The 144,179-nt window shown below is 42.6% G+C and overlaps 1 protein-coding gene across 1 annotated transcript; it reads left to right on the top strand.

Moving 5' to 3' along the window:
• Positions 1-30,906: 30,906 nt before the first annotated feature.
• LOC126252800 (leucine-rich repeat-containing protein 15-like) lies at positions 30,907-118,519 on the top strand. The gene is made up of 5 exons (XM_049953735.1): positions 30,907-31,011; positions 51,151-51,462; positions 64,092-64,229; positions 106,499-106,776; positions 117,964-118,519. The coding sequence occupies exons 1-5, from the start codon at positions 31,006-31,008 to the stop codon at positions 118,283-118,285; spliced, it is 1,056 nt and encodes a 351-aa protein (XP_049809692.1). The 5' UTR covers positions 30,907-31,005; the 3' UTR covers positions 118,286-118,519.
• Positions 118,520-144,179: the final 25,660 nt, after the last annotated feature.

The raw sequence follows: 144,179 nt of genomic DNA on the forward strand, positions 1-144,179 counted from the left end.
GCCTGCTTTATTTGATTCTTAAACCTGCTTCAATTTTTTCTCAGTTAGCTGGCTCATCCTCTTCTGTGACCTGTCCAAGGAGTTTGTGAGCTTTTCTTTTTACTGTGATCCTGTAATCAAGCAAACTTTTGTGAATTTCCGACCTCTATTGCTTGTTTTCTTTGAAATTGTGGGTTGTGGGTCAAAGGAACTGAGAAGAGTCGATGTTCCTGATGGTGCATTTGGTGAGGAAGGAATGAGCAGAGGAATTTCTGAAAACTTTCCTGGCTGAGGAGAGGAAAACCGTGAATTTACCGGTAGGTCTACAGTTGGAGGTTCTGTGTTATCCATTCGCGACGATCCTGGCTGAGGGCTAAACGATGTAAGAGATCCTTGTGCAGGTGCGGTCATGTGAGCAGAATCTGGTAGCGCTTCATTAGAGGCAATCGGTGACAGAGAGTTACAAGATTTTTGAGTTTCCTGTTGAGCACCTAGATAATCGGCGTCAGTGAAGGGACGCTTGTTCAAAGGATAAATCCCTGTCACTTTAAAACCACTTAGTGCAATCTCACCATTTTGAACTTGCAAATAATCTTTCCCGAACAGATGCTATTGTAGTTTTCTGAACTTATAACATACACTGTCTTGCCAGCTCACTGAAATAGGTCCCATGAACATTTCATCGAGGGGCTGAAGCTAGTGGGGTGACAATGAAAAGATGCAAATGTGGTCCATCAGTATCCAACCACAAGAGTGGTCTCGGCCGATACTTTGAAAGGTGGCTACACTGAGCCACAGCGCCAGAGATCGTGCTAGAGAGTATTGTTCCGCCGCCTCCACTGGCAGTGATTATTGAGATGTCGTAGTGGGCAGTGCTTGTCGAGGACTCGTAGTAGTCAGTTCGTGTTGAGATGTGCTAGTGGGCAAGGCTTGTCGAGATGTTGTAGTAAGGAGTGCTTGTTCCATGTTTTATGCAGTTGTTTGATGGGATAGACAGCAGATGGTTCGAATAGAAATACTGTAATGATCAGAGTGCTTTTCGTCAATATATATGAAGGTAAAATATTCTGTGTTTTTTTTTTCATTATTTCAGTGTCTTAAATAATGCGTCATTACAGGTTCAGTCAACAAAGCATCTGGCTTGTGTTCTTGTATTAGAGTGTAATTCTGGTTTTCTTGAGTAATTATGGTATTTCTATTTTCTTTAATTAATTCAGTATAAATGTTATTTAAAATTTCTTGTGTTATTGAAGAAGAACCGTGCCAGATGCGTACGTTGAGCCACACTTCCACACACAGAACAGTTATACTTGTGCTTTGGTTTCGTAGGTTTTATAGTTGCTGGGGACTTAATTAATTAATTGTGTTAATGAAAATTACCATTTCATTCTTTGTTGTTGTTCTATGCAGTCAGATTGCGTAACAAAAACTAGTCAGGGCCTACCGTTTACGAGACTTCGTAATCGGACAGACAGCTACTAAACATAAAATTAAAAAATATTTGCATTCATACATTTAATTAAGCCCCCATGCAACTTCCTGGTGGAGCACATTTCATCAATTAGTCTGACATTCTAGATCTGGGAAAAATAATATAAGGAGGAACAATATGTCTTGACGCACTCATGCAAGCTATGAATGTTATAGTCGAACCTCTGTCAGTAGAAGTAAGTGCTGCAATTTGATGCTTTCCCTTTCTGCCAACTACCTGTGGTATTTTATTCTGCACAATACTCAAACCTGTCTCATCAACGTTATGTATGCGATCCAGTGGGTAGTGGCGTTTATTGTAGACCTCTTCTAGTAGCTCGTAAAAAGGCTCTTGAGGAAGAAGTGCCTCAGGGCTTACGAATCGACAGGCGAGATGAATGGCGATTCAGAAAAAGATCTGCCCAACTCCTTCCAGCGGCGTTAGTGGTGAAAGGTGCGTTAATGCCATTCCTCTCTGCTAAAACAAACGTTATTCGTTTCAGATGGGATAAAGTATCACCAAAATATCCATTGCTCATTGTCAACAAGTACGAAACAAGCTCTTCTTCCAGTTGTGGTACTGTCAGCAGCAATTGGAGCCAGATCTGTCTTCTTACTTAAAGTCTGCAGGGTAGGGCGAGGTACATCATATAATTTTGCAGCCTTCTTTAGAGTTCCCATTTTCTTCCCCCCGTGCTTGTGGAATATCGTCTCCGTTATATGACTGGATTTGTGATTTCCTGTCAGAGAGCTAGTAACCGGAAAGTAATCGAGTAAAACAGAAGTGATTTCTGGCTTACCCCAAGGTAGTGTTATAGGCCCTTTGTTGTTGCTTATCTACATAAACGATTTGGGAGACAATCTGAGCAGCCGTCTTCGGTTGTTTGCAGATGACGCTGTCGTTTATCGACCAATAAAGTCTTCAGAAGATCAAACCAAACTGCAAAACGATTATGAAAAGATATCTGAATGGTGCGAAAATTGGCAGTTGACCCTAAATAACGAAAAGTGTGAGGTCTTCCACATGAGTGCTAAAAGGAACTCGTTCAACTTCGGTTGCACGATAAATCAATCTAATCTAACAGCCGCAAATTCAACTAAATGCCTAGGTATTACAATTACCATCAACTTAAATTGGAAGGAACGCATAGAAAATGTTGTGGGGGAGGCTAACCAAATACTGCATTTTATTGGCAGGACACTTAGAAAATGTAACAGGTCTACTAATGAGACTGCCTACACTACGCTTGTCCGTCCTCTTTTAGAATACTGCTGCGCGGTGTAGGATCCTTACCAGATGGAACTGACGGAGTACATCGAAAAAGTTCAAAGAAAGGCAGCATGTTTTATGTTATCGCGAAATATGGGCGAGGGTGACACAGAAATGATATAGGATCTGGGCTGGAAATCATAAAAAGAAAGGCGTTTTTCATTGAGACGGAATCTCCGCACGAAATTCCAATCACCAACTTTCTCCTCCGAATGCGAAAATATAGGGAGGAACGATCACCATGATAAAATAAGGGAAATCAGAGCTCGTATTGAAAGATATAGGTGTTCATTCCTTTCGTGCGCTATACGAGATTGGAATAATAGAGAATTGTGAAGGTGGTTCGATGAACCTTCTACCTGGCACTTGAATGTGACTTGCAGAGTATCCATATGAAAGTAGAATTCTTATATCCTCGTAAGAAAAGTGCTTTCTGTTGTAAGACGTATGCTTTGCCGGCGATGGGCGAGGCATGACAGAATCTCTGACCAGAGAGTAGTTTGTCGTTAGTTGTTGCTTGTCGCTAATCTGCGCTTGTCTGCGCGGGTCGACAGTAGTAGTAGTCTGGTGTAGTCTGCGTGAGTCGGCGGGAGTCGGCATGTGTCGGCTGTGTGCTCTGCTCGCGACTCTGGTCAGGACTCTGGTCAGGACTCTGGAGGATGAGTATTGTTGTAGAAGGTAAAGAAGCAGCCTTGCGCATATTTAATAATGTATGTTAATTGTAATTTAATTTGTTCAAAAAAAATGCCCCAATAATAATTTTTATAATATAAAGTAACTCTTTTAAAGAAAAGCATTCATTTCAATTTAAAGAATTTTTCCAATGCATTATCATTGCTTCCAACAATCAAAAAAAATATACGCCAGCACTGCACGAAGCTGTGTCGAAAAATGACTAATTAAGAGCAGATATAATTGCAGTTTTATTGAGGTAAGAATTTTTGCTTTTTTTTTTATTCAGAATACAGGGCCGAAGGTCAGCATTGCTGTCCTCATAAAATTCATCAGGTTACAAAACGTTTTTATTATTTTCGTGTTTAGGAATTTTTCTGTTTCGAACTTGACACTAAATGAGCATAGAATTTTTGTGGGAATATTAAGTGTGAATGCATTTCTGCGCACAGACTATAAATCTGAGCCAATTTTGTTCAGAGGTTACAATATTTAAAATTCATTTAATTATTATTCTTTGGGTAGGCTACACTTGGCTCACATTTTTAATTATTATTTTTTGTGGCGAGGTTACACTTGGCTCCATTTCCATTTTCATTTAACATTTTTTGTGGGGAGGTTACACTTGGTGACCCTGCCAGGATCGTATTTCTTTGTGAATCTTCTGATAAGTAGTCATATATCTGCTCTTATTTACTTAAATGTAGTTTGCATCTGGCGCAACACATTTTACTAATTTGTCACTCTTTCTTTCACAGATCATTGGCAATTTGTTGCTCTTTGTTGTATTTGTGTTTGTTGCATTTTGCATTGTCTTTGTTTTATTTGTGAATAATTTTGATTTGTGATAAATGCAGCGAAAAACTATTAACAGTACATCACGATGTGTAGTGAGTGAAATAGCCGACTCAAATAATTTGACCGATAGTACTTGCGACACTCAGTGTAATGATGACATTCCTCCATTTACAGACAATCAGTGCGTACTGACCACTAGTAATGATTTTAATGATAATGATGAGCAAACAAACTCAGTTGTGTCGTCTGTTAATTTAACGATATTGGATGATGCGGCACGTTCTGTTACAATGAACGCTGCCCAGTTTAACACACCCGGTTTGCATGAACAGACAAATTTTTCTAACGAAAATGAACAGTGTAATCAGAGTAGGACAGATTTATTTGATTCCGAGGTAGTGACTAACAGTCCACATCCGATTAGCAGACATTTTCAAGAATCACAAAATGACCGAATGGTTACACAAAATGTGACAATTGCAGGTACGCCATCAAACAGCACAGAGAATAGAGTAGGTAATATTGGGTTGGATCAAATTATGGCACTATTGGTACAATATAGGGCAAATTTCAAACAACTTAATGAAAATAATGAAAATCTCAAACAACTTAATGAAAAACTAGACAACAATTACAAACAGTCGAAAAAAGAACAAGACTACAATCAGAAACAACTTAGTGAAAATCTCAAACAACTTAATGAAAATTCCAAACAACTTAATGAAAATTTCAAACAACTTAATGAAAAACATGACAACCTTAATGAAAAATTAGACAACAATTCCAGACAGCTTAGTGAACAGATTACAGCCATTGCTGCGCAGTGTCATGATACTAAAGAACAATTACGTGTGGAAATTAACGCTTGTGCTAGGAAAAGTAGTGAAGAAATTAGATCTGTTGCACAAGAATTAAGTAATATACAAGCAGCCACAACAGAGTCACTTAGACACGAAACTAGTGCAGTCGGTAAACAATGCTCTGAAAACACAACACAGTTACGCGAGGAGTTTAAATTAATGTCAGCGGAACCTTCACGCACACTGGATGCAAAAGTAAATGCGAAATTCGACCAACAGAACAGTCAAATTGACGAACGCTTTAATCACCACCTACAAGACAGTGAAACGCGTTACCGTAAATTCATACAGGAACAAAATAAAGTAAAACGACAAGTTATGGAAACAATTACGGCACAAAGACAGGAAGATAAACGTAAATTGTTTACGAAGGCAAAAACATACATAGACAACAATATTGCTACAGTATCAGACGAAATTAACACTATCAAACTGTTGAACACCGAATTGCGTGATGAAATTTCGGATCTTAAATCAAAAACAGACACACACACAGTAGACTTTCAGACAGTGACCGACAGACTCGAACAATTAGAACTAACACAGGATTCCGATGTCATCAAAGCTGACGTTAAAAAATTGAACAAAACCACACGTAAAATACAAAGACAAATTAATGCTTCTGACACTAAAAACGTGAACAGGTAAAAATACTGACTGAAAAATACGATGAATTGGCCAGTCGTATTGATGTTGTTGAAAGTAATAATGACAGCAAATCAGACGATACTTCACCGATTTCGTTTAATCAAACACCTGAATTCCAAAATTTACAGCAGACAATCAGTGAGATAGATTCGTCTAATAATACATTACGTAGAAAATTGTCAACTTTACAGCAAGAGGTAACAGAGATAAAAAATCTTTCAGCGTTTAACACATCACAGCAGACGCCACTTTACGAACATTTGTCAGACTCACACAGCCACTATAATTTAGGTAATTTACAGAGAGTACGTGAGTTAGATTCCGAACAGTCACAGACATACAGAGACGATAATTTTGAATACAAACATTTTCTATCAGTGAGAAGATTTAAAGTATTTAAAAATGACAGAACACAGATTCACCCCCTGGATTGGATACAACAATTTAGCTTTGCTTTTCCACCAACTTGGCCCCTAACACATAAACTTGAACTTATTTGCAGTTTTTTGGAAGGCGAACCGGCAACTCGTATGAGACCGATCGCGAGACAATGCTACTCGGTAGAAGAATTTCAGAATGCTTTTCTGTCAGCGTATTGGTCGAAGACGACACAGCGCGGAATCAAGGATCAATTAATTAGTTTACCGAATTATGAGAACTCAAATTTTTCCACTGTCACGCAATTTTTTGAACACCTGGTCCAACAAAACCAGTACTTAAGTGAACCATACAGTGAATCTGCGCTTATTCAATTATGCATTTCTAAATTACCACGATCATTAAGAGTGTCACTTTTAACAGGTCAGCAGAAAGAAAATATTTCAGCATTCAGAGATCTGTTACAGCTTTTGGAAGTGCAACAATCGGATTATTCTTTTACAAACAAAAATTTTTCATATAATAACAAAGGTCAACAAACATATAGCAATTACGATCAGCCACGCAATTTCAATAGCAAAGCTAATAGACGCTTCAGGAAAGACAACCACCAGAATTTTAATAACAGACAAAATTTTAATTATCAGTATCGTCAAAATTATCAGCAACAGGAACGACATTTTGGTAACAATAGACATTTTTCACCGCAACAGCATGAAAGCCAGCCGGTTAGCATACCTAACCAACAATGTAATGCACAAGGTCAACCAGTCTTTAATGTTTCACCGCGTACGCGTATAGCGTCAGCTCCAACAAATAGTAATGCACAGCAACAAGGAAATCAGTACGTACAGAAAACACACTATTTCAATTCATATCGCAATGCGCCGTATAGAAATGACTATCATGATAGACGTAGAAATAATGAGCACAATTTTCAGCGTACATTTCATAACAGTCTATCCTATCAGCAGCAAGAACATCAGCAACAACATATTATCATGAATGAACCAGACAGTAGGTATCATCCAGAAAGTAATACGTCAGGAAGAAATAACAGAACCGTACAAATAGTGGAGCTGCAACAGCATCCTCCCGAAAATAATAGCACGTCAGATAGAATTTGACTAGATACAGTACAGGTTACATCTTCCAGCAACGTAAGCAATACTTCAGACACACAGAATATTGTTCACGAAGATGTTATTACTTTTGACATCCGAGACACTCTTTTGCATTTCACACCCTGTCATCGAAATTAAAATTGGATCATCGAAATTTTCAGCAGTAATCGATTCTGGATCACCTATGTCAGTTGTAAATGAAGAAACTTTCAACGAGTGTAACAAAGAGAATACCTATCCTACGTTACCATTAGGCAAAACAAAAGTAAAAGGAGCAGTATCTAGTAAAGGAGTAGATGTAAAATTACAGACACATTTATCATTTTGTATTGCAGGTCATACATTTCACTCAAATTTTTTGATTGTTCCCTTATTGACAACAGACTTTATTTCAGGTACGAATTTTCTGGTACAACACGACGCAATTATTGATTTTCAAAATTCCTATTTAATGTTAAAGGATGAAAATGTACAACTGGCTTTAGAATTTCAGCACTCTATATCTGCGGAAGAACAAGCAATTAATCGTACAGAGGTCATTTCCGCATCACGGAACATAGACTGTAATTCCACATTGTTCACAGATATGTACGTATACAACTATAATACTCCAGACGAAGCCGACTATGACGTTATACAGATGATTTCTGATAAAGTTAAACAGAGCAGTGCAAATACAGACGACGAACGCACGCAACTACACAAAATTCTTTTACAGCAAGCTCCAGTTTTTGATAACGTTCCTGGTACTATGTCCGGTTTTATGTATGAATTTCAAGTTAAACAGCACGACACATTTAAAGCCTAACATTATCCCATTCCATATATTCACAGAGAACAAGTTAAGAAAGAATTGCAAGCTATGCTTGACCAAGGAATTATTGAACCGGCAGTTAGTCCGTACATAAACCCGCTCCATATTGTTAAGAAAAAGGATGGTTCACTTCGCCTCGTACTTGATTCGCATCAAATCAATGACATTATTATTAATGAAACAGATCGCCCACACACACTAGAAGAACTTCTACAAAAATTTCGTGGTACTGCTATTTATTCCACATTAGTTTTGAAATCGGGATTTTGGCAAATTCAGCTCCATCCGAACTGCAGAAAGTACACAGCATTTCTCTGTTTTGGTGACTGTAATCAATTTTGTAAATTACCGTTCGGTTTAACTATTTCTTCAGCAGCTTTTATTCGCGGTTTGAATACAATACTTCCGACAGAACTTAAAGACAGAATCACAACGTACGTAGACGACATTATTATTGCAGAAGCTAACTGGCCTGAACACAATTTGATTCTTGAACAACTGTTACAATCTTTTCGTGCACAAGGACTCACAGTTAATCTCAGTAAATCGCACTTTGGTAAAACTTCTATAAAATTTCTTGGACATGTAATTTCAGCAGAGGGCATTACGCCTGACCCGGAAAAACTTCAAGCTTTACGTGACATTACTGTTCCTACGACGAAGAAACAACTACGCAGTTTTTTGGATATGATTAACTTTTTTCGTAAATTTATTCATTACTCTGCTTTAGACGCCCCTAGATTATGTCAATTGACAGGTAAAAACACTATTTGGTCTTGGGATAGGCAAGCACATTCTGAATTTGTGAACCTGAAAGATTGCCACCGACAGTTCTAACACCGCTTTAGGCGTACATATTTTTCAGGAAATTGAAGAAGATGGTTGTACAGTAATTAAAAACATCGCTTTTGCAAGTCGCATTCTGTCACCTGCTGAACGAAATTATTCTGTTACAGAACTTGAAACATTATGTGTTGTATGGGCTTTTACCAGATTTAGGCATTTTCTTTATGGAAGACACACTACCGTTTACACAGATCATAGAGCGATACAGTTTTTACTTTCGGCTAAATTTACACACGACAGATTAAGTAGATGGAAACCTTATTTGCAGGAATTTAATTTTACAATTGTTCACATTCCCGGTACACAAAATGTTGTAGCAGACGCACTATCCCGTTCTCTTAACAACAATCAGCAAGACATCGCAACCAACTTCTGCAAAGCAAATTTCAGCGTCATGTACATTCTGTAAGTAGGCTGTTTAGGTTTCTTTATTGGTAACGCCACCTCTGTATGAAAATCACTGGCTGTGCTATGGGCAGTCTGTGGCTGCTTTGCATTGTTGTCTGCCATTGTAGTGTTGGGCAGCGGCAGCTGGATGTTAACAGCGCGTAGCGTTGCGCAGTTGGAGGTGAGCCGCCAGCAGTGGTGGATGTGGGGAGAGAGATGGCGGAGTTTTGTAATTTGTCATGAACTGCTATATATATTATGACTATTAACGTAAATACATTGTTTGCTAACTATCCCTATCAGTAGTTAGTGCCTTCAGTACTTTGAATCTTTTATTTAGCTGGCAGTAGTGGCGCTAGCTGTATTGCAGTAGCTTGAGTAGCGAAGATTTTTGTGAGGTAAGTGATTTGTGAAAGGTATAGTTTAATGTTAGTCAGGTCCATTCTTTTGTAGGGATTTCTGAAAGTCAGATTGCGTTGCGCTAAAAATATTGTGTGTCAGTAAAAGCACAGTCATGTATAATTGTTCTAAGGGGACGTTACATATGTCGACCCTTAGCTGAGGATACCTCACTGGAATCTTCTGATTTTTTTTCTTGTAGTTTGTGTAGTTAGTGTAGCTTTTGTTTATTGCTAGCGCGTAATTGTAGAGAAAATCTCCTTTGTAGTTGCAGTCTTTCATTGTTCTACAGTAAAACAGTTGTGGCATGCATGTAGATTTGCACCAAGTATTTCGCAGCTGCAATTAACTAGATATTATTTTCAGTGTTATGTTAATGTGTTCTCTTATTTTTGCTCTTCAAATTGTGTTTTTCTGTGTTGTCGTGTGAAATACTGTGACAATAATGGCGTGTGAAAAACGTAACACTAGGCTCCAAAGTAAATTGAGAAATGACAGCAAAGACGAAAGCAGTGTGTTAGCGCCACCGTGTAATGAATTAACTAATATTCAAAGTAGTAATTTGGTAACTGTGCATAGGGAAATGGAGCGGGTGGCAAACAATGGCGTGGACAGTGAAACAATTAGTGAAGAGGGAAGCATTATCGATCGATCGGTCGGCAACAGCTCGCCTCAGGAATCGGGAATGACAGGACACAATTTTGCAAATATTGTAGACTCAGGTTTTGGGTACTCACCGTTTTCTCAAATGAGTCAAGACACATTTTCTGCTTGTCAAAATGTGAATGTTGCCAGTGAAAATGCACTGCAAAAAAGCATAGAGAAACAGATTCCAGACACTAATACATTATTATTGCAATTAATGCAACATATGGGACAAAATCTTCAAAAGTTAGACACAATGGAACAAAATCTTCAAAAGTTAGACACAATGGAACAAAATCAGAGACAAACACAGCAAAAGCTTCAAAAGTTAGACACAATGGAACAAAATCTTCAAAAGTTAGACACCACACTTGAACAAACATGTGAAGATTTAACTACTGAGTTACATAAAATCGAATCGAAATGTCAAAAAGTCTGTAATGACGTAAAAACACAAATTTGTGAGCAGTTCCAACCTATTTTTTCGCGTCATGAAAATGCATTACAGAATCATGAAGCAGCCATAAAAGAACTGCAAACTATTGTTCATGAAAACTTAAAGGACACAGTAGATACGATTTCAACACAAATGGACACTCTGAAACTTGGTTCAGAAAAACACACTGAGGAAATGTGTTCACTATCAGAGAAAGTAGCCGAACTTTCGGATCAGGTCACTAACTTATCTTCAAAGGTAGATGATGATCTGAATGACACAAGACCTGTAGCCTTCACTGACGCAGAAGAGTATGAACAAATTAGAAAATTCAAACAAAATCAAAATCAAATCAATACACAGTACAAAAGAGAAATCCGGGAAGTACAAGATCAGTTGACGCAGGTAATACAAGAATTACATATTTCAGAGGACACTCGCGCTTCAGTACGGGAAGAGGGACACAGAAATACGGAACAACCACAAAATAATAACACAGGACATTTCGGAAATTATGAGAGAAATTGGCAAGGCGCATTGGATTTTGAGATGGAACCGCCGTCACGACGTAACAATGACCGATATGCTACTCGCCGTCACGATGATTTTGGCTATAAGCTGTTCATTACTACACGTAAATTCAAAACGTTTAAGAATTCTGCCAACGACATTCATCCACAAGTGTGGCTCCATCAATTCTCTCATTGTTTTCCTCCCAACTGGTCATTGGAGCACAGGTTAGAATTTATGTGTGGCTACTTGGAGAATGAACCAGCTGTAAGAATGCGATCGGTCATTCACGATTGTCACAGTGAAGGAGATTTTTATCATGCCTTCCTCTCAATATATTGGTCTCAAGCTACACAAGACCGAGTAAAACATAGCATCATAATGATGAAACATTTCGAACAATCTGAATTTTCCAGTCTTATGAAATATTTTGAAGACATGTTGCATAAGAATCAGTATCTTTCAAACACATACAGCCCCTCAGAACTCATCCGCATTTGCTTACTCAAATTGCCTGAACATTTACGACATATTATTTTGGCAGGACGTTGCAAAGACGACATTGAAGCTTTTCAGGGACTCCTACAAGAATTAGAAATTGACATAGACAGTCGCCGGATGCGAAAACAGGAAAACAATCACTACAGGTCACATACGTCACAATTCCGTGACGACAGAAACAATAACTGGACACGACAAGGCTATTCTTACAACGCAAATCGTGACCAAAACAGACACCACCCGTATGACAACCGTTGGCAGAGTAAAAATAATTACAGAGAAAGATTGCATTTCCATAGTAATGACTATCACAGAGACAGCCAGAGACACAGACGATATGGAAACCAAAACAATTATTATCAAGGGAGGCAGAATAACTTCAGACGCAACAGTTCGGCGCACAGTTACGATTCAGGGAGAAATTCTCCACCACGTGACGGACAAGGAAGAAACTACGGAATCTACCGACATGACGACAGACGATATATTCGTAACGACAGACCTGAATTGCATCAGAACTGGCGGGATTCTAACAGAGCTGGGCCCTCTCGGCAAGGCGAATTTGTAGAAGTTCGGTCTCCTAATCCCAATAACGACGCGCGCCAACAAAGAAACAGACAATGACCCGCACCACAGGCAGCCACCTGCGCCGGCTGGCTCCGAGAAAAATAACATAGTCGAAAACCTTGAGAAAAATTCCAGTATTCTTTACCGACGTATACCACTTGACAATTGCGTTAAAGTTGAAACTCTGCGTACTAGGAAGAGCAAAGGTTTACACCACATTTAACAGGTAAAACCGTTTATTGAGAGATAATGTGCTTTTTTAACTTGAGATTTTAATGCAACATTTTGGTTTACTTGAAAATACATTCTGGGTTTAAAGTACTTTCTGTGAGATACCAGACGACACAGTGGTTAGTTTATGTGACAACTACACGGTCTTATCACGACGCGACTAATGAGTGACAATTTACAATGTTGCTTTTGCGGTGTTTCTGTTTTATATCTGCACAGTTTTTCTGAATTCTTCTGGAAAGTAAAACATATTTTAGTAGTAACTTTTGTAGTATAGCTACAATGAGACAGGGTTTTCCGTAGCACAATAATACATTACAGTACAGTACTTTCTTCATCACAACAATAAGCGTAATAACTACGATATCTATACACAAAGCATTTCACTTTTGTTTATCATGAGGTAAGTACATTGACTTCTGCAGAACTTAGCTTTCGGAGGAAAATAACTACGACACTTCCACAGAGATTATCTTACAGCAAGACGAACATTTAGCGCTACAGTACACGTATCTGAGTGATTAATTTTGTACTTAAAACATTTATTTTTAAAGATTTTTGAATTACAAAGAAAGTTTTCCGTGATACATTTCATTCCATTGCTGTAATCTGTAACACTTGAGGATATAATTACATTTATCCTCAGGGGGGTACACGCCTACTTTGTGTACCATGTGTTTGGCAAGCACAAGGAGCCCTAGCTACTATGGTATTTGCTTATTCAACTTTACACATCGGTACCATATTTCTCTAACACATAAATTACACAGCTATCTGATTATTTAACAGAGAAACAAACATTTATTTTACTACATCAGTGACACATGTTTACGCAATTACACAGTTGGGTAACTTCACACTTATGAAATTGTATTTTGTCTGTACTTTGTGAACTATTCATATTTTTTCGGAACCATTGTGATACTATAAGAGCTTTGAACGATGTATTTGGTAAGGGAGCATGATTTAAAATACGTTTGAGGTAGATAACACTATTAAAATGAGCAGAGAATATTTTTTTAGGATTTGAAATTATTGCAGAAAGCTATGACGAGTTTGAGAGTTGACTGAGGTGTTATGATGTTATTTTTACGACGACGATGTGTATTATGCTGCTGAGGTATGTTTATGATCAATAAGCTGATGCTATATGAGTTATTTGAGTATGCTACGTATCTGTTATCATAAAATATTGAAGAAGTGTCGACAAATAAGGTAAGGAATAATGAGGAGTGGTTAGGGACTCACTCTGGTTTGTGAAACAGGTTGTTGGAAACCAAGAATCGTACTTTAAGATTTATGAAATGTATGTAAATGCGTGAATGTATTACAATGCCGACGAAAACATTTTGGACACTGTTATATTTACAGGATTTTGTTTCTACACATTTGTAACGCAAATTCTTGGCCTGTGAAATTTTTTATATGAGACTGTCAGTGTAGCGGAAACTGCTGTCGTAAATATTTCCGTAAGAAAGTTAAGTGACCACCTGCACGTAATGTGTCGTTGGCACCCAGATGGGCGACAGTCGCCTGGAAAGAAGTCATTAGTGTGTGCACAGAGGCGCAGGTGAAGAAAAAAAAAAGAGGCCATTAACCTCGCTTCTGACATTCCTTTGTAGAAAGCATCGCAAATACGACACGCTAATTACTTGGAAACATATCGTACTTTCTGATATTTACTGAAATGCCTAATGAAATGACAAGAAATACACTCCTGGAAATGGAAAAAAGAACACATTGACACCGGTGTGTCAGACCCACCATACTTGCTCCGGACACTGCGAGAGGGCTGTACAAGCAATGATCACACGCACGGCACAGCGGACACACCAGGAACCGCGGTGTTGGCCGTCGAATGGCGCTAGCTGCGCAGCATTTGTGCACCGCCACCGTCAGTGTCAGCCAGTTTGCCGTGGCATACGGAGCTCCATCGCAGTCTTTAACACTGGTAGCATGCCGCGACAGCGTGGACGTGAACCGTATGTGCAGTTGACGGACTTTGAGCGAGGGCGTATAGTGGGCATGCGGGAGGCCGGGTGGACGTACCGCCGAATTGCTCAACACGTGGGGCGTGAGGTCTCCACAGTACATCGATGTTGCCGCCAGTGGTCGGCGGAAGGTGCACGTGCCCGTCGACCTGGGACCGGACCGCAGCGACGCACGGATGCACGCCAAGACCGTAGGATCCTACACAGTGCCGTAGGGGACCGCACCGCCACTTCCCAGCAAATTAGGGACACTGTTGCTCCTGGGGTATCGGCGAGGACCATTCGCAACCGTCTCCATGAAGCTGGGCTACGGTCCCGCACACCGTTACGCCGTCTTCCGCTCACGCCCCAACATCGTGCAGCCCGCCTCCAGTGGTGTCGCGACAGGCGTGAATGGAGGGACGAATGGAGACGTGTCGTCTTCAGCGATGAGAGTCGCTTCTGCCTTGGTGCCAATGATGGTCATATGCGTGTTTGGCGCCGTGCAGGTGAGCGCCACAATCAGGACTGCATACGACCGAGGCACACAGGGCCAACACCCGGCAGCATGGTGTGGGGAGCGATCTCCTACACTGGCCGTACACCACTGGTGATCGTCGAGGGGACACTGAATAGTGCACGGTACATCCAAACCGTCATCGAACCCATCGTTCTACCATTCCTAGACCGGCAAGGGAACTTGCTGTTCCAACAGGACAATGCACGTTCGCATGTATCCCGTGCCACCCAACGTGCTCTAGAAGGTGTAAGTCAACTACCCTGGCCAGCAAGATCTCCGGATCTGTCCCCCATTGAGCATGTTTGGGACTGGATGAAGCGTCGTCTCACGCGGTCTGCACGTCCAGCACGAACGCTGGTCCAACTGAGGCGCCAGGTGGAAATGGCATGGCAAGCCGTTCCACAGGACTACATCCAGCATATCTACGATCGTCTCCATGGGAGAATAGCAGCCTGCATTGCTGCGAAAGGTGGATATACACTGTACTAGTGCCGACATTGTGCATGGTCTGTTGCCTGTGTCTATGTGCCTGTGGTTCTGTCAGTGTGATCATGAGATGTATCTGACCCCAGGAATGTGTCAATAAAGTTTCCCCTTCCTGGGACAATGAATTCACGGTGTTCTTATTTCAATTTCCAGGAGTGTAGTTTGTCTGCAAACCTGATAATGACAAGTGTCTTTCTATGAGAGTTGAGAGCTACTGACTTACGAAATGCCACATAGCTATTGAATGATGTTTTTATGCTTTGGTTTGCGTAATTGCTTATTTCTTTTGATATCTGTTTTCCAGCTGTGTTGCAGCATTGGTTTTATAAAATAAACTTAAATGCATTTGCTAATGTGAAAACTTTCTGTCAACAGATCTATTAAATAATTATTTTATGATCCACATTCTTCGAAAAAAAGAGCTCTTGGAATGGAAAGAACAATAAGAAGGGATTAATAACAGTAACTGCATATATAATTTTCTTTTCGAGTACTTGGTAATTTTTGTAGAATTAGTTTTTGTGGTGCACCACTTTAATTACTTAGACATTAAGATGTTAATAGACATTTCCCTTGTCTGCATTGTTGTCTTTAGTAAATATTTTTTCTGCTTGAGCTATGTCATGTTTAGGTATTTCATTTTCTGCTGCTGTTTGCCAGGCATAATGTTACTGAATTTGACTTTGTATTACGCTGTTAAGCCAGTTTTACTACTGATTTATTTTTCTTGTTTGCTGCTCATTGCCTTATATTAGTTGTAATTTATGCTGCTTGCTTTGCCCTTTGTATTTTTTTTGTCATTGCTGTTTGTGTTAATTGTTTTGTGCTGCTGCATTGCCTCGTCCCTTAGTTTAGCATCTGAGCTCAGTAGATTTAAGTTAGCTTAAGAGGGGGTAGACTATATAAGAAACTAACTATGATGAATTGGAAGAAATGCATTGAGAAGATATAAGAAAATGGTTTGGCCAAAAAAAGGGTAGTGTAAGTGGAGAAAAACTATTTTGAAAGAGGATGTGAACAGAATACAGAAAGCCGGCTTAGATAGTACTTTTGGGAATAATGATGAACAAAGGGAGATCTCCATGCAAAATACTGCAGTAAAACAAACCCTGTCCTTTCCTTTTGTGTCATCCCTCTATATGTTTGTGTACCCTTGTATATTTGTGTTTTTCCTGTCTTTATGTGTTTAGCTGATGAGAGCTATGTTGTAGAATTTTTCTAATACTATGTTATTTACTTTGTAAAGATGTTGAGACATTATTTATTCTGTTTTGTTGCTCATATGTGAAGGTCATGTTTCAAAAGTTATTCTGATCTTTTATGTATGTACTTATGTCATAATTCCTGTAACACCGATGTATCTGTTTATTTCTATTCTTTTGTAAAGCCTGTACTACTACAGAGTTATCTGTATTGTTATGTTCTTTCATGATGTATTTTGTACCTTTGTAATTGTATTCTTATGTTATAAAATTGTAATTGACACCAGTTCATCAAATTAAGTAACTTGTAAGTTACATTTCACTGCACACGTTTCTGTTGGTCATAGTATATGGACAATATGTGACAAGTAGGGACTGTTAGTGTTTGCACGTGTGTTAATAATTCAGCAAGGGACTGGATAACAGAATTGCTGGTTCTAAGGACAATTAAAAAACTTTGTGAGAGCACAAGTGGTGGTTTATGGACTTACTATATTGTCTGCAAGACTCTTCGATGGTGATTGTGCACCTGCACATTTGCAACAGATGGCTGCTGGCCATCTCTACAAGGACTACAGTGGGTCTGCACCTTTGATGACCCACCAATACCATTATCTCTACAAGGACTACAGTGGGTCTACACCTCTGGTGATCCACCAATACCATTATTTCTACAAGGACTGCAGTGGGTCTGCACCTCTGGTGGCCCACCAATACCACAATCTCTACCAGGACTACAGTGGGTCTCCTCTGTGATGACCTACCTACCAATATTCTTCAAAACTTCGACTGACTCTGCGGTGGGTTTATTGTGGCCCATTACCTGTCAACATGTCAAGAGTCAGCACTGTCTTTCCGTTGGAAGGACAACACTACTTCTTCAAGACTGCATGGAAATCCACTACTTCCGTGTGCAATTTCTTTTACTAATGAGACTTTGTGAAAAAAACTGTAATTACTATTATGATGAATGATCAGAACTATCTTTATGGACTGTGAGAAAATTTTAGCTTTTGACCAACATTGTATCAATAAGTGTGTGCATTTGATTTCTTTGTTATTGTAATTACGATTATGAAAAATTTTAACAAATATGTATTGCCCAGTGCCCAAAACAATTTGCAAAATTTTTTGTGGGGAGCATGGGGGCTATGTAAGTAGGCTGTTTAGGTTTTTTTATTGGTAACGCCACCTCTGTATGAAAATCACTGGCTGTGCTGTGGGCAGTCTGTGGCTGCTTTGCATTGTTGTCTGCCATTGTAGTGTTGGGCAGCGGCAGCTGGATGTTAACAGCGCGTAGCGTTGCGCAGTTGGAGGTGAGCCGCCAGCAGTGGTGGATGTGGGGAGAGAGATGGTGGAGTTTTGTAATTTGTCATGAACTGCTATATATATTATGACTATTAACGTAAATACATTGTTTGTTCTTTATTAATATCTTTCATTTGCTAACTATCCCTATCAGTAGTTAGTGCCTTCAGTACTTTGAATCTTTTATTTAGCTGGCAGTAGTGGCGCTCGCTGTATTGCAGTAGCTTGAGTAGCGAAGATTTTTGTGAGGTAAGTGATTTGTGAAAGGTATAGTTTAATGTTAGTCAGGGCCATTCTTTTGTAGGGATTTCTGAAAGTCAGATTGCGTTGCGCTAAAAATATTGTGTGTCAGTAAAAGCACAGTCATGTATAATTGTTCAAAGGGGACGTTACAATTCAACAAGTTGCATTTGAAAATTTCATTTCGTCGTCATTACAAGACATAGCACAATAGCAGAGTAAAGACAACGCATGGAAAGAAATCAAACACCATTGGCAAGATAGGTATAATGTTAGCATTAGAAACCATTACATTGTACGCAATGATATTCTGTTTCGCCGCTCTCATCCTGACAGCAACAATTGGTTATTATGCATTCCTGACGAACTTGTTAACAAATTAATCTGGTATACTCATTTAAGTTACGCACATTACGTAGTGCCGGCCGGTGTGGCCGTGCGGTTAAAGGCGCTTCAGTCTGGAACCGCGTGACCGCTACGGTCGCATGTTCGAGTCCTGCCTCGGGCATGGATGTGTGTGATGTCCTTAGGTTAGTTAGGTTTAATTAGTTCTAAGTTCTAGGCGACTGATGACCTCAGAAGTTAAGTCGCATAGTGCTCAGAGCCATTTGAACCATTTGAACATTACGTAGTCAGAAAATGATTTCTTATACTGAGACAAAACTGTTATTTTACCAACATGGAGAAACGTATACGACGAGTTTTAGCGTCATGTAAAATCTGCCAGGAAGCTAAATCAGACACGACTTCACATGTTCCTCCATCACATCCCATTGTACCTGTTAAATTGAAACATATGGCCGCTGTAGACATTTTTGGTCCGATTCCCAGAACTAATAGAGGTTTTTGCTACATCTTTGTCGCTGTTGAACTCACTTCAAAATTTGTTACCTTCACTCCGTTACGCAAAGCTACTGCTAAAACTGTTTCGAAAGCATTCGTAAAACATTTTCTATTTCACGTAGGGCATGTGTTGAAAGTAATTTCCGACAATGGATCACAGTTTCGATCTGCTATATGGACACGTATGTTACGAGCTAGAAACATTTCTCCGATCTATATATCCAGGTACCATGCTTCTTCGAACCCTTCTGAACGATTAATGAAAGAAATTGGTAAACTGTGTAGAATATACTGCCATAAACAACATATTGATTGGGACACATACATACTCTCATTCCAGGATGTAATTAATTCCATACCAAATGAATCTACTATGCTATCTCCGTCTGTTATACTGAAAAATGTTGAACCACCTAACAAAATTAAAGAATTAGTAACCTTTCCTACATCTCGTCGACTACGACTCCATGAAATAATTGACATTGCACTGAACAACATCAAACGTGCTGCAGAGCGCCGGAGAAGACAGCAAAAACAGGTTTGTACACGCCGTGACTTTCACATTGGACAGAAGATATTTAGTACGTACACACTATTTATCCAACAGAGGAAAGAGTAGGAGCAGTAAATTTGAGCTTCTATACGCAGGTCCATATCGGATTCGCAGCATTCCTCACCCCAATGTAGTACACGTCGAAACTTTGAGAACCAGAAAAACCAAAGGGAACCACCACATGTCGAACATCAAACCTCTTATTGAATGAACATCCTGTATGATTTATCACGCTGTAATGCCATTTCCTAATTTTTTATGACCACTTACGCAATTATATCCACATGAACACTTACTGATGGTTATCGTATTTTTTCTTGGCAAGTGCCCGGCAAGGTAAGGTTAGCAGGTCGCTTTTCTTATCGTTACACATCAGACCGTGCATATTTTCCATTTTTTATGTATGTATGATTGTTTCCCTGTTTCGTTTGCATGCACTATGAAATAGTTAAGATATAACAAACACCAGTTGACTTTAACCTTTTTGCCATATGATATCTCAGCATCGTGACTACTTTTTTTTCTGCTACATTGTGATACACTGTGTACATTTTTGCCTCTGAACACTGTCTATGTTTTTGACATATTACGTTTTCTGTCATGCTATGCTGTATGCTCAATTATGTTACTATAAACCAGATTTTATTTAATGGGTATATGAATTAAATGCAAGACATTAATCTTTGTGCATCATTTTCAGAAAGAAATAACGTGTAAACGAAATAAATTAAACAGAAATGGGAATTTCACCTTCCTGAATGAACGAAAGAAGATGCAACACCTCGTGACGAAGAGTAAATGGATCAGAATTAACAAGCATTAACAAGAATATACTATACACATCGTATGATAGCAGTCTTAACTAATTTTTTCTTTCAGAATACGAGGCGATTGATGCAGGCTGTCAGACAGAACTACACATCTTAGTTTTAGTGATGAAATATGCTAGAAATAAGGAATAGTTGTATAATGAATAATGAAGTGACTTATTTTGCAGATGATAATGAATGGTGATGAATAATGATGAAGAATATGCTACTATGGATAATGAAGTTTTTCTTTACAGGTGATGATAATAATGGAGCTATGATGATATGGATAATGAAGTTTTTCTTTGCAGATGAAAATAATGATGAAGTTTATATATTTACTGTTAGTTAAGAGATGCTATGTAGTTATTTAAGTATTTGTTGCAGTTCGTTTTGACAGTATGTCTTATATCGCATGGTATGATGACTGAAGCTTTTGGAAAGAACAGCTAGAGAACATATATATTTTTATATACATTTCACTACCTGTTAATTCGAAGTTCACTATGTAACACCATAGCTCTAATGCTGTACTGATTTATTTTGCTTTTGTTTCATTTAATGTTATAACATTGAGCTTCTGTAAATGTGTTTGATTGAATAGATAACACAAAATTGTATACTCTTTCTTTGTTAAAACTTTGATGTCATGATTTGATTGTATGCTGTGTAGCATATCTGTCATTTATATTCTTTGTCCCATTTGGAGGGAACAAAACTTACTATACATAAATGTAATTCTGTGTGAATAATTTTTTTTGTAGAAATACTAATATGTGCAAATGTTCTGTCCTTTTTAAAATGTATGTTTGCTGTTATGTAAATTGCTGATCCTCACTTAGGGTTCTTAGTTAGTTTGTGTGTAAAAGGTGTAGTGGTTCCCCTCGGGAACGGAACTGTGTAGCGCGCGCAAATTGTGGTTGGCCTAGGTGGAAATGGTGGAACTGATAGTCAGTCGGAGTCGAGTCAGCACGAGTCGGGGACGAGCTACGAGTCCGTGCACTGCCATGTAAAAGATGCATATTGTGTTGATTCCGAGAGAGGCTTTTCCTGCTTCTTTCCAACGCCTCGGATGGATGGATAAATAGCTGGAAATATTCTGGAATTTGTATCTATCATCGCCACCAAGAAATGACAGAGTCCAACAATTCTGCCAGCAATTCCACCTACCAACATGCAGTTGCCACCACATTGCGCAATCATTGCAACGTAATACTATATTGATGTACAGTGAAGGATCAGCTTAATGGATGTGCTAATGTGCTGAAATATAAGGTAATTTATATCTGAGTTTATGTACCAACCTTGACTTTTCTCTTCATCATAACACCTCTCAGGGTCCTCTCCGTTTGAACTAAAGTGATTACCGAGTGTCCTTACTGAAAGTACATTAAAACCCAGTTTTCTAATTAATGCCCCCTTTGAACATAGTAAAGAGAAAGTTAAAGTTAATGTGGCAAGAGAGTGAGTTAAAGTTAATGATGCTTGCTGAAATAATTTTCCTAGTAAAACTGCTTATTAATGTGTTGTTGCCAACTTCAAATTAAAATTTCTCAAGACTGAGGCTTATAGAGTTTTGCTTACTGCCTGTTGTTAATCGCAGAAAGTGGGTCAGTATCTTACATAAATGTTTATTTAATGTCTCACGGTAGTAAAAGTGGAAAACTGCATAGTAGGAAATTATATGTTCATGATTACTAAGTGTTTGTCTCTCCTGTGTATTATAAGTGCATATTAACAGTATAACAGGATCCACAGTTTGTCTAGTGTGCTAATGCGAGATAACAAATAACGGAAAGATCTTTATTTATGAAAATCATAATCTATTTATTAGAAAAACAGTGATAGGTAACCTGTCAGTGAATTTCAACTAACTCTCATTTTAAATAGTAAAGCATTTAACTGAGAGAGACTTAACCTAAATCTATGTCCAATTTATGATCCTAGAGGGAATGTTAATGGTAGTGTTATAAAGACCACTCAGTTTGTGTAAACCCTGAAAGCGATAGTGTTTTTCTGTACCTGTTATAATTTTGCAAATAGTTTGTGCTGCTCCAACTGTTAGTTTCAATCTTACCGTAAACATATGAGTGTGTCAGAGTTCATTGCACTCCCGTGTGGCCAAGTATAGGTTGTGTTTATCCATTAAAGTTACTAATAACTATTTTCTTGAACGAGAATGTTAATCATTCTCTTGCCTAGTTAGGCTGGCGACCGTTTTCGTTATCCGTTAAACAGTGCAGATAGGCAATATTTTGTTTGTCACCGTTTAATTATTTACGTAATTCTGACTTTCATTTCCGATAAGCCACCTCCGTTAGGAATAACACGGTCAACATAACAAAATTCCTCTCAGAGGGTAACACTGCTCTGTTGCTTTATACCATAATTGCTAAAACAAAATAGTTTTATTTCAAAACCTGTTTCCAGGTTTAAGGTTATGGTGTAGCAGTAGCAGACAGGGAGTGTTATAACTACTTTTCAGCATAATATGCGTTTCTTCTTTCAGTTTAATAATCCATTTTTGTATATTTTGCAGGAGAAATTATTCATTAAATTAATGTGCTATAGGCAGTTGCTCATTAAACCTATGTCATTTTTGAATGTGATCACACATATACTCTACTTGTTTCATAACCTTGCTACAGCTGACTCATGACGAATGACGTTACACATCTTCATTTGCAGCAATAACTCAAAAGCAAATATTGTTATTCCCCAGTAATTAATTATCGATCCCAACGCAATGCATTGCTAGCATAAAAAAATGCTTTGTAACGGGCCAATGAATGCCACTGATTACTGTAATAAGATGACCTATGATGCCAATGATTACTATAATTAGATGAATTATGTATAAATGCTATGCCAATAATTAACTCTCATTTTGAATGATGACTTATGAATAATGCATAAAAAAATGCTTTGTAACTGGCCAATGAATGCCACTGATTACTGTAATAAGATGACCTATGATGCCAATGATTACTATAATTAGATGAATTATGTATAAATGCTATGCCAATAATTAACTCTTGTTTTGGATGATCACTTCTGAATAATGTATAAAAAAAATGCTTTGTAGCTGGCCAATGAATGCCACTGATTACTGTAATAAGATGACCTATGATGCCAATGATTAGTTTAATTAGATTAATTATGTATAAATGCTATGCTAATAATTAACTCATTTTGAATGATGACTTCTGAATAATGCATAAAACAATGCTTTGTATCTGGCCAATGAGTGCCAATAATTACTATATTCAGATAATTTATGAACATTATTCTGTAATACTACATACATAGTACAGAAATGTTCAGTAACTGGGCGATGAGTGCCACCAATTACTCAAATCAGTTGTTAGACTAATATAATTCTCAATGAAGACTACTGTGTGACTTAATGTCTTTCACCTTCTGACCTAATTACCAGAAATTACTGCAATATCCGTTTGTCCTATCTATCCTCATGATCATGGAGCACTATATTTGGTTTTTGCACTAATTCTACGTTGGTGTACTTTACAAGAACATGGTGTTGACACGACATGCTGTCCACCACCTTGAGCGATGGAGATGTTATTATGGTCCCACTGTTTGGTGTATCTAGTGTACCACCAAAATGATAGCAAGGAATATTATTACGACATTTCAGTGTCTTGGCTACACTGATTAATACTTCAAGGAAAAGAACTTCAGATTGTCTCACTTGGTGTTGTGCTTCTATAGAAAGATATGGACTTTCAGTGCAGCTGCGTGCAACCTAAAGTGCTACAACCATGACGCAATCCTTCCCATTCATTTCCTAATTCTTGTAAAATGATAAAGACATATATGCTAAAGAGTTTTACAGTGCGTGTGCACTTTATGCCATTTGTACTCGTTACGTATACATTTTGTGATATGTTCTGTACTACAGTGCGTGTGCACTTTATTTCATTCCATGATATGTTATGTAAGAATGCTAAAGACTTCTACAGTGTGTGTGCACTTTATTTTACTCCATGATATGTAGAAATGCTAAAGACTTATACAGTGCGTGTGCACTTCATTTCACTCCATGATATGTTATGTAAAAATGCTAAAGACTTATTCAGTGCGTGTGCACTTTATTTCACTCCATGATATGTTATGTAAAAATGCTAGAGAGTTTTACAGTGCGTGTGCACGTTATGCCATTTGTACTCATTACGTATACATTTCGTGATTCCCAGATATGTTCTGTACTACAGTGCGTGTGCACTTTCGTCATTTTGTTAACATGATTTGTATTCATTGCATATACATTTTTGTGATTTGCTGATATATTCTGAACTACAGTGCGTGTGCACTTTTGTCCTTTGTCAATACGATTTGTACTCATTATGTTTATTTGTTGTAAAAATGCTAAAGAGTTTTACAGTGCGTGTGCACTTTACGTCATTTTGTTAACATGACTTGTATTCATTGCATCTACATTTTTGTGATTTGCTGATATGTTCTGAACTACAGTGCGTGTACACTTCTATCATTTGTCAATATGATTTGTACTCATTATATTTATTTGTTGTAAAAATGCTAAAGAGTTTTACAGTGCGTGTTCACTTTTGCCATTTGTTAATATGTTTTGTACTCATTGTGTATACATTTTGTCATTGCCTGATATGTTCTGTACTCAGTGCATGTGCACTATATTTTATTTCATGTTCTGCACCTATATATATGTATATATTCTGTGATTGTAAAGTTAGTTAATTAAGGAAAATTTGTTGCTCATGGCAAGTCCAATTGACTCACCATCGCTGCCAAATTTTTGCCCCCTCAGTGGAGGGTTATGTAAGACGTATGCTTTGCCGACGATGGGCGAGGCATGACAGAATCTCTGACCAGAGAGTAGTTTGTCGTTAGTTGGTGCTTGTCGCTAGTCTGTGCTTGTCTGCGCGAGTCGACAGTAGTAGTCTGCTGTAGTCTGCGTGAGTCGGCATGTGTCGGCTGTGTGCTCTGCTCGCGACTCTGGTCAGGACTCTGGAGGATGAGTATTGTTGTAGAAGGTAAAGAAGCAGCCTTGCGCATCTTTAATAATATATGTTAATTGTAATTTAATTTGTTCAAAAAAATGCCCCAATAATAATTTTTATAATATAAAGTAACTCTTTTAAAGAAAAGCATTCATTTCAATTTAAAGAATTTTTCCAATGCATTATCATTGCTTCCAAGAATCAAAAAAAAAAAATATATACGCCAGCATTGCACGAAGCTGTGTCGAAAAATGACTAATTAAGAGCAGATATAATTGCAGTTTTATTGAGGTAAGAATTTTTGCTTTTTTTTATTCAGAATACAGGGCCGAAGGTCAGCGATGCTGTCCTCATAAAATTCATCAGATTACAAAACTTTTTTATTATTTTCGTGTTTAGGAATTTTTCTGTTTCGAACTTGACATTAAATGAGAATAGAATTTTTATGGGAATATTAAGTGTGAATTCATTTCTGCGCACAGACTATAAATCGGAGCCAATTTTGTTCAGAGGTTACAATATTTAAAATTCATTTAATTATTATTCTTTGGGTAGGCTACACTTGGCTCACATTTTTAATTATTATTTTTTGTGGCGAGGTTACACTTGGCTTCATTTCAATTTAAATATTTTTGCTGGGAGGTTACACTGTCTTTTTTCTTTCAGATTCTAGCACACCCAACTATGTATCAACATAAGACCAAACGATGATACGGCCCCTTGGTTCTGATGGTGGCAGCCCTGTATTTTCGAAGGAAAGGACACGACTTTGTCATCTTGTCATCAGCGAATCTGATGATTAGCTCAGTATGCTTTGCCATAGAACCAGCTTACGGAAAAGGGGACTATCAGGAACATAGAGCTGAAGAGGGAACCACGGCAGAAATCGGATTCTCGTAAACTGCTTCGAAATGTGATAATGGATTATGAAATGAAGTGAGGTAAAAACAAAATGTACCCCAAGAGAGACTCGAAACCTTAATGTCGTGCAGGAAGAAGTGTTCAGAGAAACGAACAGATGAAAGACGTAAAGTATTGTGTAAGTAATAGTTAGGAATGTGAGATTCCAACCGGCGATTATTGTACATGTCATTATTCAGGACAGGAGAACAAAGTTGCGAGATAACAAATGGTTCAAATGTCTCTGAGCACTATGGGACTTAACTCCTGAGGTCATCAGTCCCCTAGAACTGAGAACTACTTAAACCTACCTAACCACACATCCATGCCCGAGGCAGGATTCGAACCCGCGACCGTAGCTGTCGAGCGGTTCCATACTGTAGCGCCTAGAACCGCTCTGCCACCCAGGCCGGCTGCATGATAACAGTCTCGTAATATGTACTGTTTAATAATGATAGGATATTGATGTATGAATCATGTTTATTGGGCATAATTCGTGAAACAGATATTTAAAAAAAGAGCGTTTAAGTCAGCAATAATTCAGACAGACATTCGAAGTCCTGATAGGCTCAAGATTTAAAAAAAGAGGAGCTGCTGGGGCCGGTGTCACAGACTTTCTGTGGAAAGTTCCAACCTAACAGAGCTACTATTCAAGAAGAGACTGTAGAAAAACGTTTTTGGCCTTTACACATACATCCATACATGAAAAGTACTCTAACTAAGGGTTAATGACAATGGGTCCTACAGGGTTCATTGTGAGTAGTTCCGGAAGATGAAACACAGTATAAGAAACCGAAAGTAGAGCCGGACGAAGTGGCCGAGCGGTTCTAGGCGCTACAGTCTGGAGCCGCGCGACTGCTACGGTCGCAGGTTCGAATCCTGCCTCGGGAATGGATGTGTGTGATGTCCTTAGGTTAGTTAGGTTCAAGTAGTTGTAAGTTCTAGGGGACTGATGACCTCGGAAGTTAAGTCCCATAGTGTTCTGAGCCATTTGAACCATTTTGAACCGAAAGTAGACACACGTGCAGCCTGTGACGAAATAAAAAGTGAAAAACCTGACTTAATGAAAACTCTGTAAGAATATCACAAGGCAGCTGATGTAGTTTACAAATCTAAGGCTGCTGATAAAGAAATTGCAATGAATAGTAACTAAACACATATCAATACATCTAATTTGCGGTAATGTCCCCCACCACCTTTAGTCAAAAATTCAATATCATTTTACAAACGGATGTTGTGGGAATACAATCTAACAGTATACAATTGTGGAAGGACTGACAGACTGTTATTTATGGCGTGAGGCTGAAGCAGGCAGTAGGAACTAATGTAGTTGGATCTTGCTCATAGAAATTCATTGAAGATATCCATATAGATGTGAAAACGTTGATAAAGTATTTTGACAGCTGTCCAGGTCAACCTTGCAAATAATAGATCATAAATTTCTTATTCGTGGACACAACCACATGGAGTCTGGTTCATCGCACAGGTTGATAGAGCGAAAGAGTAATACTCGCAACTGACATAGAACACCCACACAACTGGAGAAAATTTCTTCGACAAAACGGAAAAAAAGAGTTTCACTCCAGTCGAAATGCAGAGAAACGATTTTCCTTACTAGGCTGCACTCTTGAAAACACACTTACAAAATCGCACTAAGGACAACGATGGTAATTCATTCCAATGGAGACAGATCAGGTGGCTTCAACTAAAAAAAAAAAAAAAAAAAAGGAAAGACCAACCAGTGATCACTGGAAAAAAAAGAGCCGTTTAAGACTGTGAGTTTCAGAAGGCAGGAAAACAGCAAACATTAAACCCTCTTCTGAAGTATTTCGAACTATGTGACATTTACCCTAAGAAAACGAAAGATTTGATGGACCTATTAGCTTTTAATTCCCCAGTGTTCCGTAATTTTCAAAATTTACCAATATAGAGCACTGATGTGAATATTTACCCTGGTACAGACAACGAAGATGAGGAGCCATGAAGTTTTTGCACATAACTGTAACTTTTGTTCAATGTGCTTTTCCCAGTATTTGCATAGAATAAATGATTACGTTCCTGAATAGCGACACTTTAGCTATTAATTTATTTATCATTCATAAGAGCCTGCAGAACTCCATTTTCCTAAGTTAACAACGGAGCTCAGTTCAAAATGAAACATTTCATGACTGTACAACAGGTCATGTCCACAACTGTTATGCACACTAACTTTGATGTTGAATATCAGTGACTAAAATTCGCTTTAAATGTATGTACTAATTAGATAGTTATTTTGGAAATACAGCAAGAACCGATACAATTTTTTGTCACCAATACAGGATTTTGCATTACTTGTCACACTTTGAATTGGGATTTGCCGGAAGTATAATTTTTTGACTCGATACACTATCCACTGCAAGCACGTTTGTATCAAGTACAAAGTCGGGAATCTAATGTAATCATTTCTAGCGATTACCACGCTGCAAGAAACTGAATCGCTAACTGTCATCGTTTACGAGAGAACTAAGATCGATTTGTTAGCAATCAGTTCGTTACTTGTTGCCGTTCGTACATTGCTCTTGGATACTAAATCTCACTCTGTCAATGGCAGTACCTAAAGTGTCACGTAACTGGGACTAAACTCAAGGATCCTTAAGCACATCATACATCAAATGTAGTACTGTAGTTAAGAAGATGGCACTTTTTAGTGTCTGATAGTGAGGCTGACCTACATAGCAATTGTTCTGGGAATCTGGCGACGATTTCTCAGGCTACGAAAAGATGTGTGCCAAGGATTCCACGCCATGCCGCGTGCAACTCACTGCAGACTGTGGTGCGTTGTCTGCTTTGTCGATCTTCTCGACTGCGGTGTGCCATCTGCTGGTGGTCAGCATTGTCTTCCTCCCACCTCCAGACAAGATATATGACTTCCGTACGTTCTTTGTTGGTTTTATCTGACGCTGAAAACACTTACGTAGACATCACTGCAGATCTGATACGTGTAAACACGTAATGACGAGTCGTCTATACCCCTCGATCTAGACGCGTAAAAATTAAACTCGCCCGTACCAGGTACAGCCGAGATAATAGCTGAAAATTACCCCCTGGTTCCAGATGTGTAAAAATGTAACTCAGACTCACCAGACACGGCTAAAATAATAGCTTAACACTCCTACAACCGTGATCTCTCACGTTTTCTCGGCATTATTAATGGTGCCATTTCGAATGTTCCTGCACGTTATTCCGTTAACCGACCCAATCGTATTCTGAGGTTCTGTGAGGTGAGTTATTATGCACCTGAAGAAGCGACTTTGTCTGTCGGCCAAATATTGTGCACAAAAGTTCGATCAACAATCTCATTCGCTAGAGCAATCTGAAATACGTTTGCAGCGACATGGAGCTCAAGCACTAACACAGTCAACATTTCACGAAAGGAGACGCAGCATTCCCCGGTTATTTGGCTTTTACCTACGGTTAACCTTTCTCTAGTGCTCTATTGGACGGTCATCTCCTACATATATGAGACCATCATTCTTCGATTTCACATTTGTTATGTTGCTTCCATTCGTTGTATGCTCACCATTGTTATTCGCGTATATATCTACACTGTCGATTGAAGAGAGAAAACTCTCGTATGAGATCACTGCACATGTAGACCAACTACAAAATAATAACATTTTATGGAGATTGTGAATTTTGTTAACTAAATCGCATGTATGTACGGTCGGCCTTTGATGTACCACCAGCACCATATCAATAGCTGAGCTCCGCGTTACAGTCGGAGGAATACTCAGCTCGCTTATTGTCTTTCGGAATGAATGGCCTCGTCTTGGGTAACCTCCTACATCAATGTCGTTCTTATTACGTGCTCTCCATTTTATCTCCCTGCCTCCAGAATTATAGATACTGTAGTATTTACAGCCTGGATATTATTTTCTTTTCTTCTTTCGTCAGAAAATAAGAATAATTCTGCTGTTGTCGATTGTCGTTTCTGTTGGTGTGAGCACACATTTGTTCGTTTCCATCTGGTTCTCAGCACACAGGTAAAACTCTCTTGTTTTTCGAATTCCTTCCACCATTTATTTTATGGAGCGTATTAAATACGTCCAATATTCAGTCGCAGCGCACACCAGTGTCGAGAACTTTTCTGTCTGTATATTGCAAAAATTGGTAGCTTTTACGACCTAAAGATATAATTCTGTGTTCTAGATATGTAAATATGTGTCTGTGTAATAAGTCATGGATATTCGTCTTTTTATTTGAATAGATAGCAATGGTACAATTTTCCTTTGAGCACTTCTACAACCTTAATTAATCTAGAATTAGGAAGTCGTGGCGACATCAAAGTAGATAAGTTTCCCATCAAAGAGATTATCTTGGGTGATATCACAGGCAAGGAAGATAACACGACCTAACATTACGTATTGCCTCTCAGTGTCAGTGCTAATTACACACGATCTGTACTGAGATTCAAACGAGATAGCAACAGTATCTGCCAGGGGTTATCATTTGTGCTCTGAGTGAGCTGGAGACCGAGATAAAACATTCGCTAGTGAGAACTCGCAGAAGAATCAGAGTACTTGGGAACAATACGACTGTGGTACGGGTATCGATTCACAATACGCTTTCTTCGAATCTGCGCCGCACGACCTCCTCTCACATGCAGGTTAGTGAGCAAATCAAAATATCAACGTTCCAGCGCAAAATCTGTTGCTGCGCAGTGTAAAATTACTGTTATAAATCTAGTTCTGGCTCTGATAACTTGTATTTCGTTTGCTCCATGCTTATTAAACGATTTAATTACTTTCCTAAACTACATATGCAATCCACGATTAAATAAGCGAGAGCGTCTGGAGATTCTTAGGTTTATGTTTCAAGTAAATTGTAAATTTTTCTGTCAACATGCGTGGGTAACGGGAAACTCACGAAGAACTGGAACTGTGCTCAAGGAAGATTATATTTGATCCATGTTTTAATTGCTGGAAAAGTTGGTATGAACGCCGCGAACTCATCTCTTTAGAAGAGACAGTTAGTATAGGTATCATTTTGTGTTAAGTGAAAGATTTAGTTAAGAGCACAATTAACATTTTTTGTCGGGCTACTAGAAACCCACATTCCGTTTAATTTCAAATACTTTACGATACGTCAAAAGTATTGATATAATGTTAGAATAAATATTGGATTAGTTACAACGTTCAAAGAAGAAAGTAAGACAAAAGTCTGTGGTTTCGATGCACGGACATCTGGGTTACGGGCCCAGGACGCTTCCACTGCGCTACTCTGCTAAGTGTAGGCACGGTGCCCCTTCGGTGCCAGACACGAGATACTTGGATGTGTTGTTTGCGTCGCTTTCACACTCCTAAATTTAATTGCGTAACATGTCCTACAGCTTTCAGCTCGACTTGGCTCGACTTTGACTTACAGTCGACGATGAGCGTTGGTAACGAATTTCCGTATATTGAAGAAAGTGTTCTTACAGCCAAATTAAATGCCGAGAAAAATGCGTCGCCTTTGTTTCTCATTGTAATGTAGCCGTACAGCCTTAACAACAGAAGAGCAATACATGATGAGAGGAGTTAAAAAACGTAAGTAGACCCGATAATAAGTTGTGGTATAAAAATGTAGCAATAATTGACACAGAACTGTTTTTACGTGACGCAATAAACGAAAATATGACTCTAATTTCAGAGAAATTATACATCATTGACAAGGGAACCTCCCTATCGCACCCCCCTCAGATTTAGTTATAAGTTGGCATAGTGGATAGGCCTTGAAAAACTGAACAAAGATCAATCTAGAAAACAGGAAGAAGTTATGTGGAACTATGAAAAAATAAGCAATATATACAAAATGAGTAGTCCATGTGCAACATAGGCAACATCGAGAGCGTAAGCGCAGTATCGCCGTGGTCCCGTGGTTAGCGTGGCTGGTTCAAGTCTTCCCCCGAGTGAAAAATTTACTTTCTTTATTTTCGCGAAGTTATGATCTGTCCGTTCGTTCATTGACGTCACTCTTCACTGTAATAAGTTTAGTGTCTGTGTTTTGCGACCGCACCGCAAAACCGTGCGATTAGTAGACGAAAGGACGTGCCTCTCCAATGGGAACCGAAAACATTTGATCGCAAGGTCATAGGTCAACCGATTCCTCCACAGGAAAACACGTTTGATATATTCTATACGACACTGGTGACGGCATGAGCGTCACATGACAGGAATTTGTTGTCGATCCACCTGTCTTGTACACTTGGCGAATGGGTAAAAAGATTCTTCTACCTTGCCTGATTTTGGTTTTCTTGTGGATGTGATAATCACTCGCAGAAAACTGATGAAAACTTAATAGTTTGTCACATAAACTGAAAATAAAAAATTAAACATTCCACTAGAGGGAAGACTTGAACCAAGGACCTCTCGTTCCGCAGCTGCTCACACTAACGACGGGACCACGACGCTCCGGTGCTTGTGTTGTCCTTGATGTCGCCTATCTTCCGCATGGACTACTCATTTTATATATTTTGCTCATTTTTTCATAGTTCCACACAACTTCTTCCTGTTTTCTCGATTGATGTGTGTTCAGTTTTTCAAGACCTATCCACTGTGCCAACTTATAACTAAATCTGAGGAGGGTGCGATGGGAAGGTTCCCTTGTGAGATAAAGAGTTAGGCAAAAGGCCTTTCACAAGACCTCAATCGGGAGGCGCATAAACACTGTCTGTTTGTGTCAGAAAAGATGTGTATGGAAAAATCTATTTACAATATATGTAGAGCGTTTTTACCTTTGCATTGAAAGTTTAAAATGAAAACTTGGTTTCAAAAGTGATTTTGCCGGCCTATTACATCTAACAGAGATCTGAGACCTAAAGGAGCTAAATTTATAGAATAAATTGAAGAAAACAACCTCTGATGCGTGGCACCTTTAGGATCTACATGTGCATTGGTCCGACACGTTGGTGCAGTTCAATTAGTATACGTGACTTATCAGATTACTAAGAATAAAATGTCACGTTGATATTACTCTTAGTTAAATACTACGTTATTTTAGTTTACTAACGGAATACAAACCTCCTTTCCTGCTGTAAACTGCACAAGATTGTTGAATGTTGTCTCGCTACTGTCACTCATTGAGATAAAAAAAATGCTATAAAACGTTCCGAAATGTAAAAATTACACTTAACGTTCAAGCAAATTATACACAACTGCCATTAAAATTGCTACACCACGACGATGACGTGCTACAGACGCGAAATTTAACCGACAGGAAGAAGATGCTGTGATATGCAAATGATTAGCTTTTCAGAGCATTCACACAAGGTTGGCGCCGGTGGCGACACCTACAACGTGCTGACATGAGGAAAGTTTCCAACCGGTTTCTAATACACAAACAGCAGTTTTCTGGTGAAACGTTGTGATGCCTCGTGTAAGGAGGAGAAATGCGTTCCATCACGTTTCCGAGTTTGATAAAGGTCGGATTGTTGCCTATCACGATTGCGGTTTATCGTATCGCGACATTGCTGCTCGCGTTGGTCGAGATCCAATGACTGTTAGCAGAGTATGGAATCTGGATCCAAACGGTCTCATATCACTAGCAGTCGAGATGACAGGCATCTTATCCGCATGCCTGTAACGGATCGTGCAGCCACGTCTCGATCCCTGAGTCAACAGATGGGGACGTTTGCAAGACAACAACCAAATGCACGAACAGTTCGACGACGTTTGCAGCATCATGGATTATCAGCTCGGAGAGCACGGCTGCGGTTACCCTTGCGCTGCATCACAGAGAGGAGCACCTGCGATGGTGTACTCAACGACGAACCTGGGTGCACGAATGGCAAAACGTCATTTCTTCGGATGAATCCAGGTTCATGATGGTCGCATCCGTGTTTGGTGACATCGCGGTGAACGCACATTGGAAGGAAGCGTGTATTCGTCATCGCCATACTGGCGTATCACCCGGCGTGACGGTATGGGATGCCATTGGTTACACGTCTCGGTCACCTCTTTTTCGCATTGACGGATAATGCACGACCGGATGTTACAGGTCCTGTACGGGCCTTTCGGGATACAGGAAATGTTCGACTGCTGCCCTGGCCACCACATTCTCCAGATCACTCACCAATTGGAAACGTCTGGTCAATAGTGGCCGAGCAACTGGCTCTTCACAATACGTCAGTCACTACTCTTGATGAACTGTGGTATCGTGTTGAAAATGCATGGGCAGCTGTACCTGTACACGCCATCTAAGCTCTGTTTGACTCAATGCCCAGGCGTATCAAGGCCGTTATGACGGCCAGAGGTGGTAGATCTTGGTACTGATTTCTCAGGATCTCTACACCCAAATTGCGTGAAAATGTAATCACATGTCAGGTCTAATATAATATATTTGTCCAATGAATACCCGTTTATCATCTGCAACTCTTCTTGGTGTAGCAATTTTAATGGCCAGTAGTGTAAATTACTTGCAGCAGTGATATGAGTTTCCTTGAGGCAATATTCCTCTGAAGTATGACAAAAGAATATCTTACTTGGAACGTCTCGAATTCTACAGATCTGAACAATCGGGTCACAGATGTGCTTTCATTGTAATGTCTGACATGTGGATGTGCAATTATGCAAGAGGCGTTCAATAAGTAATGCAACACATTTTTTTCTCTCTAGCAATTTTTGATGAAAGAATGCGGAATTTGTTGTGAAACGTCGCGGAATATTTCCGCTTAAGCCCCTAAAGTTCAAGAAGCTCGACAGGTGGCGGCACTATACGGAGCTTTCAAAATGACGTCTGAGGTACGTTCCAAGCAGAGAGCTCTCATTGAGTTTCATTTGGCGGGAAATCTCAGATATTCATGGGCGCTTGGGGAATGTCTACTGAGACCTAGCAGTGAACAAATGGTTCAAATGGCTCTGAGCACTATGGGACTTAACTTCTGAGGTTATCAGTCCCCTAGAACTTAGAACTACTTAAACCTAACTAACCTAAGGACATCACACACATCCATGCCCGAGGCAGTATTCGAACCTGCGACCGTAGCGGTCGCGCGGTTCCAGACTGTAGCGCCTAGAACCGCTCGGCCACTCCGGCCGTCTAGCAGTAAACAAAGGCATGGCGAGTCGATGGGCGAAACGCCTGTCATCGTCGCAACAAGGTGGCGCAAACTTGTTCGGTCTCCCGCGCGTCTGCCGGCTGCACACAGCTGTGACGTGTAGACACTCTCACTTGAAGTGATCGGTGTATCAGAGTCAAACATCTAGCTACTCAACTCCACGCCTCTGTTGATAGTGTTGAGAGATGTTGTCGCCACAGAAATGCAGACGAATTTCTGCTTCCTCATGACAATGCGAGGCCTCACCCAAGTCTCCGCACCAGGGAGTACCTTACAAAACTACATTTGAATGTTCTTCCTAATCCACCCTCCAGGACGGGTTCCGCACCTTCCATCCTTTTGGCCCAATGAAGGATGCACTCATGCAACATGGGTGATGAGGAGTTCATTGAAGCAGCAAGACCTTGTCTCCGACGTCGACCAGTAGAGCGATATCATGTAGGCATACAGGCCCTCCTAGTAAGGTGGTGTAAGGCCGTCGCATTGAACGGAGATTATATTGAAAAATAAGATTTCCTACCCAGAAGACTGGGGAATAATATGGTGTATTGGAATCCTAAAAAAAAAACAGTCTACTATCAGAAAAACTAAAAGCCCATGGTAATTCCCTTGGCATTTCTGTTCAAATGCAACATTCTTATACTCAACGTAGTTCACAGATATTGTGAAAAAAAGGAATAATATCCATTGCCATACCAATTATAAGCTTGTGAGGGCAAAGAAACACATGTCAGAAGGTTAACAAAACATTATTCGAACTAACAGTACTTGGTCCAAATGGCTCTAAGCACTATGGGACTTAACATCTGAGGTCATCAGTCCCCTAGACTTACTACTACTTAAACCTAACTAACCTAAGATCATCACACACATACATGCCCGAGGCAGGATTCGAACCTGCAACAGTAGCAGCAGCGCGGTTCCGGACAGAATCGCCTAGAATCGCTCGGCCACAGCGACCGGCTACAGTGCTTGAAGTAAAACCGTCTCCACTGCATTCATAGAGACTCGCGTATCAACTGCTACAGATTCAAGGAAAGCACGATTTTGATGAAAACTGAATCAAGAAACTGTCAATCTCATTTTAGTACTGGAAGGAAACAAATATAAGTTAACTACATTAATCTTTAATCACAATGCCATGCTCCACTATTCGGAAACCAACTGTTTATTGTTGCTGCTGACTCACAATGATGCCTAACAGTGTTTGTTCTTCAATGAGCACAATAGTCGGCGTTCATACCAAATTCAGCACTCTTTGTGAACAACCGTAATTTGTCAGATGTATGGCCGGCCGGTGTGGCCGAGCGGTTCTAGGCGCTTCAGTCTGGAACCGCAGGTTCGAATCCTGCCTCGGGCAGGATGTGTGTGCTGTCCTCGGGTTAGTTAGGTTTAAGTAGTTCTAAGTTCTAGGGGACTGATGACCTCAGATGTTAAGTCCCATAGTGCTCAGAACCATTTGAACCACTTGTCAAATGTATCACATAGCAGCAAGCCTGGCAATGCTTCGCAACTGCTAAATATTTGTGAGAATTGATATAAGTCCTATTCTTCTTCTCCTCCCTCTCTATCGCTCTCCTCCTCCCCCTTCCCTTTGGCCATCTCCTAGTCTTCCCCCTGTCTCTGCCCATCACCTTTCCCCCACTCTGTGTCGATCTCTTATTGCATGCCCTCTCTATCCATCTCCTTCTGCCACATCTCTCTGTCCATATCGTCTTCCCCATTCTTTATATCCGTTTCCTTGCTCTTTTTCTGTTCGTTTCCTCCTCTCTCTCCTCTCTCTGTCCTTATTTACTGTTACTGCAAACTCGACCATGACTGAGAATAGAAGTCAAAATGAATGCGTAAATCGGTTGGAGTCGTTAGTACACGGTGGATGGTTTTCCTTTACGAAGAGGTTGAATTATAAAGTTAACCATAAACACAGCTTTCCCGTTTTCTGTTAAAAATAACTGGGAAAAAGAAAACAAAACAGCACATTTTCGCAGCATGGCTTTGCATGTTCTTCTCGCAGCCGATTTAAGAGGATGTGTTTATTGTGTAACAAGTCTATACATCCAGTGTTTTAGGCTGTACGTTGTCTGGCAGTCAGTCAGTTGGTCGAGAAGGGATTCATCCAACCGAATCTTTCCTTGAATTTATGTGAAGTGAAACAAAACGTTTTCAGTAAGAACGTAAATTTATTGAAACGAAATAAACCGGAATTCAATGTTTTGAGAAGAATTTATTGTTGTTTTCATGCTTTCATCGCAACTCTTGGCGACGAACGGTATTTGTGTCTGTTCTGATCACCATTTTGTGATCATCCGACGGCATCATTTCTCGTCGAGTCTTGAACAATTTGACCAGCCGATTGTGTTCACGTAAGAGTTATTGTAGTTGTTCAAGGTCTCGCTTAACCTCACGACTGATGGTACAACGCCGACTGATTTCATCAGCAAAATTTCCGAGGAAATAAATCTTAAGGCATTTGTGATCGGCTTTCACTGGTGGCAACAATGCTCCTGCTAAATGGCGAATTTATCCTTGTAATTTGTCATTGTATCTGCAAAAATGAAGGCAAATTGTTAATTTATGAGGTGAAACTCCAAGAATTGTTAATGTTTGTTTGCGTGATGTGCTTGCGTATTTCATGTGTGGTGCAGTCGAAAAAGAATTTTCCTCAAAAGTTGGGTTAGAACCTCGTTCTTCGATAATGTGCGCCCCAAATAATATCATTTGGAAGGAACTGTGGTACTTCTGTATACTTTCCAAGAAATACTTCGGTCGAGGTTCTTACCCATAAAACAATGACACCAATGGATCTGGTTGCGGTTTCAGTTGTGGTAATTCGACGTTTCCGGTCACACAACATAATCCTGGCCGTTCGTATCGAGACCTCAAACCATTGCAATGTTGACAAATATTGTTCATTCTTCCAAAGTCGACCAACACATTCGCGGCGTTATCGACTGTTGGATCGTGTCTGAACGCCAAACGTTCAGTTCGAATTGTCGCGTTTGGCCGTCTGTTTTGTCGACGTTTCGAATCATTTTGTGCGCAAGCTCTGAGTGAGTCGAACTCGGCTGTATCGAGCTTGAGTAATTGTTATTCGATTTGCCTCCAGACGCTTTTCGTTACTCTCACTGAGTCAACGATCATGTAGTTGGCTTGTGGTGCGAGTAAGCTGACTGATTTTCGACACCTTGCCAGGAGCTCGTTTTTTTCTTCGTTTATATACAATTTATACTGTGCTATTGATAACCTTATCTTCTCTTTGGATTTGATAACTTATTACACGTTGCGTAATTATCGGTGAAGTGCGTTGAACAGGAAAGGGAAGACAGATTAGGACTTCAACACCCCGTTGCTGAACAGATGGTACAAATGGAGTACAAGCTCGAAGGGGGGAGGGATACAGAAGTAAATTGACACAGCCATTTTTGAAGTTACCATCCAGTCTTTTGCTTTGAGATGTTTGAGGAAGCACACGGAAAAAACTGTGGACTGGCAGATGAGGATTTGGATCTCCGTTCTCCTGAATTCGAATCGAGTGAGCCACTTCAGTCAGAATATTGTACACATCGTATGTTATAACTGACTAACCATCACACTAAGCAACTTACTGTGAAGCAATTCTTTATTAATATACGTCGACTTCACAACGTAAGTGTTTTTAAGAAGAACGTACAGTTGTTAGCCGGACTACTTTTCGAGTCTTCCACTGTTTATTCTTCCATAATATCTCAATTTGAAACGCACTTTTACTCCCTAATTGAAGGCTGCATATGGCAAATAGTGGTGCTTCATCCAGAACTGCAATTCTAGAATCTTAAATAATCCACGAAATTATTGCTTTCACCTTTGTGCATACGAAATATTAAACAAAATATCTCAACGCCTGTAATGTGATGCCTTTCTGCTTAATGTTGTATGTCAAAGCAAATGCTCTACATCTTCAACATGTCCAAATGCTAATTAAAACGAAATTGCTATATATTTAATTCCAAATGTTTACATAATACTCGTGAAGAATGTATGCTATTGATGACGGTAAAATGTGAGAATTATTAGTACAATTAGAACTGAAGATATCAAATTTAAATTGAATTCAGTGAATTCACTGATACCGTGTCGAAAATTCATGTTATAATGCGTGTTAAGCTCCAGTTTGTTGCTTGGTCCATTTATTTAATAGCTTCTCGATCCTATTCGTCACCTATCCTCTCCCATGCACCTCTTAATTGCTTGGTGTGTAATCCTCAGTTTCTGAATGGCTTTTGGATTAATATTTCTTCTCTTACTGCCATACCTTAAAACTGATAATAAACGCTGATAGTATACTGTCCCTCTTTAGACGCACCGAAAGCTCATCTCTAACAACACTATATAACTTATAAAAACCCTTCCAGGACATTTTTACTTTAGAATTTACTTCTTGTACTGGTAACCCAGTCGTCATCTTCAACTTTTCTTAACACGGAAACACATGAGATAGTTCTATGAGACCTCATTGATTTTCTTTGGATGTATAGATGGGAGGCATTTTACCGCAAAAAATTCGGCGATCTGACTTGTTATTTAGAGAACTAAACAATATAGATCACATTTTAATGTTTCTTCAGCTTTGGTGCATTACAAGAGTTGTAATGATGCCAACAGTAGAAACATTGCTCTGTTTTAGTGATAAATCCAAATGAGGCAATAACAGTTATCATACCGTGATTTGTACTACTTTATCCTTTAAATACATTAGATGGGTTACTATATTCTTACTAGAGGCGATTTTGAAGCTAGCCTTCAGGTATGTTCCACTTTCTTCCATTAGCTTCTCATGTTTACCTCCGCTACAAACTAACAGTTATTCGAAATGGAATTCTCACAACTGCAGACTGGTTGATGAAGTCATATTTAATTAAGGATTGATTGTATCGCTTACTGATCTGCTTGCATAAATGTAAGAAGCAAAATCGAAAAATAATGTACATTGGTCATAAAAAAGTTTTTGTTAGTAGTCTTTTATTGGTGGTACATTTCATACAAATCAGCTACCCTACACAGAAATTATTCACCTAGAAATTGAATGACTTCATGACGGTGATCTTGAATTCATAGAAATTGCAGACGTCGACCAAACTGATTCTGACAGGTGCAACAAAGGACAGCAGACGCTGGCTTCAAGGTCAGGATTATAAAGAGTTTGGTCGAAAATTTTCCAACTGAAATGACAACCTTATCGTTAGTACAGACTGAGGTAAGTGGACGAGATTTGGAGGAGGACTATACTTTACAATGGTTTCCCGAGTTTTCAAATATGCATGTTTCATCTCAGCATAGTGTCCAACATGAGAAAATTCAACAGCCAGAGCATCAGTTTTCTATCTTCAGTCAGATCGCACTTTTTGAGCCACATGTTGCACAAAAACCAGAGCACCAGTTTTCGATGACTATTAGATCTTTGGTCCATTTGTTGCACTACTTTCGACTAAATCATGCAACAAATGGAACAAAGACCTGATCTAAACCCTGCCAATCATAGCCCTGAATACTGAGTCTTCCACTCACTCAATCTTCACCACACCTGTTCCTCTCGTTGCCGATTCTACAGAGAACTTCGTAATTTCTTATCATTCACTCTAATTTTCACTCTACAGCATCACATCCAAAATTATTCGATTTTTGTAGTTTTCCGGTTTTCCCACAGCCCATGATCTCCTTTCATAGAATTCTGTGCTCGAAAAGTAAATTGTCAGAAATTTCTTACTTAGATTAAGGTTCGACACCAGTAGGCTTATTTTGACCATGGAAGCCTCTCTGCATTTGCTAGTCTGTTTTTATAGCCCCATTCGTTTCTCCTAAAATGCCACCCTTTATGTGTGAATGGAGGGAAGCATTTTAATTGCCACTGACGCTGAGTGTGAATAAAATATACAGTTTATAGTTATATCTATAATTGTACAGTTGTAATGGTGATTTCTCAATAATACCAACGGAGCAACTTAATAGTTTGGGCCTTCACCATTCACAAGTATGAAGACGAATGAAAACTAGAAAATTTCTAGTACAGTTAATAAAAGTTCACGTAATAACTTAGCTGCTCCACACGATGAGATGCTGAACTTTGATATCCTCAGGGGTTGTTGCTTCGGAATGTCCAGAGTCCGTCGTTGCTAATGTACTAATTTGTAAATGAAACACAGTATCACTTTTCTAGTTTTGTTTTACAACTGAATAGTATATACATTGATGGTAGATACATGTTATCGTCTGACAGCCTCCGAAAGAGTCACACACAGCTTCCGAAAGGCAATAATGCAGAGGCACTAACTGCCTCTCTCAGTGATTGTCGCTTCTTACTTCGACTACTATATCGGCACTGACTCTGCCTCTGCTCCAGTGGCTCATGCGCCACTTCGGTTCATATAAAACAAGACAGTTACATACATTGTTAAGCATAGGATTTAAAAACGAACAGTTAAAAGTCATTAAATGATCTGAGTTAGTTACACGAAGAAATGGGCCACAATTTGCCCTGTTTGTTCTGAATGCAATTTGGAAGCTTTTGCTTAATTTCATATACAATTGCAGCAGGTTTTACGGTACAACGATATAAATTACATTTTAGTTAATTATGAACAAATTACTTTGAATAAGATATTGTAATTGGTGTCAAGGATAGCTCTCAAGTAGAGCTATCATTTTAAATATTGATAATCAATAAATATAGTACCTTTTCGGAAACAGAGGAGAAGTAAAATTTCAAGAATTTGTGATGCAACATGACTAGACAGTTCACATCAAGACATTACAACGTTGGGTTATTAAGCAACATTCTACTCCCATTAGTTTCTAATACGCATCGGGTAACATATTAATGTAAAATTTAATCTGAAATAGTAAACTCATTTGTACTAATTTTTGAAAGGGCAGTTTACTAATGGAACTAGGTATAAACATAACAGTATAAAGTCCAGAAAGTTAAAAATTAGAGCTAAAATGACCTCTTCAGAGAATGTTAACATGTGGTAGGAATTTCCGATCGGAATGTGAAGGTAGTCCCATTTCACTCCATAGTGTGTAAATTCAGTATCAAGGTGGCAGAATTACCTCCTTCAATCTATCTCGTGGTTTCCTTGTTTTGACGTTACATAATCGAACGATTATTGGATCAATACAGTGTCTTCTATGGCTTCGTAGACAATCAACAGTTGGGTCTGCACCCATGCAAGTTTGTTCTCCACTGTGCATGGGGGCTTAATTAAAATATGATGAAAATAATTTGAATTTTTTGATTTAGTAGCTGTCTGTTCGATTACGAAGTCTCGTAAACGGTTGGCCCTGACTAGTATTATTACGCAATCTGACTGCATAGAACAACAACAAAGAATGACATGGAAATTTTCATTAACACAATTAATTATGTCCCCAGCAACTATAAAACCTACGAAACCAAAGCACAAGTGTAACTGTTCTGTGTGTGGAAGTATGACTCAACGTACGCATCTGGCACGGTTCTTCTTCAACAACACAAGAAATTTTAAATATCATTTATACTGAATTAATTAAAGGAAACAGAAATACCATAATTACTCAAGAAAACCAGAATTACACTCTAATCCCAGAACACAAGCCAGATGCTTTGTTGACTGAAGCTGTAATGAAGCATTATTTACGACATTAAATAATGAAAAATAAATCAAGTTTCGTTACCTTCATATATTGACCAAAATCACTCTAATCATTACAATATATCTCCACACCGACTCGCTATTATCACATCTCAACAAGAACTTTTCAGTATCACATCTCAGCAAGCACTCCCTACTAGCACATCTCAAGAAACACTCTCTGCTACGAGTTCTTAACAAGCACTGACTACTACGAGTTCTCAACAACCACTGACTACTACGAGTTCTCAATAATCACTGCCAGTGGAGGCGGCGGAACAATACTCTCTAGCGCGATCTCTGGCGCTGTGGCTCAGTGTAGCCACCTTTCATATGCCCTTCCTCCACGGGCTAGAATTTGATGGTACTTTTGCCAGCATTGGTGGTGAAAATACCACCAAATTCGTGAAAAAATACAGTCAAAAATAAAAGATAATATTAATGCGTAAATATCATATAACTAGATAAAATTTTGGCTTTGCACTGACCTTTCAATAACCTAATATATAAAATACAGTAAGCAATACAAATTCTTTCATACATGTGACTTTACATAACAGTTTACACAAGTATTATGTGGTTAAACAGTTCAATCAATAGCGTCAGCAATGACGAATATGTGCAGGTAAGAGTCTCATAACTTTTCACAAACAGTAATACACAAAAAATCAGTTTATACAAATATTCACATAAACGCTTTCCATAGCTCAAGAAACAAGTAGTTGACAGTTCCAGCAGTAGCACCCAGCAATGGTCAACAGGTGCAAATACCAACAAGTGACATTATTTCAATAGAAGCAGTCTATCAGTGGCACCCAGCAATGTTGAATAGGTGCAGACACCAACAAGTAACATCATTTCAGTATAAGCAGTTCCATTAGTGGCACCAGCAATGTTGAGCAGGTGCACACAGCAACAGGTGACATCTTTTCAGTAGAAGCAGTCCATCAGTGGCACCCAGCAATGTTGAGCAGGTGCCGACACCAACAAGTGACATCATTTCGGTAGAAGCAGTCCATCAGTGGCACCCAGCAATGTTGAGCAGGTGCAGACATCAACAAGTAACACCATTTCAGTATAAGCAGTTCCATTAGTGGCACCAGCAATGTTGAGCAGGTGCAGACACCAACAAGTGACATCATTTCAGTAGAAGCAGTCCATCAGTGGCACCCAGCAATGTTGAGCAGGTGCAGACAGCAACAGGTGACATCTTTTCAGTAGAAACAGTCCATCAGTGGCACCCAGCAATGTTGAACAGGTGCTGACCGCAGTCCATAATATTCACTTTCACTAATCACACTGTTCATCAGCAGAAATTAAACATGACTAAATGTCACACATCATGTTGAAAAGTGCAGCACCATCACTAATCAGACAGTTCAGGCATGAACAATAGTTTGAATACACATACAATGCTTTTACACTAAACATACAAATCATAATAAACACACAAATGATATCAGATAATTGTCATATTAAATATTACAAATACACAAATATCAGTAAACCTATAATTTTTATGGGTGTCAGTGCAAGCCATAACAACAAGTAAAATAATATTTAGGAGATAGGTTGGTACCAATTTGGGATAGGGAAAGGAAAACACACAAAAAACACTCACTCATCTTTCATCCACATTAGTGCTACTGTGTAATTGAATAGTGTTAACTGTGTAAATGCAATTCTGTCAAAATTTTATGTTCATCATGTGTATCAAGTAGTAGTGGCAGCAATGTATAACAGTCAATAATAGTTAGTCAGCGTCATAGTCATCATGTCAAGACCAATGTTTGCCAAGCCAGATCAAATTGTACGGTTGCTGAACAACTGTCAGTGAGCCAAGATATGCAATTACTTCCTCTCTCCCAAAAAAAAGTATATACTGCTTAGTGATTTAACAAAGTGTGTGTGTAGACAATCTTCCTGCTACTTTAGTGTTCTAGTCTGCCATCTTTATCCTCCTTGTTCCATATAGACCAACGAAAAAAAAAATATGCTCCTCACTTACTTCACCTCTTATCCACCAAAACTCCAATAATCATCAGCATCACATAATCTCAATACTTCAATAATACCTCTTCAATACGTCGATCCTCAATATCATTTACCTTACCTCTTGTCCACGAAAACTCCAATAATTATCAACTTCACATAATCTCAATACCTCAATCATACCTCTTCAGTACGTCGATATATATAAACCTCAGCACCAATATCATTTCACTTCCATAACAACTCTTTCCTCTAGTCAGTCTCCTCGAACAAGTACAGACAAAATCCTAGTGCAAACTTCAATTCCGCATCCCATACAATCCGAAGACACAGTGTCCACACACAACCTCTGTGTAATCCATCTGACCCAAATTTTCTACTCATTATAAATTATAAGATACATTTTGGTTCCTTGTCCATCCTTAAATAAAAGAAATGCATACATGACCTCTAACAGCCTTTAGTTCGAAGAACTTTCAGTAATTAAGTACGATTACGGAGTGTTAATGATCATAATATTTCACAGTGTGTACACCACTTCAAGAATCATGGCAGAAACAAACATGTGGAGTATTTTTTGTGTCGAGTGTCACTTCCTATTTCAATTGCTCACGAAGAATGCAGTGTAATAACTGTCAATGGTCTAACCTAGTGTTGGTATGTCATGTCGTTAGCTTCCTTCCTATTAGCATAAATTTATACAGCTTCCATAAAACCTCCAGCTCATGTGACTTCTATGCAGTTTCTTGTACCAATGTCGTTCGTAGAATTATAGCAGTTCATTTTCTTATCTTAAAAATATAAGGCACTAAGCGTAAGCAAAACATGCAATAGCGAGTAAATATACCAGTACAGAACAGAATGTCAACAAGTGGATGCAGCACAATCCCTGTAACGAGTCTCCGTCAAGCGAACAATCTATAATTAACACCATACCGTGGCCTAAACTCCATGTACGTACACCGTATATCAGTATTCTATATACCAAATTAAAGAATAGTTATGACAACAAACAGAAATGTGTAAATATGCAATCCATACGCAAAGCAGCAAATATGTATCTTACATAATAAACAGGTCATTATCATCATATCAGCATAAGCAAATAAATGTTCATATGTAACCTTAATAAGTAAATATGAAGGCGCAAGCAGATAAATCACAAAGTATATCTTACATACATAACCACAGTCAGCACAATTAATCAGTTGACAATTACAACTTAAATAAATAAGCACAGCAGGCACATAATTAAAAAATATGACATCAGTGAAAAAGCATTGCAGCCAAGCGATGCATAATATATACAAATAACAACCCTGTTCATTAATCAATAATTGTCAAAATCAGTAAATGTACACAAGCACATCGCTTCACAAGTAAATTCATAGAACATGAAATTAGCACAAAGTATGAATCACGTAATCGCAAGCACAAATTACGTCTAAAGTACGTACCTAAGTGGAAATATGTTACCTGAAAATAAACTCAATTAATAGTTACTCTTTTTTAGTTTATTACTTTTTTCTTCGAAATTACATTCTTCCTGAAACTTTCTCCATAGCAAGTCGTCTTAACGTCGGACACGCACAGAATTTACCTGAAGGTCTTAAATATTTTATACAACCGTATCCTGAAAAATACTGAACGTTAATAACATAATTTATAAAGTCACCATAGCTTTATACAGAATTTAGTCGGAGAAATTAGACTGTGTATTTGTTTACGTCTATCAGTGCATTCGCACTGAGCGCTCGATCAGCTGTAGGCGCGTGACGTATGAAGTAATTGTTTGCGGTCAACGACTGCCCTTTGCGGCGCGCAGACTTTACTGTTGCTTTGAGTATCTGCCGCTGCCGGAACACGGCGCGGTATCCTTGCATTCTCCACCTGTTTACGTATAACTGTTGGTTTCTCAAAAGTATGTCATTCCACAAAAATTTTTACGTTCGATATATGATGTATTCCCTTAGAGCGCCGAGATTTAAGAGTTTCTACTTCAACAGTATTATCATGTATAATTTTACGAATCCTATATGGACCGTTATAAAGCAGAAAAAATTTGCGACACAAGCCTTTTCCTTTATGAGACAAACGATGAGACTTAATTAACACCTTTTGACCAACTGACAAAATTTTTAAACGACCAGGACGTTTAGCTGATTTCTCTCTTCTTGCAGCCGCAGACGCAATATTTCGTAGAGCCAGGTTGACAACTTCAGAATGTCGCAGTTTCCGTGAAGGCGGAAAAGGAACGATTTCAGAAATGCGATTTGTTGGTACTTTATTTTTTAATATCAGTATAGGCGGTAAGGAAGTTGAGTCATTAGGAAGTTCATTCAGAATGTTTTGAAAAATATGAAGGTACTGCTCCCCAGTTCTGTGATTCTGATGACAATAAAGTCGACACAATTTATTGATTTCCTTCATCCATCTCTCTGAAGCGTTAGATTGAGGGTGAAAAAGTGAAATAAAAATTGGTTTAATCTTATGATGCCGTAGAGTACGAAGCCAAATTTTAGAGCGAAACTGTGATCCATTATCTGATATAACCTTATCAACATGACCAACTTCTTTAAGAAAATGTTTGATGAAAGCGTTAGATACTGAACGAGCTGTTGCTTTGCGTAAAGGTGTAAAACACACATATTTTGATGTCAATTCCACTGCTACGAAAAGGTACGCAAAACCATTAGTAGAACGAACCACTGGACCGAACAAATCGACTGCAGCCATCTCCTTTAATTTCGCTGGAATGATAGAAAACAACGGTGCTCTGTGAGAAACAGTTGGCGGCTTAGCCTTTTGACATAATTTGCATTTGTCAAGAACAGATCGAATACGTTTTTCCATATTACTGAAGTAGCAATTTTTTCGTAATTCATGAAAGCATTTTCTGGGACCAAAATGTGCATAACTGAAATGTGTAAACGAAGTGTGGCCAAATCATCCAATCTAACAAGCGTCTAAGAAAATTACAGACACCAAGGAAACTACGAACATCACGTTTTGTGGCAGGAACAGCATAATTACGAATAGCGTCTAGTTTCTCTGGATCAGGAAGAATACCTTCTGTAGAAATAATGTGACCGAGAAATTTCACCTGAGAACGACCAAATTCAGATTTTTCCAAGTTCACTGTAATGCCAACTCTTGCAAAGATACGTAATAATGAATCCAAAATTTTGTTATGCTCACTCCAAGAACGTTTAGCAATACGAATATCGTCAACATATGAAGTAATATTGTCACGAAGATAATCAGGTAAAATTTCGTTTAAATTACGAATGAATGCTGCAGAAAATATAATAAGTCCAAACGGTAATTTCCAGAGTCACTTTCGGGTAAAACAGTCAAATCCGGTTATTGTTTACCTACTGTCTAGATAGATGGATAGTAGAAGAGTTGTTTTTATAGATGCAAAGAATAGTGAAAGAGTAGGCAGCGGTGCAGAAAAGTAAAAGGGAAGTAGCACCACTACAGCTCGGGGCCCTGTGAACGCTACGGCACATATTCACTTAGTATAGTGAATCCCCTGAGGACTTTAATAGCTGCACATAATTTCCAATTTGTGACTTTGTGGCACATCTGGCGGAAGTGCGTACGTAAATTGATCTAACCATGAACATGGATGTATCTCATTCTTAGAATTACGAAAGATCTTAAATTTCCGAACAGTCAAGAAGTGTTTACAGTCAAAGCTTCCGCCTCGCGGCGACAAAGACCTACCGCGTCTGTCCCAGTCCCAATGTCGATTATTGTCAAGTTCTCGCGCCTGGCGCTCTCTTGTTGCATCCCATAAATGAAATAAATTATTTTCTTCAAAGCCCTCTGCTATCTGTGATTCCAAATTTCTTCTGCTGTCTTTTCCTACGATTTCGCCTTCAATATGTTTGACTTGCTTTCGTAATGCCTCAAATTCCCTTTTAACGCGAACATTAAATTTTCCCTGAATTTCAACATGCTTATTTATGTTCTGGTACTCTTCGGTTTCAGCAAATGGTAATGGAGCTGTATCATCCGAATCTCTGTCCCCATTTAAACTAAGATTTGTCAATTTATCAGAAATCTCAACTCTTTCCGATAAGTTTACGTCTTCCGTAAGTGTCGCAACTCGGGTTTCGGTATTGTCACATTTAGTAGTTAACTGTTCACACTGTTGCGTTAAGTCATTTGGTACGGATTCCTCGATTCTCTCAAATATTTCTTCCTTATCGTGTGCACGTTGTAAATTTAACTCTGAAAATTTTTGTACTATCACGCGATCTCTTTCTTCCTGTTCTCTATCTTGTTCCCTTTGTCTAATCTCTACTGCAATTAATATATTATTGTGAGAATTCAAAATCGGTTGTACTTCTTCTCTAATTTCTTTCTTTAATTCCTCTTTCATGTTTTTGAAACATGTCCCTATTCGTGAATCTAACCGTGTTTCCATTGTTTCCATATCAGTTCTTAATTCAGATCCTAAAGTTCCCATCTCTGTTTTTAATTCAGATCTCGAAGTTGCCATCTCAGTTTTAATTGTTCCTATTTGTGATCCAAAATTTCCCATCTGTGATCCCAAATGTAATATAGCACCTCAACTCCTCCATATTACCCGGTTCGAAATTCTTTTCGCCCCTAACATTTCCCGCAAAACTAACTTCCTTCTGCATAGCTGTAAAGCTATCTGAGTTCGATACTATTCCAGAATCTTCTGTCGTTAATCTCGGATTCTGAAAATTTTTTGATTGTGAAAAATTTTGAAATGGTTCCGGACTATTTTCCCGACTTATTAAATTGTTTTCCACTTCATTATCCATCATACTGTTTTCCCCTGTTGGCGAGTTCGCCATGTTAACAATTTCGTCATTCTCACTATTCATCATTTTTGCCTTTTTCATTGATCGCGTAATCATTTACAAAACATACAAAACTCGTCACTGTACGAAAATTACACACAATGACTCTTTATCATCAACAATACCATTCACTCGAAATGTTTCCCTCAAACACGATTAACGAACAATTGAAATAATTGCACTAAGTCGTCAAACGCGTATACAAGACAACAAATCAAATTCTGAGAAAAAAATACCATTAGAAAAATGACAATTACCAAATCTACACATGCAAAATAGACTACAATTACTAAACTACAAATTACTACAACAATACTACTATTTTTACGGTCAGAAGATTCCAAGGGACGATCCGAAGCAGCGGTCGCCACGTGCATGGGGGCTTAATTAAAATATGATGAAAATAATTTGAATTTTTTGATTTAGTAGCTGTCTGTTCGGTTACGAAGTCTCGTAAACGGTTGGCCCTGACTAGTATTATCACGCAATCTGACTGCATAGAACAACAACAAAGAATGACATGGAAATTTTCATTAACACAATTAATTATGTCCCCAGCAACTATAAAACCTACGAAACCAAAGCACAAGTGTAACTGTTCTGTGTGTGGAAGTATGACTCAACGTACGCATCTGGCACGGTTCTTCTTCAACAACACAAGAAATTTTAAATATCATTTATACTGAATTAATTAAAGGAAACAGAAATACCATAATTACTCAAGAAAACCAGAATTACACTCTAATCCCAGAACACAAGCCAGATGCTTTGTTGACTGAAGCTGTAATGAAGCATTATTTACGACATTAAATAATGAAAAATAAATCAAGTTTCGTTACCTTCATATATTGACCAAAATCACTCTAATCATTACAATATATCTCCACACCGACTCGCTATTACCACATCTCAACAAGAACTTTTCAGTATCACATCTCAGCAAGCACTCCCTTCTAGCACATCTCAAGAAACACTCTCTGCTACGAGTTCTTAACAAGCACTGACTACTACGAGTTCTCAACAACCACTGACTACTACGAGTTCTCAATAATCTCTGCCAGTGGAGGCGGCGGAACAATACTCTCTAGCGCGATCTCTGGCGCTGTGGCTCAGTGTAGCCACCTTTCCACCCATGCAAGTTTGTTCTCCACTGCAATGCTGTACATACAAAAAGCAGCCCTTAGTTTACGTGTAAGCCTCGCAATGACGCCTCGCTACACACGCCACTGCAGGTGACGCTGCTGTTGTGCTGCGCCCTGGCGCTGGCCACGCCTGCCGCGGCACAGTCTGACGAGTGCCCCTGCTCCGTGGGCCCCTCTGGCAGAGACCAGGTGGCAGACTGCGACGACCAGCAGATCGGCGACCAGCTGCCCGACTGCCTGCCCGCCAACGTTACCATCCTCCGGCTGTCTGGGAACCTCATCACCCAGCTCGACAACACGACGTTCGCCGCGCTGCCGTACCTGGTGCGCGTCGAGCTCTACATGAACCAAATCGCCACTGTTGCCGTCGACACTTTCGTCAACAACCCGGCCGTCATACAGGTATATCCTCCTTCGAATGCTGCTGTGACTGATCTATGCTTTTACACTCACGCAGGTTAACCAAATACACTATCTGATACAAAGTAATCGGACATCCTATGTAACCAGTTATTGCCCACTGGCCCGTCAGTATAAAAGGAGGGAAGGGTGTATGGTGTTGTCAGCACACTGGTTGGTTGGCTGATTCGGGGGAAGGCACCAAACAGCGAGGTCATCGGATAAGGGAAGCATGGGCCATGCCCTTTCCCAGGAAAAATCAGGATGGCCGGACGTGGGTTTTGAACAGTCGTCCTCCTAAATTCGAGGACAGTGCGCTAACCACTGCGCCATCTCGCTCGCAGTGATTTTGAACGTGTAGTAATCACTTGATGTCAGCTGAGTAACAAATCCACAGAAACATTTCAACACTTCTAAGGCTGGACTGGCGGCGATGTGACTGAACTGGAAACGTGAAGAAACAACCACAGCTACATCAAGAGCAAGCAGGCCTCATGCACTTGCGGCCAGAGACTGTCTAGCACTGTGGACGGAGATTGAAGAATGTCGCATGAAATTGGCGTAAGAAGTCACATGTGAGTTTCACAATGGTACCAGGAGTCCAGTTAGCAGAATGGCTACGCGTAAGGCGCTGGTGCGAACGGTGTACAGTGATCTAGCATCTCCTCAGAAGCCAGGTATTTCTATACTCAGTGCTACACAACGCTTGAGTTAGTGTAACCATAAACGCCGCTGGATAGTTAATGACTGGAAACGACTGATGTGTAGTCATGTCTCACGCTATATCCATCGATGGAAGTGTTTGGGTTTGTCGAATATCCGGAGAACGCTGCTTTTCATCATGTACAGCATGTACAGTGTAATATGGAGGAGATGCAGTAGCGGCGTGTGGAACATATTCGTGGTTATGTCGTAGTTCCATTACTGCGCTTAAGAAATCCATAAATGTCGAAAGATATGAACATACATCTGAAATGGGCTTATCTGTGCAGAGGCCTCACATGTACAAAATGCAACATCTTTGGAATGTGTTAGAAGGTATTCTTCGTTCCAGAGTCAAGAGTTCAACATTAGTACCATCTCTGGTGTCGGTTCTTGAGGAACATGGACTGCCATGCCCGCACAAAGTTGAACTGTTGTACTTCCCATTTTTGTGTATACTAATAGGTGTCCGGATATTTTTGATCAAATAATGCGTTTATTAGAAATACTTAACGGTTGGACTGTGATAGAATCCTTTCTTTTTCCCAACAGTCTTATCATGATTTGATGGGCAATTTATACCAACGTGTTATTGTAGATTAGTGCCAGAGACTTACACAGCTTACACTTATTTGTTGTATATATCCCTGTTCGTGTCTATTCCATCAGTTGTAGCCAACTACGGCTCCACCCGTTACAATGAAAGTCCCATATCTCTTAACAAATGCCCTATTATCCTGTTCTTCCTTCTAGCCCGAAAAGCCTCTCATTTCTCATCAATATAGCTTTCTCACCAGGATTTAGTGTACAGATCGAAACTACAGATTAGTGCAGAACCCGATACATGCGTATTTTTCCAATTTATAGCTTGACATTTCGCGATTTTTACATTCTTACACTACCGCTCATTAATTTCCATACACCCAATAAATGACATCTAGCTCTCTGTAGACTAAATGACACCTAGCTCTCTGTGGATAACGTCTAATAACGTGGGTACGGTTGAGGTTCAAATGGCTCTGAGCATTATGGGACTTAACATCTGTGGTCATCAGTCCCCTAGAACTTAGAACTACTTAAACCTAACTAACCTAAGGACATCACACACATCCATGCCCGAGGGAGGATTCGAACCTGCGACCGTAGCGGTCACGCGGTTCCAAACTGAAGCGCTTAGAACCGCACGGCCACACCGGCCGGCTACGGTTGAGGAAGCAAAGTATTACAGTTGTATACATGAGGTGATTTTTGTTTGTGGTCATCGAGATACAATAGTATCCAACAATGTTGTGTACATAAATCTTATGTACCTATCTGATATGTTTGTTTACCTGTTTGCCGACAGACACCGCATTTGGTGCACCTGTGTTGTTCCCTGCGGTGGTGTGATGTCCGTAGCGAACGGCAAGCATTGCTACGATACATACCATATGGTTCCCGCCCCTCAGTTCCTTCGTGACATTGAAGTGTGCACATCGCTAGTATGGCTCCACGAGTGGAGATATCCGTAGAAAAACGTGCTCCAATTGTAGCACTTACCCAAGCAGGTTTATATATTCGCCAAATTGCGAAACAGTGTAGTGTGTCTATGGGGGAGTGAAATACACCCTTCACCGCCAAACGACAACAGGCAGCAATAAGGACATTCCACGATCAGGACGACCTCGTAAAACAACTAAAAGTGATGACAAATATATCGTACTTCACTTAAAACTTCCGGGCTGATAGGCCGTGGTCGAAGTATAAAACTGTCTCCTAACGTTTCGTCTCCGACTGCGGGAGACATCATCGGAGGTAAAGCGGCGAACTGCGAAGATGACTCGAGGAGGCGTTGATTATATAGGCAGTACAGAGGGCGCCACTGTCGATCACGTGGCGTCGGCTATGAGATTGTCTCTGGTAATGCCAACATTCACGATTGAAAGTAATCGATCGTCATGCTTGCGGTGCAACGCTGACATCCAAATTTTATCCAGTTTAACACCTTCGTCTTTCCTGTTAAAATTATTACGATGTTTATCAATCTCGATAGCCTCTCTATACAAGCGTGCATAATAATGCGAGGTTTTTGATATGACGCTCGTCTCGCTGAATTTTATTTCATGATCACCTTCCTGGTAAACATGTTCCGCTACGGCCGATTTATCCGTGTGACCTAGGCGGCAATTCCTCTTATGTTCGACAAGACGGGTGTTCACACTTCTCTTTGTGGTACCGATGTAAACCTGTCCACAACTACAAGGAATTTTATATACCCCCGGTGTAGCCAAAGGGTGCCGTGCATCTTTTGCCGACCTTAAGAATTCTTTTATTTTCCTAGTAGGTCTGAAAATAGTTTCCACCCCATACTTGCCTAAAACTTTCCCAATGCGATCTGTGACCTTGCTAATGAACGGAAGAAAAACTTTGCCCCTGGACGACTGTTGTTCGTCGTTACTCCTGATTCTCTGCCTAGAGCGAAGTGCTCGATCTATATCCTTGCTAGAAAAGCCATTCTTCACGAAAGCTGACCGTAGATGTTCAATCTCACCTTTTAAATAAACAGGTTCACAAAGTTTGTGCGCCCTGTCTACCAAAGTTTTCATTACACCTCTTTTTTGTCTAGGGTGGTGGTTTGAATCTTTGTGTAGATAACGATCAGTATGTGTGGGCTTTCTATACACCTTATGGCCCAACGTTCCGTCCGGTCGTTTAATCACAGACACATCCAGGAAGTTCAATTGCCCATTCCTTTCTGTCTCCATAGTGAACTGGATTTTCGGATTAATGCTGTTTAAATGTGTCAGGAAGGCATCCAAATCCTCTGCTCCGTGTGTCCATACTACGAACGTGTCATCGACATAGCGATACCATCTGGCTGGTCTCTTACTGGCCGTCTGCAACGCCCGTTGTTCAAAAGTCTCCATAAAAAAGTTAGCCACAGCAGGACTGAGAGGACTGCCCATAGCCACCCCGTCAATCTGTTGATAAAAGTCACTATTGTATTGAAAGTAGGTTGTGGTGAGGCAGTGTCGGAATAATGCCACAATGTCGGTGGGAAAAATATCCGCTATGCATAAGATAGCTTCGTTTACCGGAATCATGGTAAATAACGACACAACGTCAAAACTGACGAGGATATCATACGGGCCCACGCTCGTTTCCTTTAACTTGTCAATGAAGTGAGCTGAATTTTTAATATGACTGTCCGTCCTACCAACATAAGGCTGCAGCATTGAGGCAAGGTGTCTAGCTAACTCGTGCGTTGGTCCGCCTATAGCACTGACAATTGGCCTCAACTGAATCCCAGGTTTATGAACTTTGGGTAAGCCATAAAGTCTAGGTGGGTACGCTTCTGTTTTACAAAGCAGCTTCTTATCGTCGGAGCCAAATGAAGACGCTTTCACCAGTCGATTTGTCATTCTTAAAATCTTCATAGTCGGATCTTTCTGGAGCTTTTTGTAATTGGAGGGAACCAACATATCATTGATTTTTCCATGATAGTCCTCACTGTTCAGTATGACGGTGGCATTACCCTTATCTGCATTAAGAACAATAATGTTTTTATCTCCATTTATATCCCTCAGCGCCTTCCTTTGAGCCTGCGACAGATTACTTTTAGGTGGCTTACATGTGCGTAAAATCCTAGCCGTTTCCATCCTAATTACGTCAGCGGACTGCTGTGGAAGCTGACGGATACCGGCCTCAATATTTGCTACAATATCCTCTGTGGGTACGTTTTGGGGCGTCACAGCAAAATTTCCTCCTTTCGCTAGTACAGAAATTTCAACTTTTGACAAATCTTTATCATTACCAGAGACAATCTCATAGCCGACGCCACGTGATCGACAGTGGCGCCCTCTGTACTGCCTATATAATCAACGCCTCCTCGAGTCATCTTCGCAGTTCGCCGCTTTACCTCCGATGATGTCTCCCGCAGTCGGAGACGAAACGTTAGGAGACAGTTTTATACTTCGACCACGGCCTATCAGCCCGGAAGTTTTAAGTGAAGTCAATACCGGCCGTGAAAGTTTACATTGTATGATCAAACGCCTTTACGGGGAGGATATGTCAGTATCTGTTCGACGATTTGAAGGAATGCGCAAGAAGAAAGCACAACTACTGTGTAGCCTCACCTTCCTGTTACGCTGTAGGGACACTTCGACGGTTCCGAAATTTCTGAAGGTGAAGAGGATGTTTCGCTCGGCCCAGGCACATCGGATTTACAACCGTATGGAGTCTGCAATGCTACGTGAGAGGATTCATCAGACGCGGCGAGCACTGGCGGTAACCAGCAGTAAACTTTTTCATCTCCACTTGTTTCTTAGTAATACTATGCAGTGTGGTGACTGGAATAAGATTGACGGTCTAACATTCAAAACTATGGAAGTTAGTGCAGAAATATCAGCAAACAGGCAGAAGAAGAAGTTTAATAACTTACAGAACAACATTTCTGGGGGTTCAGTTGAGGACAATTCTCGAACTGTTATTAACCTGTCCGATAAAGATTTGTCAAAAGTTGAAATTTCTGTACTAGCGAAAGGAGGAAATTTTGCTGTGACGCCCCAAAACGTACCCACAGAGGATATTGTAGCAAATATTGAGGCCGGTATCCGTCAGCTTCCACAGCAGTCCGCTGACGTAATTAGGATGGAAACGGCTAGGATTTTACGCACATGTAAGCCACCTAAAAGTAATCTGTCGCAGGCTCAAAGGAAGGCGCTGAGGGATATAAATGGAGATAAAAACATTATTGTTCTTAATGCAGATAAGGGTAATGCCACCGTCATACTGAACAGTGAGGACTATCATGGAAAAATCAATGATATGTTGGTTCCCTCCAATTACAAAAAGCTCCAGAAAGATCCGACTATGAAGATTTTAAGAATGACAAATCGACTGGTGAAAGCGTCTTCATTTGGCTCCGACGATAAGAAGCTGCTTTGTAAAACAGAAGCGTACCCACCTAGACTTTATGGCTTACCCAAAGTTCATAAACCTGGGATTCCGTTGAGGCCAATTGTCAGTGCTATAGGCGGACCAACGCACGAGTTAGCTAGACACCTTGCCTCAATGCTGCAGCCTTATGTTGGTAGGACGGACAGTCATATTAAAAATTCAGCTCACTTCATTGACAAGTTAAAGGAAACGAGCGTGGGCCCGTATGATATCCTCGTCAGTTTTGACGTTGTGTCGTTATTTACCATGATTCCGGTAAACGAAGCTATCTTATGCATAGCGGATATTTTTCCCACCGACATTGTGGCATTATTCCGACACTGCCTCACCACAACCTACTTTCAATACAATAGTGACTTTTATCAACAGATTGACGGGGTGGCTATGGGCAGTCCTCTCAGTCCTGCTGTGGCTAACTTTTTTATGGAGACTTTTGAACAACGGGCGTTGCAGACGGCCAGTAAGAGACCAGCCAGATGGTATCGCTATGTCGATGACACGTTCGTAGTATGGACACACGGAGCAGAGGATTTGGATGCCTTCCTGACACATTTAAACAGCATTAATCCGAAAATCCAGTTCACTATGGAGACAGAAAGGAATGGGCAATTGAACTTCCTGGATGTGTCTGTGATTAAACGACCGGACGGAACGTTGGGCCATAAGGTGTATAGAAAGCCCACACATACTGATCGTTATCTACACAAAGATTCAAACCACCACCCTAGACAAAAAAGAGGTGTAATGAAAACTTTGGTAGACAGGGCGCACAAACTTTGTGAACCTGTTTATTTAAAAGGTGAGATTGAACATCTACGGTCAGCTTTCGTGAAGAATGGCTTTTCTAGCAAGGATATAGATCGAGCACTTCGCTCTAGGCAGAGAATCAGGAGTAACGACGAACAACAGTCGTCCAGGGGCAAAGTTTTTCTTCCGTTCATTAGCAAGGTCACAGATCGCATTGGGAAAGTTTTAGGCAAGTATGGGGTGGAAACTATTTTCAGACCTACTAGGAAAATAAAAGAATTCTTAAGGTCGGCAAAAGATGCACGGCACCCTTTGGCTACACCGGGGGTATATAAAATTCCTTGTAGTTGTGGACAGGTTTACATCGGTACCACAAAGAGAAGTGTGAACACCCGTCTTGTCGAACATAAGAGGAATTGCCGCCTAGGTCACACGGATAAATCGGCCGTAGCGGAACATGTTTACCAGGAAGGTGATCATGAAATAAAATTCAGCGAGACGAGCGTCATATCAAAAACCTCGCATTATTATGCACGCTTGTATAGAGAGGCTATCGAGATTGATAAACATCGTAATAATTTTAACAGGAAAGACGAAGGTGTTAAACTGGATAAAATTTGGATGTCAGCGTTGCACCGCAAGCATGACGATCGATTACTTTCAATCGTGAATGTTGGCATTACCAGAGACAATCTCATAGCCGACGCCACGTGATCGACAGTGGCGCCCTCTGTACTGCCTATATAATCAACGCCTCCTCGAGTCATCTTCGCAGTTCGCCGCTTTACCTCCGATGATGTCTCCCGCAGTCGGAGACGAAACGTTAGGAGACAGTTTTATACTTCGACCACGGCCTATCAGCCCGGAAGTTTTAAGTGAAGTCAATACCGGCCGTGAAAGTTTACATTGTATGATCAAACGCCTTTACGGGGAGGATATGTCAGTATCTGTTCGACGATTTGAAGGAATGCGCAAGAAGAAAGCACAACTACTGTGTAGCCTCACCTTCCTGTTACGCTGTAGGGACACTTCGACGGTTCCGAAATTTCTGAAGGTGAAGAGGATGTTTCGCTCGGCCCAGGCACATCGGATTTACAACCGTATGGAGTCTGCAATGCTACGTGAGAGGATTCATCAGACGCGGCGAGCACTGGCGGTAACCAGCAGTAAACTTTTTCATCTCCACTTGTTTCTTAGTAATACTATGCAGTGTGGTGACTGGAATAAGATTGACGGTCTAACATTCAAAACTATGGAAGTTAGTGCAGAAATATCAGCAAACAGGCAGAAGAAGAAGTTTAATAACTTACAGAACAACATTTCTGGGGGTTCAGTTGAGGACAATTCTCGAACTGTTATTAACCTGTCCGATAAAGATTTGTCAAAAGTTGAAATTTCTGTACTAGCGAAAGGAGGAAATTTTGCTGTGACGCCCCAAAACGTACCCACAGAGGATATTGTAGCAAATATTGAGGCCGGTATCCGTCAGCTTCCACAGCAGTCCGCTGACGTAATTAGGATGGAAACGGCTAGGATTTTACGCACATGTAAGCCACCTAAAAGTAATCTGTCGCAGGCTCAAAGGAAGGCGCTGAGGGATATAAATGGAGATAAAAACATTATTGTTCTTAATGCAGATAAGGGTAATGCCACCGTCATACTGAACAGTGAGGACTATCATGGAAAAATCAATGATATGTTGGTTCCCTCCAATTACAAAAAGCTCCAGAAAGATCCGACTATGAAGATTTTAAGAATGACAAATCGACTGGTGAAAGCGTCTTCATTTGGCTCCGACGATAAGAAGCTGCTTTGTAAAACAGAAGCGTACCCACCTAGACTTTATGGCTTACCCAAAGTTCATAAACCTGGGATTCCGTTGAGGCCAATTGTCAGTGCTATAGGCGGACCAACGCACGAGTTAGCTAGACACCTTGCCTCAATGCTGCAGCCTTATGTTGGTAGGACGGACAGTCATATTAAAAATTCAGCTCACTTCATTGACAAGTTAAAGGAAACGAGCGTGGGCCCGTATGATATCCTCGTCAGTTTTGACGTTGTGTCGTTATTTACCATGATTCCGGTAAACGAAGCTATCTTATGCATAGCGGATATTTTTCCCACCGACATTGTGGCATTATTCCGACACTGCCTCACCACAACCTACTTTCAATACAATAGTGACTTTTATCAACAGATTGACGGGGTGGCTATGGGCAGTCCTCTCAGTCCTGCTGTGGCTAACTTTTTTATGGAGACTTTTGAACAACGGGCGTTGCAGACGGCCAGTAAGAGACCAGCCAGATGGTATCGCTATGTCGATGACACGTTCGTAGTATGGACACACGGAGCAGAGGATTTGGATGCCTTCCTGACACATTTAAACAGCATTAATCCGAAAATCCAGTTCACTATGGAGACAGAAAGGAATGGGCAATTGAACTTCCTGGATGTGTCTGTGATTAAACGACCGGACGGAACGTTGGGCCATAAGGTGTATAGAAAGCCCACACATACTGATCGTTATCTACACAAAGATTCAAACCACCACCCTAGACAAAAAAGAGGTGTAATGAAAACTTTGGTAGACAGGGCGCACAAACTTTGTGAACCTGTTTATTTAAAAGGTGAGATTGAACATCTACGGTCAGCTTTCGTGAAGAATGGCTTTTCTAGCAAGGATATAGATCGAGCACTTCGCTCTAGGCAGAGAATCAGGAGTAACGACGAACAACAGTCGTCCAGGGGCAAAGTTTTTCTTCCGTTCATTAGCAAGGTCACAGATCGCATTGGGAAAGTTTTAGGCAAGTATGGGGTGGAAACTATTTTCAGACCTACTAGGAAAATAAAAGAATTCTTAAGGTCGGCAAAAGATGCACGGCACCCTTTGGCTACACCGGGGGTATATAAAATTCCTTGTAGTTGTGGACAGGTTTACATCGGTACCACAAAGAGAAGTGTGAACACCCGTCTTGTCGAACATAAGAGGAATTGCCGCCTAGGTCACACGGATAAATCGGCCGTAGCGGAACATGTTTACCAGGAAGGTGATCATGAAATAAAATTCAGCGAGACGAGCGTCATATCAAAAACCTCGCATTATTATGCACGCTTGTATAGAGAGGCTATCGAGATTGATAAACATCGTAATAATTTTAACAGGAAAGACGAAGGTGTTAAACTGGATAAAATTTGGATGTCAGCGTTGCACCGCAAGCATGACGATCGATTACTTTCAATCGTGAATGTTGGCATTACCAGAGACAATCTCATAGCCGACGCCACGTGATCGACAGTGGCGCCCTCTGTACTGCCTATATAATCAACGCCTCCTCGAGTCATCTTCGCAGTTCGCCGCTTTACCTCCGATGATGTCTCCCGCAGTCGGAGACGAAACGTTAGGAGACAGTTTTATACTTCGACCACGGCCTATCAGCCCGGAAGTTTTAAGTGAAGTCAATACCGGCCGTGAAAGTTTACATTGTATGATCAAATATATCGTAATTACCAGAAAAAGAAATATATTCAAAACAGCGCCCCAAATTAGTTCAGAATTGGTAGAAATTAACACGACAACAATATCTGTTGCAACAGTAAAAAGGAGGCTGACTGAAATCCGCTTGAAAGGATGTGTCACAGCAAGAAATTCCCATGTAATGCCCATAAATATACAGAAGAGACTTTAATGGGCTAGGAAATGTAATTGGACATCGGAAGAGTGGGTGAAGCTGTTATTCACCGATGAATCGAAGTTCGAGATTTTTGGAACCCGAAGGACAATATTTGCTCGACGATTTGCAGAGGAAAGGGTAGCCCAGCATTGAATTCTATCTACAGTTAAACACGTTGGAGTTCTCTTATGGTTTGGGGATGTTTTGCCGGAGATAGATTTGGCGACATTGTGAAAATAGAAGGATATATGGATCAGAAGCAGTACTACCACATACTTCAGTATCATGTAATACGAAGTGGATTGCACTTAATAGGGAAAGGGCTCACCTTACGACAGGATAATGACCCAAAACATTGGTCGGCATACTGTACGAACTACACTGCATCAAAGGAAAAACAGAAAGTACTGAAGGATATGGCATGGCCGTCCCAAAGCCCGTTGAAATGGTCTGGGATGGACAGACTTATCAAGGAAGTTAATACATTCAGCAAGGAACATCTCTGGAATATTGTTGAGGATGTGTGGAATCATATAGATTTATGATACCTACAAAAACTGGTTGACCGCATGCCTGGAGTTTATGAGGCAGTCATTAAATCCAAAAGATGATACTCTGACGAAAGTAAAATATAAATATTGTGATTATATTATATACGCTGAAGTTAATATAATTATATTTTCTGAGAAATAACGTTTGAGTTGTGTTGTAAATCTGAAATAGTTTCTGATCAGCGGATTTTCTTCACTTGATAACTGCATTTAGTAACTGGAAAAATTAATGTCACATAAAAATACGCAAAAGAGACAGAGGGCAGGAGGGAATGATTTCTCATAAAAAATGTTTGTAATAATAGCTTAAACTGTGTACAGTTTATATATATATATATATATATATATATATATATATATATATATATATATATTAGTCCTTTGTCAAATAGTATATAAATACATATACGTATATACTATTTGACAAAGGAAAATACAAGTAACAAAGTTTATAAAATAAATATACCTAACCCATACGAAAAAGATCTCACACATGTATCAGAAGGGTCAGGTATATAAAAGACTATGATATCAAAAATTTAAAATAAATGTTGACTTATTCATCTCAAGAAGTGTCGTATAAAGTGTTAGTTTATATAAAACTAATAGTAACTGAATTTCCAACAAAATAAAAAACTTGAAGTTTAGGTGACTAATTGCAGCAGGGACCGCATGTCTCCACTGCCAGTATTTTCAATATTGTCTTGCACACAATACCAGTATATCTCAATCTGGTCACAATATTGTCTCTAGTATTGTAATGGTTGGCATTATCTTATGACATACACTAAGAATGGGAAATCAAGAAGGTGCTATTAATACTATGGGAAACCTTTGAAGCTTCAAAGAAGATTTATATTTGAAAAAGGTAAGAAGAACTAGTATTTCATTAGTCCACGTAATAATAAGATTTTCGTTTCCAACCACGGATGTGATGCAACTTACTTTTTCGGGATTGGACTCGCAAAAAACCCCAAACAAAATAAGATGAAGTTTTTCTTCAAATATTGCATGATTTAATGCTGATTTTGGAGACTGACAATTCACAGTCCACTCATTTTTTCTGTATCCTTCTGTAACGCCACATCTCAGAGTCCTCAACTGTCTTCTTATCTAGTTTTCACCAGAGGGAGAGGTTGTTATACGAAAGCTATTCCTGCATTTTACGAAATTTGTAGCCATGGGTGCAACTGGATATAACATGCTACCTCTAACGCATTTAGGAGTGCCTGAGTAGCAACACATAAATCAGGGAAGCCTTAGAGCCCAAGGCACTGACTTTTTCAAGAAAGTCCACGTGCCATCTTTCAGTAAAGCGACTAGCACATAGGATGAGAAAGCTACACACCTCATTCGAAGAATGATAGGCTGCTTCCCTGTATGCCACGTTTGCCTTACATTTCCTTCATCGGACATGATGTGGTATGGTTGCTATGGAACTATATTTTCACCATAATCCAGCAACCACTGTTGATGGTTTGTGAACTTCTATACCAATCATTTGAAAGGAAACGTATGCAGCCTTCCTCTGATTGTATGGTACGACTCGCAAAAACTGTTTACAACATGCAGGACTTGACGGCACACTGAATTTGAGACCTGAAACCATTTCCAATCATGTATTGCTACATTTTGATTAAAATACCTTTTTCATTGTTCTTTCACGAGTCGAGAGGTAGAGGCCAATAACAATACGATCGTAATTCTGTCTGTAGAGCACTGACAATCATCAAATTATTTTATTCCAGTTATAATCATAATCGTTTGTATTGTAACGTACTTAATCCACGGTATCAAGTTCTTGCGGACATGTTTATCCTCCTACAAGTTTCAATTTTCATGGAACTTAGTCTGCATTACTATAACGTTATTTGTAACCAGAATATTAGACATGTGCCAACCCATACCTGGATGTAAAACATCAGTAATAGTTTCAAAATTAAATCTCCCTGTGAAATTTCGTAGAATAGTAAGAGAGATTGTTTTATAGGACTGATGGCTCACATAAATGGTTCCTGAACAGGTTTTCCTCAACATAAACAACCTCACGGAGCTACTGCCCGGCACATTCTCGTACACACCACTTCTCAACTCGCTCTACCTCGACTACAACAACCTAACGCAGCTCGATGGCAGCATCTTCCACAACAACACCGAACTGGTGAGTAATTTGCGTATGGCAGTGAGTTTTGTATGATTCTGGTTTATGAAATATCAGTTCAACTACTAAATTTTAAGGTGATTCAGAATTACCTCATTATTCTTTGTTCCAGTGTGAAGTTTGTTTACGAAGATACGATTATCTAACTTATAAAAATATTTACTGTTATTTGTGAGGTAATCATGAACTTCCGACATTCGGTAACGTTCTTATTAGAATTGTCACATTCTATAAGTACTAAGGACGAATTATAATAATAATAATTACTATAGTTATTATTATCATTATTATTATTGTTATGACTTATTATTGGTATGTATGTATAATAAGAACAATAATAATGATAATAATAATCGACTGGGAAACCCAAGTTGGAAGTTCAACAGAAACTTTAACAAAATCTTGAGACTTGATTTAAGCATGAAAGAACATAAATTTAAGAACCAGAGGACCACAGAGTCTCCTAGCTAGCCCCGTAGTATAAGTTAATTATACTTTGTTGTTCCACTTTTTGTGTGCTGCAATCTTTTTCTGAAATTACAAAAATTACCCCGGAAAAGTAAACTCTTTCCAGTTGTGAAAATGTTGCTAGGCACAACATGATCATATACCTAGGAACAAATTCTGTTGAAATTTTGAACTTTTACAATAGAAAGGTCTGTCCTTACTGCATTTTTAGTCTGTCGGTTACATAGGTATCATTAATCAATAAGTGAAATAAAATTACGGAGAAATGTTATCAAAAACCAGATACCAGTTACAAAACTTTTGAATAGGAGCTGTTCGTTACTAACAAAAATTTTCATTTTCAGTTCAGGGAAAATTGTTAAGATATGAAGAACTAAGTTCATATGCAAGTTTCAGATCCTCCAAGGTGGAAGACCTTCTTTCGCTTCAAAGTACAACGAGGTGGCTTAACCGTACACTTCTTATGTAGGTGGTTGTAAAAATAAGTGAGATTTTACGGGCCGGCCGGTGTGGCCGTGCGATTCTAGGCACTTCAGTCTGGAACCGCGTGACTGCTACGGTCGCAGGTTCGAATCCTGCCTCGGGCATGGATGTGTGTGATGTCCTTAGGTTAGTTAGGTTTAAGTGGTTCTAAGTTCTAGGGGACTGATGACCTCAGATGTTAAGTCCCATAGTGCTCAGAGCCATTTTGAGATTTTACTAGCCATAAATTAACAATATATTAATAATTGCACAGCAGTTAATTGTGTAGAATGCGAAATATTCAGAAAGGCTGCGTAAAACACAACGTCATGTTTAACAACAAAGAAATCTGTAGAAACTGCCGGAAATTACGTATGGCGGACTCTGGTCCTCATACCCTCATGTGGTTCTGAAATCAGTTGAATACTGAAACACCGACAATAACAATTGATGTGTTCCTAGGTAAATTACTGAACTTCTACAACATTCTCACGATCTAATAAAGATGTATAGGGTGATAACGAGAAAAATTGAAGAAAATTTTAGAAATTATAAAGCAATAAAAATCTTCTCCAGGAAAATCGAATGAAATGGGGCCAGGATAATCCAACGCATGCAAAATACAATATTGCCGGAAAAGAAAGTTATGGGCCATTCAACATCAGGATAGCGGCAATAACATTGTACTCAATACCTTGGCCATACCAGTCATGAGATACCCCGCAGGCATTGTGCACTCTAGATTCGTATAACCCATACAGCAAACAACAAAACTTGTGACAATTCACCACGCACTACACCCTCGCAGTGACCTCGACCGGCTGTACTTTCCTAGGAAAATAGGCAGAGTGGATTCTTGGGAATGAGGGAGACAGTGGAGTAAGAGAAGCATGCATTGGCAGACTATGCGTAAGACAGCAAACAGTCAGCTACGCTTGAAATAGGCAACAGGAAGCTTCTCCAGGTACGGTAAACCACGAATCATTACCGGAAAGTTGTACTCCAGTGCCACACTGACAGCTTGCGCAGTTAAGCATTGCACAGGTAGCTTTTGGAGAAGACTGAAAACAAAACACACAAAGAAAAGACCTGGTCTTGGGTGACTCACGGACTGTGCGGCTGTTCCCGGCGGAGGTTCGAGTCCTCCCTCGGGCGTGGGTGTGTGTTTTTGTCCTTAGGATAATTTAGGTTAAGTAGTGTGTAAGCTTAGGGACTGATGACCTTAGCAGTTAAGTCCCATAAGATTTCATGCAATTTGAACATTTCTTGGGTGACCGATGGAAAAGGAAACTGAGAGACTGACTTTTGCTGATCGCGGACGAGCTATCAGAACTAACGCCATCACAGCCAGAATCGAGAAATCAGGAAAACACTCAGTGCTGACTTTGCAGGGACGCTGAAATGATGTGGCATGAAATATCTACTGGAACTTATGCGAAAATTATCCACCGCTGGTGGCAAGAAACTGGTGGGGCAACAAGTCAGAAAAATTTGTCGACAACGAACACGTCAAATTATTGTGGGACTTCCGATTTTGGAAAGATCTATTGCTGGAATATAATACTCGACACATGGCAATTGTGGGGAAAAAGACAATGTGGATCTCTGACATTGCCATCCCAGGTGATAACAAAATCGAAGAGAGACAATTGCAAAGTCTTTACAGATACGAGGAGCTGGAAATCGAACTACAGCGACTCTACCGTACACCAGTGAAAGTGGATCCAGTAGTTCTCGACATACTGGGAGTAGTGCCAAAAGGTCTCAGTTGTAACTTTAAAACAATTGGCTTTGATAAAATATCCATAGGCCAGTCGCATAAAGCCACTTTACTGGAATATGCACAAATTATCATCCGATAAGTCACGCAGTACAAGATGCTTGGGAAGTGCCCGACTAGTGATAAAATACGGACTGTAGCACAGTGAACTCATTTTCTGAGTTTAGTTGGTTGGTTGGTTTGGGGGATCAAAGGGACCAGACTGCTACGGTCATCGGTCCCTTTTTCCAAAGACAAAGAACACCCACAGAGAATAAAAACGAGGAACAGAATAGAACACAGACGATACAAAACAAGAGAAACTGAGACAAAGACAAGACAAAACGAACTAAAACCACAGAGTGTGACGGTGGTTGGCCGACCATAGAAATAAAAAAAGGAAAAGCCAACCACTTAGAAACACGTTAAAAAATCAGTGTAAAAGCATAGGCCAAAGGCCAGAATCAACACAAAACAATAACAGAAAATAGAAACACTCAGATTAAATGATAAAAGCCCCCTGCCCGAATAAAACTTAAAACTAAGTCAGCCTTAGCCGAGTCATCCGTTAAAAGGGCAGGGAGCGTGTCAGGCAGTGCGAACGACTGCCTGAGCACAGCTAAAAGTGGACAGTCCAATAAAATGTGGACCGCCGTCAAAATGGAGCCGCAGCGACATAAAGGTGGGTCCTCTCGTCGCAATAAGTGTCCGTGCGTCAGCCACGTGTGCCCAATGCGCAGCCGGCAGAGGACAACAGACTCCCTGCGAGAGACCCGCAAGGAGGAGCGCCACACACCGGTAGCCCCCTTGATGGCCCGAAGTTTGTTAGGCATGGGCAGGGTGCGCCATTCAGTGTCCCAAAGGTCTAGAATTTTGCGGCGGAGGAACGATCGCAAATCTGTCTCCGGGAGGCCAACGTCCAGAGATGGTGCACTAATCGCTTCTTTCGCCAGCCGGTCAACATTTTCGTTGCCGGGGATCCCAACATGGCCTGGGGTCCACACGAAGACCGCGGAGCGGCCGCAACGCGCAAGAGTATGCAGGGACTCATGGATAGCCATCACCAGACGGGAACGAGGAAAACACTGGTCGAGAGCTCGTAAACTGCTCAGGGAATCGCTACAGATAACGAAGGACTCACCTGAGCAGGAGCGGATATACTCTAGGGCACGAAAGATGGCGACCAGCTCAGCAGTGTAAACGCTGCAGCCATCCGGCAAGGAACGTTGTTCGGAATGGTCCCCTAGAGTTAGCGCATACCCGACACGACCAGCAACCATCGAACCGTCGGTGTAAACAATTCCAGAGCCCTCATACGTGGCCAGGATGGAAGAAAAGCGGCGGCGGAAGGCCTCTGGAGGGACCGAGTCCTTCGAGCCCTGTGCCAAGTCGAGCCGAAGGCAAGGGCGAGGACAACACCATGGGGGTGTACGCAAAGTGGCCCGGAAAGGAGGTGGAACAGGAAAAAATCCAAGCCCGGAGAGAAGCTCCTTAACGCGTACGGCGATCGGACAACCCGACCGGGGCCGCCGCTCTGGCAGATGGACGACCGATCGCGGGAACAGGAGACGATAGTTAGGATGCCCGGGCGAGCTGAGAACATGGGAAGTATAAGCGGCCAGCAAACGTTGGCGTCGGAACCGCAGTGGAGGTACACCTGCCTCCACTAGTACGCTGTCCACAGGGCTGGTGCGGAAAGCACCAGTGGCAAGGCGTATCCCGCTGTGGAGAATTGGGTCCAGCACCCGTAACGCAGATGGGGATGCTGAGCCATAAGCCAGGCTCCCATAATCCAGGCGGGACTGGATGAGCGCCTGGTAGAGCCGTAACAGGGTAGAGCGGTCGGCGCCCCAGCTGGTGTGGCTCAAATAGCGCAGAGCATTGAGATGCCGCCAACATGCCTGTTTGAGCTGCCGGATATGAGGCAGCCAAGTCAACCGGGTATCGAAAACCACCCCCAAAAACCTGTGGGTCGCCACCACAGCAAGCAGTACGTCGGCAAGATAAAGCTGCGGCTCAGGATGGACTGTTCGGCGCCGGCAGAAATGCATAACGCGGGTCTTGGCAGCCGAAAACTGAAAACCATGCGCTACAGCCCAAGACTGCGCCTCGCGGATAGCGCCCTGTAGCTGACGTTCAACAGCTGCAATGCCAGTAGAGCTGTAATAAAGGCAGAAGTCGTCAGCATACAGGGAAGCGGAGACAGAATTTCCCACGGCCGCAGCAAGCCCGTTAATGGCTATTAAAAACAGACAGACACTTAAAACAGAACCCTGTGGCACACCGTTCTCCTGGACGTGGGAGGAACTATACGAGGCCGCGACTTGCACGCGGAAGGTACGACACGACAGAAAATTGCGGATAAAAATCGGCAGAGGACCCCGAAGACCCCATCCATGAAGCGTAGAAAGGATGTGATGACGCCATGTCGTATCGTACGCCTTCCGCATGTCGAAAAAGACAGCGACCAGGTGCTGACGGCGGGCAAAGGCAGTACGGATGGCCGACTCCAGGCTCACCAGATTGTCGGTGGCGGAGCGGCCTTTACGGAACCCACTCTGAGACGGAGCAAGAAGGCCCCGAGACTCCAGTACCCAATTCAAGCGCCGGCTCACCATCCGTTCAAGCAACTTGCAAAGAACGTTGGTGAGGCTAATGGGACGGTAGCTGTCCACCTCCAGAGGGTTCTTTCCAGGTTTCAAAACGGGGATGACAACGCCTTCCCGCCATTGCGACGGAAACTCCCCCTCGACCCAAAGACGGTTGTAAAGATCGAGAAGGCGCCGCTGGCAGTCCACTGAAAGGTGTTTCAGCATCTGACAGTGGATGCCATCTGGCCCAGGAGCGGTATCAGGGCAAGCAGCTAGGGCACTGCGAAATTCCCACTCACTAAATGGAGCATTGTAAGATTCTAGGTGGTTGGTGCGAAACGAAAGGCTCCGACGTTCCATCCGCTCTTTAATGGAGCGGAAGGCCTGGGGGTAATTCGCAGAGGCGGAACTCATAGCAAAATGCTCTGCTAAGCGATTTGCAATGACGTCGGAGTCAGTACAAACTGCTCCATTCAGTGAGAGCGCAGGGACGCTGGCAGGGGTCCGATGGCCGTAGACGCGTCGAATCTTGGCCCAGACCTGCGACGGAGTGACATGGAGGCCAATGGTGGATACATACCGCTCCCAGCACTCCTTCTTGCCTTGGCGGATAAGGAGGCGGGCCCGCGCACGCAGCCGTTTGAAGGCGATAAGGTGGTCTATGGAGGGATGTCGCTTGTGACGCTGGAGCGCCCGCCGGCGATCTTTAATCGCTTCAGCGATCTCAGGCGACCACCAAGGCACAGTCCGCCGCCGAGGGGACCCACAGGAACGGGGAATGGCTGATTCGGCGGCAGTAACGATGCCGGTGGTGACCGATTGAACCACCGCATCAATGTCATCAGTAGAGAGAGGCTCAAAAGCGGCAGTGGAGGAGAACAAGTCCCAGTCAGCCTTATTCATAGCCCATCTGCTAGGGCGCCCAGAAGAGTGGCGCTGTGGTAGTGACAAAAAGATCGGAAAGTGGTCACTACCACACAGGTCGTCATGCACACTCCATTGGACAGACGGTAAGAGGCTATGGCTACAGATTGATAGGTCAATGGCGGAGTAGGTGCCATGCGCCACACTGAAGTGTGTGAAGGCACCATCATTTAACAGTGAGAGATCGAGCTGCGACAAGAAACCCTCAACGATGGCGCCTCGACCTGTTGTCACTGACCCACCCCACAGAGGGTTATGGGCGTTGAAGTCGCCCAAGAGCAAGAAAGGTGGCGGCAATTGGGCGACCAGTGCAGCCAGGACATGCTGCGAGACATCACCATCCGGTGGAATGTAAACACTGCAGACGGTAACAGCCTGTGGCGTCCACACGCGTACAGCGACAGCCTCTAAGGGCGTCTGGAGAGGGACAGACTCGCTGTGCAGAGTGTGAAGGACATATATGCAGACGCCACCAGACACCCTTTCATAAGCTGCTCGGTTCTTATAATAACCCCGATAGCCACGGAGGGCGGGGGTTCGCATTGCAGGAAACCAAGTTTCCTGGAGAGCAATGCAGAAGAAAGGGTGAAGGCTGATAAGTTGGCGGAGCTCAGCGAGATGGTGGAAGAAACCGCTGCAGTTCCACTGGAGGATGGTGGTGTCCATGGCTGGGAAAGGCGTGACGGGACTGGGAAGGCAGATTATGCCGCTGGGTCACCTGATGCCTCTGATGGAGCACCCGTGCAAATGCCATCCATTGCGTCCGAGGGACCGGCAAGAGCGAGGTCCTCAGCGGACACCAGAATCTCCACCTCGTCTTCAGAGGCAGAGCTTGTAGGAAGCGGTGGGATGGGTGCCACCGCAACATCGTTAGTCTTGGGGACTTTCTTCTGTTTCAGCTTGTCGCGCTGTGCCTTCGGTGGGTCAGGCTTCATGGGCTTCACTGGGTCGGTCTCAGGGACAGACGACGACCGCGAGGCCCGGTGACCAGGGACTGGCGGTTGTTTCAAGCCCTTGCGGGCGTCCGCTTTTCCACTGGTCGGGACTTGCGAAGGGAGGTCCCCAAGGGATCCCTTCCTGGCAAGAGTAGCCGAAGAAGTCTTACGCTTCTCCGGCTGGGAAGGGGGAGCTGATGTCCCCGATGGTTTTGAGGGTGTTGCTCCTGGAGAAGATGGAGGAGGAGCAACAGGGTGTGAAGTGCCCCCCACAAGCAAGGGGGCTGGTGGATGCTGACCGATCTTAGAGCCGATTCGTGATGTTGGCAGAACCGTCGATGCAGCAGCGGCGTAGGTGGACGTCATTGCCACAGGATGGAGCCTCTCATATTTCCGTCTAGCCTCGGGGTATGTCAGCCGGTCCAGGGTCTTATATTCCATTATCTTCCTTTCTTTCTGCAATATCCTACAGTCCGGCGAGCAGGGGGAATGGTGTTCTCCGCAGTTAACACAGATAGGAGGCGGGGCACATGGAGTATCGGGATGCGAAGGACGGCCACAATCCCGACACATGAGGCTGGAAGTACAACGAGATGACATGTGCCCGAACTTCCAGCATTTAAAACACCGCATCGGAGGAGGGATATATGGCTTCACATCACAACGGTAAACCATCACCTTGACCTTTTCGGGTAATACATCACCTTCGAAGGCCAAGATGAAGGCACCGGTGGCTACCTGATTATCCCTCGGACCCCGATGGACGCGCCGGACGAAGTGAACACCTCGTCGTTCGAGGTTGGCGCGTAATTCATCGTCGGACTGCAGAAGAAGATCCCTGTGGAATATAACACCCTGGACCATGTTTAAACTTTTATGGGGAGTGATGGTGACGGAAACATCCCCCACCTTGTCACAAGCAAGTAACCGCCGTGACTGGGCAGAGGATGCCGTTTGTATCAGGACCGATCCAGAGCGCATTTTTGACAAACCCTCCACCTCCCCAAACTTGTCCTCTAAATGCTCGACGAAGAACTGAGGCTTTGTGGAGAGAAAAGACTCCCCATCAGCTCTCGTACAAACTAAGAATCGGGGCGAATATTTGCCACTGCCATCCTGAGATTTACGTTCCTCCCACGGCGTGGCCAGAGAGGGGAACGTTTTGGGATTGTATTTTTCAGCATTAAATTGAGCCCGAGAACGCTTAGAGACTGCTGGCGGCTGGCCGCCAGCGAGAGATGATGTACCACGCTTCATTGCGGGTCATCCGCCCCGATGCCACCTACTCCGACCAAGGGCCCTCCCCACGGGCGCCACCTAGCCGCAGCAATAGCCACCTGACAGGACGGCCATTGCCGGGAGTCCTGATGCCCCAAGGAGATGGGCATCTACTCCTTGGCATACGTGGGGAGTTAACGGCGCAGGCATCAGTAGAGCGATCCCTGTGTTGTCAGGGGGCTACAACCAAGAGGGTACATGGCGGCCCCACCACAACGGGCTGGCTTCCGTGCTGGATCTTAGGTGCAAAACTGTTTAAGGTCGTCGTCGCAGGTAAAAGAAACACTGCAGAGTGCAGCGTGGTAATCACCCAAGAGATCGAAAACGAGCGGGACACCGTTGCAACGACGAGAAAGCCGGCTAAAGGTCTAATTGCACGACGGATACAGTGCACCATGTAAGGCGCCCTTCCCCAATTGGCTCGCTCTTCGGAAGAATTTAGAAAGATGGAGGTCAAACCCGAGAGGGGACCATCACATAAGGCCGAAACATTTGAGACTCCTTTTAGTCGCCTCTTACGACAGGCAGGAATACCGCGGGCCTATTCTTACCCCCGAACCCGCAGGGGGGTTTTCTGAGTTTACTATTATAAATAATTATATAATAATAACGACATTATTATGCAGGGTGTCCCAAGAAAACACCGACAAACTATAGGGACTGGTTCTCTGCACCAAAACAAGAAAAAAGCCTAGTAAACAAGGGCACTAGAGTGCATACCTTAAGAGAAACGAAAACTTGTTCATGTTCGATACTACACTTCATCTTGGATACTATGAAACACCTCTCTTCTACTGTAAGTTCTTTGTTTTTCATACTTTGGGAAGAGGTAGTAGGGACCAAAAGTACAAAAAATATGCGGTAAACCATGGGCTCTAAAATCCATACCTTAAGAGCTGTGCCGGCCGCGGTGGTCTAGCGGTTCTAGGCGCTCCGTCCGGAACCGCGGGACTGCTACGGTCGCAGGTTCGAATCCTGCCTCGGGCATGGATGTGTGTGATGTCCTTAGGTTAGTTAGGTTTAAGTAGTTCTAAGTTCTAGGGGACTAATGACCACAGATGTTAAGTCCCATAGTGCTCAGAGCCATTTGAACCAACCTTAAGAGCTGTGAGTACTTTTTTTCCCTGTAGAAGACATAAGTCACAGACTAGCGAAGATAAACAAGTGCTCAGAGCTCAAAGTATGAATTTTAGACCTCATGTTAACTATATGTTTATTTTCTTGTTTTGGTCAATACTTTCTCCTCCCAATACGTGGAAAGCAAAGACCTTGCAGTAGAAGAGATCTGTTTCATAGTATCCAAGTTGAATAAGTGCTCATACCTCCTCAGGCAGGCAGTTTAGAGACCATGTTTACTAAATATTTTTTACTTACTTCTCTATAAATAACCTGTCCCCAAAGCTTGTCAGTGTTTTTGAGACAGACTGTATATGGATGTATTTCAAGCACGATGTCTGTACAAGACCTGCAACTTGGATAACATGAATTCTTTGTTATATTTCCTTGTGTTTCCGTCACAGTTGCGTTTCATTACGCTGGCGGTTTGTTTCGTTCCAAGGTTCCACCAAGATCATTTCCAAGCCAGCCCTATTAAAGCTGCACCAATAGTGCATTGTTAGGCGACAATCAATCCCCACATAGGTAAAATACACAAGATACATATTCAAATGGAATGGCAGACCAATTTCACAGTGTAGATGTAGTCAAGAAGTGCAATTGAACTAGACTAACTTGAAAATGATCTTCGTAGTTCGTAACTAGCCGCCAGTATGATAAAGCGCAACTGTGACAGAATTACAACAAAGAACTTATAATAATAATAATAATAATAATAATAATAATAATAATGTAGAAAAATATTTAGTGCGGGCAGTGAGGAACCAAAGCGTTCCCAAAAATGTTATATTAGAGTCACGTCTGCTTCCGTAGTCGTATTACCGTGCATAACAAAACAGTTGCTCCCGCAATGCGCAGTGAGGACAGATAACTGAAAGGCAAAGATAAACATTACATCAAGTGCCCAGTTTTATTCTCATCCCGCCTTGTTCATCAAGACAGGGGATCTCAAGGTTTTAGTTCGCACGGGCCGCATTGTCACAACGTGAATATATTGTTGGTTACACATATTTCCTTTTCACCACTATAATGGTATTGAATAAAGAACACGTAAATACTGAATACTTTTTTTCTATTTTGCTAATAAAATAGTTGAAAAATACCTTCAAGTAAAACATGCTTAATAATTTAGTGAAAGGAACATGTTTAATGTTTTGAAGCACAGATTTTTAATAAGAATTTAGACTAGCTTTTACTGATATGCTGAAGGGGTTATTTATATCAACTAGGCACAACTTCTCTAATTTAAAGAAAAAAGGGCTGACGCAGCATAAAGCATTGGAGACGAAGTTTTTCCGTATTAATTAGTAGACAGATTTGCGATCGCACAGTTCTCTGAATACTGTATGAAGCCGGCGTCATCTAGGCAAAGTGCAGTCAAGAAAACTTTATGACTCTTCAATCTGGATGAAAACACAGAACAAAATCCATACATGTTGATTTTTGTTTACATAATGAAACAATAGTGTTTCATGAATCTTCCTGGCAGATTAGAACTATATGACCCATCCCTACAGCTTTAATTCCGTCAGTATGTCGTCTCCTACCTTCGAAACTTCACAGAAGCTCTCCTGTGAACCTTGCAGGAGTAGCACTCCTGGAGAGCATAGGTCGCTCAGTTGGTACAGCACTTGCCCGCGAAAGGCGAAGGTCCCCAGTTAGGGTCTCGGATGGGCACACAGTTTTAACCTGCCAGTAAGTTTCGTAACACCGCACTCTCCACTGCAGACTGAAAATTTCATTCTAATAGTGTTTTTTTTTCTTGTCATCAGTCTACTGACTGGTTTGATGCGGCCCGCCACGAATTCCTTTCCTGTGCTAACCTCTTCGTCTCAGAGTAGCACTTGCAACCTACGTCCTCAGTTATTTGCTTGACGTATTCCAATCTCTGTCTTCATCTACAGTTTTTGCCCTCTACAGCTCCCTCTAGTACCATGGAAGTCATTCCCTCATGTCTTAGCAGATGTCCTATCATCCTGTCCCTTCTCCTTAGCAGTGTTTTCCACATATTCCTTTCCTCTCCGATTCTGCGTAGAACCTCCTCATTCCTTACCTTATGAGTCCACCTAATTTTCAACATTCGTCTATAGCACCACATCTCAAATGTTTCGATTCTCTTCTGTTCCGGTTTTCCCACAGTCCATGTTTCACTACCATACAATGCTGTACTCCAGACGTACATCCTCAGAAATTTCTTCCTCAAATTAAGGCCGGTATTTGATATTAGTAGACTTCTCTTGGCCAGAAATGCCTTTTTCTCCATAGCGAGTCTGTTTTTGATGTTCTCCTTTCTCCGTCCGTCATTGGTTATTTTACTGCCTAGGTAGCAGAATTCCTTAACTTCACTGACTTTGTGACCATCAATCCTGATGTTCAGTTTCTCGGTGTTCTCATTTCTACTACTTCTCATTACCTTCGTCTTTCTCCGATTTACTCTCAAACCATACTCTGTACTCATTAGACTGTTCATTCCGTTCAGCAGATCATTTAATTCTTCTTCAATTTCACTCAGGATAGCAATGTCATCAGCGAATCGTATCAGTTATATCCTTTCACCTTGTATTTTAATTCCACTCCTGAACCTTTCTTTTATTTCCATCATTGCTTCCTCGATGTACAGATTGAAGAGTAGGGGCGAAAGGCCTTGTCTTACACCCTTCTTAATACGAGCACTTCGTTCTTGATCGTCCACTCTTATTATTCCTTCTTGGTTGTTGTACATATTGTATATGACCCGTCTCTCCCTATAGCTTACCCCTACTTTTTTCAGAATCTCGAACAGCTTGCACCATTTTATATTGTCGAACGCTTTTTCCAGGTCGACAAATCCTATGAAAGTGTCTTGATTTTTCTTTAGCCTTGCTTCCATTATTAGCCGTAACGTCAGAATTGCCTGTCTCGTCCCTTTACTTTTCCTAAAGCCAAACTGATCTTCACCTAGCGCATACTCAATTTTCTTTTCCTTTCTTCTGTATATTATTCTTGTAAGCAGCTTCGATGCATGAGCTGTTAAGGCGATGGTGCGATAATTCTCGCACTTGTCAGCTCTTGCCGTCTTCGGAATTGTGTGGAGAATGCTTTTCCGAAAGTCAGATGGTATATCGCCAGACTCATATATTATACACACCAACGTGAATAGTCGTTTTGTTGCCACTTCCCCCAATGATTTTAGAAATTCTGATGGAATGTTATCTATCCCTTCTGCCTTATTTGACCGTAAGTCCTCCAAAGCTCTTTTAAATTGCGATTCTAATACTGGATCCCCTATATCTTCTAAATCGACTCCTGTTTCTTCTTCTATCACATCAGACAAATATTCACCCTCATAGAGGCTTTCAATGTATTCTTTCCACCTATCTGCTCTCTCCTCTGCATTTAGCAGTGGAATTCCCGTTGCACTCTTAATGTTACCACCGTTGCTTTTAACGTCACCAAAGGTTGTTTTGACTTTCCTGTATGCTGAGTCTGTCGTTCCGACAATCATATCTTTTTCGATGCCTTCACATTTTTCCTGCAGCCATTTCGTCTTAGCTTCCCTGCACTTCCTATTTATTTCATTCCTCAGCGACTTGTATTTCTGTATTCCTGATTTTCCCGGAACATGTTTTTACTTCCTCCTTTCATCAATCAACTGAAGTATTTCTTCTGTTACCCATGGTTTCTTCGCAGCTACCTCCTTTGTACCTATGTTTTCCTTCCCAACTTCCCAAAGTGCCCATAGTGCGAAAAATGTGATGTTAGATCCGCATCAGCTGCTGTGGTCGTATCACAGTGAACAACGAACAAGTTGTTCCCGCACAGCGCAGTAATCGACGCTGCGATCGCGGCTCAGTTCTTAAATTTAAAACACGTTGCAGCTACGTGTTTCAGCTAGATAGTTTTCTAACGCATCTGACTGAAGGAAAACACACAAAACTTTGATAGTTTTGTTCCATTATAATGACTAATTATTTATCTCTTTGTATATCCACCTTTATACAGAGGGCAGCGTGACCTCGGCTGTTTGGTACAGTATCTCTAATCGAAACAGCTTTCAGCTATCTATTATTATTTTATTAAGCAACCAGTTTCGGTGATATATCTCGTCCAGTCGAAATACGGGTCAGCATTGAATGACTGGTGTCCGTAGATTTCTCTACAGATACCACTCATTGAATGCTATCTCCTATTTTGACTGGACCACAGGCGGGAATCTTCCTGCACGTCGGTCACGTGACCTGAAGATACCGTAATACATTGCCGAAACTGTTTGCTCAGTAAAATAACAATTTCTGATTTGATATCATATGTGGTGCATCTTCTTTCGGAGATTTTGATACTGCAGCCACTATAAATCAAGATGGAAATGAATTAAAAACATTAACTGCCCGTACCCATTAATTTATATCAGTGGGTAAGTTTCCCAACCCAGTACGGCACTAATTTTCAACTTGCCCCATTGACATAATCAGTGCCACTGGCAGCTAGTGGCTTTAATTCCTTTGTGTCTTATAATGACAAAGGCTGTTAGCTATGCAGGTCACTGGAAGTAGCATCGCGTGCTGTAGGTTACCAATAACTGGCTTCAGTTTTTGGATTGTAACAGTGGCAGCTGCTATATCTTTCTACTGTCTTACGTTTTAGCACATATGATAGCAATTAAGAAGATAATATGTAGCAACCATTCCTCTAAAGTTTCATTAACAATTCGTATCAGGGCAGCAACAACAATTACTATGTTTTTGTTTTGTTGAAAGATCCTATGACCTCCGAACTGAGTCGCAGTAAGATTTTTATGTGCTATGAAATAAAATACATATTCCATACGCCGTAATAAATGTATTAAATTATAAAAATCCGCACAAATCTTAGTTTTACCGAACTTTTACATTAGTCATCATATGATTATTATCCTATTATAATTTTAATTATTGATCTAAGCTGTGAAGATATCACACGTAATGTCAAATGCAGCGACGACTCTTTTGAGACTGAGCATCCAGTTTATTACAACAGTCTTCGCTAAAAACTTGAGCTTATATTATTGCTGGTTCATACATGCCATCCTCTGAACTGGTTCGACGTCAAATTACCCGAGAAGTGAACGTGTGCAATTTAATGATAAAACGGAACTGTATGACACTTCACACGAAGCCACCGTACCGATAACTGTAAAACGCTTTAAACTAGGATTCCAGTCTCCTTTCCACTGATGGGATTTCACTACAAGAGAACCAGTGGAGATTGAACTGGGAGAAAATTTAATGAACTGAGCTATTGTTTCTCAAAGCACAAATACCAGCGATCCTGTTGTTTCCGGAATACGTACACAGGACAGTTAACGAACTACAATTAGCAGTGCGAAAGAGCAATTCGACACGTGGCATCACCGACGAAACGGTTGCATGTCAAACACGCCGTGTCTCGTGCACAAAGGTTCCTATTCATGCGCGCCCCTCTCAGCTGCAAAGGAAATCAGAAAGCATCCATCCCTCTGCAACGCCCAGCTTACTGAACCTGCAGGACAAGACAGGCAGTTTAAATTGTGGAAAGGGGCCAAAGTAAGGGGCTGTCAGTTACACTCGAACATACAACTTTATTATTTGATCAAACATTAGAAGAGACCAAAAACAATTTTTTTTAATCTCACAGCCTTAATCTTTGGGACCTAATTACTGGCTGAGAGCCACTTTAATTTAAAAACTGCTGAAGGCCAATAAATTAAAACGCAAGCATAATCAGAAATTTAAAAGGCAAGCCTTATCTTACAACAGTTGTTTATTTAGGCTGAAGGCCCCAAGAATCTGAGATTTTCAGAGCAAACAATTTAAATTCAAAATCGGCTGAAGGTTTAACACGTAAAACTCCATAAAATTAATATTTTTTAAGACCAAAGGCCTTATGTGAGACAGTTCTCTGAACTAGGCTGAAGGCCTCAAGAGCAAAATAACTCTAACTCAAAATCGGCTGAAGGCCCAACACTTAAAATTCAAACAACATTAAAACCTTTAAAATTCCAAAGGTCTTACGTGAAATAGTTCTTTAAATTAGGTTGAAGGCCTAAAGAACCTTATGCCTTGAGGTCAAAACAACCTTAATTTAAAAAAAAAAAAGAATCGGCTAGAAGCCATACATGTACAAACAACAAGAACAAAATAAAAAAGGCATAGAAGCCATACAAGTACAAACAACAAGAACAGAATAAAAAAAAGGCAGTACACCCAAGGATGCTCAGATGTTCGAGGGTCTGCCTGGAATTCAAACACAAACGCTCGCTTAGGTGAGACAGGCAGTCGGGCCAACCATTCAGGATCCGACAAAAACCCAACCGACCGATAGTCAACGGACCTACCGACAAGCTAACCCCCAGTTCACCCGACCAGTACACAACAGGGAGTTCAATGGAACAACGTAGAAGCTATTAGCGCCCACAACCAATTATACATGGAGCTGTCAAACTACACACCTTGATGGACAGCGACAACAAGATAATGAAAATACACTGCCTGACTTTACGCCAACGGAGAGGGCAGATTAACGGCCACACGGCAGAAGATTCCGCTGGTGCACTTCAATTCAAATAACCAAGTACAGTTAAACACCGGAGGATGACTAAAATTTGCCAACTTGAAAACACACGTTGTTGTTCACGGGAATATCCCAACAGACGACAACGAACTCCGAACGACACAATGTGAACAGTCGTGACTTGCTGGTAGATTAAGTCAAAACTCAACTTTCATGTCCAGGCCCGGAAATGGTGAAAGGACCAAATATACGTCGGCCGATGAGATGACCAACCGACCGACCAAGCAACGGTCGTCCAGCCCCAATCTCCCTCCGTCGGACAGTTCACGTGTGTCGCCAGCGGTCGGCGAGCACTGGCTGTCGGCGCCTCACCGGCGCTCCGTCCCCGACTTCACTGCTGCTGCGTCCCGACTGCACTGCTGGTCCGTCCGGAACTGTCTAGTCAGACACACGACGGCCCGGAAATACTATCGGTCGCTCCAGAGATGGTACGACAGTGCGCTTATCGATACGCGCTGCTGTTGCCGCTCACGGGAGCCGTGCACGGATCACTCTCATTCTATTAAAACTCGATCTTCCATATCTAAAACAGTTTCAGATTATGTTTAAAGCTTGTTGGAAGTGCTCTCATTATCAAACCCCGTCATAGCATAGGGTGGGTTATTTACGCTGCATTCTAATAATCGTATTTTTTCCTCGCATCTCAGTATTTCCAACTTCATATGATATAATTATGTAGATATCTGCTGTGGTATATGTGGATACTGACTGCAAAATTTGTTGCAAATAGAGTAAGTAATATAGAAGTAATAACTTAAAACGTCATGTCCGACGCTGCTGTTTTGCTGCATGAACAGCGAAAATCTGGTACGCGATAAACTTTTCTTCTTTTATCATTTTTAGGATGGTGTTAGAGAAAAAAGTTTCATAAAGATTAAAAGCTACGTGAAAAGTTCGTTGGAAGTCTAAGGCTTCTCATTCTTAGATACTGGATGAATATAGTCTGGGGAATCTGCACGCCGTGAGTTGCACTACCTTGTGTGACATGTAAACTCTTTCTAATTGTAATGCTTGACTTACTGTGTTTAACACCAGATTGTGGTTCATAACGAATAGATTGAGACAGTATTTTAAATTTTTAAATTCGGTCAATAACTTTGTTGTCTCTAGAAGCGTTTACATAGGCAAACTGCAACTACAACTATGTGACTGGTTAACCGTTTTAGCCGTTTAGTACAGAACAGATGTGATAATACAGCCCTGAAACTAACCTCTGATGTCGTATCTGATATCTAGACGAAAGAGGTAAGGAAGCATATACCGAGTAGCAGTTTGTTTCGAGAAAAACATGAAATTATATTCAGGGTGCTTAAAATATGACCCTCAAGTTTTTCAAGCTGTAGTTCAGGCCAAAACTAGAAACAAAAACTTGTTATAGGATATATTTATTATGTCAAGGACGGACTGTACTAGCATCATGGCCTAGGTGTCGCCGTATACCTCGTACATATCCCACGCGGGATGGCAGAGCGAGTGTTGTAATGACAAGAAAACGATCCTGAAAGAAGTTTACGGAGAATCGGAGGTGCTTAAGCTTTATTCATATCGCTTACAGCGTGTGCTAGCTACGACGCCACAACGTTATGATGTCAGAATACAGTTCTGCCAATGGATTCTGAGAAGGAATCTGAATACCAGCCCACCACAGCTTGCCTTGTATTTACGGATAAGACAGGATTCACAAAGAGCTTGATAATAAATTACTGCAGCAAACTAGTATGTGTTGATGCAAATTTTCGAACGATCATTGAAACGAGGTATCAAGCTCGCTTTAGTATCAGTGTGTGGGTAGGAATTATGACAGAGACTCTCGTAGGTTAAACTACTTTAGTGGTTAAACTAACACCTACTCTGTCACAAACCCTTACCAGACACTTTACCCACGCAGCTGGAGCAACTTTGCCCTTGCAGGAAGACAACGGATGTTGGATACGCACGACACAGCAACATCTAATTTCCTACAGTGCGGGGAGAATAGAAGTGGCCCGGAGAACTGAGTTCCAGGGTACAAGGAAACATAGCAGAGAAAAGGAAATACAGTACTAACCTGACTAGAGTAGATGTTGAAAGTCACCACAGTTCATCTCTTGGCACTTTTGGGCCCTGGTCAGCACGTTGGTGAAGGTGGATCGAAGCTGGCCTGCTGGACTTCCTGTAGTCTCACCGAAATGTTCTGCTGCAGTTCTTGAAGACTGTGAGGGTTGCTGTGATACACCTTAGACTTGAGAGCTCCCCAAACAAAGTAATCACACTCTGTAAGATCAGGTGTCCTGTGTAGACAGCTAGGCCCGCGACCTGACTGATCTCTGCTGACAACTCTTGTCAGGCCTGAAGATTTTGTAAATGTGCTCCAAGGTTCGGCCGCCTGTATGGGCAGTTGTTTCATGCTTTTGGAAATAACTGTAGATCTTTTCCTCCTCCGTTAATGCTGACACAAATGGTTTCAAAATGCTGTCAATGTTACGCGCCGAAGTCAGCGTCTCATGGAAGAAGATGGAAACAACAAGGCGCGTGTAGACATTGCACACCAAACCCCAACCTTCTGATAATGCAATGGTGCTTCGTGGAAGTTATGCGGATTCTCCGCCACCCAGAACCAGTGATTCTGTGAGTTGTAACCACTCCAGTGAAATCAGGCTTCGCCAGACGCAAAGAATTCCCAAACATTCGTTGTTAGCTCAGTGAACAGCCACTTAAGAAAACTGGAGGCTCTGAGGTACATCTGCTTGTTTTAATGCACGAACAACTGATACGCGGCACGGATAGATGTGCAGGTCCACGTCGAGAGTTCGTTCGCATTATCGACGTTACGTGCCGATCTCTTGCGTCAGGGTCGGGTTGATTACGTAGGACTCTGAAGCATTTTCTAGTGAACTGCAGCCCCATATTCTGGAGTGCCGGTACGTTGCGGAACGTTTTTTGACTTGTTCAGAGTACACTCCTGGAAATTGAAATAAGAACACCGTGAATTCATTGTCCCAGGAAGGGGAAACTATATTGACACATTCCTGGGGTCAGATACATCACATGATCACACTGACAGAACCACAGGCACATAGACACAGGCAACAGAGCATGCACAATGTCGGCACTAGTACAGTGTATATCCACCTTTCGCAGCAATGCAGGCTGCTATTCTCCCATGGAGACGATCGTAGAGATGCTGGATGTAGTCCTGTGGAACGGCTTGCCATGCCATTTCCACCTGGCGCCTCAGTTGGACCAGCGTTCGTGCTGGACGTGCAGACCGCGTGAGACGACGCTTCATCCAGTCCCAAACATGCTCAATGGGGGACAGATCCGGAGATCTTGCTGGCCAGGGTAGTTGACTTACACCTTCTAGAGCACGTTGGGTGGCACGGGATACATGCGGACGTGCATTGTCCTGTTGGAACAGCAAGTTCTCTTGCCGGTCTAGGAATGGTAGAACGATGGGTTCGATGACGGTTTGGATGTACCGTGCACTATTCAGTGTCCCCTCGACGATCACCAGTGGTGTACGGCCAGTGTAGGAGATCGCTCCCCACACCATGATGCCGGGTGTTGGCCCTGTGTGCCTCGGTCGTATGCAGTCCTGATTGTGGCGCTCACCTGCACGGCGCCAAACACGCATACGACCATCATTGGCACCAAGGCAGAAGCGACTCTCATCGCTGAAGACGACACGTCTCCATTCGTCCCTCCATTCACGCCTGTCGCGACACCACTGGAGGCGGGCTGCACGATGTTGGGGCGTGAGCGGAAGACGGCCTAACGGTGTGCGGGACCGTAGCCCAGCTTCATGGAGACGGTTGCGAATGGTCCTCGCCGATACCCCAGGAGCAACAGTGTCCCTAATTTGCTGGGAAGTGGCGGTGCGGTCCCCTACGGCACTGCGTAGGATCCTACGGTCTTGGCGTGCATCCGTGCGTCGCTGCGGTCCGGTCCCAGGTCGACGGGCACGTGCACCTTCCGCCGACCACTGGCGACAACATCGATGTACTGTGGAGACTTCACGCCCCACGTGTTGAGCAATTCGGCGGTACGTCCACCCGGCCTCCCGCATGCCCATTATACGCCCTCGCTCAAAGTCCGTCAACTGCACATACGGTTCACGTCCACGCTGTCGCGGCATGCTACCAGTGTTAAAGACTGCGATGGAGCTCCGTATGCCACGGCAAACTGGCTGACACTGACGGCGGCGGTGCACAAATGCTGCGCAGCTAGCGCCATTCGACGGCCAACACCGCGGTTCCTGGTGTGTCCGCTGTGCCGTGCGTGTGATCATTGCTTGTACAGCCCTCTCGCAGTGTCCGGAGCAAGTATGGTGGGTCTGACACACCGGTGTCAATGTGTTCTTTTTTCCATTTCCAGGAGTGTAGATCCTGTCTGACACAATTTTGAGCCTAAGAGTTGCATGGCGCTCTTTCTTGGGACTTAGACACAAGAAAACGACTGACCACACAGTTTCCACGACTTTGTTGTCACGTAACTTTCCACAACAAACACCTGCTGCTCCATTGTGAGTGCCATTGTCCTGTTTGCATTGCTCCACTCTCACTGGCACAGACTGCACTACGCTCTGAAGCGGTGTGGATCACGTTGCGGACGTACACGTGGTGCATTAGATGCGTACATTCACGTCAAATCATATCCACTTGCCCGGGCTATTTTTACTTGCCTCACCTTGCACTTCTCGTATGGCAGTACCTAAGTCGCCAAGAAAATATGCTTTACCCGTATGGTATCAATCTTTCACCATTTGAAACAGGTGGATGTTGCTCTTCACCAAAGTTGCTGCCAGGTGACCAAGAAGCTTGATACCAACGAAACTCGAGAAGATTCAAGTTTTTGGTGAAATCAGACATCAGACGAAGAGAAACATCCAAAATCGATAGGAGTAAAGTGAACACTGATGACAGACACCCACTTCATTGGCATGAAGCTGTTGCTCAATGTTTTGGCAGCAGGACTGATACTTCAGCGTTGACAGGTCAATGCTAAACTGGGTTTTCTACTATATTGCAGTGCCTGTGTGATTCTATACTTTGCATCGTAATTCAGAATTACACAGGCACTGCAATATCGTACATATCCGCCGAGACCAGGCAAGCGACTTTCAAGCAAATGACTTACCGTTATGTGAATATACATAATGGACGTACGAGAACAGACTAGACGAGTGGTTGACGACATACGGAAGTTTGTGGCTGGCCGTGAGTCATGCACATATAACCAAGAGATGCCGGCACGGTACCTCCGCGTGTTCTGTCATACAGCCGTTTTTGCCTCTGTAATAAAAAACTGAGTGGAAGGATCAACAAACGAACTTGAACGGATGTCATGTGACGTCCGCAAAGACCAAACACAACGATCAACAACGAAAACACGCAAAAAAAAAGAAAAAAAGGTAAGGCGACCGCACGCGATAAACGGAAATCCGAGCTGGAGTCCCGGTCCGGTACAAAATTTTATTTTCCTCATTCCATTCTACGGCTAATGGTTGACCATATTTGGAAACACGAATGCATTAAATGCTAAACGCGATTGGACGCAACCAAAAGAGAAGTTCGCAATAAATAGCCTGTTTTGGCCGACATGTAGATCACTTAACCCTCTTCGTGCGGGAATTTGGCAAAGTAAAATTGTTATGTTAAAATGCGAGCTCTGCTAAAACCACGAATACATGTGATACTAAGCAGAAGGTCAGCTATTTTGTCCACTGTCCCGTATACACCACCTTCTCAGGCATCGTGGTTCAAGAGGATATAACATCAACAACCCCTGTAGCTCTGTAACCTCCGGGAGATGCTACACGTCATCTAATTGTCATCCTAGTGGTTGTCATCGACACGCCGGAAAAAAAGAAAGATCGAATATAAACGTGATGAACTGGTCGAAGAGGACCTGTACCATTACTTCTCTGGTCGCCTGACATTAGTACCTTAGGTTTATGACTATAGAGACATTTAAAACATTGCTGCAACGACACATATCTACAACGTACAACCAATACGGGAGTGAGCCTCCCATGCATGTATTGGATTCTGAGGGCTAAAGGTAGTGTTGGCACGAGTGATTAACAAGGGGCAGATGATGAATCACTAACTTTGAGCAATAACCTTAATGAGCACCTCTCTTGTATTGTCAACATATGGGAATTATGGTTAAAGACTCTCCCATACCCCAACAAGTATTTGTTTCTAAACACACAATGAAGCACCAAAATCGTTATGGCCACTGCCCAGCACGAGACAGGATACCGCCTGGTGGCGTTACCGGCACATTGCGTGCTAAAGAAAGTGTATAAATGGAGCAAAGGCCAATGGGCAATCATTTTATCAACGATAAGGGGGACATCTACATCTATATCTACATCCATACTCCGCAAGCCACCTGATGATGTGTGGCGGAGGTACCTTGAGTACGTCTATCGGTTCTCCCTTCTATTCTAGTCTCTTATTGTTCGTGGAAAGAAAGATTGTCGGTATGCCTCTGTGTGGGCTCTAGCCTCTCTGATTTTATCCTCATGGTCTCTTCGCGAGATATACGTAGGAGGGAGCAACATACTGCTTGACTCCTCGGTGAAGGTATGTTCTCGAAACTTCAACAAAAGCCCGTACCGAGCTACTGAGCGTCTCTGTTGCTGAGTCTTCCACTGGAGTTTATCTATCATATCCGTAACACTTTAGCGATTACTAAATGACCCTGTAACGAAGCACTCTCTGTTGGATCTTCTCTCTATCTATTCTATCAACCCTATCTGGTGCGGATCCCACACGGGTGAGCAGTATTCAAGCAGTGGGCTAACAAGCGTACTGTAACCTACAGATGGGGATATCCACTGATAAACGACTTTGACGAAGGGAAGGTTGTTATGGCGAGGCGACTAGGACAAAGCACCTCGGAAACGGCTAAACTAATAGGCCGCACCTCTGCCACTATCGAGAGCATTTTTCCAAAATGGCTGAAAATGGTGAAACCATGAGTAGGTTTGACGTCTACGCCTCATTACACAACTTGGAGGTCGAATGCTTGCTCGATCTGTATCTTGAGGTTACGAAAGTCGTGGGACAGCTCCTAATATCGTGTCAGATGTTCTTTCGCGCGACGTAGTGCTGCAAATCGACGTGGTGTGGACTCCATCGGTCTTTATACATCCCCTGCAGAAATGTTGAGCCATGCTGTCACTACAGCCGTCCATAATTGCCCTCTCCCCCCCCCCCCCCCCCCCTCTGAGCACTATGGGACTCAACTGCTGTGGTCATCAGTCTCCATAATTGCGAAAGTGTTGACTGTGCAGGATGCTGCCCCAAAACTAACTTCTCGATTATGTCCCACAAATGTTCGATGGGATCAAAGACAAGCGATCTGGGTGACCAAATCATTCACACCATTTGTCCAGAATGCTCTTTGAACAAATCGCGAACATGTGTGATCCGGTAACATGGCGCATTGTCATCCATAAAAACTCCATCGTTGTTTGGGAACAGGAAGTCCATGAATGGTTGCAAATGGTCTCCAAATAGCCGTCCGCAGCTCGTGGTCTCGCGGTCGCGTTCTCGCTTCCAGAGCACGGGATCCAGGGTTCGATTCCCAGCGGGGTCAGGGAGTTTCACCTGCCTCGAGGTGACTGAGTGTTTGTGTTTTCCTCATCATGTCATCATCATTCACGAAAGTGGCGAGATTGTACTGAGCAAAGGTTGGGAATTTGTACGGGCACTGTTAACTGCGCAATTGAGCACCACAGAAACCAAACATCATCCTCATTATCATCCAAGCAGCCGAACATAACCATTTCCAGCCAATGATAGGTTCAGCTGAGCCAAAGGAGCCAGTTCGTACCCTGTAAACACAGCCCACACCATTATGAGGTCCCACCAGCTTGCACAGTGCCTTGTTGACAACTTGGGTCCATGGCTTCGTGGGGTTTGCGACGTACTCGGACACTATCAGCAACTCTAACGAACTGAAATCGGAACTCACCTGTGCAGGCCACAAGTTTCGACTCGTCTAGGGTCCAAAGGATATGTCCACGAGGCCATAATAGGAGCTGCAGGCGATGTCATGCTGTTAGCAGAGGCACTGGCGTTCGCCATCTGCAGGCACAGCCCATTAAAGCCATATTTCACCGCACTGTCCTAACGGACACGTTCGTCGTACGTCCCATGTTAATTTGTGTTGTTATATCACGCAGTGGTGCTTGTCTTCCAGCACTGACAACTCTACGAAAACGTCGCTGCTCTCGGTCGTTAAGCGAAGACTGCTGGTCACTGCGTTGTCCTTGGTGGGAGCTAATGCCTGAAATTTTATGTTCTCGGCACAGTCTTGACACTCGGGGCCTCCAAATATTGAATTCATTAACGGTTTCCGAAACTGAATGTCTCATGCTTCAGCTCTAACTACCACTCCGCGTTCAGAGTCTGTTAATTCCCCCCGTGCAGCCATAATCACCTCCTTTCACTATCCCCGACCTCTTTTTGGTCTATTTTTGAGATCTGTTTGAATGAGGAACGAGGTACTGATGACCCCGTAGTTTGATCCCCTTAACCCCCCCCCCCCCCCAAGCCAACCAACAGTAATCACATAGGATACCTTTTCATATGAATCACCGGAGTACAAGCGACATTTCCGTTAATGCATCGCCCTTTTTTTATAGCTTGTGTACGTGATACGTACATATCGCTATGACATTATTTTTGACACCGCAGTGTGAAGTAAGATAGGACGGGATTTATTGCAGATATGGCGACAGAGAACAACAGTGGTTCCTGCAGAAGTGTTTTTGAACACACCATTCAGTGCACATCGTGGAATATGGAGCTCCGTAGCATACGATCTCTATTTTTTCCCATGTTGAACCAACGACTTTATTGGCCACGATTGTGATGGGCACGGATCTATGGAAATGCGACCCCTGGTCAGATGGATCAAGTTTCTTGCTAAACCAGATCAATAGCCGTGTCCAGATAATCCCGTCGGAAAGGTAATCGAAGCAAGCATAGGTTTGTGTGGACAGTATTGTGCAATGGAGGACGCTCTCATGGACTTCCATGTAACCTATCGTAGTAACCGAAAGCACCATAAAACGTTTGTACAACGCGAAATTTCCTTAGGACCACCTGCATTTCTTCATGTCTTCATGTCTGTTTCCTTCCGCGACGGCAATGTCATCTTCCAGCAGCATAACTGTTCATGTGACAAACCCAGGATGGTGCTGCAGTGCCTCGAGCAGCACGATAGCGAGCTCACGTTGCTGTTGTCCCCAGATTTGTTTGATGTGAACGCAATGAAACAAATTTGGGGTACTGCCGGTCGTTACTTCAGCACTACAAATTACCGGTCAGAAATTTACGGGAATTGTATGACCTGTGTGTAGATATATAGTATCTGATCAGAAGTATCCATATACCAATTACTGGGTATTAATACGTCCACTCTTTATTTGTAAGAGTTTGAACTCTGCTGGAGACACTTTCAATGAGGTATCTAAATGTCTAGACGAATGGTAGCCCATTCTTCTTCAAGAGCCGAAACCAGGAAAGGAAGTAATGCTGAACGCTGGGTCAGGAGCGAAGTTGACGTTCTAACTTATACCAAATGTAGTCCATTTATTTCAGGTCGGGACAATGGGTAGGTCAGTCAATTTGAGGAATGTTATTGTGAACGAACCATTATTTTTTATTTACCGAGATTGCAGTTTATAGTATCACCCGTTTCCAGGAAGCAATGTCAAATTCAAATATACACACACTCATAAATACAGCTGCTAGTCCAAATATCAAGTGAGTAAGAACGACGTCCAAGTACACGAATAGAATAAATCCAAAACCAGATGCACACCACGACATAACATACGAGTGCGCGCTGAAAACTAATGCCTCTGAATTTTTTATTAGAAAACTCTTACGGCTTTCTAGATGGAATAAATGTTGTTAACGTTTTACATCTTTCTTCTACATGCCTATATATTTATTCCTTAACATGTCACCCTGGCGGCGAACACAGTTCTCGCAACGAGAGACCAGTTCTTTGATACCGTCACTGTAGAACGTATGGCTTTGTTGACGGGTTACAACCTCATCTCTGCTTGCCCACCTTCATCACTTAGACAACGAAGACCTCGAAGGGGTTCTTCAGGTTTTGAGCACACATGAAAATCGGATGTGACCAAGTCGGGATTGTATGGATGGTGATCGATGACAGACAACCCAAGACGTCGGATTGTTGTTCATGTCGCAGCGCTCGTGTGTGGTATAGCATTGTCATGTCATGCTGAAGGATAGGATGCTCCACGTATGGATAAACTCTTTGATTTCGAAACTCGATATCAGCACGCTGTTTCTCACTCACCGACACAGCTGCATTACAAGTGCCAAATTCAAGCTACAATTCGGAACACTGTAGCTGCAGACAGCTGTAAAATACGTAGATGTGAAGAAAAAAGATGTAGAATCTTAATAACGTTTGTTTCATTTAGAAAGCATTCAGCGTTTTCACATAAAAGCTTCTAGGCATTACCTTCCATTACACCTTCATATTTTCCACTTTCGTACTGTCCAGTTTGATGTTTGGAGAAATGATGTGACAGACAAGCACTATGAAGACTGGTGTCGTGGTTTCCAAGACTGCGATCGCAATAAATAAAACAATATCTAGTTCTGACAGTCATATGTGGAAACTATCATGTTTAATTCTAAGTATTGTTGGGAAGAGCGAGCTGCGGGCCAGCTGGGGGTTTCTTTAACCATGAAACCTCTACTGTTGATATCACTTATAACAACGTTTTACAGGTATTGTATTTATTGTGTTTCTGATACTGCAAAGACAACAGAAAATACACAAGGAAAAAGTCCAAACGTCAAGCAGTTTTCTTTACTTATAACTGAGATTGGAGGTTAACAATGAGAGCTATTAAGTGCATCGTAGGATTTCCACGTGATTTCCGTACACACTAAACCGTTGGTGATACCCCTGCAATGCTCTCCACCACCAGAACGGAAGCCGTTGAGCGCAATATTTCAATTATGCACGCTATTAAACCCCATCACTGTATACCACGTTGGTGACAAGGCAGCTCTTCCAGAATTTGGTGCCGGCCGGGCGTGTCCACGTCAGTAATTCATAACGCTGTAACAAGACCTGTACTGCGCTGTGGCGTGCTGTGCTGTTCTCGCTACAGCGCCGGACCCTGGCACCGTACCTCAGCCAGATTTACGCGTCGCATTACTGCCTCGCAGGCAGCGCATAACGCTGACAGATGGGCGCGCGGCGCGGGTTAGCGATTCGTAATCGTCAGCCGAAGCACCTCGTGCTTCCCGGGGTTTGACAGCGCTGTTCCCGTAGCTTGATAACGCTGCTTTATACACCGAGACACGCTGAATGATACCCTCTACTGGATACAAAGGTCCCCCACGAACATACGCTCTGACCCTGTTTTCAAATTTTACTTCGTGTCATTTCATGTTGCGTTCTGAATCCCATAGCCTGTCACTGTAACCGTAGACGTGTGGCTTTCCCATCATACTTCATTTAGTCTTATTTCAGGCATCCCACCGTTCTCTTGAAATATTTAACGTAGCATATCTCCGTCTTTTGAAATGAATTAAATACACTGAATTGAAATGAATCGCTCGATGGATGGACATGAAATCAGTGGACATGGAATGATGTAAAATGATATCAATACAAACCGTTCATGTGTTGTGAACCTGCAACGTAATGAATATGTAATGAATGAAAATCTCTTCCAGGGAGTCACTCTAATACTAGATTCCTTGGTCTTTCCCCCAGTAATTTTCAAAAGTCTACACAAAAGGTTTTGTGTCTAAGAGCATGGTTTATCACTTTTTTATTTCCTTCACTATTTCCTTAACCTTTTAGTGGTTGATGGAACACGCGTGTCTCACTAAAGTAATACAAAGTTTTGAAACTTGGGGCGTCTGTATCTCATATGAGTTTAGTGCTAGCATGTAGCGACATGATTTCGGAACTTGGGGTGGATACATAGAAGGTTATGAGCGATCAGATGGAGCAGTGTGTGTTTATAGTTTGTCGTTGTCACGAAAATCAGATCAAATCACCGTCTTCTCCGTTTTAAGAATGTCTGAAGCAACTAATTGCGCTTCCTTATACATCTTAGACGTTGTAATTCTTCAGGCTTTCCCGGCTATCTAATGACATCTTGGGTTGTCGGGTGTTCTGCCGGATATCAGCTTCGTACTTGCACGACAAGCAAAGATGTCATCTTAGACGTTGTTTTGAAACATTACGACGCACCTCTATAATTCTATTGTTCTGTACATGATTTATATGTAGTGGGTCATATATTCTCCACAAAACTTCACAGAATGTAGAAAACATTGGTGTGTGATATGTCAAAGTCGTCCTCAAATGTTATGTTGAAAACTTGTGTGTGATATTTCATGTTTTTTACTGTCAGAAGAATAAATAAGTTTTGGTACTGATTTGTTATACTTTCTTCCATAATCGCCTGTCTGATAAAATCAAACTGAAATTAAATATTTAACTCTGAAAGTCCTAGGTGAACATGTAAACGTGGATATAGTACGGTTTAGGGTCACATGTGTCCCACTTCGCCGGTTCTCAAAATCGGCCAGCTTTAAAGTTTTTTGATAGTGAAAGTGTATTATTTATCACAAAGGAAGACAGATTTAATCTTTTATTTTTGAAATATATGTTAAATAAATTTTAACCACGAAAGGGCTAAGATGTCACCTTTCACCTCTCCATTTCTGCTGTGGACTGTAGCAAGACGATCATAGTAGTTATTAACTATTATAATTTATTACCTCCACCTTTCCTAACTCGACATAAGAATTCAGACAGCAAGCAACTTCAATCCATGTTCTCTGCAGTGTAACAAAATTCTTGATTAATTAATAATATTAATATCGATTTGTATATTTGCTGGTTCCGTTTTGTACAAAGTGAGGCTGGAAGGATAATAGGGTATGTCGAGCAGCGATGGCGACAGTGATAATTTTCTAATGTATCTGACGTCAGTAGTATTTATTAAATCGGCATTGAGCGGCACAGAATTTCTGCATTAGGTTCGAAAATCATAAATCAAATTTTCCTCTCCTAAAGCTGTATCCTAATTCTTAAATAATTTACTAACCTTTTCTCGTACGACGGAGAAACACCTCTTCAGGCAGCAGAGTATAATAAAAGTTATGATGTGTTATTGCAATAAAATTAATTTCCGTGCGCTCCACAAAATTCAATAAATGGACATCCAGAGCAAATACTTCATTAGCTATAGCTATACAGCTGCAGTAAACATTTACTGGTGCCATAAACTTTGTACATTTGAATGCACTAGCCCATCAGATAAAATTAAGTCTCCTCGGAATTATTCTAGTAACACAAATTTAAGAGTTCCAATAAGAGTCGCACGAAAAAAAAAATATATATCTGCGACAATCTGTGATCGTTGCTTTGAGAGAGGAAGGCTATTGGTCCGTCACGGCCTGTGACTAGATATTCGACGGCGCGGCCGTTACACGAAAGAGAAAAATACAATTTCTGTAGTCATATAAGATACACACAGATAATTATAAACTCAATAAAAATTTCTATAAATGGTATCGAATATGCATTAGTTCGTCTGTTGGGAAAAATGAGTGCCCAGACTTCTGTTTCTCCCGAATGGAATTCGCCTTTTTGCGTATTGTCCATCTTCCATTTCGAAATACGACTTCCCTACAAAAAAGCAAGAAATGGAAGCTGAGGGCTTACGTCCCGTCCACGATAAGGTCGTTACAGGCGGAGTGCAAGCTCTGAATGGGCAAGTAGATCGACCGCGTCATTTCAAACAGACCAACCCGATATTCTTCTTGAACGATTAAGGGAAACTACGGGAAACTAAAGCTATATGGCGGGATGAGGGTTTGAACCGCCGTCCTCCAAAAAACGATTCCAGTTTCTTATCACTGAGCGACCTCTCTCCATTCAAGTATTTTCCAGACGCATCCCTCGACGAAAACCCTCGTTTTCTTCATGTTAAAGTGGTTATTTGTTAACAAAAACCTTTTGCTATTTTCTTTGAATTTATGAACTGTATCGGCTATCTTGAGAAATTATGCTTCAAAGCAACAGAACTCTGTCACCTGCTCGACTTCTTTAATTATCTAGTTGTACAATTCTAGTGGTTCTCTGGTAGCTCTCGCTTACTACTCCTAGGAATGTGTAACTGGATGTTTTTGTTATTTAGTGGTTAATTTCAGAGTGGCATGTTGCCTGGATACCAAACCAGTCTGCACATTTAACTAACATTAAAACGTAAAGGTGAAAAGAGCAACGCGAGATATAGAGTTCCTAACGAAAGAGGTACATGGTCGGTAATAACACAAGTCAAAGTCTCAAATAAACCTGCGGATTAGTGTGTTGTACAGATTTTTCTTTTCGAGTTGTCATAGTGCGTGTATTTCGTTACCACGTATACACTGAAACACGCTGAAGTAAAACAATTCTTTGATGGACGGCTTATCGCAAACAAAAATTCAAAATAGGAAGGTTTAATTCCTACGTAGCGGTAATGCTCTCGGGGATTATTGATGTCAAGGTCGGCCGAAAGATCCAACAACTGACAGAAACATCAAAAAAGTGCTCTGTATGAATATTAAGCACGATACGCCACAGTCAAATCATACAAATCTCTACAGCAAATTTCACACGAAGAATGTATTATGAGAAACAGTATTACATCACCTCGCGTAGAAGGGTGCTTCGGATGCCGAAAAAAGTCAAGTATGTACTTTTTGTTTACGTGTAATATAATGTAATCACGTAAGAGGTTGAAATAAAATTTTCCTAAGTACTGATGTTAATTACAGTACAATCTAAAACATTGCTTTTACTACTTTCTATGAAATACTTTTCGATGTGTAGAGGGAACTGCCAAACAAAATTTTCCATAATTTAGCTTTATATTCCATGTAGAATTCTTTTAACATATGCTGTAGAGTTATTCAAGACACATAATTCCCGTGTATCCGATTCCGTTGTCCAACGATGTTAAGTCCTTGATCTCTATAGTGGTTGTTTTCGGTCGCAGTGTTATATTCATGCTGTCCATGAGGTTTTAAGACATGAGATACTTGCTGTTCAAGGTTTTTGCAGTGATCTCTGCTTGCCGTTCTCTGAAGATCATCTATTATAATTCTCAAAGTACACACTTCTATATTATGAATATGCTGTCCCTGCAAGTGGAAATTTCCAAAAAGTGTTCCGGCAACTTATTAGTAAATGGAAAGACACGTTAAAAATCAATTTCTTCATTTTTAAATACTTAGGGTAGTAATCGCGCTTACGCCAAACTTATATGAACTAGAGCATTTCACTAATTGTAGGCAGATGATTCTCCAAACGAGGTTGTGATCTATCTACAACAGCAAAACTTTAAGACTCTTTATTTGTCGTGTTTCACTGCTTAGGCTTATTATTTCCACACTTCATTGAGTTCTGTGAGACGTATTGAACTGTATGTACTGAGTCGTGTATAGTTTAATTATATTCCATTTGTCTAAAATTATCTGTTGGGCTTTCAAACACGGCGTTATCTGTCTTGGGACTCTTTGGTATTCCCACATTTGTATGATTTGCAAAACTGACAAAATATACATCTTTTGAGAATGTAAATGGGATATTACTTATGTACAACAAAAGAAACAGAGGATCAAATTTATAACCTACGGTATAACAAGCTCTTTCAATTCTATGAAAGGTGTCAGTTTCCTCGTCACTTTCATTTAATCCATTAAATTTTGTTTATAACACAACGCGATAATTATTTTTGTTATACTTTAGGCGAGTCTGGTGTAGTCACTTTAGATTAATCGATGAAACTCGGCAGTTTCCTCTTTGCTTGGCAACCGATGCAGTTTTGCGTCTTTAGCGATTGAGTTTGCTTTCGACCGAAGGCAGCCGTTCGTGGGTTGCAGGCCGTGTGGCCATGCTGTTTTGGAGAGAGTATTCGTCACTAGGACTTCGCATTCGAGTCAGTGTTCTGTTCCTGTTGATGGTGCCGCATTCGGAGAGAAGACTACATTGTCTTATTCTACAATTAATAAAAAAATTCTGGTGAGATCATTCCAGTTTATTTGCTGTGGTGTATCTCGGTTACTGTGGCGATGCTAGATAGGCACTGCTAAGTTGCGATCACTCCGTAACTAGTGGAATTAAAGCTATTTATAACGTCATGCAATAATTTTCACTTCGTCGTACTACGAGTATAAATCCCAAGGTATTGCTCGCTCCTCAAGTATAAAACAGAGTTTACTTTTTCAGAAACTGAGAGATGGGAAAACGATGTATCTTTTGCCGGTTTCAAATCTAAATTTTGTACTTGTAGATAGAGGGTGACATCTATTGAACTATATGAAATAAAATTGTAACTCCTGAACGGTTTGCGTTAGGACGTTCAGATCGCACGGTTAGCTGCGGGCCATGATGGGAGTTAGCATGCGTCGAAGCCCACTTTCATTTGGATGGGTTCGTCAATAAGCAAAATTAGTGCATTCTGGGGACTGAGATACGCATTTCGCGATCGAAAAGTCTGTTCACCCTCTACGGGTGACTGTGTTGTGCAGTGTCCAGTCACGGAATAATCGGTGCGACATTCCTTGATGGCACGGTGACTACCGAACGGTACGTGGAGGTTTTGGAAGATGATTCCGTCCCCAGTTGTCCAAAGTCACCCTGATTTCGACAAGATGTGGTTCATGCTAAACGGAGCTCAACCCCATCGAAGCAGGTGTGTGTTTGATGACCTGGAGGAGCACTTTGGGGACCGCATTCTAGCTCTGGGGTACCCAGAGGCCACTGGCATGGGTCTCGATTGGCCGCCATATTCTCCAGATCTGAACACATGCTACTCATTTTTGTGGGGCTATATTACAGACAAGTGTTCAGCAATAACCCCAAAATCATTGCTCAGCTGTAAACATTCAGGAGGACATCGACAGCATTGATGTTCCGACACTTCAGCGGGTCATACAGAATTTCGCTATTCGTCTGCGACACATAATCGCCAATGATGGGGGGCATATCGAAAATGCCAGAACGTATATCCGAATATCTGCAGTGACGTTTAAATGTTGAATAAATTACATGCAAGCCGTGCGTTTTAACTAATTTACGTTTTCTTTTCATATAGTTCAATAACTGTCGCCGTGGATTCGGATCCTTGCGGGGCTGCAAAGTTATTTTCTTGTATTCATTTACAATATAATTGCTTATAACTCTACTTACTTCGGATTTTTTTCGAAAAATTTTGCATCATTCTTTGTGTTAAGTCTCTAGAGTGTACCGCGTTGAATGGGTCATCTTGTTGATACCTCTGGCATCGCTTTATGATGCACAGTTACTCACGGTGTATCTTAAATCAAACATTAAACTCCGATCTCATATGACACATATAATTAGCATGCTATTATTTTCCAGGTGCCGATAAGCCTAAGTCGACGGGATCTTTTACGTTGATTGCTATTTGTCACGCATCGTACAATGCAATCTCATTCACTATTACAATGCTACGTAAGAATAATAGTCAGATTTAGAGGCCTACTCAGATGCTTGAATTGCTTTTGCATGTTTACAAAACTGAAGAGACGTCCTTACTGCAGTGCTGGAGGCTATAAACAGAAAGCTAACACATGCTCAGTTCGGTTCATTACCTTTATGAATCAGTACTCACTGCACAATATGCAAGTATTAGCTATTTAAGCCCATTTCTTTTCCGTTGTGGTAAATTTATGAAAGTGCGTGTGTATATGTGTTGCTATTTCTGCTCAATTTCACGAGTTACATAACGTTTCAAAATTGTTTCCACGGCAAGAGAGTTGTAGATTTACATAGTTTGAAGGTATCAGTGCTTTATTATATCTACTTATGAGACCTGTCTTTACTTTTTGTTTTACATACTCGGTTTTAACTGCATATTGTTATGTGTTCGACATGGGTCCAATACACTCAGTTTCCTATGACGCAGATAAGAAAAATCATGTTATGATATACAGTTTCATAATTTTTTATATTTTCTTGAGGATATCGTGGTTTTCAGAGTCAAAAGCGTTAGACAAGCCAGAAAACATTCCCTGTGATAATAATTTCTGATAAGGTAAATATATACCGTCGAGTCGTATTAAGTGACATCAACGTGCAATAAAGACTCAGAGACGGCAGATGGCAGCACTAACAGTGGAGGGTATGAAAAACGGATCTGGGGCGCGGAAAACAGTGCAGCCATTGACGTGATGCGGAACGGAGTCATTTATCTGACGTCCAGAACGTTATGATAATTGGCTTCGGGACCAAAAGTGGAAGAATTTCCAAAATGGCTAACTTCTCAAGCTCTTCGTGTGCCGCCGTAGTTGACGTATACCGTACATGGCAAACTGATGATTTCCAAATACGACGCTGAGGTGGTGCACCATGGTCCATAAATGACAAGGGTAAACGACGGGTGCGTTGATGTGTACGGGCGGACAGACGCGCAGCTGTTGAGCGACTGACCACGCAGATGAACAAAGGGGCTACCAGCAGTCTCTCATCAACGTTACTGCGTATGTGCCTCCACAGCAAGCGCATGATTCATGTGCTACGGTCGCAGGTTCGAATCCTACCTCGGGCATGGATGTGTGTGATGTCCTTAGGTTAGTTAGGTTTAAGTAGTTCTAAGTTCTCGAGGACTGAGGACTTCAGATGTTAAGTCCCATAGTGCTCGGAGCCATTTGAACCATTTGTACCTGATTCTTGCGACCATGCTGACAGCTGGTCACTGGTGACTACTCTGGAGCCGGCACGCCAGTACAGCAACGGCGTCCACTGAGTGGTGAGAGGTGGCTCTTTCAGATAAATCACGTTCCATGCTCTATTGGACTGAGAGCCATTAGTGGGTACGGACGTGTAATAATCTGCGAAAGAGTCCAGGACGGAGGAGGGAGTGTTATGGGCTTGGAAATGTTGTCGTGGCCTTCCTGAGTGATCTCGTCACTCTGGAAGGCACAATGGATCAACACAAGTATGTATCTATCCTTGAGAACCATGTCCTCCCGTGCATGCAGTATGCAGTTTGCTTTCCCTTGGCACGATGGAATCTGCCCGTAGGAAAATGCAACACCATGCAGCAGGCAGAAAAGCAGCAGGCTGATATTACTTCATCTTCGGAATCAAATCAAAGTCAGATGGACTTGGGGGAGTACGGTGGATGGTACAGTACTGCCTAGTCCCATCGACCGAACAGAGTAACCATAGCTTACGCTGTGTGCGCCCTCGCATTGTCGTGCAAAATGATGGATGGGTTGCGCAGAAGGTCTCGCCACTTCTTTCGCAAAGCTGGTCGCAGCTGATGCTCCAAAAACGAACAGTACTACTGTGCACTGACGGTCTGCCGTGGAGGAACGCAATGCGTTAGGATAACGCCATCACAGTCGTACGCGAGAATCACCGTATCTTTATACCGCTCCATTCGAACCATCAGCAGAACAGGCTCTGCTAACGGTATACTACGCCTTCCACATCGCTGGCAAAGTGTTCTGCACAACGTGGGTGACTACTTTGAAGGACAGTAAGAGGTGCAAACATGTAACTCTTTTGTATCGGTTGTGAATAAATAGTTGCCACAATTTAAGTTCCAATCGCCGTACAATAACGCTCGCTAGCAATCATAATGAAATAAGTGTAACTGACTGAATTTAAAGTTCACAACAACCTGGCAAGAAGACGCCTACAAATACAGCCAGGCATTAAAACAACCTGGCAACATGACACCTACATATACAGGCAGGCATTAAAACAATAACCTTTAGGCGAGAAAGAGAAAGGCTGATATAACTCAACTCAATCTGTTGATTGCCGACATAAGCAAACTTGTGCACCACTGTGCGGCGCAGCCCCAGACACCGGCCGATACCGCAAACACCGCGCTGTCAGACCCGCTCGCGGCAAACACGCTACAATCACGCAAGAGCACAAAGGATGCATAAGCCTTACCTCTGTAATTGATGGTATTTAGCGTAACCTTTTAGCCACCAAGAAATTATCAAAGTCTTAAGCATGCACAATAGGATCTAAAACAATTCAAATACGTATTAACAATGACTTCTAAAATCACAAAATTTCATTTTAATAAGAACACATATGTTGTGTTGGCAGAAGAGCCAACACCGTGTTACTAGAGGAGGCCGAAATGCACGCGTTTTAGCTCACGCAGGCTGGCGTGAGGAGGGAAGAACTATACTGACGTGAGGTCTGGAACATGACAAGGAATTAGAATTCAGGAAGCGGACGTAATTAGTTTGATATTTAACATTAATCCATTAATGATGAACGTCGCTCTTGACGGTACATGATTCACAATATTATCTGTTCAGAATACATTCTAGTAACTGAATATGGCGCCTTGCTAGGTCGTAGCAAATGACGTAGCTGAAGGCTATGCTAAACTATCGTCTCTGCAAATGAGAGCGTATGTAGGCAGTGAACCATCGCTGGCAAAGTCGGCTGTACAACTGGGGCGAGTGCTAGGGAGTCTCTGTAGACTAGACCTGCCGTGTGGCAGCGCTCGGTCTGCAATCACTGATAGTGGCGGCACGCGGGTCCGAGGTATACTAACGGACCGCGGCCTTTTTAAAGGCTACCACCAAGCAAGTGTGGTGTCTGGCGGTGACACCACACAAGAAGTGCTGTACAGTCGAAACAGAATTTCAGTCAGCGAATGGACGGCCAAATCCGCAATTACGGCAATCCAATACAATCGGAGATAACTCCCAACACCAATAAAGGCGACGATTCCTCCAAGTCACACGCTGGCTCTCTCGGCGAGCAGGGCTTGTCTATCAAAGCGCTAACCGTCGCCAGGCAGCGTCGTACTCCGGGACTCGGCTCTTAGTAATTCCCTGCGGGCGCGCAGGGCTTGTTTTTCACGTCGTCACGACAACGATAAGTCCAGAGACACTACACTGCAACCACATCACCTGTCGAGATGCCGGTAAATCAGATAAATAAACCAGCCGAATATTCGACTCGAGCCGGCACAGTTCATTTATATCTTATGAAGTCTCTTGCATATGATCTTATCGAACTTTTTTAATGATGACAGTAATGAGACGGAGCTGTAATTCTTTACTAATATCTTCTCTCCTTATTAATGAAAAGGCTTGACCACAGCATGTTATTGTCTGACTGGGCAAAATATCAGTTCGAAAAGAGTTCTAACTTAACTAACTTAAAACATTTCGAAAGCTAATAGCAACTGATTATTTTACTAATGATTTCATCGTAAACACATGAAAATTTATTTCTAAGGGAGGTGACAACATTCAACCTTTGTTTTGAAGACTAGAGCATAGATGAATAGTATTAAGCTTGTTTGGAATGGTTTCTTTGCAAACTACAAGGTATTTATTAAGCAAATGTGTAGATCAAATTTCTGGATGAATTTATTTTTTGTGGAAAATATGTACAGTATGATACTCTGATGACTATTAAGAATTTTCCTCTAAGTTTGTGGTGTCTTTCAGAAATACACTCTATTCCGTTCGATATTGCATGCCAGAAGTCTTTAATTTGATAGCCTCCCTGCTCTTGTTTTCTAGCTCATTCTATCACTTCTATGCTCTTTCTTAAGAGGAAGGTGTGGCTGAATCTGGATATGACCTCTGATTCAGAAATGTTGTTGTCGAGTTAATTCTGAAGCCTGCTTTGACGCAGCTGTCCATGCTAGTCTATCCTGGGACGCCACTGCGTCTTTGCGTAATTCTTGCAGCCTATTTACATTTGGACGCGTTTAATATCACAGTACAGTTTATTTATGTCAGTCATCACAAAATTGTGTAACAGTTATACCAGTTTTGTCGGTTTGGTCATTAAAGATTTGTTGATGAATATGTATGTGTCATATAAATCCATCCCTACTTTCAGTCAAGCTGGACCATAATTTTGTTTACTCCCATTTCGATTCAGTACCACCCCATTAGTTGATCGGTATACCCGCTAATCTTCAGCATTCTACTGTGGCACCAGTTTTCAAAACTTCTGTTCTCTTCCTGTCTGAACTGTTTAATATCCATGTTTTAGTTCTGTACATCGCGACGTTCCAGACGTTTACCATTAGAAAAGGCTTCCTAACACCTAAACTCGTAAACGATCATAACAAATTCCTCTTTGTTTGAAAGACTTTTCTTACTATTTCCAGTTATTTTTACATCCTCTCTACTTCGTCCAACGTATTTTGCTGACCAAATAAAAACTAGTCTACTACTTTCAGCCTCTCTCTCTCTAATCCAGTTTCCTCAGCCTCAACTTATTCAGTTCGACTGCAGTCCATTACTCTTTCTTCACTTTTATTGATATTCATCTGTTAGCCTCTTTCAAGATACTAACCATTTTGTTCAACTTCTCTCGCCGCGCGGGATTAGCCGAGCGCTCTAAGGCGCTGCAGTCACGGACTCTGCGGCTGGTCCCGGCGGAGGTTCGAGTCCTCCCTCGGGCATGGATGTGTGTGTTTGTCCTTAGGATAATTTAGGTTAAGTAGTGTGTAAGCTTAGGGACTGATGACCTTACCATTTAAGTCCCATAAGATTTCACACACATTAGAACATTATCAACTTTTCTTCCATGTCCTTTGTTGTTTGTTGCAATCTGCAATGTCATCGGCACACCTTAATCTTACATTTCTTCTCCAAGGATTTTAATTCCATTTACGGAGTTGTCCTTGGATTCCTTTATTGCTTGCTCAGTGTACAGTCTTAATAGCAAGGGGGCAGGTTACAACCTAGTCTGAGTCCATACTCAGCTATTGCTCCCTTCCATGCTCTTAGACTCTAACAACAGCAGACAGAATTCTATACATGTTGCAAAAACTCTTTTCGCCCCCTGCACTGCATCACTGCCACTTTCAAAAAGTGTACTCCAGTCAACAATGTCAAAAGCTTTTTCTAAATCTATAAGTGCTATAAACGTATTTTTCCCTTTATTCAGTCTAAGCTACAAGAGCTCATTAGATTTCTCCGGAAATCAAACTGATCTTCTCCCAAGCCGACTTGTATCCGTTATACCACTCCACTGTAAATAATTCGCATGAATATTTTGCATACCAGACTTACGAAACTCACTTTTCGATAATATTCATAACTGTCAGATTCTGCCTTCTTTGGAAATGGAATTACCACTTATTCTTGAAATCTGAGGGTATTTCCCTGTCTCATATGTCTTGCATACCAAGCGGAATAGTCTTGTCATTGTATGTTCTCCCAAAGATCTCCACAACAACAAGTGAATTTAGTCTAATCGAGGTGCCTTGATTCGACTTAGGTGTTTCGTGCTTTCTCAGTTTATTCTGACAGTATCTTCTTCGTGTACTTCCACTCTCGCTTAAGAAAGCTGCGACAGTGAGAACTATCACAGAATGAAACAAAAAGACTCCGAACTTTCGATCAACGTTTTCGCGAAGTGTTCTTTGGTTATCAGGCCGATGTTAGAATTGGGAATCCCCCTATAAATATTCCGAAATGGTGTTCCCTCAGACCCTAAGTCTTCGGAGATATTTTGCTGTTTTTTTCTTAGGCTCACTTGTTCTGTGAAAAGGAAAGCGAATCATGTGGCACTATACCAGCCTGAGAACCCACTCCCGACATGTCCACAAAGTAATGATATGTCCTCTCTTATTATAGATGACTAAGATATTTCTGTTTGCTTACGACACTAGCTTGGTAGTAAAGGATGTTCTGTCAAACGTTGGCACTGTTTCAAATAGTGCAGTTCAAGACACGTTCATGGCTTGTAGAAAATAAACTAAATCTAAATCACAGAAAGACTCAGTTTTTACAGTTTCTAACACACAATTCAACAAAACGTGACATTTTTAATTTCACAAAATGGGCATATGGTTAGTGAAACAGAACAGTTCAAATTTTAAGGTATTTAGATAGTGAACTGTTGTAGAAAGCTCATGTTCAGGATCTTGTTCAAACACTTAGTGCCGACATTTCTAACTGTTAGAACGATATCTGAAGTAATATATAGTTCGACACGAAAATTAGTATACTCCGCTTATGACGTATGATATGATATTTTAGAATAATACTTCCCATTCTCAAAGGACATTTTTGGCTCAGAAACGGTCGGTTCTGGCAGTAAGGGGTGTAAGTTCACGAACCTCTTGTCGACCACTGTCATTAGTCTGAATATTCTGACATTGATCTCTCAGTGTATATTTTCTTTACCATCGTTTCTTGTTAATAATATCTGTTTATTCCCATAACAGCTTTCACTCAGTTAATACTAGGCACAAATTGAGTCTGAATGTGGATCGCACTTCCATGACATGTGCAGAATGGTGTGCAGTACACTGCTGCATCCAGTTTCAATGATTTAGCACAAGAATTCAAAAATCTTTGCGGTAATCAACGCGGTTTCAAATCCACACTGAAGAGTGTCCTCATGCGTCACTACTCCTATTCGGTCGAGGAGTTCGTTGAAAAATTAAGTTGATTCCTGTGTTATATTGTTGATTTCGTTTACTTAAACTTATGGTGCGACTTTTCCTGGATTCAAAAAAATTTTATTTTAACTGTTATTACACTACTGGCCATTAAAATTGCTACACCACGAAGATGACGTGCTACAAACGCGAAATTTAACCGACAGGAAAAAGATGCTGTGATATGCAAATGATTAGCTTTTCAAAGCATTCACACTAGGTTGGCGCAGGTGGTGACACCTACAACGTACTAACATGAGGAAAGTTTCCAACCGATTTCTCATACACAAACAGCAGTTGACCGGCGTTGCCTGGTGAAACGTTGTTATGATGCCTCGTGTAAGGAGGAGAAATGCGTATCATCACGTTTCCGACTTTGATAAAGGTCGGATTGTAGCCTATCGCAATTGCGGTTTATCGTATCGCGACATTGCTGCTCGCGTTGGTCGAGATCCAGTGACTCTTAGCAGAATATGGAATCGGTGGGTTCAGGAGGGTAACACTGAACGCCGTGCTGGATCCCAACAGCTTCGTATCACTAGCAGTCGAGATGACAGGCATCTTTCCGCATGGCTGTAACGGATCGTGCAGCCACGTCTCGATCCCTGAGTCAACAGATGGGGACGTTTACAAGACAACAACCATCTACACGAACAGTTCGACGACGTTTGCAGCAGCGTGGACTATCACCTCGGAGACCATGGCTGCGGTTACCCTTGACACTGTATCACAGACAGGAGCGCCTGTGATTGTGTACTCAACGACGAACCTGAGTGCACGAATCCAGGTTCTGTTTACAGTATGATGATGGTCGCATCCGTGTTTGGCGACATCACGGTGAAAGCACATTGAAAGCGTGTATTCGTCATCTCCATACTGGCGTATCACCCGGTGTGATGGTATGGGGTGCCATTGGTTACACGTCTCGGTCACCTCTTGTTCGTAGTGACGGGACTTTGAACAGTGGACGTTACATTTCAGATGTGTTACGACCCGTGGCTCTACCCTTCATTCGATCCCTGCTAAACCCTACATTTCAGCAGGATAATGCACGATCGCATGTTGCAGGTCCTGTACGGGCCTTTCGGGATACAGGAAATGTTCGACAGCTGGCCAGGCCAGCACATTCTCCAGGTCTCTCACCAACTGAAAACGTCTGGTCAATGGTGGCCCAACAACTGGATCGTCACAATACGTTAGTCACTACTCTTGATGACCTGTGGTATCGTGTTCAAACTGCATGGGCAACTGTACCTATACATGCCATCCAAGCTCTGTTTGACTCAATGCCGAGGCGTGTCAAGGCCGTTATTACGGCCAGAGGTGGTTGTTCTGGGTACTGATTTCTCAGGATCTATGCACCCAAACTGCGTGAAAATGTAATCACATGTCAGTTCTAGTATAATATATGTGTCCAACGAATACCCCTTTATCATCTGCATTTCTTCTTGGTCTAGCAATTTTTATTGTCAGTAGTGTCTATTGTTTATTTCGTTTACATAAACTTGTGGTCCGACTTTTCTTGGCTTCAAAAACGTTTTAATTTATCTGTTATCCCTTTTCTGTTGTTATTTCATGTAATGACGCTTTCCGTGACCTTGGAGTTTTGATCCTCACTGTGGTCTTACGGAGCTAGACGTGTAAAATAAAAAAAAAAAAAAATAACAAGCCTCGTTCGTCGACAGGCGTACCTGAGTGTGGAGTACAACCTGCTGACGAGCCTGGACCGCAGCTCGTTCGCGGAAGTGCCCTCTCTGCGGTACCTGCTGCTGTGCGGCAACAGGCTGGAGTACGTGGCGGGCGACGCATTCGCGGACCTGCCGCTGCTCAGGGAGCTGCACCTCTGCGAGAACAGCCTGGTGCAGCTGGAGCCGGGGCTGTTCTCGCCCCTGCCGCAGCTCACCATCCTCTGGCTGGGATCCAACAGTCTCGTCGACCTGCCGCTAGACGCCTTTGTAAACGGGTAAGCTACAGTGACGGTGAGCGACCTATTCGTGCTCTTCGTAGGTGTAGCGGGAGAAAGAACTAACACATTGTTTTGAAATTCAGATACTGTTGGAAGCAAAATGACATGTTTTCGTTCATACGTAACCACACTGGGCAAAGCATAATCACCAAGTAAGACATCAAGCTCATGTCGTGTAAGACCGTCTCGAGCCTTGGTAATACTGTGACCCTGCGTTCCGGCCGAGTTGGCGCAGTGGTTCGCACACTGGATTAAGGAAAGGCAAACCTACGTTTCTAGCATTTGTAGACTTAAAGAAAGCTTTTGACAATGTTGATTGGAATACTCTCTTTCAAATTCTGAAGGTGATAAAATACAGGGAGCGAAAGGCTATTTACAATTTGTACTGAAACCAGATGGCAGGTATAAGAGTCGAGGGGCACGAAAGGGAAGCAGTGGTTGGGAAGGGAGTGAGACGGGGTTGTAGCCTCTCCCCGATATTATTCAATCTGTATATTGAGCAAGCAGTAAAGGAAACAAAAGAAAAATTCGGAGTAGGTATTAAAATCCATGCAGAAGAAATAAAAACTTTGAGGTTCACCGATCACATTGTAATTCTGTCAGAGACAGCAAAGGACTTGGAAGAGCAGTTGAACGGAATGGACAGTGTCTTGAAAGGAGGATATAAGATGAACATCATCAAAAGCAGAACGAGGATAATGGAATGTAGTCGAATTAAGTCGGGTGATGCTGAGGGAATTAGATTAGGAAATGAGACACTTAAAGTAGTAAAGGAGTTTTGCTATTTGGGGAGCAAAATAATTGATGATGGTCGAAGTAGAGAGGATATAAAATGTAGACTGGCAATGGCAAGGAAAGCGTTTCTGAAGAAGAGAAATTTGTTAACATCGAGTATAGATTTAAGTGTCAGGAAGTCGTTTCTGAAAGTATTTGTATGGAGTGTAGCCATGTATGGAAGTGAAACATGGACGATAAACAGTTTGGACAAGAAGGGAATAGAAGCTTTCGAAATGTGGTGCTGCAGAAGAATGCTGAAGATTAGATGGGTAGATCACATAACTAACGAGGAGGTATTGAATAGAATTGGGGAGGAGTTTGTGGCACAACTTGACAAGAAAAAGGGACCGGTTGGTAGGACATGTTCTGAGGCGTCAAGGGATACAAATTTAGCATTGGAGGGCAGCGTGGAGCATAAAAATCGTAGAGGGAGACCAAGAGATGAATACACTAAACAGATTCAGAAGGATGTAGGTTGCAGTAAGTACTGCGAGATGAAGAAGCTTGCACACGATAGAGTAGCATGGAGAGCTGCATCAAACCAGTCTCAGGACTGAAGACCACAACAACAACAACAACAACTCGCATTCGGGAGGACGACGCTTCAAACCCACGTCCGGCCATCCAGATTTAGGTTTTCCGTGATTTCCCTGAATCGCTCCACGCAAGTTCCGGGATGATTCCTTTGAAAGAGGACGGCCGATTTCTTTCCCCATCCTCGACACAATCCGATCTCGTGCTCCGTCCCTTAATGACCTCGAAGTCGACGGGATGTTTAATCCAATATTATTTCCTTCCTCCTTTCGATTCTGCGTGAAAGATAGTCATCAGTTTTCTTCGGATATGCTATATTCAGCTGAAATTCGTTGACAATTCGAACCCGTAGCGTCACTAAACTGCGGGGATGTTGACTGCTACGTTTCACTCGCTGTTGCAAAGAGTGCCAGATAGTTTCTATGTGAAATGCTACTTTGCAGTTTGCTACTTGATCAAAATAAAACACGCGAAAGGACTGAGCCAGGGTTTTAAGAACACATCACTCACCATTTGCCAAACTTTATCACCATTAAAGAAGCACTGTAAATATACTAAGAGACACAATTTCTGATATCAGCAGCATTCACTTTAACAGCAGTTACAAAACGAAAAACAGTCTGCATACCAACAACAGTTGTAAAATGAAACAGGGCCTTTTTATCAAATTATAATTTCTTATAGACAAAAAAAATGGTTCAAATGGCTCTGAGCACTATGGGACTTAACATCTGAGGTCGTCAGTCCCCTAGAACTTAGAACTACTTAAACCTAACTAACCTAAGGACATCACACACATCCATACCCGAGGCATGATTCGAACCTGCGACCGTAGCAGTCTCGCGGTTCCAGACTGAAGCGCCTAGAACCGCTCTGCCACAAAAGCCGGCCTCTTATGGACAAGTTCATAAACTAGAAAGCTTTAATGTCAAACCACGACCAAATGTTATAATCGTTTAAACCTCAGACTGTATATATTTTAACAAAGGGCACAGATTGCGAAAACGTTCACGAGTTTCAATAATTTAAACATAATTTTCCATTACTTTTGACAAGAACGTTACAAACTAACCCCACTGGGCAGAATTAATATTTAAACAACCATGAAGCTAAGGATTAACGGCCTGAGTTAAGAATTAGAAAAAAATAACAAACATGACCTGTCAGGGCTAGATGCTGCCTCCATATCTCCAGCGAGAAAAAAAAATCGGCGCCGTAACTAACCTTAGAATTCAATGAGTGAAGAAACTAATTTCCTGTTTGGCGATGTGACCTTTCCTCTCTCTTTTTTTTTTTTGTTTAAAAAAAAACAGAAGTCCCTCAGTATCAAGGAGCTATACCCCCGTGCAAGATCGGTCACAGTTACCAACACACGGCCAGAATGGTAAGTACTTTAAGCAAGAGATTTAAGCCACGCAATGCAGATTATATGTTTTTCCTCTTACAAGAGAGACTGGTTACACCGAACACAATAAACAGAACACAACAGTGCGATGACCTGACAAAATATGGAATAACAAAAAACAATCTGTTCGCATCTAGGTACCGTTCCTACGAAATATAGTCATCTGTGGGCAAATCAAGCACGAGATCAATAAAGCCAGTGCCATTACAGCCCCCGACATTAAAACAAACGGGTGGCGTGGGGCTGCTACATTCGTTGACTACGAAACCGAAAGAATGAGCAGTTTACAAAAAGAGTAGCTTCGCATACTAATTAAAATAAGTTTGGTCAAGTTTAAAATCATATTCCACTGTTAAAACTAGGAGTACGAAACTGTCCGCTTCGACCCTTAGAATAAGAAAAATATCAGTTACATAAAAGAGCTACTAGATTACAATTACGAAAGTTAGCGAGTGAAAACCTCCACTGAAACATGACATGACACGACATGAAACGGTTAACTGATTTACATAAATTGGCGAGCGGAGACGTCCTCGGCGAAGATTGTGCAGACCGGCGTGGTGTGTAGAAGCACAGTTGCGAAGGCACTACGGTCCAATAATCCCAGAAGGCGACATACCACACTGTCCGTGACGCTGGAACAGTCTAAAGGCGCGTCTAAAAATGGTTAAAATGGCTCTGAGCACTATGGACTTAACATCTGAGGTTATCAGTCCCCTAGAACTTAGAACTACTTAAATCTAACTGACCTAAGGACAGCACACACATCCATACCCAAGGCAGGATTATAACCTGCGACCGTAGAAATCGCGCTGTTCTGGACTGAAGGGCCTAGAACCGCTCGGTCATAGCGGCCGGCAAAAGCGCGTGTAAGTCGGGGCCACCACTGCACGCTCAGCGCTGCCGCAGTTACAGCGCTCAGCATTGTATCACAAAAGATGGTAGAACAGTAAAATACTTCCGTAGGTACTACCGAGCATGTACTAAGAAACCTAAACAGTCAGAAATTTGCAACTCAACTCGGTTCCCTCTCCGATTTACAAAGCTATCGGTAACGAAACAGTCGGGGCAGTGAGACTCTTACACGACCGGAACAATCACGCTCACTTGTAAAAATTTCGATCTATACTTTCAGAGAAAAAGAGGGTATCTCGGAGCCAAAATTCGCACTGGGCGAACAAGCAACAAGGGGCCTTAATTCCGCGAGCGCGGATCAGCTACCAAGCGCAACTTTATTACCACACAACAAACTAACAGAAACCGCAAAACGCGAGTGAGCTGTACAATACGGAAACGGTTGCACACATACATAAATTACCCAATGTCCAAGATCAGTATGCCTCGCCAGAAATTCAAGCCACGTCACCCCATTTGATACCGAGAGAGGAGGACAACCCCACCCAAGCACCACCGGTCCCAGCTCACTAACCCCCCCCCCCCCCCCCCCCGAAAACGCCACGCTTCCCCCATCCCAGCAGATCGCAACACCACCGCCCCACACCCCCTAGACAAACAGAGCACTTTATACCACGGCTGCGAACCCATATAGAGGAGGCGGGCAATTTATAAGAGGAAAGGGAGCCTACACGGCTCACTAAGGTATTAAGGTCCGTTTCACACTGGGACACGTGACGGTCACAAGCCACCGTCACCGACGGAGATACATTCGTTGGAACTGGGGCCTTCACACCGGGACACTGCACCGCCTCACAGAGCCACTGCGACCCATCAGTGACTCACCCTCGCCACATGTGACGGACAGGGTCACTGTGTTCACAGCAGTCACCGTCGGACGTACATTAGTTTGAATTGGAGTGTTCGCACTGGGACGCAGACCACAGGCACAGCGCTGCAGATTTGCCAACAGACAGGCAGTCATTTCTGGAAGACTGCCGCGAAACATTCATTATACACTACTGTCCATTAAAATTGCTACACCACGAAGATGACGTGCTACAGACGCGAAATTTAACCGACAGGAAGAAGATGCTCTGATGTGCAAATTATTAGCTATTCAGAGCATTCACACAAGGTTGGCGCCGGTGCCGACACCTACAACGTGCTGAAATGAGGAAATTTTCCAACCGACTTCTCATACACAAACAGCAGTTGACCGGCGTTGCCTGGTGAAACGTTGTTGTGATGCCCCATCTAAGGAGGAAACATGCGTACCATTACGTTTCCGACTTTGATAAAGGTCGGATTGTAGCCTATCGCGATTGTGGTTTATCGTATCGCGACATTGCTGCTCGCATTGGTCGAGATCCAATGACTGTTATCAGAATACGGAATCGGTGTGCTCAGGAGGGTAATACGGAACGTCGTGCTGGATCCCAACGGCCTCGTATCACTAGCAGTCGATATGACAGGCATCTTATCCTCATGGCTGTAACGGATCGTGCAGCCACGTCTCGATCCCAGAGTCAACAGATGGGGACTTTTGCAAGACGACAACCATCTGCACGAACAGTTCGACGACGTTTCCAGCAGCATGGACTATCAGCTCGGAGACCATGGCTGCGGTTACCATTGACGCTGCATCACAGAGAGGAGCGCCGGCGATGGTGTACTCAACGACAAACCTGGGTGGCGAAACGTCATTTTTTCGGATGAATCCAGGTTCTGTTTACAGCATCATGATGGTCGCATCCGTGTTTGGCGACAACGCGGTGAACACACATTGGAAGCGTGTATTCGTCATCGCGATACTGACGTATCACCCGGCGTGATGGTATGGGGTGCCATTGGTTACACGTCTCGGTCACCTCTTGTTCGCATTGACGGTGCTTTGAACAGTGTACGTCACTGTTCAGATGTGTTACAACCCGTGGCTCTACCCTTCATTCGATCCCTGCGAAACCCTACATTTCAGCAAGATAATGCACGACCACATGTTTCAGGTCCTGTACGGGCCTTTCTGGGTACAGAAAACGTTCGACTGCTGTCCTGGCCAGCACATTCTCCAGATCTCTCACCAACTGAAAACGCCTGGTCAATGGTGGCCGAGCAACTGGCTCGTCACAATACGCCAGTCACTACTCTTGATGAATTGTGGTACCGTGTTGAAGCTGCATGGGCAGCTGTACCTGTACACGCCATCCAAGCTCTGTTTGACTCAATGCCCAGGTGTATCAAGGCCGTTATTACGGCCAGAGGTGGTTGTTCTGGGTACTGATTTCTCAGGATCTACGCACCCGAAGCTGCGTGAAAACGCAGTCACATGTCAGTTCAAGTATAATATATTTGTCCAATGGATACCCGCTTATCATCTGCATTTCTTCTTGGTGTAGCAATTTTAATGACCAGTAGTGTATATTATACTGCACACATTGCAGCCATGAGTTCAGATTTCATCAACACGGTAGATTTTATAAGCGAAGTAGAAAGTCGTCGCGCTATTTGGGACGTCACAACCGATGACTATAGCAACAAAGTGGTGGCTAGGAGGGTAGTAACCTTCAAGCACATTTGCATCCCTTGCCCCCTTCTCTTCTCCGTCTCAAGGCTTTCAGCCCTATGGCCCAGAAAACGGAGTTAAAATATTATTCTTAATTACAATTATTCACGCGTATGTCGTTACTACAATAATAAATTTCATTCATTTGCTGTAATATTATTGAGGTACAAGTCCCTGACACACTATAATTTTAACTGTAAGTTCCAATCAGTTCCGTGAATACTATAATGTGACTCCTTACAGTTAACATAGCAATTATTGCACAATCCACATCACAAATACAATGCCAGATCAACAATGCGGCCTAACCACATTAACGTTCACGTAACATTTGTAGCAATTACCTTTTTTGCTGCTGCCAAGACACTTCACATTCAGGGCTAACGAAGTAGTTTGCAAAATCATCTCTGATACTGTTCGCAATATTTCGTCCATGGACTAAACGAGGTGGCATGTCCTGCAATCCCTGAGTAGTTAACGTATCCTCAAACGAAATAAAGAGTATCCTTTCTCCAGCCGATCATTTAGCAATGGATGTACGTATGTTAAACGTTTTGTCTTCATTCTACTCCTCCTCCTCCTCGTTAGATGTACCAACAAAATTTCCTTCTCGCTCAGAGCAGAATGTGACTTATCATCTGAGGTCATCAGTCCCCTCGAACTTACAACTACTTCCACCTAACTAACCTAAGGACATCACACACATCCATGTCCGAGGCAGGATTCGAACCTGCGACAGACTGAAGCGCCTAGAACCGCTGGGCCACAGCGGCCGGATTTCGCTAACTAATCAGTTGGCAATACCTGCGGTATCGGACACTGGTGATCCAGGAGTGTTCACCACAGTTACCGGTGACCGTCACTGGCGACCGTCACCAGTGTCGCAGTGTGAAACGGGCCTAAGATCATGCGATTTATCGCGACAGTTGCAGTGCGATAGTGTATCTCAGTGTGCATCAAACTAGTGACGTGTACTTGCAGCCCAGTGAACACGGCTCTTGTCGTCATGGAAGCTGGGAGTGTCTAATGATATGTACAAAGAAGAGCAACACTTGGTCTCCGAAAATTTTGAAATAAAAATCCTGATTCATCTTCATGATAAGCTGAATAAATTGAATTAAAGCACAAAAAACATAACAAAATCACATCTGGCCTGAAATACGCCCTCAACACATTGCTGGTCAATCGTCTCACTCCGTCCTTGGTGCTCTTGAAGCATTGCATCATTTTCTCAACAATGATTTTTCACAAGGTGCCCGACTCCCAATGTCCACTGCGTGCGTTTCCCTTCACAATATTCACTCAGAAACTGGTTGAAATTGATTTGTATTCACTGACAGCATGAATTTCTGTCATACTAGAAACACTGTCAATGACAAGTCTTCTCTGGTGCCTGCCAGTTAAGATGGTTTTAAAACCGATGTTCTTAAGCCGTGTTACATGGCTGCAAGTAACGAAACATTCCTTGTAGACACATTCTTCATTTACCGTCTAGTCTTGGGCACGACCAAACATGATAGGTCCTTTCGACCATTCCGTCATGTCTTCAGGTTGAGCCATCTTAATGGGACGTTTCAATACAACTGACTAGAAATTACACTTAATTGTCACGACTTTCGTCAACAGTGGCGGATAACACGATCATTTGGCACAACTTACTCGCCATCTACAGCGCTCCAACTCGACCGATGTGCTCTCTTAAGTAATTGACAAACATCTTTTCTACTTAGCTTACGAAAATAAACTCAGGAACAGCTGAGAGAAGTATCATCATGTTTTAAGGTCCCGTCGACGACACGGTCGTTAAGGAAGGAGCACAAGTTAGGATTTTGGATGGCCAGATACGATGGGGATGTAGATTTTCACCCATATACAGGGTGAGTCACCTAACATTACCGCTGGATATATTTCGTAAACCACATCAAATACTGACGAATCGATTACACAGACCGAACGTGAGGAGAGGGGCTAGTGTAATTGGTTAATACAAACCATAAAAAAATGCACGGAAGTATATTTTTTAACACAAACCTACGTTTTTTAAAATGGAACCCCGTTAGTTTCCTTAGCACATCTGAACATATAAACAAATACGTAATCAGTGCCGTTTGTTGCATTGTGAAATGTTAATTACATCCGGAGATATTGTAACCTAAAGTTGACGCTTGAGTACCACTCCTCCGCTGTTCGATAGTGTGTATCGGAGAGCACCGAATTACGTAGGGATTCAAAGGGAACGGTGATGGACCTTAGGTACAGAAGAGACTGGAACAGCACATTACGTCCACATGCTAACACCTTTTTATTGGTCTTTTTCACTGACGCACATGTACATTACCATGAGGGGTGAGGTACACGTACACACGTGGTTTCCGTTTTCAATTACGGAGTGGAATAGAGTGTGTCCCGACATGTCAGGCCAATAGATGTTCAATGTGGTGGCCATCATTTGCCGCACACAATTGCAATCTCTGGCGTAATGAATGTCGTACACGCCGCAGTACATCTGGTGTAATGTCGCCGCAGGCTGCCACAATACGTTGTTTCATATCCTCTGGGGTTGTAGGCACATCACGGTACACATTCTCCTTTAACGTACCCCACAGAAAGAAACATGTCCCTGCGGATGCTGCTCGCAGACCGTGGCCCGTGTTTGTTACAACACGCAACTGAACGTCGGAGTTTTCAAGCGTCAACTTTAGGTTACAATATCTCCGGATGTAATTAACATTTTACAATGCAACATACGGCACTGATTACGTATTTGTTTATATGTTCAGATGTGCTAACAAAACTAACGTGGTTCCATTTAAAAAAACCTAGGTTTGTGTTAAAAAACATACTTCCGTGCATTTTTGTATGGTTTGTATTAAAAAATTACACTAGCCCCTCTCCTCACGTTCGGTCTGTGGAATCGGTTCGTCAGTATTTGATGTGGTTTACGAAATATATATATATATATATATATATATATATATATATATATATATATATATCATGTGTGATATGAAGATTCACATTTATAAGATTCTCTGATGGCGCTGATATGGTCAATGAAAGTGGCGAAGATTTGCAGCACCTCCCTCCAATATAATGAAAAACCTTATAAGAACACACTATGGTTCAAATGACTCTAAGCACTATGGGACTTAACATATGAGGTCATCGGTCCCCTAGGACTTAGAACTACTTAAACCTAAGTAACCTAAGGACATCACACACATCCATGCCCGAGGCAGGATTCGAACTTGCGACCGTAGCGGTCGCCCGGTTCCAGACTGTAGCGCCTAGAACCGCTCGGCCACACCGGCCGGCTCGCACCTTCGACATTCGTCTGTATGACCCAATGAGGGATGCACTCCGCGGTTCCAGACTGAAGCGCCTAGAACCGCTCGGTCACAGCGGCCGGCTGAGAATACAAAATTTCAGGCATTACCTCCCACCAACGACTGAGAGCAGCAGCTTTTGTGTATAGTTGTCAGTGCTAAGAGGCAAGCAAGAATGTTTGAAATGGTTCAAAAATAAATGTGTGAAGTACGATGAATGTATCCGCTAGCATAGTACGACGAAATTTGGCGGTAATGGGTGATGGTAGCAGACGACCGACGCGAGTATTTTTTCTAACAGCACGGCATCGTCTACAGCACCTCTTCTGGTGACCATATTGGTTGGAAACTAGAGGACTTGAAAACCGTTGCCTAGTCAGATGAATCCGATTTCAGATGGCAACAGCTGATGGTAGGGTTATAGTGTAGTGCAGACCCCACGAAGCCATTAACCCAAATTGTGAACAAATCACTGTGAAAACTGGTGATGATGCCATAAAGGTTAGCGTTGCGTTTACATGGAATGGACTGGATTCTCTGGTCCAATATGTGTTGCACTGAAGAAAAAATTGTTCAAATGGCTCTGAGCATTATGGGACTTAACATCTGAGGTCATCAGTCCCCTAGAACTTAGAACGACTTAAACCTAACTAACCTAAGGACATCATCACACACATCCATACCCGAGGCAGGATTCGAACCTGTGACCGTGCACTGAAGAGCCAAAGAAGCTGGCACACCTGGCTAATATCGTGTAGGGCCCATGCGAGCAATGTGAAGTTCCGCAATACGATGTGACATGGACTCGAATAATGTCTGAAGTAATGATGCAGGGACATCATGAATCCTGCAGGACTGTCCATAAATCCGTCGGAGCACGAGGAGATGGAGATCTCTTCTGACCAGCACGTTGCAAGGCATCCCAGATATGCTCAATAATGTTCATGTCAGGAGGGGTTTGGTGGCCAGTGGAAGTGTTGAAACTCGGAAGAGTGTTCCTGGACCCAATCTGTAGCAACTCTGTATGTGTGGGGTGTCGCATTATCCTGCTGGAATTTCCAGCGTCCGTCGGAGTGCACAATGGACATTAATGGATGCAGGTGAATAGACAGGATGCTTACGTACGTGTCACCTGTCAGAGTCGTATCTAGACGTATCAGGGGTCCCATATCACTCCAACTACACACGCCTCACACCATTACAGAGCCTCCACCAGCTTGAACATTCCCCTGCAGACATACAGGATCCATGGATTCACGAGGCTGTCTCCATACCCGTACACGTCCATCCACAATTTTAAACGAGACTCGTCCAGCTAAGTAACATGATTCAAGTCCAATGGTGTCAACGGCGCGGCGAGGCGTAAGGCTTTGTCTCGTTCAGCCATCAAGGGTACACGAGTGGGCCTTCGACTCCGAAAGCCCATATCAACGATGTTTCGTTCAATGGTTCGCACTCTGACACTTGTTGATGGCCCAGCACTGAAATACGCAGCAATTAGCAGGAGGGTTGCACTTCTGTCACTTCGAACGGCTCTCTTCAGTCATCGCTGGTTCTGTTCTTGCAGGATCTTTTTCCGGCCGCAGCGATGTAGAAGATACCCATGACTTTTGCCACCTCACTGTTATTTTCTCACTACAGAAACACGACAGTTGGACCGAAGCTGTGTACGGCGTTGTGTGCAGGAGCTCCGTGGTCGAGTACGTGTACGTGGAGAACAACGCGCTGCAGGTGCTGGACGCGGCGCTGGTATCAGGGTGGCCGCGCCTGCTGGGGATGCGTCTCTACGGCAACCCGTGGCTGTGCGACTGCTCGCTGCAGCCGGCCGTGCAGTGGCTGTCGTCCCAGCTGTGGGCTGGCGTGCCCAGCGGCTACTGCGCCGCGCCGCCGGAGCTACAGGGGCAGCTGCTGGCGGACGCCGTGCCGCCGCTCTGCTGCGGCGCCGACTGCGACTCCTCCACCACGGAGGACTCAGACACCAGCACCACTGCGAGCGGTCAGCCATAGCTCGAGGCGCCGTGGAGACTGCCGCTCATACCACGACCTAGCATTTAACCACAACGTCTTATGTAGCTTGCAAAATGTGACACTTTCAATGGGGATTTATGAGTAAATACACAGCTACATGTTAACTATTGTAACTTATCGTTTGAAAAATAACTGAACCAACTTTCGAACATGTTGTAATTCTGTTATTGACTATAAAATGAATTATTTTTTGCTTTACGATCGCTTTCAAAATGTGGGATTTTATTCTTAGAAATTAAATAAATAAGTCTGTGTACCTGTTGTTTAATATCAGTCTTACAAGGGAACCTCCCCATCGCACCCCCCTCAGATTCAGTTATAAGTTGGCACAGTGGACAGGCCCTGAAAAACTGAACACCGACCAATCGAGAAAACAGGAAGAAGTTGTTTGGAACTATGAAAAAAGTAAGCAAAATATGAGTAGTACATGCACAAGATAGGCAACATCAAGGACCGCCGTGGTCCTGTGGTTAGCGTGGGTAGCTGCGAAACGGGCGGTCCTTGGTTCAAGTCTCCCCTCGAGTGAAGAGTTTAATTTTTTATTTTCAGACAATTATCAAAGTTCAGGCACTCACACATAATCAACTTCGCTCTCCAAAATGCCAGGACATGTTAAGATTTGCTTGGACATTGCAGGATTTGACGGTCTACACACGGAAAAATTTGAAAACGTTAAAAACATGTTTTGACAGAGCACAGGGAAAACTGTGGGACTGTGAAACTGTTGTATTCATTTGTTGCAGTTTATGTGACAAACTCTTATGTTTTCATCACTTTTTTGGGAGTGATTATCACATCCACAAGAAAACCTAAATCGGGCAAGGTAGAAGAATCTTTTTACCCATTCGCCAAGTGTACAAGTTAGGTGGGTCGACAACATATTCCTGTCATGTGACGCACAAGCCGTCACCAGTGTGTTTTCCTGTGGAGGAATCGGTTGATCTATGACCTTGCGATCAAATGCTTTCGGTACCCATTGGAGAGGAACGTCCTTTCGCACGGTTAGACCTCTCAAAACAATTTTTTATTTATGTCTATAACACAAAGTAATTTTCGTTTCAAAAACTTTAAGTAAATTTGCCAATAACCTTCTTTCAGAAACTTTGTACCGAAGGATGTTGTATTACACTATGTACAAAGTTTGTAGCAAATTTCAGCTTTAAGGAAGGAGAGGCACACAGCAGTGTCAATTATTCAAAAACAATGTTAATCACATTTATTATTATTAAACCGCCAACCGGTTTCAGACCCGACGTAGGGGTCATCTTCTGGGCGTTTACCCTGTGAAATTGTAGATATCCGTCAGAAGACTCCATTTTACAACAGCTAAAATTACGTAAATTTAAAATATGTTACCCATTGGTCGACTGCTGGTGGTTTCACCTCTGTCTACATAACGGCAGGAAACTATGCGAGACTAACCCTTCGTATGGGCTTAAATAGCGTGGTGAGATCACGTGAATAGACGGCGACACCCCCAGCGGCGATCAACGGTATTTAATACAGTTTATTATATGTAATTACTAGTCACCTTGGTTTAAGTGACAGAAAATAACAGAAAATGGAACAATTCCATTTAAAAAGAGTTACAATTATAGTGTTAATTATAAATAATAACAAATGGTCCGTAGTCAACTCGAAAAATTCGTAAAAGTATATTACATTATGTGCCATAATATAAGGTAAAACAATTTGTGACACACAAAAACTGGTATCGTCTTATAATATATCTACTCGTACACTTACGTAGAAAACATTAGAGTGAATTTACTAAAACGGCTAATGTGGAAGGACTACAGCGCCCTCTACTCCTTGTGGTGACGACGCCGTTGCCACGGATTATAAAGCGTATATCAGGCGCCCTCTAGTCTGTGTAGCGAGGACGCCGTCATACTAACCGCTGCGCCATCTCCACAACCATGTTGTCCAAAAACACAGCAGTTAGTTGCAGTCTTCTTGCCAATCTAGATTTCGGCTATAAATAGCCATCTTCAGGCTTCAGTGCATTTTCGTTATATTTGAACAGACTCGCGGCAGTTCATGTTAGCAAATGTTATTACAGGAGTGTAGGCAGGAGGACACGAGGCGGTTGTCGAACAGTCTAGATTTACAAGAGTAAAAAAAAGCTAATGCGATTACGACTGACTGCTGTGTGTCTCTCCTTCTCTATAGCCTACGGTCGCAGTGAACAACGGTTACTGCTGGAAACAAAGTTGGTTAAATTTCAGCTTTTTTTTGCAGTGGTTCAGGAGAAAAGTTCCTTGTACACCGAAAAATGGAAGTTGCGGGAAATGTAGAAGAAAGATTTTGTTTGCCTTCATGCCACAAAGAAGTGCTTTAATGTTACCCATAACCATACATTTGGTCTTCCACGTAGCTCTCTTTGGACCACTGGTGGAAACCAATTGATTTTGGTCCTGCTGCACTCGAGTGCACATTCTGGCTTAACATGCTTAAAAATTCGTCATGTTTCCATTTGAAAACTCCGACTTTGTCACTGTGGTTTGTTCGCTGATGGCAGATTTCACTTGGAGCCTGAGGATGACGCTTCTTGGCGTCAAAACTGGTATTATGTTTTGAATAAACAACATTCGATTACAGTGCAGCTGTTGGCTTCAATTATCATTTTTCAGATACTCTTTTCTTCTAGTCTGATTCTTCTGGCGTGCCCTTTCGGGAATATCCTTTACTGGCATTTCAGGACTAGCAATACACGCACCATAAATCTTACATTGGTTTTCAGCGAAGCAACCTGCATCAAACTGTAGTCTCCAAATGGTCCTGATTATTCCAAAGTTACAATAGTTGAACACAGGCAAGCATCTTATGAAAAAATTTCAACAATAGTACATGAGCAAAATGTTGCCTTCGGGCGTCTCTTTTAAGGTAAGTTATTAAAGAAAAAAAAATGTTCCAATGTGTGTGAAATCTTATGGGACCTAACTGCTACGGTCATCAGTCCCTAAGCTTACACACTACTTAACCTAAAGTATCTTAAGGACAAACACATACACCCATGCCCGAGGGAGGACTCGAACCTCCGCCGGGACCATTAAAGCTTTTGTTCGGGTTTTATGTTGTTATGTTGATAAATCGTAATTAATCGCATTGTAAATGGGCTTCCAGCGTTCTACACTCCACAGATATCTTATCTGGTGACAGGAAATAATAAACTATGGCAAATAAGCACAGAGTCGTGTAGAAGTGTAGAAAAGGGAGCGTGGCATTTCGCGTTGATTGAAATTAGATGGCTTTTACCACATTTGTAGCACGAATCAGACACTGAAAATTAATATTTATAACACGCTTCATAACTATCTGGTGGCAAAACAATTCAACACTTTTACGAATTTTACGTACGGCGCCCTTGAGACTCAACATCTAAAGTTTCAGTTCCAGACGTACTTCCAGTTAAACCCCTCTCATTCGTTATAACCATTAGTTACACTTACGCTCTCACTAACGTTAATGGTATCTTCTCCTAACGATCTTTCAAACTGAAACATTTAAACTGTATTAGTGTTGCAATAACCCCATAAGAAAGGTGATATTGGAGAACTTTTCGTCTCTGAGCTTCGGTCTTGATGATCACTCGTATCTGCGAAATGTGTTAAAAATGAAATGTCTGGAAATGAAACTACTACATGCATGTATGGTACGTAAAGGTCAATATTACATTAAAATAAATAAAGCTTGGTTTTATACACTCAACACAGTAGCATTCTTTTTTAATAATTTTGTCGACCTTCTCGTAATCAAAATTTGTAACTACGTATTGGATGCTGTGTGCTCTAGCAGAACAAAATACCGAAAAGAAACAGAAATCAACTAATTATTTTAAATAATATTACCAGCTATACATGCAATTAAGAAAGGGAAACATTAGCACTATGTTTCTGCGCCTAGATTGTGTAAAGCCAAAATTACGTTCAGTACACCAGATTTACAAGATCGCACAAAACAACCAAAAAATTGTTCTTCCCCGACAAAAATATCATTACGATCACTCAACACTGGCTTTAAACAGTTCCTAGATTTGAGTCATATAGAAGGCATGCCACAGAGTTCTGTACTGAGTCCACTGCCTTTCTTGATATATTTCAGTAACCAGCCGTCATGATAGAAGGACCAAAATTTTTCTCGTTGCGAATGACATAAAGGCTACTGCAAAAAAATATGAATTTATTATAAATATTCCACCTAATAATGTTGGCGGGAAGATCATTCAGTACCTTTCAGAGACAGGATAAATGCTTAATTGCAGAAAAGTTCAATGCATACACTTTCTAGCACGAAACTCTTGTAAAAGACAAATTTTATTGTCGCAAGGACGCCCAACAGTAACTAAGTGTCCATCTTAAATTCTTGGGGTTTATGTTAAATAAAATACTTTCTTGAAATATCACATTCAACTCTCGTGGAGGAACTGAATCTCTACTGTCTCATATAGTGTCATATTTTGAGGTAGCTTTCTCTGCCTTACGAGGAATATTCTCCGCCCAGAAAAAGGAAACCAGCCATATTTACGGTATCAGTTCGCAATCATCGTGTTTTGTTGAGTTGCGTCGGAACTGTAATGCTACCCTTCCTGTTCATTTACACTATCATGGGATTTGTTGTTGAGAATATTGATACAATCTGGGGGGAAAAAAAGGTGCTACACTTGACGGAAAAATGATCTGCACTTGGATAACCATTCATTAAGCATTGCCGAGAAATGTCGGCTTTATTCATCAGGTTACATTTTTCAGAATTCTTCCGCTCACAAACCACAAGCCTTCAAATTTTACTTCATATGTTTCCTTGTAGCGCACTCTTTGTACTCTGTTCATGAATTCCTCGTAGTTGCTCAGAACTTTCTTATGTGCGAGGGACATTCAGTTCGTAATGCAACACTTTTTTTACTGAAAGCAGGTTGGTTTTATTCAGGATGCCAATACACCATACTATTGCCAACTATCTTGCAACAAAACCCAATTTTTCAACATAATCTCTGTGCAATGTGACAACCTCACGCCATATTACTGGGAGGGCCAGAGCGTCCGCCTGGTAGCACTCTACTGGTTGACGTCGGAGCCAACGTCTCATTGGATGAGTAACCATCCCATCAACCACGTACTGCTTCCTAAGGAGTGCATCCTTCATTGGACTAAACAGACCCAAGTCTGAAGTTGCGAGATCTGGATTGTAGGGTGGCTGAAGGTAAACAATCCAATCGAGTTTTGTGAGCTAGTGGATGAGTGTGTCACCGCTAGCAACAGAGACGTCCAGTTGTGCATCGATGTGTTTGACTGCGACCTGTCAACCACCCCGAATGAGAGTGTCCGCATTTTTCAGCATTCTCTGATTTTACACCATAAAAACTCATTGACAGCTCTCAGATTTGAAGGCACCTTCAACGTATTGCGCCGCCACTAATGGGAATTCAGACGCACAGAAGGTCATGTCTGTACGATTACATTATTGGCAAGAAATCTCAAGAGGCAACGTTTTGCGCCGCCACTAATAGGAATTTCATGAAATTTTAGAGGCTGAAGCAGGAACATTCAACGATGACCCGCAACAAAATCCGCAGTCTTTCAACAGAAATTACCCCAGAAAAAATGTGTTGCATTAATTAATGAGTGCCACTCGTATACTCTCTCAAAACATTTCCCGTGTTTTAATATTTCTTTTATTTCTTTGTTTATAAATTTTCTAACGAGCATTCTATAAACTATGTATTATCTCGTTCCATGACCAAGTAGGTCTGTCTCTCACTGTTCCATGAAATCTAACAAATTAATAAAGTAGAGGATTTAAATCCAAGAGAGAAACATATACTGCGTTGGAGTCGGTATGTGACTGGTTCATATCATTTCTGTTGAGTGTTCAAACCACGATAGTTTCGATTTTCTCGCGTGTGTATATTACACTCCAAATTTCTCTTTCCCCAATTCCAGGAGACCACCTCCTATCAGAACCGTCAAACCGGTTGTTCAACAAAATCCCACCTGACGTGCCAGGTGTTACCAGCCATGAGAAACACGTTCAGCCACTTTCTTCAGGATCAGAGTTCCGTGCCGGTCTATCATTGCTGGAGCACAAACGGCAGCAGGCAGCCGCTGTGGTTAAGACATTGAAGTCGTTTTGTAGGTTAGATCCACATCAGACCATCTGCTGTTTACAAAAAAGGTAAAAGGTCAGACGCACATAAGGTCATGTCTGTACGATTACATTAGCAACAAATCTCAAGAGGCAACAACGACCGTAAAATGCTCAGCAGTAACAATCTAGTCCGACTCAAAGAGGAATGACCCAGTAAAACAAATTGCGGGAGAAGCACGCGCGAGGCTGAGATTTATTTGAAGAATCTTCAGGAAAGGTGATTTACCAACGAAGTGGCTTATATACTGAGGTGGCAAAAGTTATGAGACAGCGATAGGTACATATACAGGCTGCGGTAGTATCGCGTACACTAAGTACAATACGGGCCATTAAAATCGCTGCACCACGAAGATGACGTGCTACAGGCGCGAAATTTAACCGACGGGAAGAAGATGCTGTGATATGCAAATGATTAGCTTTTCAGAACATTCACACAAGGTTGGCACCGGTGACGACACCTACAACGTGCTGACTTCAGCAAAGTTGCCATACGATTTCTCATACACAAACAGCAGTTGCCTGGTGAAACGTCGTTGTGATACCTCGTGTAAGGAGGAGAAGTGCGTACCATCACGTTTCCGACTTTGATAAAGATCGGATTGTAGCCTATCTCGATTGCGGTTTATCGTATCGCCACATTGCTGCTCGCGTTGGTCGAGATCCAATGACTGCCAGCACAATATGGAATCGGTGGGTTCAGGAGAGTAATACGGAACGCCGTGCTGGATCCCAACGGCCTCCAATCACTGGCAGTCGAGATGACAGGCATCTTATCCGCATGGCTGTAACGGATCGTGCAGCCATGTCTCGATCCCTGAGTCAACAGATGGGGACGTTTGCAAGGCAACAACCATCTGCACGAACAGTTCGACGACGTTTGCAGCAGCATGGACTATCAGCTCGGAGACCATGGCTGCGGTTACTCTTGACGCTGCATCACAGACAGGAGCGCCTGCGATGGTGTACTCAACGACGAATCTGGGTGCATGAATGGCAAAACGTCATTTTTTCGGATGAATACAGGTTCTGTTTACAGCATCATGATGGTCGCATCCGTGTTTGGCGACATCGTGGTGAACGCACATTGGCAGCGTGTATTCGTCATCGCCATACTGGCGTATCACCTGGCGTGATGGTATGGGGTGTCATTGGTTACACGTCTCGGTCAGCTCTTGTTAGCACTGACGGCACTTTGAACAGGAGACGTTACATTTCATATGTGTTACGACCCGTGGCTGTACCCTTCATTCGACCCCTGCGAAACCCTACATTTCAGGAGGATAATTCACGACCGCGTGTTGCAGGTCCTGTATGGGCCTTTCTGGATACAGAAAATGTTCGACTGCTGCCCTGGCCAGCACATTCTCCAGATCTCTCACCAATTGAAAACGTCTGGTCGATGGTGGCCGAGCAACTAGCTCGTCACAATACGCCAGTCACTACTCTTGATGAACTGTGGTGTCGTGTTGAAGCTACATGGGCAGCTGTACCTGTAGACGCCATCCAAGCTCTGTTTGACTCAATGCCCAGGCGTATAAAGACCGTTATTATGGCCAGAGGTGGTTGTTCTGGGTACTGATTTCTCAGGATCTAAGCAGCCAAATTGCGTGAAAATGTAATCACATGTCAGTTGCAGTATAATATATTTGTCAAATGAATACCCGTTTACCATCTGCATTTCTTCTTGGTGTAGCAATTTTAATGGCCAGTAGTGTATAAAAGGACAGTGCATTGCTAGAGCTGTCATTTGTGCTCAGGTGATCCATGGAAAAAGGCTTCCGACGTACGAATTAGCAGACTTGGAACTTCTGGTAGTTGGAGCTAGACGCATTGGACTTTCCATTTCGGAAATCATAAGGGAATTCAGTATTCAGAGATCCAAAATGTCAAGAGTGTGCCGACAATACCAAATTTCAGGTATTACCTCCCAACAAGGATAATGCTGTGGCCGAGAGCAGCGGCGTTCGCCTGTGCTAAGAGGCAAGTGACACTGCGTGAAATAGCCGCACTAATCAATTTGGAACGTAGAACGAACTTATCCGTTAGGACAGTGCAGCGAAATCTGGCGCTAAATTGCTATGACAGTAGACTACCCAAGCGACTGCTTTTGTTAATAGGACGACATATCATGCAGCGTGTCTCCTGGGTTCGTAACTGTGGCGTGCGTACTGTAAGACCTTCGGTAGGCACACCATCAGATTATTTTAGTTGTCGCTCTAACGAAGTAGGCGAGTGTCAGCAATGTCTCGTTGTCTTATTGTGGCGTGTTTATCTTCTGCCGTTAGGTCAGACGATAGAAATGCCACTTGCACGCTTAGAGTAGCAGATTGACGGTGACCAACTTTAAACAGAACTTGATTAATTTTCACACACATTTATCAAAATAATAAAAAATATAGACATTACGTAGCTCGAGTCTGGATGCTGTTTACAATTGACAATCTTAAGTTCCTATGGCATTGGTACTTTAATCTTATTCTCACATATCTCTGATACTTGACAAAGTGTCTATTCATTTATCTTCATGGCTATGTACAGGAATATGGTAATCTTATTAGGCGCAGACTGAAACTTGAGTATAGACTGGTACAGAAAAATGCAGACCAATGCAGACTAATGCAGACTAATGCAGACTGACTAATCGGAGGTCTGTACACTCATTATAATACCTCGCGCGTTCAGGTATCACTGCGCGAGTGTGATTCACGAGGAGAAAAGGTTATACATTAGCAGCAATCTCATTGGCTGCGTTACATATTAATACGCGGATCGGCGGAAGCAGAACCCCCCTACCCTCCATCTCTACACCCTACATCTCCTTTCCCAAGGTGGCTTCCATCAACTCCCCCTCCCGAATGATGCCCTCTCTCCCTCCATTTATCCCTCCTATCACCTCTGATCCTCACTCCCCCTCCTTTTCTCTGTCCTTTTCCCAGGCTCCCTCTCCTCCTCTTCCATCCTCTTTCTTCCCCACCTCCCCTCTCTTTGCCCTCTTCTCTCCCCCGAGTCCTTTTACATTTCCCTCCTCTGCCTCCTCTCATTCCCTCTCGCGTCTGCCCTTCTCCCCCTTTATTAGTCCTCTCCCTCCTTGGTCCCCCCCCCCCCTTTTTCGTTTTTTTTCCTTCCTCCCTCCTTGTTCTTCCCCATCCTCCAGGTTCCCCCCCCCCCCATCTGCCATTGGCTCGGGAGTGTCATCTTTGTGGCGCCACTTTCGTGCAGTGTTCTACATTGTGTATTCTACAGTGAGTGTCTTACAGTGGGTGTTCTGTGTTAAGTTTTTTGGACGTGTTGCGAACGACCATCATACTGTCGCTGAGTGTGCCTTTTATCTCTTGCGAACAGAAACCAGACTGTCGCTGTGTTTTTTTTTTTTAATTGTGTGTGTGCTATGTTACTTGTCTGATTCCTGTGTCTTTTATTAATGTTGCCAACCCTTTTTGCTTTCTGTTTTAACTTTCCGCATTTTTCTGCCATTTTACACTTCACGTCACCATTTTATTGCCTGTTTTTCTTGTTTCTTTTCTTCTTCTGTTTTTTAAAATAAAAGTCTGTAGGCTGTAGAGCATCGTACTAAGCTGCTGCCAGCCCGACCCCTTCGGGGGGAATAGAAAATCAATAAAAAAAATTAAAAAAAAAAGAAGCAGAATTTGGTCCGTCTCTTAGGTAGCGCCATCTCGTAGTGCGGAGACGGACGACCGCTGCGCCTGCTCTGTTGCGCTTAGCAGGGCGCGCTCTATTGGGAAAGTTGTGTACGCGCTGACTACGCGGAACTATGTACACAACAGTTACTATATTAGTTCGACTCTAGACGAGTGGAAAACCGTAGCCTAGTCAGACAGATTACAGGTGGCAAGAGCTGATGGAACGGTTCGAGTGTGGCTCAGACCTCACACAGCCTTGACCCAAGTTGTCAACACGGCACTGTGCAAGCTGGTTGGCTTCATAATGGTGTGGGTTATGTTGACAAGATATGGGCTGGGTCCCCTGGATGTTCAGCTACTTGGACACCATTTCCAGCCAAACACGGACTTTATATTCACACACAACGATGGGATTTTAGTGGATATAAATGCGCCACTTCGCCGGGCCACAACTGTTCGCGATTGATCTGTAGAACATTTTGGACAATTAGGGCGAACGGTTCGGCCACCCACATCGCCTCGCCCGACGTGAATCTCAGAGAACATTAATGTGACGTAATCGAGAGGTCGAAATACAGCACCGGCAACACTTTCGCCATTATGGACGGCTATAGTGGCATCATGGCTCAATATTTCAGCAGGGGACTTCCAGTGGCTTGTTGGGTACATGCCACGTTGTGCCGTTGCGCTATACCGGGCAGTAGACGATGCGACACAATACTAAGGTGTGATGATGGACACTTTTGTCACTTCAGTGTAACACCCTTGTTTGACCGATTGCTCGATATTATTCGTCAACCTCAGACTCATACCAGGCTGGAATAATAGAAAAGAGACAGACAAAATCTAACGAGAAGTGGCCCGTTTGGCAGATGATCTTTACAGAAATGCTCGACGAATCCCAGTGGTTACCGTTCCAAGAGAGGTGTTGTGTTTCACGGAGAGGTTTAGACTTCTATTGGAATTCCAAGACAATGCATCCCGTGGGAGGTCGAATTACATATTACTTCCTTCCACATACCTTTCGCAAAATGACTACAACGAGAGAATCGGAGAAATTACAGCTAATGCTAATGTTTACAGATACTCGTTCATTCCACGCGCTATTCATGAATGTAACACGAAAGGTGAAAAGATAATGTTACCAGAAATACTGTCAACCACATGCCATCAGGCGGTTTGCAGAGTATAGGTGTAGGCGTTGATATATAATTACAGACCAGTATCGTCGATGTACGTTGCAGGATTCTGGAGCATTTCCTATCTCAAACATTATGACTTTCTTGGAGGAACCAAGATTTCTCTCAGATAACCACCAACACTGATTATGAGAAAAACACTCGTGTGAAACACAGTCTATTTTGTTAATCAGAATGAGATTTTCACTCTGCAGCGGAGTGTGCGCTGATATGAAACTTCCTGGCAGATTAAAACTGTGTGCCCGACCGAGACTCGAACTCGGGACCCTTGCCTTCCGCGGGCAAGTGCTCTACCAACTGAGCTACCGAAGCACGACTCACGCCCGGTACTCACAGCTTTACTTCTGCCAGTATCTCGTCTCCCACCTTCCAAACTTTACATAAGCTATCCTTTCTTTCAGGAGTGATAGTTCTGCAAGGTCCGCAGGAGAGCTTCTGTAAAGTTTGAAAGGTGGGAGACGAGATACTGGCAGAAGTAAAGCTGTGAGTACCGGGCGTGAGTTGTGCTTCGGTAGCTCATCAGTTGACCTTTGGCTGTGCTGCGGTGAGGACGCGCTGTTTGTGTTCCTGCCGCGGAGCGAGCGCTTGTGTTGTTTACATCGTACTCGGCCGTTTCGCGCGTGCCGTACTCAGCATATACATCACAATGGCGCACCAATACAGAAAATCGACGCTCAAATTTACGTTCCGCAACGAATTCGCACGGCCCAAAGCACTCGAAGTCGAACGATTTCTACGAGAAGAAATTAAAATCCCGGCGACCGACATTCTCAGCATTCACTTGTCCATTGTGAGTAGTATCGTATATGTCAAGATCATCAACGACGCAACATGTGAACGGATCCTTCGGGACACGAAACAGGGCCTCCGTTTCTGCCATGCTGATGGCAATGTGGGGACTGTACACGTCGATTATTCTGGCATGGGACTTCGCACGATCAGAATTTTCGAACTTCCTTTCGAATTACCGGCGGAGGACGTCGTGACAGCGCTGCGCCCCTACGGCACGGTCCATGATCATATTGCGGAAAAATGGACGCAATTCCAGACATATCCTGTGCTGAATGGAGTCCGCCAGGTCCGAATACAACTTAAAAGACATGTACCTTCATATCTGACTATCGGTGGCTGCCGTGCCATCGTCATCTACGATAGGCAACCAAAGACCTGCTCTGGTTGTGGGAAGGAGGGACATCTTAGATCAGAATGTCTCCAACGTCGAATCACGGAACTGCCGCCGGCTGACGCAGACCCGCCATCGCAGCCGACGCTGCTTCCCGTGACTTATGCAGCAGCCCTCACGACAGCTACCACTTCACCACGACGGCCGACATCCACTGTTGGGTCGCGGCTCCATCCTCCAATACAGGGCGAGGACGACACACCCGTTCCACAAGCTACGGATTCAATTCCGATGCCGCCGCCCCCGTAGACGGATAACAACATACATGACGATAGCATGGCCGTAGACTCGCTTATTGTGCTTACAGCTGCCTTTGTGCCGGAACGTCGGGAATCTTTGCCGTCGTCTGACACTGAAGGACACTCCAGGAAGCAACGCTCCCCGAAACGACGGAAGCGGAGGCGTAGAGCAACTTCCGAACGGGATGCGACGCAGCCTCCAGAGGACGAAGACTCCACCTTCAATGACGACGCTACCACAGAGGCAGCCGCCATTTGCTGCAGTGTGGCACCACCGAACGGCACTGAGGACAAGCCACATATACCTACAGTGGCAACATCGGATGCCGATATGCAGGACAGATGCTGCCCACCACCTTCTGGAGTGCAAGCACCCATGCCGAGTCCTGAGGACGCTAGGGAAGCAGATCTTGCATTGAGTTCCCCGACGTGGGCGGATGACCACGACGACGACGGAACCATGCAAGTTACGCCAACAGGGCCCACGCCATTGTCGCCGGCTCTCTAGAAAGGACGGCAGGTGCGGTTTGTGGGGGTGCGGAGGTGTCAATAGAATCAGAAGAGCCATAGGCAATTCCAATCTTAATGGATAACTTAACACCTGCGGTTCGGCAACAAGCATATCGTATCGCCACGCTTAATCTCAACACGATACGAACGGCAGTGAAGATCCAGTTGCTGCGTGAGATGCTTCGTTCTGCGGATGTTGACATTGCCCTGTTGCAAGAAGTGTATATAGCGGCCCTCCCCGTTTTCTACGGTTACGTGACACATATGTCAACGGCGGACCGGAATGGCAGCGGTACGGCAATACTAGTGCGCGACGGAATTGCCATCGAAGAAGTGACTTACCTTCCGTCAGGAAGGGGGCTGGCGATCACAGCACTGGGCACACGCATCATTAACATCTACGCTCCATCAGGAACTGACCAACGCCGCGAACGATCGCTGTTCTACTCGGATGATATCGCCCCCCTCTTTATCAGCCGCTACGATCAATATATCTTCGGCGGCGACTTTAACTGTGTGCTCCACCCCAAAGACCAAGTCCCACACTTCTCGACTTGTCAAGAACTTCGGCTCCTGGTTCGTGATCTGCTTCTCACTGACACGTGGGAGACAGTGCACGGTGACCGTCCCGGGCCGACATACCTTACTAGTCACTCGGCCAGTCGCCTAGACCGCATTTATGTCTCACGAGCTCTAGCGCCGGGAGTATTGGACGCCGAACGTTGGCCGCTTGCCTTCTCCGATCATAGCGCTTTCATATGCACACTCACTCTACAACAGCAGCGAATATGGCGCAGCCGAGGTCCCTGGAATCTGAATGTGGCACATCTTCAAGACCCGGAATGCCGTCGAATTATCGCCAACACATGGCTGGATTGCGAACGTCGTCTTCCCCGATATCCTTCGACTCTAGCATGGTGGGTGGACTGTGCAAAACCAGCATTTCGGCGTGTGCTAACTCAATTCGGTAAAGATATCGCAGCTTGGCATCGTCACACATTGGACTTTTATTACACGATGCTTCGCGAACTCGACGGCCAACCACCATCTCCAAACCGACAAATGGAAAGCCGCCGAATTAAAGGTCAAATATTGTCTCTTACGAGGAAACGTTTGGAGGTGGTCGTCGTGCGATCGCGACGTCACGACCGAGCGGACGGAGAAAACCCGTCTATGCATCACATCGTGCTCGACAGCCGCCGACGCCGACAGCAGCTGATCACGGACCTCGTATTGCCAGGTGGTAGGGTCGTACTGACTCAGGCCGCGGTTACAGCAGCCTTTGCAGATCACTATCGCCAGTTTTACGACGAGGTGAATACAGAGGAAGAGGACGCGGACGATCACGACATACTGCAGCACGTGTCGCACACCCTCGACAATGCAGCAGCGGCGACGCTGTTAGGTGGAATTACACGGGACGACATCGAGGACGCGCTTAACAAGGGAGCACTCAACAAATCTCCCGGGCCAGACGGACTGCCGCTCGAGTTTTATCGGATTTTCCGCGATCTAATGATGCCCCGATGGATCAGCATGTACCAAGAACTGATGACCCCCGGTTCCCACGTGCCATCTGCATTCGTGGAAGGTCTCCTTATACCGATACACAAGCCTTCCGGAGGTCGGACGGTCGAGGACTACAGGCCCATTACAATGCTCAACTCGGACTATAAAATCTTCGCCCGACTACTCGCCAGCCGCATAAAGCAGGTTCTGCCCCTACTCCTCTCAATGGAGCAAACGACACAGGCCGGAGTGACCAACATGCAAACGGCAACCAGCGAATGCAGGGATTTAATAGCCATCGCCACATGCTGTCGCCTTCGAGCTGCTCTGATCTCCATTGATTTCGACCACGCCTTTGACAGAGTTCACCACAAGTTCCTTCTGTCCGTTATGGCCCGCATGGGCTTCCCGCCTGACTTTCTCGACATCTTTCAGCGCCTTTTCCGTGGAGCTGCATCCCGTGTACTGGTGAATGGACGGATTGCGGGTCCCTTTCCGATCCGACGGTCAGTTCGCCAAGGATGCCCACTCTCCATGATCCTTTACACGATCACACTCGAACCACTTGTCGGAGGGTTGAAAAACAGGCTCTCGGGAATGTCATTGAGGGATCACACCTTTCACTGCAGGATGTATGCTGATGACCTGCTATTACTTGTCCGATCTGGTGAGATACGATCGGTGATACAATGGATCAATCGCTATGGATTGGCAGCGGGCAGCCTCATGAATGTGGCCAAGTCGGCAGCGATGCCGATTGGGAGAGGTCTACAGGAGGACGCTTTAGCTCCACTCCCACTAGTTAACAAGATCCGGTTCTTGGGCATAACATTTACACAGGATGTGCGCCGCACGGCTGCAATGAACTATGCACGATTACTACAGGCCATACGCACAGAAGTTCGCCGGAACTTACTTCGACGGCTGGACCTCCTACAGCGTGTGGAATACCTCAACCTTCACGTGGCGACTAAGATGATCCACATGGCCCAGGTCCTACCGATATCGACAGCGATGGCACACAGATTGCAAGCAGCGTTTGGATATTACCTTACCGCCGGACACCTATTCAAAGTCCGCTACGAAACACTCACCCTCCCACCGCGTGATGGCGGACTGGGACATATAAATGTACGAGCAAGAGCTACAGCGTTATACTTGTGCACAATGATGAAATTGTGGACCCACAAAGATGCTTCCCTTACGGGACGTCTGTTAGAGGAATTGCTGCCGGCGTCTCTTCTGCCACCTGTCACGGTTGCGCACATTACACCTTCACTCTCGCACCTCTCGGCATTTATTCTTGAATACAGTTGCGTGCACCCAGACCTTCCCAACACTCGCACTCCCAAGGCGAGAGACGTTTACAGACTGCTGCTAAGGTCCATACCTCGGAATGTGATTGAGAGGAAGAGCCCTACGACCCTATGGCCGGCAGTGTGGAGAGCGGTCCAGAAGCCGTTCCTCCCCACGCGGGTACGAGCCGCGTGGTACCAGGTGGTGAACGGGAAGGTTGTAACACGACAACGGCTGCACGCTATTGGGATGACGGATTCCCCCCTTTGCCCACGTTGCCACCTCGTGGATACTGACGAACACCGTTTAACATGTGGATCGGCGTTAGAGGTATGGCTGCTAGTGCAGAAGATCCTCGCCTGCTACCTACGTATCGCGTCTCGCACAATTGAGCCACGGCTCCTCCTTTGTCCAGAGGATACTTATTTCCCACCTGCGAAGACTCACGCTCTCACATGGTTTAAAGGCACATCCATATACTACCTCTTTCGCGATGATGAGAAGATGGTGCTTGATTACTGGCAATTTCTCCAGGACAGTCATAGCACACTTGAGTTTACACCCCGATACCGACAGCTATTCGCGAACTATTTGCGCAGTGTCTTCGACAACCCCCCCACAGTTGGGGAGTACCGGGCAGAGGATGACCGCCGACATGGGGCTCCACACGCCGCGAAATGTTGTAACAATTTGGAACATGGCATCTGTACGCCGAGGGGCCATGCCCATGGAATGGCGTGCGGGATTTGGTTACATTTTTCTTTCGTTATTATCTATCATCCCACTATTGGTTTCAAATTCTTTTTCATAGTTTAGAAGAAACTCTTGTTCTGGTGTTGCTACGGCTGTAATCTTCTAATTTTGTTTGTTGTAACTGAAAGACGCCTTTTGTCCATGTAATAAAAAAAAAAGGTGGTACAGCACTTGCCCGCGAAAGGCAAAGGTCCCGAGTTCGAGTCTCGGTCGGGCACACAGTTTTAATCTGCCAGGAAGTTTCATATTTTGTTAATATTTGTAGCCATTTTCCTCACTTGCTAATAATAACTTCAGTTATGTTGTATCATAGAGATAGGCAGTCTTCCGTTTTTCCAACTCAAATTTATTCCTAAGTACCACAGGTGTTTCGCCTTTTCATGTTAGGCATCTTCAGCAGTCTATAATACGTATAAAATTTTTTAATTATAAACACTTTGATGCGAGATCTCCAGAGTTTCTTTGGCAGTTTGTTTAAATCGAGGTATTTTTATAACTAAATGTTCGTGTTTTTTACTTACATCATTTTGTTAACTGGCATCCATCCATTTGTTGTTCTATGTGTGCTAAATGAGCGTGAATATAGATCTCTTTAAGTAAATATTTCCCTGCACATGACGTGCACTGTAGAAAACTGCCCATATCTGCAATGCCCTTGGTCACATGCTATAAAGATGACTGAGGAACGTGGGAACTGACTGGGAAATCTTGTGAGAGTAAGGTGGGATGGTGGAGTGGGGATGCAGGGACCGTGGATGGTGGGGTACCGTCTGTGTGTGCGAGTGTGCCTTATGTGGAAATTTTTTATTTATTCATTTATTATTTATTTCCTTTTTATTTTTACTTATTTATTATTATTATTTTTTAAGTTGTAAACCTATTTTCTTGGTAGACTGTGAATTAGTTTCAATATTGGTCTACTGTTGTAGCTCTTTTGTTTATTAGGAATGTTTTCATTCTTATTTATGGCCTTCCACATTAAATATACTTCCTGTACAATGTGCATTCCCTCTCTTTTGTTGTTACGGCAGAAGATGAGCATTTAGCACACAAAATGAATGTAAATAAAAATCACAAACATATAATTGCAAATAGAAATAGGTAGATCTTAACAAACTACAAAACAATCACTGGAAATCTCCCATCGAAATATGTGTAATTAAATAATTTTATATACACTCCTGGAAATTGAAATAAGAACACCGTGAATTCATTGTCCCAGGAAGGGGAAACTTTATTGACACATTCCTGGGGTCAGATACATCACATGATCACACTGACAGAACCACAGGCACATAGACACAGGCAACAGAGCATGCACAATGTCGGCACTAGTACAGTGTATATCCACCTTTCGCAGCAATGCAGGCTGCTATTCTCCCATGGAGACGATCGTAGAGATGCTGGATGTAGTCCTGTGGAACGGTTTGCCATGCCATTTCCACCTGGCGCCTCAGTTGGACCAGCGTTCGTGCTGGACGTGCAGACCGCGTGAGACGACGCTTCATCCAGTCCCAAACATGCTCAATGGGGGACAGATCCGGAGATCTTGCTGGCCAGGGTAGTTGACTTACACCTTCTAGAGCACGTTGGGTGGCACGGGATACATGCGGACGTGCATTGTCCTGTTGGAACAGCAAGTTCCCTTGCCGGTCTAGGAATGGTAGAACGATGGGTTCGATGACGGTTTGGATGTACCGTGCACTATTCAGTGTCCCCTCGACGATCACCAGTGGTGTACGGCCAGTGTAGGAGATCGCTCCCCACACCATGATGCCGGGTGTTGGCCCTGTGTGCCTCGGTCGTATGCAGTCCTGATTGTGGCGCTCACCTGCACGGCGCCAAACACGCATACGACCATCATTGGCACCAAGGCAGAAGCGACTCTCATCGCTGAAGACGACACGTCTCCATTCGTCCCTCCATTCACGCCTGTCGCGACACCACTGGCGGCGGGCTGCACGATGTTGGGGCGTGAGCAGAAGACGGTCTAACGGTGTGCGGGACCGTAGCCCAGCTTCATGGAGACGGTTGCGAATGGTCCTCGCCGATACCCCAGGAGCAACAGTGTCCCTAATTTGCTGGGAAGTGGCGGTGCGGTCCCCTACGGCACTGCGTAGGATCCTACGGTCTTGGCGTGCATCCGTGCGTCGCTGCGGTCCGGTCCCAGATCGACGGGCACGTGCACCTTCCGCCGACCACTGGCGACAACATCGATGTACTGTGGAGACCTCACGCCCCACGTGTTGAGCAATTCGGCGGTACGTCCACCCGGCCTCCCGCATGCCCACTATACGCCCTCGCTCAAAGTCCGTCAACTGCACATACGGTTCACGTCCACGCTGTCGCGGCATGCTACCAGTGTTAAAGACTGCGATGGAGCTCCGTATGCCACGGCAAACTGGCTGATACTGACGGCGGCGGTGCACAAATGCTGCGCAGCTAGCGCCATTCGACGGCCAACACCGCGGTTCCTGGTGTGTCCGCTGTGCCGTGCGTGTGATCATTGCTTGTACAGCCCTCTCGCAGTGTCCGGAGCAAGTATGGTGGGTCTGACACACCGGTGTCAATGTGTTCTTTTTTCCATTTCCAGGAGTGTATATTACAGACCACTGAAAATGCCTAGCAGGAATAGACGAGTATATTTGGTACTTTAGACTAAATTTCAGTTGCGAAAACTGAAGTTTTCTTATGTGTATGGTAAAACGTAATTGACACTCTATTTATACACAACATCTTGCTGGCAACAGATGCAAGTGAACAATCTTCCACAGTGGGCAAAGTGACATTGGATGTATCCCAAGGATTAGGATGAACCTAATAGTTCGTAAGATGAGATCAACAGAACTAAAAGACTGTTCACTGATGATACTGTTGTATACAAAAAGATATCGTCGTTGGATAACCGTAAGAAATTGCAGAAATACTTTGCCAAAATAGTCAATTGGTATAACGTTTTGCTGCTTCCAATTAACATGTACAAATATATTAAAGAGAAACTAGGTTACTGGTGAACAAGTTACATCGTGTAAGTAATTAGTGGTAAAACTAACACGGGACATGACGTTGGACTATAGCGTTAAAATCAATATTAGGGAATGCAAATGGAAGGCGAATATGTGTTGGAAAGATTCTCGGAAAACGCAGTACATAAAGTGGCTTTTAGTGAAATTGAGTCCTTATGAAGTATCGTCTCAGTTATGTGACTGGATTCGTGATTTCCTGCCAGAGAGGTCACAATCCGCCGTAATTAACAGAAAGTCAGCGAATAAAACACAAGTGATTTCTGGCGTTCCCCAAGGTAGTAATATAGACCCTTTGCTGTTCCTTATATATGTAAACGATTTGGGAGACAATCTGAGCAGCCGTCTTAGATTGTTTGCACATGACGCTGTCGTTTATCGACTAGTAAAGTCATCAGAAGATCAAAACAAATTGCAAAAGGATTTAGAAAAGATATCTGTATGGTTCGAAAATTGGAAATTGTCCCTAAGTAACAAAAGATCAGTGAAATCGGAAGGCCGTAAATTCAACTAAATACCCAGGAATTACAATTACGAACAACTTAAATTGGAAAGAACACATAGAAAATGTTGTGGGGAAGATTGACCAAAGCGTGCGTGTTATTGGCATGATACTTACAAAATGTAACAGACCTACTGAGGAGACTGTGTACACTACGCTTATCCGTCCTCTTTTAGAATACTGCTGCGCTGTGTGGGATACTTACCCTAGATAGGAGTGACGGAGTACATCGATAAAGTTCAAAGAAGCGCAGCACGTTTTGTATCACCGCGAAATGGGGGAGAGAGTGTCCCTGAAATGATACAGGATTTGGGATGGACATCATTAAATCAAAGGTGTTTTCTTTGCGGAGGATCCTTCTCACAAAATTCCAGTCACAAACTGTTTCTTCCGAATATAAAAATATTCTGTTGACGGCGACCTACATAGGGAGAAACGATCACCATGACAAAATAAGGAGAATCAGGGCTCGTACGGAAAGACATAGGTGTTCGTTCCTCAGCGCGCTATACGAGTATGGAATAATAAAGAATTGTGAAGTTGGTTCGATGAACCCTCTGAGGCACTTAAGGGGCTCCGGAACGCCCTATACTTGCAATGTTAAAATAACGCTTATAAATTACATCTTTCCTCACAAAGTATTTGAGGTAGGAAGTTGAACTTTTTACAGATTATTTATTGGAATATGGGCTACAACTTAACAACTACAACTTAATTTTACAAAATTTTAGTTCAGTTATTAAAGATGATTTTTTTTTCAATTGTAATGAAAATTCACAACATTTTTTTTGCAATTTTTTATTTATATATTCAAAAATATACAGTTTTTTGGAAAAAGGCAGTGTTAAATTATGCAGAAGGTACTGTGTAACATTTACTGAAAGTTTGAAACAAATATGTTTGGAAGATCCTTAGAAAACATGTAATTAGTATGAGAAAATAAAAGTTTTGGGAATCGAGCGACAAAGATTGGATTAACTTTTTAGTGCATTCCAGGTCCATAGGATGGATTATCTTCATCCTCTGCAAACTCCTCCTCCAGCTTCCTCTTGTTCCTCCTCCTGTTTACTCTTGCTTGTATTTCTAGACTCTTTACAGCCCTGTCTGCAGCCCGAAGGCGTTCCTTGTCTAAAGCAAGCATCGCTCGTACCATGTTAGAACCTATCTTCATTCCCATATTTCTAAATACCTTGCACCTTACAATGTTGCCATCATTGAAAGTCGCAACAGCATCATACACACCGAAGTGAAGTGTTTCTATTCCAACAAATACAGTCTTGGGGATTCTCGACCATATAACACTATTTACACTTTCATTGGGGTTTTGAGTTTTTCCGTGAATACACTTTTTCAACAGTTCAGGTGCTGCTAAGTCTCTGAAAATAGGTTTTATCACCTCCATTATTGCATGAGGCAGACTATGCTTATGAGTGTACACTTCACCAGTTAGCAATCCTTTGTTATATTTATACCAACTGTCTTCTTCTTTGGGACACAAGCTATGTTGGGGATTTTCATCGTCTTTATTGTTTACAGTAATAACACATACCTTTGGCTTTCCAACATTTCTCCTTTTCTTAAAAGCCTTCAGAGGATTTCTAATAACTTTACTTTTACTCATTATTATACTTCAACAAAACAGACTCAAGAAACAGAATTAATTACGAATATTTTCGAGATAACGACAGAGTAAATAAACATGAAACAATCGACAATCACACCAGCGATATATATTGAACCATCACAGGTTAGCCACAACACATACTTTATCTCACATCACTATAATGTACCTGATGAACACGGACGTTAATAACAACACCATTTGACAGCAGTTTAACAGCACCACAGTGGGTCACGCCCATGTAGAACACATTTAAAAAAAAATTAAAAATAGTTGTAGTCTTCGGAATTGAATAAATTATATATCTCTTAAAAGGTAATAGTCTGCAGATTCAGAAAACGCAAAAAAGTAAAAATTGAACTTTTCATGATTTTGAGCCTTTCCGGAGCCCCTTAAACCTGATTTGCAGAGTATCCATGTAAATGTAGATGTATATGTAGAAGAAAATCACACACAAGATGGTAGTGCAGCCGAGTCTAGCTTATTGTTCCAGTGTATGGAGTCCTTATGAAGGAGATACATAATTAGAGACGCTCTACAGGTCGGTATAGCACATAAGAAAGTCTAACAGAAATGCTTAGAGGACATAAGAAGAAAGGCGGAAGGCGGCAAAGTTCTCGGATAACCCGTTTCCCTAAATTTATGGAAGACTGCGCAACCTTTACACTGTCGCCACCGTGTACTTCGTGCAGGATACACGAAAACAAGATAAGAGCGATAAGGTGCTTACAAAGGCACATAAGCAGTAATATTTCCCTTGCAAATACGCTAAACGAATATTAAGGAAAACAGATAATACTGGTACGCTGTACCCTCAGCCAGTGTATCTCTTAGACTGACCGTAATCGACACTTGTTAAGGAAGAGGAGAATTTCTACCACAGAAAATCCTAGACACCGTGATTTCATTGGATCAATAGGTTACTGTCACTTGCTACACATGCACATCTGCCCCCGTGGTGAGTACTTCGCTGTGTCATTACGTCTCAAAAAGTGGGAGGAGCAGACGTGTTTAGTGACCAGCAGAATGCAACATAAAATGGCAGTTCAAAATGGCTCTGAGCACTATGGGACTCAACTACTGTGGTCATAAGTCCCCTAGAACATAGAACTACTTAAACCTAACTAACCTAAGGACATCACACACATCCATGCCCGAGGCAGGATTCGAACCTGCGATCGTAGCGGTCGTGCGGTTCCAGACTGTAGCGCCTTGAACCGCTCGGCCACTCCGGCCGGCTAAAATGGCAGTCATGATGAAACAACAGATATTCGTTGTCGAATGTCAGACGAACATAATTAGTGGAAAACATGTGAGTGATCGTTTGGTCAAGAGTTTAGGAGTACAGCAAAGTCTGCTGTTTAAAACTTAGTGGCGAAATGGAGCGAAACGGGCTGTGTAGTGAATAAGAACCGTAAATATCCCAAAAGAGTTCGAACACCGGAAAATGTTGCTCGAGTCAAGGAAAGCCTGGGACAAACTCCGACGAAATGTCAACGCCGTTTATCTCTGCAAGTGGGAACTAAGAGAGCGTAGTGTCGATACTTTATATAAACGGACTTGTATCTGTATCTTCACAAATGTGGTGCACTTGTTAAAGCTCCCAGACGAACTTTTGCCGTAGTATGCTTCCGGTGGTTTCTGACTGAAGAGGAATCAGGACTTTAGTATCCTCACTTTTTCATTTCTTCAGATAAGGACTGATTCAACGAGTCAGGATATGTTAACTCACCGAATGTGCGCTATTATCCGTATGTCAGGAAACTGTTTAATCTTTTGTGGATCAACCCACAGATGTTGAACGACTGCATGGATATTTGCATCAATACAGAGCAACATATCATACATAGTCTTTACAACCTTGCCTCGAATGCGCCACATGAGATTTTCAATAAGGAAGGCACAGCCAGCAGACGTAGTGCATCTCCTTCCACCTCGATCATCCGGTCTGTCTCCTTGTCATTTTTACCTGTGGGGCAAACAGAAGGATCAGGTGGACTGAAATAGTCCTCACACACTGGGAGAGATATAGCATAGCACTGAAAACGTATTGCTTCTATCCCTTACGCAGCGTTACCACGGGCGTGACACAGTTTGCTAAATCGAACATAGCGCACCATGAGGGTCAGCAGTGGCCTTTTACAGCATCTTCTGCAACGGTTACTAACAGTTGTCTATCCCGCCTCAGTCTTATTGTAAATATTTTCCGGGCATTTTATTTGGCCGATCCCGTATTTTGCTCACGCTTCACATTCCACTTAAATACGGTTTTTGTATGTCCATACTTTTGACTGGAGGTCCTGGGGACCACGGCCGATCACTATTGTGAGGAAATGAAACATCTACAGCCGTCCTTATGACCTTATTTACTGTGTAGCCACCAGTTTCGTCGCTTCAGTGCGCCATCTTCAGGCCGTAGCTGATGCTGAAAGGGTTACCATGATCCATATATACACTGCGTCAGTGGCCAGCATAACTATTTTACGCAGACTATCTGTAACTGTGGTGTCAGCACTCCAACCATCAACTTTGTGTATACACTAAATAGACAAACAAACTGGTACACCTGCCTAACACCGTATAGGAGCGCACAGAAGTGCCGCAACACGACGAGGCATGGACTTCACTAATGTCTGAAGTAGTGCTGGAGAGAATTGACTCCATGAATCCTGCAGGGCTGTCCATAAATCCGTAAGAGTACGAGGGGGTGGAGATCTGTTCTGACAAGCACGTTGCAAGGCATCCCAGATATGCTCAATAGAGTTCATGTCTGGAGAGTTTGGTGGCCAGAAAATGTCTTTAAAATCATAAGAGTGTTCCTGGAGCCACTCTGTAGCAGTTCGGGGTACGTGTGAGACGTCGCATTGTCCTGCTGGAATTGCCCAAGTCTGTCGGAATGCACAATGGGCATGAATGGATGCAGGTGAACACACAGGGTGAATACGTACGCGTCATCTGTCAGACTTGTATCTAGACGTATCAGGGGTCCCATATCACTTAACTGCACTCGCCCAACTCCATTACAGAGCCTCCACCAGCTTGAACAGTCCCCTGCTAATATGTAGGGTCCATGGATTCATGAGTTTATCTCCATACCAGTATACGTCCATCCGCTCGATCAATCTGAAACGAGACTCGCCCAACCAAGGAACATGTTTCCAGTCGTCAACAGTCCAATGTCGGTGTTGACGGGCCTACGCGAGGCGTAAAGGTTTGTGTCGCGCAGTCACGAAGAGTACACGAGCGGGCCTTTGGCTCCGAAAGCCCATATCGTTGATATTTAGTTGGTTCGCACGCTGACACTTGTTGATGGCACAGCATTGAAACCTGCAGTAATTTTCGGATGGATTATACTCCTATCACGCTGGACGGTTCTCTTCAGTTGTCGTCAATCCCGTTCTTTCAGGATCTGTTTCCGCCCATAGCGATGTCGGAGATTTGATGTTTTACCGGATTCCTGATATTCACGGTACAGTCGTGAAATGATCGTGTGGGAAAATCCTCACCTCATCACTACCTCGGTGATGCTGTGTCCCATCGCTCATGCGTCGACTATAACACCACGTTCAAACTCACTTAAATCTTGACAGCCTGCCATTGTAGTAGCAGAAACCGACCTAACATCTACGCCGGACACTTGTTGTATTATATAGGCGTTGCCGACTGCAGCGCCGTATTCTGCCTGTTTACATATCTCTGTATTTGAATACGCGTGCCTATACCAGTTTCTTTGGTGCTTCAGTGTATATGGATCGTGAAATCGGTTCATCATCAACAACGAACTGAAGATGGTGTGTTGAAGCGCCGAAACTGGTAGCTACACAATAAATAAGATGTCTTAAATACGGTTTTACGTTCCGAATATCTTCGGGAACCCAGGTAAGTACGTGATGTCCTTAGAGACTTGCAAGTAAAAGTGACGGAAAGAGTTCCTCATTAACCTGTAATATTTAAAAACATTGCACTATCGGCTGTGATGGTTGCTTGAACCCTGGACAAGTTGATGCAACGAGTCGTACTCTACAACTCACTTGAGGGCAGGTTTAGCGTGACTCGTCTGGGCTTCACACGTGAAGGGCTAATCGACTCCAGACGACTCGGCGCTCGGCGAGAGACGCCCCCGCCTACAGCCGGGCGAGAGCAACTTTCCGCCGCCTCGACCTCCGCGACCCGTTGCGTGAACTCACTTTCACTGCCGCCCGACCATAGGCAAGCCATTTTCTTTCTGCAGGCATTTCCGTAGCGCCTAC

Source organism: Schistocerca nitens, chromosome 4 (genome assembly GCF_023898315.1).
Source record: "Schistocerca nitens isolate TAMUIC-IGC-003100 chromosome 4, iqSchNite1.1, whole genome shotgun sequence".
In the NCBI taxonomy this organism is placed as follows: Eukaryota; Metazoa; Arthropoda; class Insecta; order Orthoptera; family Acrididae; genus Schistocerca; species Schistocerca nitens.

Bases quoted from the DNA above. Each gene is read 5' to 3' on its own strand.
- LOC126252800 (XM_049953735.1), top strand. The intron at 64,230-106,498 runs GTGAGTAATTTG...GTTCGTCGACAG, and splicing joins TCCACAACAACACCGAACTG to GCGTACCTGAGTGTGGAGTA. The intron at 106,777-117,963 runs GTAAGCTACAGT...CGTTGTGTGCAG, and splicing joins CTAGACGCCTTTGTAAACGG to GAGCTCCGTGGTCGAGTACG.